The sequence below is a fragment of the Leuciscus leuciscus genome (assembly GCF_965113295.1).
Source record: "Leuciscus leuciscus genome assembly, chromosome: 3".
In the NCBI taxonomy this organism is placed as follows: Eukaryota; Metazoa; Chordata; class Actinopteri; order Cypriniformes; family Leuciscidae; genus Leuciscus; species Leuciscus leuciscus.
The window spans coordinates 46389562-46507061 of NC_138727.1; the positions used below are offsets into that span (position 1 = coordinate 46389562).

At 37.9% G+C, this 117500-nt stretch overlaps 5 protein-coding genes across 10 annotated transcripts in view; 3 read left to right on the plus strand and 2 right to left on the minus strand.

Annotated features, from left to right (window-relative positions):
- Nucleotides 1-30286: 30286 nt before the first annotated feature.
- Nucleotides 30287-40074, plus strand: btbd3a (BTB (POZ) domain containing 3a). The gene is made up of 5 exons (XM_082164239.1): nucleotides 30287-30418; nucleotides 31037-31232; nucleotides 31325-31415; nucleotides 34598-34716; nucleotides 35975-40074. Exons 2-5 carry the CDS (start codon nucleotides 31090-31092, stop codon nucleotides 37005-37007), a joined length of 1386 nt encoding a protein of 461 aa, XP_082020365.1. The 5' UTR covers nucleotides 30287-30418; nucleotides 31037-31089; the 3' UTR covers nucleotides 37008-40074.
- A 1479-nt stretch (nucleotides 40075-41553) lies between these two features.
- esf1 (ESF1, nucleolar pre-rRNA processing protein, homolog) lies at nucleotides 41554-49475 on the minus strand. Its single transcript, XM_082164213.1, has 14 exons — nucleotides 49296-49475; nucleotides 48286-48742; nucleotides 47874-48139; nucleotides 46929-47042; nucleotides 46733-46842; nucleotides 44900-45052; nucleotides 44598-44712; nucleotides 44365-44521; nucleotides 44031-44243; nucleotides 42745-42869; nucleotides 42562-42658; nucleotides 42392-42480; nucleotides 42173-42322; nucleotides 41554-42005 (listed from the first exon to the last, which is right to left on the minus strand). The coding sequence occupies exons 2-14, from the start codon at nucleotides 48704-48706 to the stop codon at nucleotides 41700-41702; spliced, it is 2316 nt and encodes a 771-aa protein (XP_082020339.1). The 5' UTR covers nucleotides 48707-48742; nucleotides 49296-49475; the 3' UTR covers nucleotides 41554-41699.
- A 623-nt stretch (nucleotides 49476-50098) lies between these two features.
- On the plus strand, nucleotides 50099-57439 carry ndufaf5 (NADH:ubiquinone oxidoreductase complex assembly factor 5). Its single transcript, XM_082164252.1, has 11 exons — nucleotides 50099-50585; nucleotides 50680-50720; nucleotides 51413-51476; nucleotides 52217-52264; nucleotides 52862-52965; nucleotides 53042-53081; nucleotides 53164-53361; nucleotides 53831-53891; nucleotides 54402-54485; nucleotides 56986-57068; nucleotides 57181-57439. Exons 1-11 carry the CDS (start codon nucleotides 50379-50381, stop codon nucleotides 57280-57282), a joined length of 1032 nt encoding a protein of 343 aa, XP_082020378.1. The 5' UTR covers nucleotides 50099-50378; the 3' UTR covers nucleotides 57283-57439.
- Nucleotides 57286-88509, minus strand: kif16ba (kinesin family member 16Ba). 4 transcript variants are annotated; one of them, XM_082164193.1, is made up of 32 exons: nucleotides 88197-88509; nucleotides 85937-86006; nucleotides 85735-85848; nucleotides 81774-81890; nucleotides 81549-81646; nucleotides 80786-80895; nucleotides 79289-79431; nucleotides 78981-79149; nucleotides 78766-78897; nucleotides 78056-78231; nucleotides 77836-77901; nucleotides 76811-76870; nucleotides 76591-76710; nucleotides 76408-76459; nucleotides 75389-75526; nucleotides 74366-74448; nucleotides 73837-73925; nucleotides 72406-72438; nucleotides 71992-72045; nucleotides 70094-70295; nucleotides 69587-69810; nucleotides 68406-68790; nucleotides 67028-67288; nucleotides 64170-64507; nucleotides 63139-63297; nucleotides 62917-63022; nucleotides 62048-62095; nucleotides 61012-61056; nucleotides 60810-60932; nucleotides 60580-60669; nucleotides 59065-59148; nucleotides 57286-58984 (listed from the first exon to the last, which is right to left on the minus strand). In XM_082164193.1, exons 1-32 carry the CDS (start codon nucleotides 88241-88243, stop codon nucleotides 58823-58825), a joined length of 4098 nt encoding a protein of 1365 aa, XP_082020319.1. In that variant the 5' UTR covers nucleotides 88244-88509; the 3' UTR covers nucleotides 57286-58822. The 4 variants fall into 4 exon arrangements, with proteins under 4 accessions (XP_082020319.1, XP_082020320.1, XP_082020321.1 ...); XM_082164194.1 differs by lacking the exon at nucleotides 72406-72438; XM_082164195.1 differs by lacking the exon at nucleotides 62048-62095.
- Nucleotides 88510-98016: 9507 nt separating this feature from the next.
- mast1a (microtubule associated serine/threonine kinase 1a) overlaps nucleotides 98017-117500 on the plus strand; it is a 59947-nt gene continuing 40463 nt past the window's right edge. For 2 of the 3 annotated variants that reach the window (XM_082164190.1, XM_082164191.1), the window contains exons 1-2: nucleotides 98017-98702; nucleotides 105180-105211. In XM_082164190.1, coding sequence (XP_082020316.1) covers nucleotides 98652-98702; nucleotides 105180-105211 — 83 coding nt within the window. In that variant the 5' untranslated portion in view covers nucleotides 98017-98651. The remainder of the gene's footprint in view (nucleotides 98703-105179; nucleotides 105212-117500) is intronic. The other variant, XM_082164192.1, reaches the window with a different exon arrangement.

Below are 117500 nucleotides of genomic sequence, written 5' to 3' on the forward strand. Positions count from 1 at the left end.
CTCACTCACTCACTCACTCACTCACTCACTCACACTCACTCACTCACTCTTGACCAAAGAAGTCAAAACAGTTGTTTCCCACAAACTGGATTTCACAGCATATTCCTAAAAAGAACATTGTGCAGTTCTTTTTTTTTTTTTTGATAGTCTTGTTGAAACACATCCAGCTGAATCATTTTAGCCCTGAAATTCCCCACAAATATTCCAATAAGTTTTGCTTTGATATTCAGATGACATATCTGTCCGAAAAAAAATCATTTACATTTATGGAGACTAAGTGACTAATGTTAACTTGTAAAGTGACATTTCTGCAGCACTAGAGGCAACAAAATAATTGCAATTTGTTTATTTGAGTAGCCGTACTGGTCAGACACAACAGTTTATTGCATAACTGGAACTACCAGTTTGTTCAACAAATGGCAGAAATAACAAATTGTCTGAAAACAGACTGTATTTTTGTGGTTCTGATAGGGGCTTCTAGTGGCACAGAAATTACACACTTTGATAAAGATATTACCTATAAGGTGAGAGATATTCTTGAGAGATTAAGGGCCCTATTTTAACGATCTAAGTGCATGGTCTAAAGCGCACGCCGCAAGTGCACTTAGGGTGTGTCCGAATCCACTTTTGCTAGTTTAATGACGGAAAAAAAGGACAGCGCACCCGGCGCATGGTCTAAAAGTGTTGTCTCTATTCTCTTAATGAGTAATGGGTGTGTTTTGGGCGTAACGTGCAAATTGCGCAAATCGCGCACTTTTCAGACCATGGGCGCACAAATGGGTGCAAATGCATTTGCTTTTAAACAATGTGGCAATCTGTCCTTGAATGCAGCAAAAGAAATAGTTGGAAAATCAGAAATACACACACAGAAAACTGATTTCAAACTGTGCAACTCCCATGAATTGTACACACATCTGGTGCAACAGCACCATGATTCATGATTCATAATTCCTCTCTTTCTCTAAGGCCCTGCATGTTTATATCTGGTATTAAGATGTGTTTTGGTCGATCAGATCACAAGTGGAAGATGCTAAATACAGGTGTAAATGGGGTCTAAAACATTTTGAGCTTGTCCACTTTCGACCAGTTCCAGAGGTAGTCGAAAACGCATTCGACCTCATTCCTTTCGTAGTGTAGAAGCTCATGGGGTCGAATGTGTTCGCACAGCCACAAAAGACCGCCTACTCTCCGCCTACTGACCTAATACGTAAACATTATGGGAAGCATGTATGCCATACGGGATTTAAACTTTGTTAGCTGAAGACCCAAGTTTGGTTTAAAGATGAAAAACATACCAAGCACAATGTTCTCTCACCATTCCTGATTTCTAACACACACTCACAGCGTTAGGAGTGCTCTTGCGGCTCTCAGAGCAGAAACAAAAGTTGCCTTATTGTCTTATTGGAAGCTTATTTCGTCCATTCGATTAAAAGATCTCAAAAAGCCCATACATTTACCTGCCCACAGACCCACTCTTCGAATAACTCAGGACAGAAGTGGTCGGAAGTGGACAATTAGACAGATTAAAACCCCAGGTGTAAACGGGAAAATGTAAATATGTCTCCCTTGTTTACTTGTGATCCGATCGAGCAAAACGTATCTTAAAGGTATAGTGGAGGATTTTCTTTTCCGGGTGGATCATCAAGACTATTGGTCCTCCTAATTGTCATTCATTCTGGTGATATGTTTACATAAGGCCGTCGTACTTGCTCGTCCCTAGTTTTCACTTTCTGCGCATGTGCACTTTCAGGTGTTTATGTGTGGTGAGCCACGGTTTCAGCCATTCATTGAAGCTTGCCGTTCTTACCGGGTTTTTTCAAAATGTCTGAGCCGTCGCAAGAGAAAAAGTGTCTACGAATTGTATGACACTCGTGCACACGTTTAATAGGCGTTCCCTCTCGGGAGCAGGTAGAGTGTTGCGCATGTGCATTTTTGCAAAAAGTGGAAAGGGCGGTTCTTTTCTAAAATTCGGGAAAATCCTCCACGATACCTTTAATGCCAGGTGTGAACAGAGCCTAAGAATTTTTCTCTTGCTACATTGCTACATGCTAACTTCAGTGGGCCTAAAACACACACAAAATTGGTCTGAGAGTGTAAATATTGGTTTTGGTGGAGTTTCGGTGCACTTCAAGAACATACAGGTACACACACTGAGCCTCACTAGGCTAATGACCTGGCAACCCTCTTCCAGTCACATAACTAAGGTCAAAGGTCACTGTTATCCTTCTAGTACTACCAGAGAAAAATAAATAAAATAAAATGATCATAATATTACTCTCAGCACAAATATCCTGACAGTAAATGCTATATCTAGTTAGTTATCAGGTGAGAAATGGCTGCTGGTATTTATTCAGCAATTCTTTGCAATATTACTGTTTTATGATCAAATAAAAGCTGCCTTGGAGAGCATAAGCGGCATCAATCAAAAATCGTACTGACCTCAAACTTTTGAACGGTAATGCACTAGAATTGCCAGAGCGCATTGCACATTTTAAATAGTCGGCAGTATATAGTATTTAGTAAGCATTAAAGGGTTAGTTCACCCAAACATAAAAATTCTGTCATCATTTACGTACCCTCATTTCAAACTTGAATGAGCTGCTTAACACGAGAATGAACCTCATTGATCCTTGCACAAGCAAAATGTGCTGCGTAACACAAGAATGAACCTCGTTGGTTCTTGCAGAAGCCAAATGTGCTGCGTAACACAAGAATGAACCTCATTGGTTCTTGCAGAAGCTCAAACGTGCTGCTTAACATGAGAATGAACCTCATTGGTTCTTGCAGAAGCTCAAACATGATGCGTAACACGAGAATGAACCTCATTGGTTCTTGCAGAAGCCAAATGTGCTGCGTAACACAAGAATGAACCTCATTGGTTCTTGCAGAAGCCAAATGTGCTGCGTAACACAAGAATGAACCTCATTGGTTCTTGCAGAAGCCAAATGTGCTGCGTAACACAAGAATGAACCTCATTGGTTCTTGCAGAAGCTCAGACGTGCTGCTTAACATGAGAATGAACCTCATTGGTCCTTGCACAAGCCAAATGTGCTGCGTAACACAAGAATGAACCTCATTGGTTCTTGCAGAAGCTCAAACGTGCTGCTTAACATGAGAATGAACCTCATTGGTCCTTGCACAAGCCTTATGTGCTGCGTAACACAAGAATGTACCTCATTGGTTCTTGCAGAAGCTCAAACATGATGCGTAACACGAGAATGAACCTCATTGGTCCTTGCACAAGCCAAATGTGCTGCGTAACACAAGAATGAATCTCATTGGTTCTTGCAGAAGCTCAAACATGATGCGTAACACGAGAATGAACCTCATTGGTTCTTGCAGAAGCCAAATGTGCTGCGTAACACAAGAATGAACCTCATTGGTTCTTGCAGAAGCCAAATGTGCTGCGTAACACAAGAATGAACCTCATTGGTTCTTGCAGAAGCTCAAACATGATGCGTAACACGAGAATGAACCTCATTGGTTCTTGCAGAAGCCAAATGTGCTGCGTAACACAAGAATGAACCTCATTGGTTCTTGCAGAGGTACATTTCATTTAGAATTTCAAATGGGTATCTAGTGCTTTGGGGTGAGGAGCGTATTTTTTAAAATAAATGCATGTAATGTGCTTTATGGTGACTTGATCAACGTTTTCAAGATAATTAACAATGTTTATTTACATTAATTTGGTTTTACTGCAGGTGAATATCGTTCACTAACAAAACCCAACCTTTCTGACCCTGTGTGTGTGTGTGTGTGTGTGTGTGTGTGTGTGTGTGTGTGTGTGTGTGTGTGTGTACTGGCCAGCTGCCACATCCCACTTCAGATTGGCTCTCAGCAGGGACGCAGGACACAGATCATAGACCTTACTGTTATTACACACACACACACACACACACACACATAGACACACACATACAATTGCTTGGACAGACACATTCATACATTCCCATTTGCCCTCATGAGAGTCTGACACAACACACACCAATCACAGAGTGGATGTGCCAGAGTCGGAGCGTTTCTGAGAGCTTTGATCGGGTGGAGGTATACGGTCTCTGGAGAGGGCGCTTGAAGAGCTCTTGGCTTTTGTTGCACGTTATAGTCAATAAAAATAATTGCGAGTTCTCCTCTCCATTTTGTGCAATTTCCCTTCACTGAAATGCCATTCGTTTTCAGTAAATCTAAATGTCATTTCTGAGCGCTCCACCCTGTGCTAAAAGTTAAGTCACTGTACCCATTTCCTGTAAATGAATTAGTGCTATACAAAAATTAATCATGTCAATCATGTGTCTTTTTCAATTCAACTTTGCCCTGAGATGTGACATACTTTAATAACTCATTTGAGCTTCCGTTTACTATATTTGTGCACCGTATCTATGCACGTCTCTCTTCATAAGACTTGGATTAAACCGCTTGATTCATATGGATTTATTTTACGATCTCTTTATGAAGGTTTTGAACCGGAAATTTTGGGTGAATAGACTTTCAATGGAGAAAATTCAATCTCTCAGATTTTATTAAAAACGATCTTTCTTTTTGTTTTGAAGATGAAGTCTTATGGGTTTGGGACGACATGAAATTGCCTGAACTGTTCATCATATAAAGAGATCGAGTCTCTTCAGAAAATTTTGACTAATCCGCGCAATTCATATGGATTCGTTTTACAATCTCTTTAGGAACCTTTTGAAGCGTCAAAGGTAGTTGCATAGACTGTCAATGGAGGGACAGAAAGCTCTCGGATTTCATCAAAAGTATCTTCATTTTGTGTTTTAAGATGAACGAAAGTCTTACGGGTTTGGAACGACATGAGGATGAGTAAATGATGACAGAATTTTCATTTTCGGGTGAACTCTCCCTTTAATTTACTGAATAATTCTTTAGCGTGAGTTTTTGAGTAGCCTAGTTTTGATTGATCCGCTCAGCTCACGATTCATTCACATCTCCTTTTGTTTTCCACAGACGAAAGGATTTCGCACGGGTTTGGAACGACATGAGGGTGAGTAAATTATGACAGATTTCAGGGTTCTCAAGTTTTATCAAAAGCTTGGAGTGAGATCACATGCGGTTAGGGGAGGAGCCCTAATGGAGGCCCGCCCCCGCCTGTCCCCGCCCCCCAATTTTACCCATTGTTCATAATTAACCAGCACAAATTGAAATGATAACAATTGGTAAATCTGATAAATGACAGAGCAATTCATCACATCAAATATACTATTTAATGTTATATTTCAAATTACAAATATACAAAAATATAACAAATTGCCCCCCGTGAGAAAATTTTGTGCATTTTAATGTTAAATCCATCAATCTGGTGCACTTTGAGAGTTCAAAATTAAAAGCTCCAAACTATATTCAGTGTGAAAATTAAACAAAGAAAAATTTAAACCTCTTTTAGTTACAGTGTCTATTTACATTACACCTACTACATAATAATAGTTATAATATTAATCCTATGACCGTAATAGCCATATTTTGTAAAAACAAATGCACTAAAAAATAAAGGAAACTTTCATAATTAGATTTGTACCTATTTCTATACTTGAAAGAGATAAGCACATGATCTTTTAATTTTGACGCAAACTGCATCAAGCTTTTATTTTGGCGGAAAACATGGTTTACAAACGCCTCTCATTAAATTTCTAGTGAATTGCGGTAATCGTCAAATATGCAGATATGGAAATATCTGTAACTGGGTTATGGGTTCCTACACTCATGACATGGCCTAAGTGTTTTGAAAGTAGTTATGCTTACCGCGGATTACTCATCTCTCTCCTGATCCTCCTCACTATCATCATCATCATCACAGGAGCTGATGAAGGGCAGAAAACATACTGTATATTTTGACACAGTTTACAGTGTCTGCTTTAAGGGCCAGTTTCTATTGTTTCACGTTATTTCTCTGCACATTCCTTGCGTTTCTTCTCCATCTCGCAGACTATTTTGACAGATACACACTGACACTGCTGCACGCTCGCTCACTCGTTTAAAGTTGTGATTGGGCCAGCCCAGTGTCAATCAAGAAAAGAACCAATGGGCCGCTGATCTACATGTTTCATGGGCTGGTCTGTCAGAAAAAAAAACCCTACTTTTTTTTACCAATGCATTACACCAGCACAAACCTAGCGCGTTCGCGCGATGTTGTTGGTTACCTAGTAACGAACGTACGGTGCGTGTGCGTGCACACTTTGTGTGGGTGCGCCTCGTACACAACGTTATAAAGCTTGCAGCCAGGACAACTTGGTTGGCATTGCCTTTTCAGCGTGAGAAATACATGGTGTGGCGTGTGAGCGTGTGAACTGGTTGAATTGCGTGTGTCTCACGGCCAATGCGTGAGACTTGAGAACCCTGCAGATTTAGTCTTTTTCTTGCCCGATATGTTTTCTTCAGGCGACAAATTTTCCCGCGGTTTCACTGTGGTCGATGTAGATCTGCTGTAGCGCCCAGTGATGGCGCAGGCTTCAGCTTCAAACACTCCGTACGCTAATTACAAAGGATGACTGTTTACACACACACACACACAGAACGAGGAAAGAGCTCAGAAAGCCTCAATTCTAGTAATTTGCCCTAGAAACCACAATTCTTCCTCCACAGTTTACACACACACAAGCACAAGCGTTTAGGAATGTTTAACCACATGATCATGGCATGTAATCTAATGTAACACATAGGCCTATTCATTTTGTTTAATGCGCTCGCGATTGTGTTTATGGGCGCCTGAGAGAAAAGGCGAAACGAGGAGAAAAAGCAGAGCGATATTGAGGCCGACAGACAAAAAGAAAAAGCAACGTTAACGTTAATCTCGCTAATCGAACACAACTGTGTTTACGAGCGCGGTGGAAACGCGCTGTGCGTCGCACAAAGCGAGAGCGCGATGACTTGTGATGATGACTGACGACTTCATCACCATGGCAACCTCGTTCATTCTCTCTCTGGGATGGAAATCGGAGCCCTGGAACCTAGAGCAATGACATCATCGTTTGAAATGTCACAGAACTCAAACTCAAAAACCCCTTTCTTGAAAATTATAATTACACAGATGAACTGTTGATGGTTATAAGAGCAAGTCGAACATGACCTCGGTTCCAATACTCAGTGAGCTGCCTTGCTACCTTTTAAGGGTGCTTCTCAACTGAAACACAACATAAATGACTGATTTAGTACTTTGACGACAGAATTTTCATGTTTAATGTGAACAACTTTTTAAAGTTATGTTTTATTTTCTGTTTATATGAGTGTGGATGTGGATTTGGAAAGAGCAACTGAATGAAAATCCCACACGGAGAACTGAGGCGAATAATTACGACCACAAACCCATGAGAGGAAACCAAACGAAACCATTAATCCAAACAATCATCTCTCTGGGTTGTGATATCACTGTATAACATCTCATAAGACCCAAATGAGGGGCTTTCAGATGGTTATGACGCAAAAGAAAAATATATATATATCAGAATGTGTTCTAGTCAGAATGCAGATACAGCATAATTATTTACAGTGCTAGACAATACCTAGTGAAGGTGTGTTGAGTTTGAATGGACGGTCTTTAAAGGGTGGTTATTAGGGGCATTCCTGTCAGCATGCATCTTGTGTGTACAGATATCAGTCAGTGCAAACTCTGGCCTCATTTCACAGTGTGCATTGAAAACACACACAGGTACGCCTGGCCAAACTGAGAAGCCCTTTCACAGTGTGCAGAGAAAGACAGACACTAACATACACCTTGCTGGCCATACAGAGTCATTTGGTCTTTGCAGTGTAAACTGTTCATTCTGAAAGCCCCATTAGCAAATGCATGAGGAAAATTTCTGACATTGTATCCTCTCTCTCTCTAACACACACACACACACACACACACACACACACACACACACACACACACACACACACACACACACACACACACACACACACACACACACACAGGTATGCTTTGTAAATCACTTTATTCATTCACAGTAGAGAAAAGCACACACGTTTCTGGACAGACAAAATAACCAGAAACTATAGCCTAATATGTTTAGTCTCCTGAACTGACCATCTTCAAGCATTTGGACACTGGGGCCATACTTAACAATGATTTTTATGAATTTTATTTATTTTTTTACCTGTGTGAACATAAGTTGTTTGCAGATGCCACTACACTGTTCAAAATTTTGGGGTCGGTAATAAAAAAAAAAAAAAGCTGTATTTATTTGATAAAATAAAACAGTAATACTGTGAAATATTATTGCACTTTTAAATAACTGTTTTATATTTTAACACATAAAATTGAATATATTCCTGTGATCAAAGCTGAATTTTCAGCATCATTACTCCAGTCTTCAGTGTCACATGACCCTTCAGAAATGATTCTAATATGATGATTTGCTGCTCAAGAAACATTTCTGATTATTATCAATGTTGAAAACAGTTGTGCTGCTTCATATTTTTTGTGCAAACCATGATAATAATTCTTTTTTTAAGGATTATTTGATTAATGTAAAGCTCAAAAGAACAGCATTTATTTGAAGTATAAATCCTTTGTAACATTATAGTAAATGACCCCAAACTAGCATGTGCTATGTACATCTCATGAGTCTAAAAGCTCAGTCACTTTAGTTTTCAGAGTCTGAAAAATCAGCTCACTGTACGTTCCAAACATCTGTCACAGCAAATGACGATAAACTGCTTTAAGTGACTTCACATTGGTTGGAAACATTTGTTCATGTGAATCTCAATGTTTTTCGACAAGTTATTATGGGTCTTTCACTGTAAACTGGCTTTTTCGGCCACTAAACGGCTCATTTATAAGCAAAGAGGAAGGAACTTATCAAACCCCCTCTTCCCCTATACACACACACACACACACACACACACACACAAGACTAAATTAAAACAACACAGGGCCCAGAAGAACACGAACGTGAAGTATTTCTCTGGCTTGTTTGCAGTCGCTGAGGCTCATCTAATCCTACCACTGATGAGTGAGGCTGTTTCCTCCGATTTCAGAGCTTTGGAGTTTTTCTTTTGCTATCAGGGCATTTAAACAAGTAAAATGGCTGCAGATGAATCTCTCAAATCAAGCAAAAATCTGCAGATGAATCTCTCAAAGCCTGTCAAGAATGTGTCCAAAGTCACATTTCATCCCAAAATATATTTAGAATAAAGAGATGAAAGCTTGTTTTTGGAACCATTAACATTTTGGGGAATTGTGACATAATGTTTATAACAATTACACACATTTCCATCCTGGATTCTCATTACTGGAATGTGAAGTATTTCTAGTTCATGGTAGTAGATTTAAATTTACATTTTTTTGTATTATTATTATTATTATTATTATTATTTTGTAGACTGTAAAACATCTCCCCAACTCAAAATGTTCTAGTGACTGGTCACATCTAAATTTTTCAATTGGCCCAAGTGAAATTCTGTAAATGTAATTTTATCAATTGTTGCAATAGTCTGTTAACATTGGCTCAATGAGAAATAATACGTTGAACCAATTGAAAAAAATAATAATTACGTTTACCAAACCATGTTATTGGCCCAATTATATATTTTAAATTGTAGTAGCATTCTTTTTTTTTTTTTTTTGACCTAAACTAAAAATGTATATTGGTAAATGTAGGTACTTTGAGTTCATGAAACTGCAGCTTAACAGTTTAAACATTAAACATCTACAAATATTTGCTAAAGTGCAAAAACGTCAAAAACACCATAAGATGCAAGTACTGGAGAGGGTTACTTCAAATGTTCAGTGTAACTTCACTTGAATTTTTGTATTCTCACAAGACGTATTTTGAGCTCATGAAACTGCATCTTAACAGTTTAAACATTAAACATCTAAAACATTTATAAATATTTGAAAGACTGCAAAATTCACACAGAAAAAAGGAAAAACGGGAAGTACTTCAGGGTTACTTCACTCAGTGTTTAGTGTAATTTCATCTGAATTTTAGTATTCTCACAAGAGGTACTTCAAGCTCATGATGTCCTTAAATGGTGAAGAAATGTTGATTGAGAGTAGATGTCCTTAAAATCACAGTTGTCACAAGAAAATATGGCAGTCTCCTTAATGCCAGTCTTTGGATGTACCCTCCACAGATGTGTTTTTAAAGCCCCAATTCTTTTGAAAATACAAACACATTCTGGGTGTAATCAGGGAAAGGAAGTTGCATTAACTGACCAATGGCAAGTTCTGTAGAGCTTGAAAAGGATGTCTTGGTGATGTGATGAAAACTTGCAGAAGCGGCACTGCATGCACTTCTTATGCTGAAAACCTGCAAAATAAATAAAAGACAAAGCCTTGCATTAAATAGCTCACGACAAGTGACAGAACAGAATTTTTTTACATAACACTGCCAAATTTGATTCATTTATGTCTTTAAATCATCATTTTTAACCTTAAAACAATTTTAAATTCATGCGGATGTCTAGTGGCGGATCATGGCAGCAAATGAATTGGAAGTCTTGCATATTCACGTAAAATAGCTTATACTTCTGCATTGATAATAAGGTGGATGCATTAGTGGATTACAGCAAACAAATCTGGTCCTCGTTCATTAAATTCATTAAATTAGTCAATTAATTAATAATGTCAATGTAATATCATCAAATAATGCTACGTTTTGAAGTAACATTAGCATTAACCCAAACACCACTTTTATTTTTATTGATATTCTTATTGTATTTGGCCTGAAATAACAACATTTATTCAATAAATATTTGTTTTTAGAATTTTTTTTTTTAAACAATAATAGTTACATTTGTTTTTATTTCCTAATTTAGAGGTTCCATATCTAATCTTGCCTAGGGCACTAAGTAAGCCAGAACCAACTGAGGAGGAATGATATCATGGCCACGTTGTGTCCTCAACAAGCTAGTACAAGGAGTTCCCCCCAGACTAACACAAAATGGCAGACATCAACTTCGTAGCTTATGCAGCCTGAATGGGAATGGGCTTTTTGTCAAGGCGGAGAAGTGCGCGTTTCATGCACAGTCAGTCCCGTTTTTGGGATACATCGTCTTGTCTGAGGGAGTGCGCATGGATCCTGACAAAGTTAAGGCTGTGGTAGATTGGCCAATTCCAGATTCCCGTAAGGCCCTGCAGAGGTTCCTGGGATTTGCCAATTTTTACCAGCGTTTTATTCGTAATTTCATACTAATATGCTAGCTCCTCTGACCGCCTTGACCTCTACCAGAACGGCGTTCAGGTGTTCTAATGCTGCGGAAGCGGCATTTACCAACCTCAAGAGCAGCTTCGTTTCAGCTCCCATTCTTGTAGCCCCTGATCCTTCACGTCAGTTCGTGGTGGAGGTCGACGCATCAGAGGTGGGGGTAGGCGCAGTACTTTTCACAGCGGGCTTCCGCGGACGACAAGATGCACCCTTGCGCGTTTTTTTCTCATCGCTTATCTACTGGCGTAATTACGATATTGGTAACAGAGAGTTGTTGGCAGTCAAGTTACCATTGGAAGAATGGCGCCATTGGTTAGAGGGAGCGGGGGAACCCTTTATCGTGACCGATCATAAGAACCTTGAATACATCAGGTCCGCCAAACGACTGAATGGAGGCAGGCTCGGTGGGCACTTTTTTTCGGTTGTTTTGACTTTTCGCTTTTGTACCGTCCGGGTTCCAAGAACATCAAACCTGACGCGTTGTCTCATATTTTTGATCGCTCCGAACGCCCGTCTACTCGTGAGTGCATTCTACCTGAAAGACTTTTTGTCTCTACACTCACATGGGACGTCGAGTCGAAGGTCCGCACGGCCTTAGAAGGGGTAACGCCTCCGCCCGATTGCCCACCGGGTCGGTTATTTGTGCCGGAGGGAGTCCGGTCCGACGTTATTCGGTGGGGTCCTGGTTCCAATGTGGCGTGTCATCCAGGAATTAGTCGTACCAGATTTGTGGTCAAACAACGATTCTGGTGGCCTTCTATGGCTCGTGATATTCGGGATTTTGTTTTGGCCTGCTCGGTTTGTGCCCGTGGCAAAACTTCCAATCGACCCCCATATGGGCTGCTTCAACTGCTGTCTGTCCCTTCGAGACCCTGGTCCCATATTGCGCTAGATTTCATCACGGCCAACCAAGATTTAGAAAGAGTTTTACGATGTCTGGTGTCTCAGAATCCTTCCTCCTGGAGCCAGCAACTCTCTTGGGTTGAATACGCTCATAACTCGTTACCGGTTTCGTCCACGGGCCTCTCTCCGTTTGAGTGAAGTCTAGGTTACCAGCCACCTATTTTTCCTAGTCTGGAGTCTGAAGTCGCGGTCCCCTCTGCTCACGCCTTCGTCCAGAGGTGTCGCCACACAGAAGAGCCCGTGAGACTCTCCTCCAGGTGCACCAAGGCTCAGGGCTCAAGGCGTCGCTGGTCAAAAAGTGTGGCTTTCTTCTAAGAACATTCCTCTCCGTTCCGTTAGTAATAAACTGGCTCCCAAATTTATCGCCCCACTCACTGTCACTAAACTTCTTAGCCCAGTGGCAGTCCACCTCAAACTCCCTCCTGTGTACAGGAGAATTAATTCCGTCTTCCATGTTTCCAAATTAAAACCCGTGTTTCAATCTCATATTAATCCGCCTGCCCCTGTTCCTCCCACGCCGCGCGTCTCGTAGATGGGGAACCAGCCTATTCCGTTCGTCGAATTTTGGATGCGAGACGGAGGGGAAGCGGATTTCATGGTGGACTGGGAAGGTTACGGTCCGGAGGAGAGAAGTTGGGTCCCTGATAGGGACATCCTGGATCACTCCCTTATTGATGATTACAATCAACGGGTAAGATCTCCTGGGAGAGCCAGGCCGTATACGCTTTTTTGTTTGTTTTGCAAGGCTTGTTCGGCAAACACAGATTTTTCACTTCTACTTGATGGATTGGCTGAACACAATTTAATATGTTCAGTGAATAATTTTTTAAAAAATTTTACCTTCAGACCTTAAGCTAAAATGACCACAATGCATCTTTTTGTTTGGGGATAATTAGTTGAAAGCAATTGAGTCAATATTTAATTGTCAGTTTCCAAAAAAAATCTAAATATATATTTTTTACAGTGTAGTTGTGTTTAGCACATTTATCTCCCATATTACTGTAGATACTAATTTTATACTATTTAATATTAATTTTAATTTAATACAATTTAAAACAGCATAAATTGAATGAAGTAAAACAAATACCATTGAAATGTATACATGCAGTACAATTTAAATAATGGAAATGTTTTACAAAATTGTGATTATTTATATTTGTGTTGTTTTAATTATTTATAAGCATTACATTTTTTTGCTAAATTACTGTAGTGCAAACATTTTGCTAGTTTTATACTATTTGACTAATTAGTATATAATTATTAATTATAATTATTGTAATACAATTCAAATAAGCATAAATTAAATTTGGTACGATAAATAAAGGTTTAAATGATGCAATAATATTTATGGTAATGAAAATGTTTTTGCATTACAGAAATGAGAATCTAATAGAAAAACGTGTTTAGTTTTCATGAAAATAATGTGATAAGGCAGAAAAAACTGTTAAAAAAAATATTCATAGATAAAGAAAATATAATAAAGTACAGTGACCTGGACGAAGGGAGCCCATCATTGCTGCTGTAATGTAGCAAAGCATGCTGTGAAAACAGCCTATCTCTATACCTCAACTGAGAGCATGGAAATGAAACAATGAAAAGAGAGAGGGGGAGTGATGGAAAGAGGGATTGAGAAAGGAAGAGAGAGCCGCATTAGAGAGAGGGATTAGATGAGAAAGCCTGAGGCTGTGGATGGACTGAACGCGCTGAGGCCACTTCCTCTCCTGACGCTCTGTTTGAGCCACAGAAAGGACTGGACATTCCTCCTATTGTCCTAAAGCAGGGGACACCAAGAGCTCAGGATCCCATGGGCCTCAGGGAAGAGAGAGAGACACACAGAGAGAAAGAGTGAGATTGCAACTTTTGTGCACTTGCAAAGAACTGATGCTCCTGCGTGTCCACAGCTGTCTTTATCACTTTTTTTTATAGTACACCATAATTAAATAGCAAGCCTTATTGGTTAAAAAGTAAAAACACCTCTTCTCAGCAGCTTTCCTCTCTGAGGATCTCATTAATGCCACTTTTTGGGGTATAAAAGGCCAAATTAATATATTATACTCCAACCAGCATGTGCTCAGAGACTGTTTGTCCAGTCCAAACCACATTAATATGTCAAAGTAAGAGGAAGTCCCAAAGCAAGGAAGGAAGTATTGGGTGAAAGTCTCAGATCTGTTTTCTATTAACCCCTGAAAAACAAATCACCTGTGATTCCTGAAACAGTGAGGAAACAGGCACATGGGACGATGCTTTTCACATCTTCTGCACGCCTTCATCTGCTATCCGATTCAACCCACAGTTAAAGAAGAGAAAACGTCTCTACACTGATTGAATAATGGATGGAGCTGTTTCCCATGGCTCTCTGTGGTAATGGTTTCTTCATGCAGCGTTGCAGTGAATGCATAGTTTCCAGCCAATGTGCCATGCACTGTCTCCACACCGGCCACAGTTCAGGCCCTCCGGTGTCGGTGAGTGATGGCTCGCTTCAACGCTTTTTTCATAACCTCTTTCAAAATTTCATTTTTATTCTCTGTTTTCCTTGTTCTCTCGCAACTTTAGTACTTCCCTCCAGAGGAAAATAAGTTCAAATATCGTATTTCAGAAACATTTTCCATTTCTTTAGTTTTCCCAGTGGGTGGTTTTAAGGGTCAAAACCACTTTGTAAGCAGATCAGGTTCTCCAAAGTAAAATACTCACTCAGATACTATATTTCTATGATATAATGAAACAAATATAGACATGCTGTTTGGTACAACTGTATAACAATCATTTAACAATCAACTGACAGAAATGTGACCCATAAGATCAGGGACAGACACACACAATCTGAATGCTGATATCTTGCTCTTTTTGCCTTTTACAAAGTCTTGATTTAGGGTTTGGTGTCCACTAGAATAGGTTTTCATGCTTGAATGTTCAAAAAACACATAATATTTTCATATATTTGACATTGTTGCAGCACCTCTCTTCTCAGTCTGTCAGTAACGCTCTGTTTAGTTCCAGAAGCTCCTCCTTCTAAAAAGCACACTGTTCTCTGATTGTCCAGCTGGACCAGTGTGTTGTGATTGGTCAACCGCTTTGAGTCACACCCCTTACCATAACCGCAACCAAGCCCCTTTATTTGCATATTCCATGGGCTGGAATTATTCATGAAGAATATTGTGACGTGTTTGTTCCAAGAAGAAAACTCAAGACTACAATCGAGTCGTATCAGGGAGTTCAGAAACAGTGCGTACTGATATAGAGAATAATTTTGTACTTTGAAAGTCTAAAGAGAGTTAAAACGAAGTTACTAATCACTCTGGACATCACAACTGCACTGAGCGTTGTACTCACAATCTCATTAAGTTGTGAAAATGTTATTTCAAAAGAATGTTAAAAACATCAAGTTTTTAAAATGTTGTTTTCCTATTTTGGAAGACGTTATCAAAATAACAACCAAGCTTTTTACAACTTTTGAAGGGATAGATCACCCAAAAATTAAAACTCTGTCATCATTTACTCACTATGGCATCGTTTCAAACCTGTCGACTGTAAAACATAAAAGGAGTCTAATCGAGTTTTGGTCCCAAATGATCTTCATTGCATGAACAAAAACATTTGAAACATTCTTCAAAATAACTTCTTGTTGTTTTCCACAGAAGAAAGAAATTGGATGACGTTTCTTTGACGAGAGAATGAAAATTTTGGGGTGAACTATTGCTTTTGAGCTTTATGACAAATTAACCCCAAACTTTCCTTTCTCTAAATAGTCATGTTACAAACCTATTCAAATACTTGCTGCTATACTGCAATAGTGTCACTTGTAGCCCAACCAAAAAAGTTGTGATTAGATCTGGTTGGTTTGGTTCAGTGCCTCTTTACTGAAGAATTTCCTGAAATCCATATGGAGAAAATTAAAAACACTTCATATATATAAATATATACTCCAGACACATTTGAGCCATCCCTCCTCTTTTTCTATAACGAAAATTAACACGAAAACACCACATTCTAACATTCAACATGTGTGTGTTCATTTCTGTGAGTGCAAAGTGGATACATTTGCATAATGGCCTCATTTAACCCCATTTAAAGTCATTAACTCCTGTAATATTGGTCCAGAAAGTGATGGCATGTGTATTTGGCTGCTCTTTCTATGTCAGAGGGCCCTTATGAGGCAAAGGGCCTCTAAATGCCCACGAATGCTACACTAATTAAAACAACACCTGTTTGAAACCATTGACACGACAGTAAGAAAGACACGGCGAGCAGCGCAGAAGCAGATTATCAGCAGCTGTTCCAGTGCTGAACACGGCTCCTCTGAATGGAGACCTCCTCCCCGTGAAGAAGTGAGGGAAGGGCCCTCATCCGTCCCTATTGTGTGGCCATTTCTCATTGCCTCTGTTGTTGCTAATGGAGTTTATAGTGGTTTAATTGAGTGGAGTAAATACATCAATGGAGCGGCAAGCAGATGCTGGCAGAGATAATAAGGGACGGTCTATTCTCAAGTATTCAAAACTTATTCAAGACTCCATTATCCCTTTCAACCACGCGCAGGAGGGCGGAGAACAGCAGCACAGATGGCAGGGGTGACGGTTTGGGCCGGAGAAGAGCTTTCTGAGGTGCTTTTCTTTCAAGCAAATGCAGCGGAAAGTGATGGGCTCTTTATTGACTATTCATTGGTGGTGAACACAGGTCCCTATGCTGTATGAATGACCAAAGGAGAGACTGAGAGAGAGAGACATTGGCCGGCATGAGTTTTCAGGCTGGTTTATGCTGGTTTGGTAATGGTCAGGTAGACAGACCAAGAGCCAAATGATCACATAACTGCATAATGCATTGAAACACATGAATGAAAAACTGCTTTTATGATATGCACAAGTAATGATGTGGAGGTTGAACAAGTAGTTTTAAGAATTTTAGTTGTGATCTGAGAAATGTCAAAGTGCGCCACTGCCGCCACATATAAATGATTAAGGACACAAGCACACACACCGCTTCAGATCATGACAATGGATGATGTGAGAAAGGAGGGGTTGAATCAAGATACACAGGATCCCAAAATGCACCTGGGATGTGCAGCCCAGCCGTCTGTTCCTCTCACTCGCTGCCAAAATGAACAATAAGAGCCCTCGCTAAGAAATACTACAATACGCTTCACGAAACACTGTTACCACCCTTTCCTTCTCCACAACACACACACACTGAGCCCTGAGAAAGCCAGCGCACAATACGAGGGGCAGGAACTGACCAGCCTATGAATACAGAGCCCCCCATTATCACACCATGTGTTCAGTCCAAACGCTGCGGTTCCCAGGCATGAGACGTATTATTCAATTCAGTGAATGCCACTTGACAGAAAAAGAGAAAGAGAGAGGCTGTGAATGAAGAGAGTTAGTACGGCTAATTCATCCTTTATCTCCATAAACAGCATTTCATTGTAATAGACTTCTAATTGACTTTGGCCAATCTGCTCACTCGAGGATCTGAAAAGGATCTTGGGGGGTTTGGGCTTGAATGCATGTGCCGTGAAAACAACCCTAAAATGTGACACCATGACAGGACTCTCAGGAAAAGAGAAGTAGGGCGTGGAGATAAAAAAAACACACACAAAAAAAAAACACTCTACACACTTTTCAAAAGCAACATGCTCATATTAACATAATGAACACCTAAATACAGTAGTGGCCAAAAGTGATATCCAGCCTAGGAAAATTGGCATCTTCACCATTTATTCAAATATTATAAAAAATGTGTTTCAGATTTTGTAAGCATATTGTGTAGCTGTGCTTGGAGTTAGTTGTTTTAATTGTCATAATGCAATGAAACATGCAGAATTATGCGGACATATACATTTGGGCCAGGCTGTCATACAAAGAAATTATGAATATGAACACATGCAAAAACATATTTTTTGCCAAATAATTTTGTCAGAACCAAGTTTAGTGTTTTGTTCTTCCCTCATATTTAAAATATTTAAAATTATAAAATATTTTCTTCATATTTTGATTGTTTAATCAAACTTGTAGGGTCATTCGAAACCAATATCCACTCTGGACATCACTTTTGGCCACTACTGTATAGTCTATATTATTTAAAATCTATGGCATATTATATATATATATATATATACTGTATATATAATGAAAGCGTTTCTATTTCCATGTGGCAATGAAATACGTGCAAATATCCATGACCAGAAACAATCTCATTATATCTTATCACAATAACAACAAATGTACTATTATGGGCTGAAATGATAAGCAATATCACAAGCGCATAGATGTTTTGTGCAATGGTGCAAAATCAGTTTTGCAAAGTGAAAGATAATCTAATAGAGGAAGGAAAAACACACAAAGGTCAAACCTAAATCAATATGAGTAGGAAAAGTCTTACCAACCCCGTGTTCAGAGACTCTGATATCCCACAATACACTTGAGGCATAAATCAGCGCCGCTCACTATACAGAGGACAAGAGAACACTGGATTTTATAAGCAGCTGACATTCATCAAAAATGATACAATATCTGTACTTGCAGACATTGTTATATTTAAAACATTATTTATACATTGTTCATGGAACGTTTTCTAACATTTTTAAAATAAAATGTTACTGATTGTTTCATATGGAGCCCCTAAAGAGATATGGTGAAGGAAAAAAATAGGACATTGGAGGAAAAATCATATATTTCCCTCCCATTTTATATTTTATATCAGAATGTCCCTTTAGACACTCCGTAGTTTCAGAATGTTCAAAGAACATTCAAAAGTAACATTTCCATGTTTGAAGAATGATTAAACAAAAAGTGATTGTTTTTAGAGAACATTCAGAAATAATGTTTTCACAATGTTAGTTTAACATTCTAAGAACATATTTTTGAACAAACTTCTTTTTTATAAAAAAAAGTTTTGCTTGAAAAGTGTGCTTGTGCTGTTTTTCTTTAACATATAGGCCTATGTCCTTTAGTTTGGTATTTTCTTATCTATATGATTTCCTGACATTTTTAAGTGTGGTTTAAGAAACTTTAGGCTATATCTTTTAAGTAGGCTAATAGTAACTTTTTGGAGGCACTGTATTTGCAATTAATTTTTGAGTAACCATAGATAATGAGCTTTGGTTAACAGCATTATTACATAAGTCATGTGGCTTTGTGTGCATATTTGTGATAATGTTTTGAGAACATTATCATAGACCACATAACTTTGAATGAACATTCTATTAACGTACCTGGAAGAATATTAGTCAAAGTCCCTTTAAGACCAGACATTTCACTCGGCGGCCATCTTTGAAATGCCTCGCGGGGCGCGGGCATGCAAGTGCAGCTCCTATCTCTTTGAATGTAAAAACATCAAATTCTCCTAAACTATTCACCAAGCTTACGATTCAATTTCATATATGAAATCCCCAATGAAATCTGACAACAACTGTCTAAACGCTCGAACCATGACAATAAACAAATTTTTTTGAGGATTCTCGAGGTCGGACATCCGGGACTTTTACTCCAATAATCCACTGCGCGCGCATAGCAACGCGGCGAAGGGTAAAACAAACAAGCGCCTGCCATTAAGCAACACGAAGCGGAAGACAAACGAGCGCCGAGCTTTTTTCCTTTGGTTGCAAATCATGCCGAAAAACTGTTGTGTTGTTGACCTCTCCTTTTATTTGATTCCTAGCGAGGCAACTGAGCCAGAAATGAGAGAGAAACATCAAACTGGAGTGTGACGCAAAAGATCAACATGCATCTAGTTTGCACCTAACGTTAGCTCAATGACCAAACATGATCTGAATTTATTTTCGACACAACACTTGAAATTAAAAGCTATAAAATTGCAATGAATTTTGTTTATTCGAACATATAGTCCGGAGGAAAAGCATAGCAAATGGTGTTTCTTGCTCTTATTCTAACGTTACACTGCAGTAACACAGTAAGTTGCCTGCAGATGCTGAGCTGTTAAAAAATGTAGGTCGTTTACAACAATAATTGCTAACTTACTAGCACCTCGTGAAATAGAATGTTGTCCCGCATATAAAATACATGATGATTTCTAATGACAAATTTGAAAAACTAGTAGGCTACTTGGGAGGTTAACTGCTACAAAAATGGTAATCCATGTCAAAATACAGATCTTGGAGGTACAAATTGAATCCATAAGGCTTGAGGATACATTAAATGTTTCTGAAAAGAACAATATTTTGCTAACAAATATTTTTTTAGCGACAGCTTTCTTTGGTACCTGGTCAATGCAGGCGCTAGGAGACTGTCTATATACTGATAAGACATTATGTAATAGAAGAAGAAGATCTGTATTCATATAACGTTAGCGCCTTTCACTGAAATGTAACGTAGCTAACGTTAGTCACAAAGTATGGAGTCAATATAGGGCCATATATATCTGCAAAATAAAACAATGTTTTGCAAAAAAAAAAATATGTTTTGCAAAAAAAAAATATGTTTTGCAAAAAAAAAAATGTTTTGCAAAAAAAATATATGTTTTGCAAATAAAAATAGAGTATTGAGAAAAAAATTTGCTTTTTTGCAAGCAAAAAAATAATAATTGCAAAAGAAAAGTTAACCACTGAGAGAAAAAAAAAAGTTTAGCAAAGTAAAACAATAGGTTACTGTCGTAACCCCGGTTCTCTGAAACATCGAGTGGAGAGATCCACCTATGGGAAGGGCATCCGTACCTGACCTCTGCAGAAGCATCCAATTGCACCAAGTCTGGCTAGACAGACAGAAGCGCGCAGCCAATGCCAGGTAAGGCCACACCCCCTTACCTAAGGCATATAGCTGTCAGGCGCGCTGCTATTCCTCAGTAAGTATATTCGCTTCTCGTGCGGCAAGCGGGGCGAAGCTGGTGGATCTCTCCACTCGATGTTTCAGAGAACCGGGGTTACGACAGTAACCTATTGTTCTCTTTCATCATCTCGTTTCGAGATCCACCTATGGGAGAGACATGGACAGCTCCCCGATTGCCCAATACACTCACAGTGAGGTTCTGAAGGCCAGAGAAGGACGGTCACCTCAGAGAGGCGGTGCCTGACACGTCCCACAAACATGACCCTGCAAGGGTGACGCCACGCTAAACTGCTGTGGACAAGCAGGGCATGAAACATGCATGAGACCCATACATGATAATGGCCCCCGCACCACCAATGCACATAGCTAAACCCAAGAAGGAATGCGAATGCTTGGTGACAGGAATGAACATGACCAGCCGGCCCATTCACTCTTCGTTGGTTAACCCAACGGGGCTGTGGGAAAGGGCTAAGAGGACCCTACCCCTAGGACCGAATGTGCCACCGAGGTTCTGGTGACATCCAACCGGTAGTAACGCTCAAAGGTATGAGGAGAGGCCCAGCTGGCCGCGGAGCAGATGTCTTGCAGTGGCACTCCCCTGAACAAAGCCCAAGAGGCGGCTAAGCCCCTTGTAGAATGAGCTCTGATGCCCCCTGGGGGCTGCACTCCCTTTGCTTCATAAGCCATAGTATAGCGTCCACAAGCCAATGTGAGAGGCATTGCTTTGAAATGGGACTCCCCTTGTGCGGGGGAGCCCTTGAAACAAAGAGCTGGTCGCTCTTGCGGAAAGCACTGGTCCTGGTCATACATGCTTGCAGAGCGCGACCGGGACACAGAGCATTCAGCCCCTGATCCTCCGAGGAGGCAAAGGGTGGAGGGTGAAAAGCGGATAGCTCCAAAACCTCCGAAGTGAACACAGGGAAGCATTTCGGCATGAAGGCCGGGTTAGGCTTAAGGGAAACCTTATCTCCACTTAAGGAGAATTTGGCGCACGAGGGTTGAACCGAAAGTGCATGTAGCTCACTGACCCGTTTAGCAGATGCCAAGGCCGAGAGCAAAGCTGTCTTGAGGGACAGCAGCTTAAGGGAAATATTTCCCAGAGGCTCAAAAGGATAAAGAGACCGCGCTTCCAGCACCATGGAGAGGTCCTACCCTGGAACAGATCTCCTGATGACCGGCAAAGAGCGGCGTGCACCCTTCATAAAACTGCGGGTTAGAGGGTTCTGCCTGACGGTGAAGCCCTCAAAACCCACATGACAGGCTGAAAACACAGCCAGGTAGACCTTAATGGTGGAAAAGGACCTGCCTCTTTCCATGAGGTCTTGCAGGAAACACAAAATATCAGGCACCGAGCACTGATAAGATGTGAGACCACGCCCATCACACCACCCTTCGAACACTTGCCACTTCCAGCCATATAGGGATCGTGTGGAAACGGCCCTGGCATTCTGAGTGGTGGCGATTACACGCGGCGGGAGCCCCAGTGCATTTAGGTTCGTCCTCTCACAGGCCAGGCCCAGAGAGTCACCCTGTCCGGGTGGGGGTGGTAAATCTCCCCGTTGGCTTGGGACAGTATGTCCGTGCGAGGGGGGAGGCGCCATGGCTCGGCGTACAACAGAGGGATTATCTCTGCCAGCCACGGGGCTTTGAGCCACCTGGGTGCTATCAGAATGAGAGACAGGCCGTGCCCTCTCACCCTGGCCAGTGTGAAAATATCAGGCACAGGGGAGGAAAAGCATACAGCAGCACTTTGGGCCATGGGTGGGCCAGTGCGTCTGCCCTGAGGGGCGCGTCCACGTCCTTTAGTCGAGAAGAACATAGGACAATGGTGGTTTTCGCGCGAGGCGAAAAGATCTACGGCTGCCTGTCTAAATCTCATCCATAACATCTCCACTATCTGCGGGTGAAGACGCCAATCCCCTTAGATTGGGTTTCCCCTCGATAGCAGATCCGCGCCTCTGTTCAGAATGCTCGAACATGAGTCACGCGTAATGACAGAAAAACCCGTCTGCTCCACACCAACAGCCTGTAAGCTAGAGCGTGGAGTTTCGACGAGCGCATGCCGCCCTGACGGTTGATATAAGCCACTGCCGTGGTATTATCGCACCGTACTAGAACGGGATGTCCCTGCAGGCGAGGCAGAAAATGATTCAGAGCTTTCCAAATGGTAAAAGCTCTAAATAGTTAATGTGCGCTGAACGTAGTCTGCTCAGCCACAGACCGTTCACCATTCTGCCTTCCTGGGTGGTTCCCCAGCCTGTTAAGGACACATCTGTCGTCACAACTTTCCGCATCGTAACCGTCCCAAGGGGGTTCCCCGAGCGTAAAGTTCTCGCTCTCCCAATGGCGCAGGGCCGCCGAGCAGGCGCGCGTCACTGTTACCGAGCGGCAGAGATCGCGAATCGGGCTGAAATGTAGTGACAAAACCCATTTCGTGAACGCTCTCATTCTCAGGAGACCCAACGGCACAACTTGGATAGATGAAGCCATGAGACCCTGCAGCCTGAGGCATGTGCGATATTGTACTCTCGCCCCTTCTCTGAACTGAGACAGACAGTTCATCAGAGAGCGAACACGCTCTTGAGAGAGACGCGCTCGCAAGGAGACTGAGTTCAATTCCAAGCCCAGGAAAAAGACATTCTGACTGGGAGTCAGATTGTTTTTGCTCGCATTCACCTTGAACACGAGGGATGTGATGTGCGCGAGCACCCGGCCGGTGTCCAGCGACACCTTCTCCTTCGATTTGGCTATGATGAACCAATCGTATATGTAATTCAGAATTCTCAGCCCTGATAGTCTCAGGGGCGCCACGCCCGCCTCCGCACACAGACAGAAAGTTCGGGGACTCAAATTTTGCCCGAACGGAAGAACTGTGAATTCGTAACAAATGCCTTGGTAGGCGAGACGAAGATATTTCCTGTGTGGAGGGTAGATACTTATGTGAAAGAAAGCATCTTTCAGATCGACTGATGTGAACCAGTCGTTCTGCTTTATGGCACGGGCGAGAGAGCCTTGTGTCACATTCTGAAATTGTATTTCCTCAAATGTTTGTTCAACATTCGAAGGTCCATATAGGGCGGGGGGCACCACGCCTTTTGGAAACATAAAAATACCAGGAATAAAAACCATGGTTTATAAGATTGGGTGGCACCATCTGAATCGCTCCCTTGTTTAGGAGGGAGGAAATTTCCTCTTTCAGAATGTGTGAGGCATTTTCTTCTGTGTGAGAAGAGAGAACGCCGTTGAAAAGTGGAGGTTTTATTGCAAACTGCAGCCTGTAACCCTAGGTTACGGTACGCAAAACCCACTCGGGCGCTGAAATGGCTTGCCAAGCCGCTTCGTGACTCGAGAGCGCCCCCGCTCGGGCCGGAGCGGGGGTGTATGGGCCCAGCTGGTTCATTTGTGATGCAAAGTCGCCATCTAGTGGGCACACTAGAGGCGACATGCAGGGGTTCGGAGGGATTTCCTCCCTCTGCAGTGAGAAGTTTTCTCTGCGGAGAGAGGTCTTCTCTCCAAAACGAATTCATTTGATTCGTAACTTTGTGTGTTTTGTGTTGGGCAAACACTGGGGCCGGAGCCTTTATTGACAGAGTGAGGGGAACATAGTGTGGTGTCCACTGTGCTAAACTTTCCCTCACAAGGCCTGAAAGTGGGCGGAAAACACGCATATCTCCTGAACACATGAACTGGGCAGTCTTAAGTGCAGGCAGAAAAATAATATCCGCGGAGTGAGATATTCTCTCTGTAACGGATTTATTTAATTTGTATGTTTTAAAGTGTTATTTAGTTATGTGTGTGTTTTGTGTTGGGGAACACAGGGGCCGAAGCCTTCCACACACAACGTCCACTAAAAACACACTGCAGGCAGAAAAATAATATCCCCGGAGAGAGATACTCTCTCTGTAACGGATTTATTTAATTCGTTTGTTTTAAAGTGTTATTTAGTTATGTGTGTGTTTTGTGTTGGGGAACACAGGGGCCGAAGCCTTCCACACACAACGTCCACTAAAAACACATGGCTGGGCAGCCGCAACTGAGCTGTGTGAGCCCAGCTAGTTGATTTGTGAGGCAATGGAGCCCTCTTGTGGACGGACTCAGGGCGACATGCATGGGATCAGAGAGATTTGCTCTCTATGTTGGCAGATATATAAATCTGCACGAATTCATTTGATTCGTTTGTTAAATGTGTTGTTTAGTAATGTGTGTGTTTTGTGTTGGGAAACACTGGGGCCGAAGCCTTTAATAACTGGGTGAGGGGAACCAAGTGCGTGCAGTGTGGTAACACTGCTACGTACTTTTCCTCACGACAGCCCCGCTTGGGGGGGTACACACACACAACGTCCACTAAACGTCCTCGTGGCCCGTGAACGCGGGCTCGATACTCCCAACGGTCGAACAACAGGCAGGCCGCTTGCGTTCGGGGCCGCCTTCCTAGGAAGGCATAAATTGAAAGCCTCAACACGTAATCGTAACACATCAAGGCCCGTGAGACCGTGTTAACAGTCTAGCGGGACGCTCCAGTTTTAAGAGTTGTTTCCTCAGACTGGGCGGTGGTCTCAGCGCTTACCCGTCGTAAATATTCCTATCCTGGTCGGTGGCGCTCTGTGGAGCTGGCCACACAATGTTGAGACGAACGGCCGCTCGCTCACAAACTTCCAGGAGGATGGACTGAGGCAAAGCCGCGTGAGCGCTAGCCTAGGGAACGCTAAAAGGACCGCGTCATCCCCGTCGCCGGAACCGGCCGGTTCGTCAACGAGAGTGAGGTTTTCCCGCGAAGATGTCCTCTTCAGGGAATGCGGATTGGGCTGATGTCAGCTCAAATATTTAGAGAGGTGGCGCTCCGGGAGTCCCCCGGTAGTGCGTCATCATCACCGTGTCCCCCATCCGAGTCAGAAAGGCCGAGCACGGCGCGCTGGGTCGTGCAACTAAAAGCCGGCTTAGTAAAAAGCTACATGTGCAGCAATTACAATGACCGCAATTCTCCGGGTTCTCCAAAGCTTCTTGAGCGTGTTAAGCTCAAGCAAACAGCGCAGAACGAGAGGGTCCTTAGCGGCGATTATTAGAGCACCACACGCGGCCGGGCAGGCTCGTCGTGATAGGCTGTTCCCCGGAGAAGCGGCTGTTTAGACGGTCACATAGCTATGGGTGGGCTAGCGGTGAAGAACTCGGAAAAATCCGTGGCGGGCAGCCATGTAAGGAGGAGCAGGTGAAGGACAGCGAGAGCGCGGGCGGCTCCGGATGCAAAAAACACAGCGGATAGGCTGAAACGACTGTCACTCACGTCTGGCGGAGGCTGATCTGGCGATATGTCCTCCTGAAGACTCGAAAGTGAGCAGCGTAACGTTAATCCAACCGAACTGTGTCAGTGCAGAGATCGCGAGAAGCGAATGTCAACTGAGGAATAGCAGCGCGCCTGACAGCTATATGCCTTAGGTAAGGGGGTGTGGCCTTACCTGGCATTGGCTGCGCGCTTCTGTCTGTCTAGCCAGACTTGGTGCAATTGGATGCTTCTGCAGAGGTCAGGTACGGATGCCCTTCCCATAGGTGGATCTCGAAACGAGATGATGAAAGAGAACTTCAGCAGCATTGACTTTGCAACACATATTTCCCTTTGCGCCGCTCCTTTAAATCCGCGTTTCAGTCATCCGTGCCTCTGCGGCGCAAGCTTTCCTTTGCGCTTCATTTTTCTTTGCGCCTCGCTTTGTGTCCCTGATTTGACGTGGGGGGAGGGGTCAAGAGGTTGGGGTGTGTACAAGAGACGAAGGCGCGTCCCTCTCGTAACGTCATCAGCGCGAGCCCCAGACTTTTTTTTATTTATTTTATTTTTATTTATTTTTTTATTGACATATTTATAGAACATTAACAAAAAAGGCATTCGTAATTTCAGATTTTACAAACAAACCTGAGCGTACATACAAATATTACATCACAATATACATATTCTCATCAGCAGGCAAATAGAGCCCCAGACTATTATTGTCAATAATACATACCTGTGATCCATCACCCGTGCTGCGTTCCAGTCCAAAATAGTCATGCTCTTCACTCGCTAACTTCCCTTCATCTCGTTCACTCGGATGTACGTCATTGCGAGTGCCCACTACTGGCGGAAACTGCAATGGGCTGAACTGGAACGTCCTAAGCCCTTGATCACTTGGAATCAGCTGTGGAGTTGATTTATTATTTAATTTTTTTCCCTTTAATAATTTGTTTAATGCAGTATCCAAATGTTTATAGGTGTGTTTGGGTTGTTTTAAATTTAAAACATTATAATTAATATATCATAGAGTTGTCTGTGTGGTGGTGATTAGACGAGATATGTGGTGACGTCACAATCGTACTGCATTGTGGGACATATAGGTGCCTGAAGTGTACATTTGAAGCAGACTCGCTCCCTCGGTCAAAATCGAGGGAACGAGGGTCTGTCCATATAAACTTCCCTCGTCCACTTCACGAAGTGGAACGCACTTCAAATGGCGGCAGGGATTCCCCCAAGGGGAAGTGCTTAGGGAAGTTCGCAAGTGCGTGTCTAAAAGTGGACTGGAACGCAGCACAGCACTCTGCTCCGCCATTTCGATCGATCCACTCGGTCTGGGGCTCGCGCTGATGACGTTACGAGAGGGACGCGCCTTCGTCCCTTGTACACACCCCAACCTCTTGACCCCTCCCCCCACGTCAAATCAGGGACACAAAGCGAGGCGCAAAGAAAAATGAAGCGCAAAGGAAAGCTTGCGCCGCAGAGGCACGGATGACTGAAACGCGGATTTAAAGGAGCGGCGCAAAGGGAAATATGTGTTGCAAAGTCAATGCTGCTGAAGTTTTACTTTGCTAAACTTTATTTTTTCTCTCAGTGGTTAACTTTTCTTTTGCAAATTTTTTTTTTTTTTGCAAAAAAGCAAAAAAAAATCTCAATACTCTATTTTTATTTGCAAAACATTTTTTTTTTTTTGCAAAACATTTTTTTTGTTTGCAAAACATTGTTTTATTTTGCAGATATATATGGCCCTATATTGACTCCATAATATGGCGCTTACATGAGTGTTTTATTACATTCACTTCTCACCACCGACATACATTCGCATACACATATATCATTCATTATTAATACAAAGTAGTCCGTTAGTATCCATAACTGACATAATCCACAGCAAAACTTCTGTGAATAGATACCTTTTTGATTTGCCTCGGGCTTTGCCTTCGGTTTGTTTTACCCTTCAAACATGGTTGCTATGCAGGTCACATGATTTGTGACGTAACGCCGACCTCGTAATGCGCATGCGCAGTCCTAAGCGCACAAACCGGAGCTTCTATTAGCAGCTGCATGACGCGATGACTTTACCAATCGGCGATTGGCTCTTTTATTTAGAAGGCGCGACTTATTACACCATATTGCGTGTTGAGCTTTCTTCCATTCAGAGTATTACGACGATTGCACCATCTTTCTGTCTAGGCTAGTCTTTGTTATTTGTTCATCACATTGAGAGAACCTTGCCAGAACATTGGACAAAGTTCTGAGAACATTCCCTGTTAGCTGGGTATACTGTTATGAAAATCAAGATGTTATGGAAATATTTGGTAAAATATAAATGGAAAATGTTTATAGTTTGAGGTTGATGATTGGAAACCTGTGTGAACCGACTTCATAGATTCACTAAAAGCATGTCTGAAAAGAAAAAAAAGTTCTGAGAAACTGTAGCAATTGTTTGCAAATGCAATGAAATGCAGACCTTTGTAAGTGTGGCTAAGTGTCCAAATACTTCCCATTCTGGTTTGCATAATGTTTTAGTGTCTGCCATAACCAAAATCAACCATTCCCATCCTATAAAAGCAAAGTGATATTTTAATAAACTGATATTTCAATATGACATTTCACAAGCTTTACCACAGAAGTTTAATTTCAGACTTTGTGGAAAACAAAAAGTTTGTCTTCGAATGGATCTATGAATAGAAGAGTAAACATAGAGCAAGACTCCACACGAACAATTTAGCATTGAAGCCGACCATAACTACTGTAGACGGGCAAACAATGGTCATTTCCCGGGTTTAAAACCCTCTAAATAGCTTTTAAATGGCACAGAATAGGTCTGAGAGATACAAATCATTGTCCAGACAATAAAAGTGCTGCTTGTTTATGGACCCCTTCCATTAGGTCGGTGCCTGCCGGTGTCTAACCGAGAGACCCGTTACCCAGCATCCCCCGCGGCCAAGGCCTCTATAGTGTAATTAGTAAATCATTACGTAAAGCCTTTGCATCAGTGCAACAAGGGCAGCGTTGCATTCCTGTGACTGTTTTTGCTGTTAAGCTCTAGTCAAGCTGCTTTTCAGGGTCAATGTTCAGTCAGAGGTTTGCTGGCCGTGGGATTCCAGTGATGCGTCTGAATATTTGTTATTATATCGCTAATAAGAGAGATTCTTTGCGGTCTGCGAATTTCGCACCCTGACCTCTGTTTAAGGTTGAAGATAGTTAGGATAATAGATGTCTGTGTGTAAGGTGCAAAAATCCAATACACTTTTTGTCATGCATGTTTTGTCAATGATGGCAAGAGAGACTAGATTCAAACATGCAAGTTTACAATTATTTGCAACTGTACTTTAAAAACATTATTAGATAGCCTCGCCCATTATTTATGAGCTTAATTCTTGTATTAGAATTATCCATTAATTCCCTTACGGCTGGCAAAATGAAAAATTTGCTACAAAGATCAAAACTCTTACATCGATGTAGAAGAGGACCAACTGAGGACATAAAATAAAATATACTAATTTAATTTATATATAATGTATTTTCAGCTTGATTTTGTTCATCGACAATTAAAGTCAAACTGGGCTAAAAATGTAATTATGAGTTTTACTGTGCAGAATATGTATATACAAAACATTACATTCAAATAGAGCAATTATAATATTATGACAAATAATTAAAAAAATATTTACCGTAAAATACAATACAATAAAATAAAAATAATAATCAAATAAAACAATACAAAAAATCATGTATACCTCAATTTGGACATAGAGGATATAACGAGGACGTCATTATAACGAGGACAGACGTCATTATAAAGATTTTAAAAAAGGTTATCAAATATTCTAAGAGCTTGCATCGAGCGCCACCTGCTGGTCTTCATTTGCTCTATCAGCGTCAATAAAAAATAAAATAAAAAATGTATATCCTTAATTTTTTCTCTTTGGTATGTAAATAATTTGGGAGCAATTTTGCTTACAATATTGCAAATATTTTTAGTGTGTGGGAACCAATTTTTTTGTCAACAACCACTTTTAGTCTCTAAACATTAACGTGCCTCAAATAAAATATTCGAATTATTCTTGAACGGGTAAAAAATTAACAAATAATTGAATAAATGTATAAACAAAATAATAAAGTATGAAAAGTTAGTAGTACCTACTGCTAACTCCAAGTAGTATTTACTTCTTTCTTTCTTCTTCTTCTTCTTGCTTGTTTGTTTGGCGCATGCGCAGTCCGTCAGGCGGATCCTCCGATCATGGAGGATGTTGTTGATGTGCAAACCAGCTGCAAACTTTCTTCACTCTCACGAAACCTGCTGCATTAAACAGCCTCTGGTAATTACGACTATTGAACTGTTATTGGTTGACGAGCGTTGGCATTTCGTCATGGTGTTTAGATGTTTTGTGTGGTTTATTTTTTAGGTTTATGAGCCCGGTGCCTGTTTTTGTTTATTTCCTGTTGCTTGCATCTGAATTAGCAGATCAGATCAGCATCTGTTATTGACCGATATCAAAGTATTTACTAAACGAATGTGCTTCTGGGTAATTTAATCCCTCGTTTAACAATACGTGCTGCTGTTCTGTGTGTATTTGGATGATTATCGCAGCTTTAGCTGTGATTGCTAACTGTGTTTATGTCCAGAATGTGAATTAACTTCGTTTCGTATGGGAACTGCTTCGTTTTAATATACGAGTTGAAGACAACATGCATGAGAAAAATCAAATCAAAAAGACTGTAACGACAGCTATGAGATTATCTTAACTGCCTTTAGCAACCAATTTCATTATTGACTGTCATTAACAGTCATAGCCTATACATGAGAGAAGTAAATGTATGAAAAGTATTTATATTCAGATGTTATATTAAAAACACAATATAACATAATATATTATGTTATATTATAATATCATGCCATGGTATATTAATATATGTTATATTCTAATCTTTTAAAGGTGGCCAGATCCTCTGCCATGAAATCCTCCTGATTAATTGACGTGTTGGTAAAATGGCCGCTGAGCTGTTTCCTGCCAAAAAACTGCCCGCAGTCACAGCCAACGCTGTCCAACAGTACCATCAGCAGAACGTGAGCAACAACAACACCATTCAGGGATGTAACTGGCAAGGCTTGTATCCCACGATCAGAGAGAGGTAATCCACTCTTTCTCTTCCACTGTCTAGTCAGCATGTGATGTTGCACCGATGGCTAAAGGGTCTTTTCATTATTCATTTGTCCCGCGCAGAAACTCAGTCATGTTCAACAACGAGCTGATGGCCGATATTCATTTTGTGGTGGGACCTCCTGGAGGAACCCAGAGAGTGCCGGGACACAAGGTACAGAATTACCACTGTTCAGCCGTGCAACCAAAATATGGGCATCTTATCACTCCAGTTTGTTGCAGAATGGTGAATCTCATGAAAACATGTATGCATTTGACAGATGGCTTTTATCCAAAGTGACTTAAAGGTGCTGTATGTAAGTTTTTCAGTCTACTAAAGCATAAAAATACCATAATATGTTTGCAGATATTTAGGAAACATGCTAAGTTCACGTACTCGTTTCTCTGAAAAACACTTCTACGGCCAGTTATTTTACTTATTATTTTAAACGTTCCGTGTTGTCAGTCGGGTTTTGTTTTGGTCTGTGTGACTCCGCCCACTGCCTGTTCACCCAATAGTATTTCGACACCCCGGGATGCCAGTTGGCAGGAAACACAGCGTATCGCAGCCTTGGAAACGAGCAAACAACCTGGGTCAGAGATTGCAGATTCCACACAACCTAAAAAGCCTCGGTATCCATCTAAAAATGTCTATGAACGAGGATTCATATAAAACGCGGATAAATCAACTCATTAACTTGCTGTTAAGTCTGTGTAAGTCTCCTCGGTTTTCTTCGTCAATTGCGCTCGCTCCTGTTGCGTGTCCTCAAACTGGCAACCCGCATGAGCGTCAAGTCTGAGGAGGAGGAGGCGGGGGTGGGGAAACAACGGTCTCTGATATTTAGAATTTGGACTGCAGTACCGATTTTGACACTGGTTGTCATTCTTACACACAGCACCTTTAAATTGCATTCAAGCTATACAATTTTTTCAATTCATTAACACCCGCCAACCCGCCAGATGTGGGTGGATTTCAGCAGTGGCGTGTAACGCAGTCACTCCTACTAGCCATTTGGATTTGGTTGAATTTTATAAATAATTTGAATTTATATCGATATTGAAATATCTGAAACGCTTCCAATACTTATTTTCCGGAGAATAGATACACGATACCAGCTGTGCTTTCTCGCTCTCTAATCTCTCCGACAGCGAGTGACACACAAAACCCGCCTCTCCTCACTCAATCGTTTCCTTTGCTCTGGATGAATATTGATGGTGTTACAAGGCTTGAATTTCGGCATGGGATTGTACATAATTTTACTCATTCCTGCAGATTCCTGCACATAAAGCTGCCTCTCAGTACTAAATTTAGTTATATTATGCTGCTTATTGCGCTTAAAACAGTCAAATACACACAAAATAATATCAAAATGCTGGTCTTGGTGAGTATTCATGTAAACACAGTCAGTTATGTTTTAAGTAAACGTAAACATTTGAGAAAGAAAACGCATGTGAAACAGTATAATGGATCCGTCTTAAAGTGACAGCAAGTATATTACACATTTTATATATATATACAGTGAGGAAAATAAGTATTTGAACACCCTGCTATTTTGCAAGTTCTCCCACTTAGAAATCATGGAGGGGTCTGAAATTGTCATCGTAGGTGCATGTCCACTGTGAGAGACATAATCTAAAAAAAAAAATCCAGAAATCAAAAAAAAAAATCCAGAAATCACAATGTATGATTTTTTAACTATTTATTTGTATGATACAGCTGCAAATAAGTATTTGAACACCTGAGAAAATCAATGTTAATATTTGGTACAGTAGCCTTTGTTTGCAATTACAGAGGTCAAACGTTTCCTGTAGTTTTTCACCAGGTTTGCACACACTGCAGGAGGGATTTTGGCCCACTCCTCCACACAGATCTTCTCTAGATCAGTCAGGTTTCTGGGCTGTCGCTGAGAAACACGGAGTTTGAGCTCCCTCCAAAGATTCTCTATTGGGTTTAGGTCTGGAGACTGGCTAGGCCACGCCAGAACCTTGAAATGCTTCTTACAGAGCCACTCCTTGGTTATCCTGGCTGTGTGCTTCGGGTCATTGTCATGTTGGAAGACCCAGCCTCGACCCATCTTCAATGCTCTAACTGAGGGAAGGAGGTTGTTCCCCAAAATCTCGCAATACATGGCCCCGGTCATCCTCTCCTTAATACAGTGCAGTCGCCCTGTCCCATGTGCAGAAAAACACCCCCAAAGTATGATGCTACAGTAGGGATGGTGTTCTTGGGATGGTACTCATCATTCTTCTTCCTCCAAACACGTTTAGTGGAATTATGACCAAAAAGTTCTATTTTGGTCTCATCTGACCACATGACTTTCTCCCATGACTCCTCTGGATCATCCAAATGGTCATTGGCAAACTTAAGATGGGCCTTGACATGTGCTGGTTTAAGCAGGGGAACCTTCTGTGCCATGCATGATTTCAAACCATGACGTCTTAGTGTATTACCAACAGTAAGCTTGGAAACGGTGGTCCCAGCTCTTTTCAGGTCATTGACCAGCTCCTCCCGTGTAGTTCTGGGCTGATTTCTCACCTTTCTTAGGATCATTGAGACCCCACGAGGTGAGATCTTGCATGGAGCCCCAGTCCGAGGGAGATTGACAGTCATGTTTAGCTTCTTCCATTTTCTAATGATTGCTCCAACAGTGGACCTTTTTTCACCAAGCTGCTTGGCAATTTCCCCGTAGCCCTTTCCAGCCTTGTGGAGGTGTACAATTTTGTCTCTAGTGTCTTTGGACAGCTCTTTGGTCTTGGCCATGTTAGTAGTTGGATTCTTACTGATTGTATGGGGTGGACAGGTGTCTTTATGCAGCCAACGACCTCAAACAGGTGCATCTAATTTAGGATAATAAATGGAGTGGAGGTGGACATTTTAAAGGCAGACTAACAGGTCTTTGAGGGTCAGAATTCTAGCTGATAGACAGGTGTTCAAATACTTATTTGCAGCTGTATCATACAAATAAATAGTTAAATCATATATTGTGATTTCTGTTTTTTTTTTTTATTATTATGTCTCTCACAGTGGACATGCACCTACGATGACAATTTCAGACCCCTCCATGATTTCTAAGTGGGAGAACTTGCAAAATAGCAGGGTGTTCAAATACTTATTTTCCTCACTGTATATATATATATATATATATATATATATATATATGTATATTTATATATATATGTATATATATATATATATGTATATATATATATATATATATATAATTTTTTTGGGGGGGGACAGGGACATACATGTTGGTTACAGGTTTCATGGGATTCACTCTTTAGCAAATGCAGGAATAAATAAAACTGAAAAAGAGTGATGCTCATGATCTCTGTTTGCATCTCTCTCTCTTTCAGTATGTCCTGGCTGTGGGCAGTTCTGTATTTCATGCCATGTTCTACGGAGAACTGGCTGAAGATAAGGATGAGATCCGGATCCCTGATGTGGAGCCGCCTTCTTTCCTTGCCATGCTAAAGTATGACTTTCAGTCTCTAGCATATGCATAGCCACAAAGCTAATAAACATCAATTAAAAGATGCAAAGCTAAAAAAAATATGTCATGGGGTTTTAAAGAAAACACTGGAGAATTTATTTTTCTAAAAAAATAAATATATTTTTAATATTGTATAATTATTATATATTTTTTTATATATTATATAAATTTATATTAAAAAAATAGTCAAATAAATATATTTTAAAGTCGTTAAAGAGAAAAATATACTGTGGAGACCACTAGTGAATATGTATATATTTCAGTTGTATAAAATTATAATATTTTACATTTTGTATATATTTTTAATAGAATAAATAATATAGATATAATACTATACTTTTTTCTATTACAAAAATAACAAGGATGTAATTGGGTCTTTAAAGATGGAGACAGTCTGAAACCAATAGTGAATATTTATATATTTTTATTTTATTTGAAAAGTATTTATTAATTAAATTATTGACCTTCCAAATAAAATATATTTAACCTTTTTTATTTCTCTTATTTTATTACAAAAACTCATACATATAAATATTTCCTACAAAAACTCAAATTATTATGTTATGGTGTCTTTAAGGATAAAGATATATAATAGGGTTCAAAAGTCTGAGATCATTAGTTAATTATTTTTTCCCCTAATATAAAAAAAAATAAATAAAAAATAACATTTTGCATTACAAAGTGTTGTAGAATGCATGCATTACATGCAGTATGTATTACAAATTAAATTTACATTAGCATAACAATTACAGTGTAGTAACATGGCTTTCAGAATGTCTTAGTATTTGGTTTGCCTGTCATTTGCTTCAATGACAGCAGCATTAAAGGGATATTTCACCGCTGGAAAGATGAATGTGTATTTAAATTGGGTCATTTATGTAGTAGAAATGTGAAATTATTTTAGAAGTTGGTGCCTTCTAGACTGAGAAAAGACAACAACTCCCAGAATGCACTTGCTTCTCTGCCCTACGAGGACACTCCCAAGCCACGCCTACCGGTTACAGAGGGCAGTATCGGATGAAATGATAAAAAAAAAAATCCTCAGATGATGCAAAATAATGATTTTTGCATCATCGGAGGTTTTTTCCAGACACACAATACAGAAATCTCTCGTCTCAGGGGGACATGAGGGAGAGAAGCACGGTCATTCGAAAATACTACCGGGTTTCTACTGAAAAAAGCTTAATGCTAATCAGTGAAGTATCCCTTTAAATAGAATAATTTTGCTCTCTGTTGTCAGGTATATCTACTGTGATGAGATCGACCTGTGTGCAGACACCGTCCTCGCCACACTGTACGCCGCCAAAAAATACATCGTTCCCCACTTGGCCCGCGCTTGCGTCAACTTCCTGGAGACGAGCCTGAGCGCTCGAAACGCCTGCGTCCTGCTCTCTCAGAGCTGCCTTTTCGAGGAGCCCGACCTCACTCAGCGCTGCTGGGAGGTCATCGACGCGCAGGCCGAACTCGCCCTCCGCTCCGAGGGATTCTGCGACATCGACACTCAGACTTTAGAGAGCATCCTCCGGCGCGAGACGCTCAACGCCAAGGAGATGGTGGTGTTCGACGCGGCGTTGAGCTGGGCGGAGGCCGAGTGTCAACGACAGGAACTCCAGCCTACCATCGAGAACAAACGGCTTGTTTTGGGAAAGTCCATCTATCTGATACGGATCCCGGCGATGGCGCTTGATGATTTCGCTAACGGCGTCGCGCAGTCGGGCGTGTTGACGCTCAACGAGACCAACGATATTTTCTTGTGGTACACGGCGGCCAAGAAACCAGAGCTGAAGTTCGTCTGCAAACCACGGAAAGGGTTGACGCCGCAGAAGTGCCACCGCTTTCAGTCGTGTGCGTACCGTAGCAATCAGTGGCGGTACCGCGGGCGCTGCGACAGCATCCAGTTCGCCGTGGACAAGCGCGTCTTCATCGCCGGGTTCGGGTTGTACGGCTCCAGCTGCGGTTCGGCCGAGTACCAGGCCAAGATCGAGCTGAAGCGGCAAGGCGTGACGCTCGGCGTCGCCATCATCAAATACTTCTCCGACGGCTCCAGCAACACCTTCCCCGTGTTCTTCGAGTACCCGGTGCAGATCGAACCCGACACGTTCTACACGGCCAGCGTGGTTCTGGACGGGAACGAGCTGAGCTATTTCGGCCAGGAGGGCATGACGGAGGTCCAGTGCGGGAAGGTGACCTTCCAGTTCCAGTGCTCCTCGGACAGCACCAACGGGACGGGTGTGCAAGGGGGGCAGATACCTGAACTCATATTTTATGCTTGAGAGTGCGTCCCGTTCACAACTGATTAATCAGAAACCAACGTTTTTTTGTTTTTGTTCCGGTAATGAAGTGCTGCTCAGATTTTGCACAAAGGCTGCAAAAAGAATTAGATTCTTGACAATCCTTATAGACTATATATGATAAGCATTAGTGCACCTGAAAATGAAAATTCTGTCATTTACTCACCCTCATGTCCTTCTAAATGTGTACGACTTTATTTCTTCTGTAGAACATAGAAGTTCATGCTATTCTTCAACCAGGTCAGGGCTATCAGGCTTCAGAAAAAGCAAAAAAAAAAAACTTAAAAGTGGTTCATATAACTATGAACTATGTGCGCTATAATATACACTGTTAATTTATATAATATACTAATTTACACTGCCGTATAAACATTTTTTGACAGAAATTAATACTTCTATCCAGCAAAGATGCATTAAATAGATCAAAAGTGACAGTAAATACATTCATAATGTTATAAAAGATTTATATTCTAAGAATCCTGAAAAACAATGTCATGGTTTCCATGAAAATATTAAGCAGCACAACTGTTTTCAACATTGATAATAATCAGAAATGTTTCTAGAGCAGCAAATCATCAGGTTAGAATGATTTCTGAAGGATCATGTGACACTGAAGACTGGAGTAATGCTGCTTTGATCACAGGAATAAATTACATTTTAAAATGTTAAAATAGAAAATGGTTATTTTAAACTAATAATATTTCACAATATTTACTATTTTTACTGTATTATTGATAAAATAAATGCAGCTTTGGTGAGCAGAAGAGACTTCTTTCAAAAACATTAAAAAAAATAATTGCTGAACCCAAACTTTTGAACAGTAGTGCAAGTTATTATTTGTTGATAAGTTTGTTGGTCAGTTGAGGCCCTCAAGCTCTCAAATCTAGTTTCCAATCTTGCAAATTTGGTGTCAAGACGTGTCTTGCAAAGTTTGACATTGTTGAAGCCGAAGGCAATTGGTTATTGCAAGTTTTGCAACTAAATGTGACGCCAAGTTTAAATATGCATATGCAAATGAGATTGGAGGGAATGATTTTCAATTAATAGTGAATTTCCTCACAGAAAGCTATCATACAATTTCAGATCACTTGGGAAATGGTGCAGAAGTCAAATAGATGACATGAGCTTGAGCAAATGACCTAATTTTCATTTTTGTGTTACGTATTTAGCTAAGAGCCGAGATTAAGGGGCCGTTTACACGACACTGTTTTCAACTGAAAACGAGAAACTTTATACCCGCTTTGACCGTTCATTTACACGACAGTGGCGTTTTGGAGGCCTGAAAATTCATACTTTTGAAAACGGGTTTCAAAGTGCACGTTTTTGAAAATGATACCGTTATCGTCTCCGTGTAAACTACAAAAACATGAATCTTTGAAAACGGTGACATAATGCGCTTGTGTGTTACGTGTTCAGTCTAAAGGTGCGTAGTGTGTCTTTACAAAGTGACATCGCCACCTACTGGCCTGGCAGCAGAATACAGCGTTTTTAGTCGTTTTCACGGATCCGAATGTCATCTGTACAAAGAAAAAACCTTTCCGTTTTTAGTACATAGTTGTCGTGTAAACGCACCCTTAAAGTGCAAGTTTAGCATAAAAGGATGTCTTATTTCAGACAGGTAACCATTATTAAAATGACCGTTATTCCTAGTGAAGCGTAAATTGTTGCATTTCTTTGACTTTGGAATGTAGTGGTCCGTTTACTGAAACGAAACAGCATTTTTAGTCGTTTTCTCGTATCCGTGTGAACGAAGATCGTTTGATAATATTGTCATTTGTTCGCGAAAACCACAAAGGAAAAACTTTTCCATTTTTTTTTATGTATCCTAAAAATACATAATCTTAACGGTTTAAACACAAATAACATCTAGATCACGCAAATCCTCATGAAGTGAGTGTTGGTAAAACACTAAAACCCTCTAGACACGGGGTCTCCTTTGGTTTTACAGGTCACATGATTGATTATCTCGTGTCTGCCAACGTTTAAGCTGAATGATCATTCCGTTGATGTTTACCGTCTGCTCTGACTAACGGCAGACATGTTGTGATTCTTGGTGAGAAAGATGATTCAATATCTTTAAATCTAATTTGTGAAGTCACACGCTTGATTTATTCTACAAAATCATATTTGTATCACTTTGTGTGTTGTATCGTAATGAAACTGTATTTTACTGAACTCTAAAATATTTGTATAATTTTTTTACTCGACACGTGAAGCACAATTTGTCCTGAAGCGTTTCGCTAAGAACTTATTTTCTCTACGTAATATTCATGTAATCCTATATTTTATAGCATTTTGGTGCAACACAATATTGTATGTTAGTGGCATGAAGTTAAAAGGGGTTTTACAAAGACTAGGAGAGAGATAAATAGTGGTGCTGGTTAAGACAAAAATCACTATTACTCAAACTTAGATAGATTTTATTAAAGTATTAAACTTTGGTGCACAACTCGAGGTGTTCTGACACTTTTCCAAACAATTTTTGCCATAAAATGGGAAGAAAAAACTCCAACCTGAAACACTAAACTCCCCTCAAGCTCTTTCAGATGACGTACATGTCGATGTCAAACTTTAATTGCACTATTTCTCATCAAGTAGTTGTTTTTTTTAACACTGTGGCACAATCTAGAATAATTTAATTCTGTTTGGTTTCTCTCTTGAAATGCTCCATTGTGATCCAGACTGGAGTTCCATGTTACTTGGTCAAATCAAACTTAAAATCTGCAATTTGTGCCTTTTCTGGATTGAGTCTAATGGTGTGAACTACTCAAACCGTTCTTACATGTACACTTTATATTCCTGGACCATGAATCGAGATGTTTTTACATGCACTGGTCACATTCACTGGAATTGTAAGTGTGATAAGAGGTTTTCATTCATTCATTCATTCACTCACTCATTCACAGCTGTATTTAGATATACTCCACATGGGACAAGCCTGTTTCTTCTGTTATGTCGAAAATGAGGTGCCTGTGAAAGTGCCAACAGACTTATTTGAATGTGTGGGCAGCGTTTTGTGTCATTATGAATAAAGCTAACTTTAACTCCAGTTTTTACAGTCTTGTCTTTCAGTAAAAGTGTCACAATGAAGTATTTTTGGCTTTGTTCAAACGGGCGGCAAAAAACGTGAGAAAGTCACGCAAAAAAAAAAAGTAACATCTCATTACTTTCCATAAAAAGTAACTAAGTAACACAATTAGTTACTTTTTAGGGAGTAAAGGCTCGTTCACACAGAATGCGTTTTTGCTTTTGAAAGACTCAGTGGAATTGGGAAAAGCGCAATGTCTCGAGATGCGTTTTTTAATCTATATGTTCATAAGCTATTATGTTAAAGCCCAAATGCCAAGATTTTGATAGTGAGTGGCAAAAAAAAAATGCAATCAAAGTCGTGCATAGGTCATTTTTTATATATTCACACATATACGTCTATAACTCCTAAACGAAATTAGATATGTTCACCAAATGTGACACTTACTTATGGGCACACTCTGGGGACACACAAAAAAAGTGGTGGGACGTGCACTTGTTGGTGCTATAATTGAACAAAACATGAAATTGGCTCTAACTACAGTAACGTTGGTCTGAACTTCTAAATTGACATGCAGTGTCTTTGTCTCAGTTGCTCTCATAGTCCATTATGACATTGGTGTACCTTGAAAAACATGGCCGTCATTTTGATGACAAAAAAGATCCAAAGCTGTAACTGCAATGGTTTTGCATATTATAGTTTACGAAGGCATTGGTATATCGTTACGACCATGCCCTGAAGGTACTCAAAAAGTTTCAGGAACAAAATTGGGTAACACTTTATTTTACAGTGTCCTTGTTACATACTGTATGTTACGTGTACTTACCATAGTAATAACAGTAAATTATGCATAATTACATGCAACTAACCCTCAACCAAATCCTAATCCTACCCTAACCCTATAGTAAGTACATGTAGTTGCTTAATATTACTCAGCACTTAAATATATAATTACACTGTAACAATTACACCTTAAAATAAAGTGTAATCAAAAATGGTTATGAAATTATATTATAAGCAATTATATCTCATTACAACTCAATGTATTTATAGGTTGTCAATCTTTTTGCTCAAAATTGTCCCCAAATGTCTTTATTTCCTCATTTTTGCCGTTGGTCTGCTGCTAGCTTCGTTGTTTGCTTCTGTTGTGCTTGGCCCTAATACATATATATATTTTGCTGTAGTGTGTCAATAGGAAATATTAGTTTACATTAATTTTCCAAATATTCCTTTTTACCATTAATTGTAACAATCTAGTGAGATTTGTGTATGCACAAGGAGTCTGACAACAGCCGGTATGAGCTGATCTCACCATCATCGAGTCCGTCTGTGAGTACATGAAGAAACTGAGACCGATTAAATCCAGAAGAACTGCGGCAACATCTCCAAGAAACTTGAAGAAACTAAATAAAAAAATAATATATTAAAAAGTGTGTTCTGCAGACTAAACATTTCAGTAAAAAACCCATGATGTTTGGTCCAAAAACGGCAGGTCAAGCATGAAAGTCTGAATAGATGTTTTAATGATTTTGAACTAGGAGATGATTTTATAGCAGCACAAACAAAATATGAAGTTTATTATCAAACAGCTTTTCATTTTGTCTTCTATCAGGCAGAGCAAAAAAGACATCACTCTCGTTGTCAGTCTACTGCGTCTTTTGTTTCTTGCGCGCTTGAAACTGTTGGGTTTTGTTCTTGATGGATTTGACAAGCAGTGATAAACTGGAGTCCATGACTTTAGTGGCGGATGAAGTCTCTGCTGTGATCTTCTCCTGTGAGGCTCTGCTCTTCAGCGTCTCCTCCTGTCTCTGGTGCTCCTCCTCTCTGCGCCGCAGCTTCTCCTCTAAGATGCTCTGCGTTGCTTTGGTCTTCTTGTAGGCCGGGTCGGACGGGTCCAGGTTGTAAAGATGGGACGTGAACATAGACTGGAAGCGCGGGTCGTGAACGTCCACCTGGAGAACCATGGCAGAAATAGTTAGAGTTGGCAAGTTTGATTCATTTTACAGAATCAGTTCAGAGAATCGATTCAAAACTCTGATTCAGTGAGTCACACATGCACACAAAAAACAAATCTTTTCTCTCCTGAAAATCTAAAAGAGTGACTCTGTGAGACTCTGACCTTGAAGTCGTCGTTCTCCAGTGGCGTGTCGCTCTTCAGGAGCTTCTTCCTCTTCTTCTTGCTCAGGTTCTGGTGCTCTACGATCTTGTCGTAGTTGAAATGTTTGTGCTTGTCGTCTTCATCGTCAGCCATCAGCAGCTCCATCTCGGCCTGGAAATCAAGACACAGTTGGTCATCATGATACATTACCCAGAAACACACGTTGTGACAGAAACGTACCCTCCGTCTCTCCAGCTCTTCCTGTTCCTCTGGTGTCCTCTCCTCATCCTTCTTCCTGCTTTTCTTCTTGTTTTTGTTTTCCAGGGATGCTGCAATAGAATTGACCTCATGGTTTAATCTCCCTCATGTACAATGTGTTGAAGTGTGAGGGGAATAAAGCGCAGGCTAACCTGTCGCGCCGAGCTCCTCTGAGAAGAAGGGGTCGTTGAGGTCAACATTAGCAGGAAGTTCATCATCACTGATCGCAGGCTCCGCCTCCAGCACGTCCTGCACCAGAGAGACGGTGTATGAGTGAGTCAGAAGCACAGAAATGAAGGGCAAACGGAATGATTATTCCTCAGTGACACGTTTACCTTCTTTCCCTTCCTCTTCTCTTTCTTTTTCTCCTTTTTCTTCTGCAGATATTCCTCCCACGGAGACAGTGTATCTTTGCCCAACATTTTCTTCTTCACAAGCTTCTCGGTTGTTTCTTTCAGTCCTAAAAACAATCAAATAACATAAACATAAACATACAGTATGTATAAAATATATATATATTATATTTATATATTTTTTTTTTGATAGTTTATATTTACTTATATATATATATATATATATATATATATATAATGTATGTTTGTGTGTTTATATAAAAAAAAAAAACATTTTTAAAAAATTGTTTTAAAAAAAATATTATTTATATATATATATATATATATATTTCATTTTATAATTTGTTTACACATTTATGTACTTATTTATTATATTTACTTAAAATATATATTATATTAATAATATAATTATAAGCAATTATAAAATATATAATGAATACTATAATATAAATATATATATATATACATATTCTATAATTATCATATATTTATTTTATTTGTAATAGTTTATATTTACATACATACATATATATATACAATTAATAATATATACATATTTAAAAATGCTTTGACGTTTTTGTTTTTAATTGTATATATATGTATATATGTATGTATGTAAATATAAACTATTACAAACAAAATAAATATATGATAATTATATATATAATTATAGAATATGTATATATATATTTATATTATAGTATTCATTATATATTTTATAATTGCTTATAATTATATTATTAATATAATATATATTTTAAGTAAATATAATAAATATGTACATGAATGTGTGAATAAAATATATAATGTAAAATGAACATAATAATATATACATATTTAAAAATGCTTTGACTAGACATTTTTGTTTTTATGTTCATTTTACATTATATATTTTATTCACACATTCATGTACATATTTATTATATTTACTTAAAATATATATTATTATATTACTAATAATATAATTATAAACATATATATATATAATTAATACTATAATAATATATAATATTATTAAACGTAAAACAAAATACTTTTACATATAGTTAAACAATATTACATAGAGAATTGTTTTCTGCAATCATTAAAACATAATTATTTGATATATTTTTTGCATTTTATTAAATGAAAAATATTTATTATAATATGAATAATATAATCTGACTGAATAGTTGTAAAATAATGTAAAATATGTTCTTTTAAAAATAAAGTAATATTAAAAAATAATATAAAACATAACACTTAATCAACTTTAGTATCTCTGATACCTGGTACCCATGTGATCTCCATGTCCATGGCGTCATCGTTCCCCTTGTCTTTGTCCTGAATGCTCTTCAGTAGATCTCTGTATTTGGCGATCTGCTCTGCGCTCTTCTTCCCCTTACTGCCCTTCTTCTCCTCACTGCCCTTCTTCTCCTCACAGCCCTTCTTCTCCTCACTGCCCTTCTTCTCCTGAGGAAGAGGCTGAGCCGGCTCCTCAGCTGAACATTCAAGACAACAAAACATGTCAAAGACAGCCAGACTTACAAGTTCACCAGCACAAGGAGATGTTTAACAGGATGCTCTTTTCCATATGATAGATGCGATTTAGTCATCACTAGCCTTCCGTCTGTTTCTCTTCCTCCTCCTCCTCTTCTTCTTCCTCACTGGAGGAGGCCAGGTAAGCCTTAAAGTCCATGTCCAACAGCTCGTCCTTATTGAACTTCCGGCAGAGAGCAGTGACCCGGTCGTGATCCGTTTCATCCCACGTCAGCTCAACCTGATGACGAACAGCAGACGTTACTGTACGCCGAGCTCAGGCGCTCAGATCTTGTGTAGTGTTCAGTGTGACAGACCTTGGCTGTGGTGGTGGCCGCCGATGTGAAGAGTTTGGGCTTGTAGGAACCATAATCCACATCGGTCGCTCTGTCCTTCGGCTCATCGTCAAACGTCACGTCATCAGGGATGAACCTGGAAAATGCCCACAGACACCAACATCAACCAATGACAACTGACAAATAAATCTCTCAGAGATAATGAAGCGCTAAGTTCTTAGAAATGTAATCAGATTTGAATTCTTGATGGTCTCAGTTTTTTTAAACAACATTTATGCCATTTTTCAGCTGAGGTTTTGTCTCCGGGGACGTGGGGGACTCACCGCAGGTCGATCATCGAGCAGCTGCTCTCGTACTCCAGGCCGTCACACTCCTCGTAAATCTTCACCGCCGTTTCGACAGACTCGCACTCCACCACTGCGTAGTAATACCTCAGACGCTTGAACTGATAGTCACGCACTTTCTCCCGGCAGATCCTGAAAACACATGGAAGACCTTCATCATAAAACACTGGGCTGAAATAAATGAGGGTTCCTCTGATCGGAAAATAATAATACTGTCCTTTAAAACCATTCAGAGTGAATATAAAAATAGAAGACATGAAATATTATCAAAAGGGTGAAATATACAGTTATATACTGCCATTCAAAAGTTAGAGTGTGTTTTTTTTAAACAACAAGGTTGCATTTATTTGATCAAAAATACAGTAAAAACTGTAATACTGTGAAATATTAATACAATTTAAACAAAAAAACTGTTTTCCATGTAAAATGTAGTTTATTCCTGTGATCAGAGCTGTATTTTCAGCATCATTACTCTTCAGTCTTCAGTGTCACATGATCCTAATATGATCTAATATGATGAATTGATGCTCAAGAAAAATGTATTATTATCCATGTTGAAAACATTATTTTAGAGGAAACCGTGAATGATACATTTTTGTCAGGATTCTTTGATGAATAGAATGATTTGAAATAGAAATATTTCGCAACATTGGGCAAGTTGTTCAAAAAGTTTAATCTGGATCAAAATGATCTGGATTTGGAAATCCCATGTTTTGCTATCCAGGATCAGGTAATCCATCTTACTTTTGTGCCGGTTTTTCAAAGCAAAATTGGATTGGATCACCCTGATCTGGATGTAATCTGTGCTACGGAACCCCCAAAGAGACATGGTCATGTAAAAAATAGGGAAAAAAAATATTTCAATGCTTTTGCGTTCTCTCAGAAAAGTTTTGTATAGCGTTCACCAAAAAAAAACGTTGTGTTCGCTTGCAACGATCTTTTGACTGGTTCATCTCTTATGATTGTGCCACTGTAGTTTAGACACAGTGATAAAACACTTTGAATTAAATATAATATTTTTGTTTGATTTTTACAGCTGTTTGGGGATTATTTAATGGCGCCAAAATCTCTTTTTTACTTTACAGTAGGCTACCGAAAGGCATATGTAGCCTAATGTCTACTTCTAATGTATTACTTTAACAGTTAAGCTAATCAAAAGCAAAATAAAAATATGAGTGTGTGTATTACATGATACAAATGTTGTATTTTTTACCAATTTTGAAGTTTTACTACATTTTCTTCCTGGAATCCACCTTGAAATCCTAATCAAAATCCTGCTGACAAGTTTTGAACAACACAAACTGAAGGTTTGATCCAGATTAAAACTAGGATTGGATTCCGTGATCTAATCTGATTTCAGATTCCTTCTTTCCCTTTTGAACAACCCATTTTCAAGATGTGATCCAATCCGATAACCAAAATCCGATCAGCTTACCTTTGAACAACTGGCCCATTACGATTTTAAAGCATTGTTGCTTAATAAATGTATTAATTTCAATGAAAAATAAATGACTGACCCAAACTTCTTGAACGGCATTACAGCTAAAATCATTTGATCACTTTTTTTTATCTATCAGTGTAGCATGCAACACAGCACACACTACTCTGACAACCATAAAAACACACAGCACTGGGTGAAAAAGTCACATTTTAATTCCGGTTTTTAGTATAGAATGAATTAGAAGTATGTTTTAAACCAGAGTCAGCCATCTAGGACGCATTTTTTTGTGACTAAGTTTGTTTGCAATGCATTCTGGTATTGCCTTCTGTACTGTAAACCTAAGAGACGCTGAAAGGTGATGAAAGCGGTACCTTTGCTCCTCTGTGTCTGCGTCGGGGTCGTCCGGGAGGCTGGTGAGCTCCAGCGGACCCTGGGTCTGTTCTGCACTCATCCTCTCCTTCCCAAACTCAGACGGGTAGATCTGACAAATGCAGGACAAGCATTCAGACTCACAAATGATAAAGGGATTGTGGGAGGAGCCAGAGCAGGAAGAGAAGGGACAGTTACCGTTACAGACAGCACTACGCCTTCTTTGGGCTTGAACGAGCTGAAGAGAGCCAGCAGATCTTTAGCTTTCAGTCTGTCCCAGTCAATGTTACAAACTGCCAGCCGCCGTGTAGTCTACACACAGAAAATAACACACTAAAACACACACGATACATGATGTATAAATACATTTTTAAAGTAATTCTTTTAATTGCATTATTCTAAAAAATTATAATATTTGGTGGGGATTTTTTTTTTTTTTTATCAATTTTAATATAATATAATGTTAAATATATTATATATAACACAAAAAATATTAAATATCATTTTCATTTAATAAATAAACTTAAGTCAGTAAGATTATTCTTTAAACTAAATAATTCTTTCAATTGCATTATGCTAAAAGATTAATTTGGTGGGGAAAATGTGTTATATTTTATAATTTTTATTTTAAATTTTAATATAATATGAATTATGTTAAATATATTAAATATAAAATATAATTTTCATTTAATAAATATACTAACGTTCAAAAGTATGATATACTAAATGGATCAAAAGTGACAGTAAAGACTGAAAAGACATTTATAATGTTACTAAAGATTTTCTATTTCACAGAAATTAAGCAGCACAACTGTTTTAAACATTGATAATAATCATAAATGTTTCTTGAGCATCAAATCATCATATTAGAATGATTTCTGAAGGATCATGTGACACTGAAGACTGGAGTAATGATGCTAAAAATTTAGCTTTAATTACAAGAATAAATTAAATTTGACTATATATTCACAAAGAAAACTGTTATTTACAATGGTAATAATATTTCACAATATTATCGTTTTTACTGTAATTTTGATCAAATAAATGAAGCCCTGGTGAGCAGAAGAGAGCAGAAATCTTACGGACTTCAAACGTTTGAACGGTAGTGTGTATGATTAATAAAGTGTTAGGATGAAATCTCACATTGTCACCGCGTGGAGCATCTTTACACATCTCTCCCCAGTCATGCTCAATCTCCTCTTCCTCCAACTCATCATCATCATCGTCATCATCTTCATCAGAGCTGGTCTCGATGTTACCCTTCCCTCTGGCCAGATCAGGTCCTTTCTCGTCGTCTTCATCTAACTCGCTCTCATCATCCTCATCCTCCTCCTCATCGTCATCATCATCTTCACCTTCAGAAGAACCTTCTTCTTCATCCTCTTCAACACCAGATTTCTCATCTTCATCTGATAAAACCAATAAAAATGGTCTCAATTCATAAATAACATAAACGAACCCCTCAAGAATATATAAACCTACTTATCAAAATGACATTAAGATGATTGATCCAAAACAAACTATGCAAAACAAAAGTTACATAGATCAGCAGTACCTTCTTCAAACACTCTCACTCCCTTTATCAGCGGCTCTTTCTTTTTCTTCGCTTTTTCTGACTTCAGAACCTTCTCGGCTTCTTCCTCCTCCTCCTCAGATTCATCACTCTCATCTTCATCCTCAACCTGAGCTTCCTCATCAGCTTTCTTTTCCTTCTCTGTGTTTTCTGCGTTCTCGTCCTCCTCTTCGGAGTCAGAGAGCTTGTAGAAGCGCTTGAGGTCCTCGGTGGTCGTGTGGTTGACGGGTCGGCCCCGTTTATCCACCGTGTACTTCAGCTTGAAGCGCTGGTCGTGGAACATGGACTGGAAACGCTCGTCGATCTTGACCTTGCGCTCTCTGTTGGGCATCTCCCAGAAGCGAGGGTCCTTTTTAACCTTGGAGAAGCGGTCGTCGCCGCTGGCAGTGTTTTTGGAAGTCATGGTGATTATTTGGAAGAACCGAGTGAAAGTGTTAACCTGTGGAAAACACAAAAGAGGTTCATGAGAAACCAGTTGCCTAGAATTATATGAATTACCTGTCAATGTATATCCATTTAAAGAAATGTCACGAAATATTTCTTACACAGACAGCCCAAAATAATGTGGTTCTTGGGTGTTTCGTTATAGTGAAATAAACTAAACCAACTACTGATTTTAACAAGTGATGTTACAGCAAAACAAACCGACAAATAAGGAAAAATAGGGTAGAGTGGGGCTAGTTGTCACAATGTTTACTGTAGTACTTATTAGTGTAGATTTACTTTTATTTTTTTTATTACAGAGCATTGTATTTTATAATGTATACTTGTCAATAGGCTATATGCATGCTCTTTTTTTGTTTTGTAATTATTTGTTTACAGTGTGTATGTGATTTACAGAGCAAACATTTTGTTCCATTGTATATATGACTGTAATGACAAACTAAACCATTGAGCATGCCGTTCATTTACAGCACAGGACACGAAACAAGAATTCAGCACAAAACGGACTCCACAACAAATAAAACAGTTATTTAAAGGCCAATACTGACCTACTGGTTTTTCGTGCGATGTTGCGCAGCTCCACACGTGTTTTGTTTCCCGTGATGCTTCACTGCTTCACTACTTCCGTGACCTCTTTGAAACCCCGCCTTCTTTATCCTACGGCGCGTCGAAAAGTTCAAAACACACCAGACGCGAGCGTCTGTCCTCTTGTCTTTGATATGCGACTGTGTGGGAAGCTGAGGAAGGGTTATTGTACTTCATTTAAACAGTTAAAAATAATAATAGAATAATAAAAACAAAATAAAAAGAATTTTCGTTATTTGAAATAAAATAAACGTTATCTGAAATAAAACAAAATACAAACAACTTAAACATTTATTTCAGCTAGTTGCCAAAGCAATATTTCTCGTTTACATTTAGTTTTAATTGATGTACTAAAATAACTAAAACTATGACTGAAATAAAATATATATATATAATAACTTTATTGACATATTTAGAAAAACGAAACAAAAACTTTAAACAAAATTAAAATACAAACCGAAAATATTAATCTAAATATCAAAATATTAATAAACTAAAATAGATAAGCTACAAAAATAACACTGATTTGTCTAATCGAGCTTGAACCTGGAAATATATAAATAAACGTACAAATAAGAAAATCTTCGGTCAATTCCATTATTCATCATCAGTTTTAAATCACAAAATATGAACACGACTCTTAAATATCATTAATATTACTATTAGCAATATTGGTACTACAACCTTTAAAGAATAAAAAAATAGTTTGAAATAAAGTCACACTTTTTATGTTTGTAAGTTGTTCTGTATATTTAGACGTTTTCCCTTTGCTTTTCATTGTATAATATAACATAACATAACATAACATAACAGAACAGAACAGAACAGAACAGAATAGAATAGAATAGAATAGAATAGAATAGAATAGAATAGAATAGTCATATTTGGTTGAACAATCGCTTTAAACTGACTCCGGTCCAAGTTCCAGTCCGGTATGATGGTCTCGATCCATTCCACATTTTACCTCATATCTCCCTGTTGTGTGACGCAAAACTGAGGTCTGTTTTTAGAGGCACACACACAGATGAAATGTGTTTGAAACTGTTATGAAATGTATCTGTTTAAATGAGAATGAATTAGGAAGCATGAATATGAGTGTGAAAAGCCTCCGCTGTGTGTGGAGAGGATGGAGGTGTTTCTCCTCCAATCAGGGAGGCGCGATGAACGTGTTTGACAGGAACATGAAGCGCAAGCAGAAAGAATGGGCATCATCTTTACTGGACAGCGGCAAATACGATTACCTTCGAGACGAGGTGAGATAGATGCATTTCTGATACCTGCGTTTGTTTCTACGAGAAGTCAAGCTGTGTGTGTGTGAACTTCTGCTTTCATGGATTGTGTTTGCAGGTGGCGAGCAGAGTGGCAGACAGAGTTTATGACGTCTCAAGGTCACTGTCCACATATTATTAAACGCATGTTAAAGGGATAGTTCACCCAAAATGTTTAATTCTGTCATAATTTACTCATCCTCATGTTGTTCCAAACCTGCATGAAGTTCCTTCCTCTGCTGAACACAGAAGAAGATATTTTGAAGAATTGTGGTAACCAAACAGTTGATGGGCATCATTGACTATAGTATCTTTTTTTCGATACTATGGAAGTCAGTGTGTTCTAATAGAAGAAAGAAACTTAAAGGAATACTTCTTAAGCCAAAAATAAAAAATTCAGACATTTTTAATGTAATGTTGTTCCAGACCCGTTTGACTTTATTCTGTTTTGTGGGATAGAAAAGGAGATGTTGAGCAGAATGTCCGATCGGCTGTTTACCGCACAATAGCAGTGAATGGGGACTGGGGCTGTTGACCTCCAAAAAAGCACCATGAAAGTGCTCCACACGACTTTTGTGCTATATTTCTAGTCTGATGATGAACTCATACGATAGCTCTGGGTAATGAACAGACACATTTATTTTTTATTGCATTTTGGGAGCTCAAGAAATCCAGTCCCCATCCACTTTCATTGCAACAGCAATGTCTAAATGTGTGTTAACCAGAACAAATGTAGTCATGTGGGTTTTGTATAACATGAGGGTGAGAAAATAACAAAATGTAAGTTTTTGATCCCCTAAATGTCATCGCAGGACTTTCCCTCTGGCTTTGGATGTAGGATCTGGGAAGAGTCACATCGCAGAGCATTTGAGTAAGGTAGAACTGTTCCTAATGTTACAGTGAATGGCATTGTTAAAGAAAAATTAAGATTTGTCACAATTTACTTAACTTCATGTTTGTTTGTTTTTTTTTACATTGGATAATTTGACGAATGTTCACATTACTCTTTTCATACAAAGTTCTGTCATGAAACTCTCGATGGCGCAGGCTAATAGGTCCTTAACTCAACCTGCTTGCAATCACATCATTCTCTATAGGGCACAGCTGATTGGTTCCTGCTGTATCAGTAGCCAATGAGCTCGCTGCTCAACATTCAAATACTTGCTGTAGCAGTTTGCAGTGCGCTTTCAGAAACCCTCCACCTTCCCCAGCTCCACCTGTATAGATTTGCTATGGGTAATTCATGTATGCTATATTGTACAGCAGCAGCATAACAGAGCTATTTCGCCAAGACCAAATATATAAACATTATCATGTCCATTACCATCCCAAACACTCAGAGAGTTGTCATGACAAAAATATAATGAAAGTGAATGGAGACTAGGGCTGTCAAGCTCCTAGTGTGCTATATTGGTTTTAAGACACTAGAAGCTTGACATTCCCTCATCACTATGTATTTTTATTGCATGGAAAAGAGCAGCGTGAACATTCTTTACAACATCTCCTTTTGTGTTCTTAAAAAGAAAGTCATACAGGTTTGGAATGACATAAAGGCAAGTAAATTATTCCTTTCTGTGTTTCCATCTAATTGTGACACTGATTCTCTCTTTTCTCAGGAGGTTGTTGAACGTCTCTTCTTAACAGACGTCTCAGACTCTTCCCTGGTAAGAGATTGCACACGTCTTTATTTCATTGATATGCAGTTGGAACTTATTGTGTAACCCATGATTCTACCGTTAAAACCTTTCGGGTCAGTAAGATAAAAAAAAAGAAAGAAATGAATCACATTTATTCGGCAAGGACACATTAAATTGATCAAACGTGACAGTAAAGACATTTATAATGTTACAAACAATTTAAATTTCAAATAAATGCTGTTCTTTTAGACTTTATATTTCATCAAAGAATCTCGAAAAAATCAGTTTCTACAAACATTTTAATCAGCACAACTGTTTTTAACCTTGATAATAATCAGAAATGTTTCCTGAGCAGAAAATCTTCATATTAGAATGATTTCTGAAGGATCATGTGATACTGAAGAGTGAAGACTGAAAATTCAACTTTGATCACAGGAATAAAATAAATAAATAAATTAAAATATTCTAATAATATTTCACAATATTACTGTATTTTTGATCAAATAAATGCTGCCTTAGTGAGCAGAAGAGACTTCTTTCAAAAACATTAAAAAAATCTTACAGACCCCAAACTTTTTAACACTTATATTTACTTGAACCTTCTTTCTCCTCCTTGTTTTTCAGAGGAACAGGAGGGAATGTGAGATTCCTACTCACTGTGTTGTGGCAGATGAGGAGTTCCTGCCCTTTAAAGAAAACACTTTTGACCTAGTGCTCAGCAGCCTGAGGTACTGTACCACCCCAGTGCATGATGGGAAATGTAAAGATGAACTCTCATTTATAAACCCGTATTCGTCTCCTCAGTCTGCACTGGATCAACGACCTTCCTGGAGCTTTGAGACAGGTAACTAGTATTTTAAGCAAGTGTGCGTTCCTGTGGTGCGCAAGTACTAAATAAACCGAAATTCCCTCTTTTTGTCGTTCAGATCCACCATGTGTTGAAGCCAGATGGCGTGTTCATTGGAGCGATGGTTGGCGGTGAGACGCTCTACGAGCTGCGATGTTCTCTGCAGTTAGCCGAGCTGGAGAGGGAGGGCGGGTTTGCGCCCCATATCTCACCCTACACAGCCGTCACTGACCTGGGCAACCTGATGGGACAGGCCCGATTCAACATGCTCACTGTGGTACGAGTACTCGAATACATCTCAATTCAAAGATTCAGCTTCAGTAGTGGCCAAAAGGGAGGTCCAACATCTTCACCCTTTATTCAAATGTTATTAGTTAAAGCTTTTGTAAGCTTATTGTGTAACTTAGTCGTTTTATTTCGAGTCAAGCTAGTAGCTAGTTTGCCTTTTTTGCCAAATAACTTTGTCAGAATCAAGTTTAGTGTTTTATTCTTCCCTTATATTTAAAAATCAGAAAGATCATCCTCATATTTTGAAATCAGAAAGATCATCCTCATATTTTGATCGTTTAATCAAATTGTACGGTCATTAAAAATAAATATCCCCTCCGTACATCTCTTTTGGCCACTACTGTACATAATCCACAGTGCTTTATTGCAGTCACTGTTTATATATTGTATTTTAAGGGATCTGTTTGATTTGAATTATGAGTGATTATATTGAGGCTCATTATTGTGTTGTAATCCAGGACATTGATGAGGTTCAGGTCCATTACCCTGGTATGCTGGAGGTCATGAGTGATTTACAAGGTAAACCCTGCATCTTATAAATTTGGTGATTTGATGTGTCATTTTTTTAAGTTGATTCTTAGCAAAAAACACTTTGTTCTTTCAAAATGATATGTGCTAATTAATGTGTAATTACATCTACCAACTAATCAAGTATTCTCGTAAGCGTAGAATCTGCCATTTAGAATACATACGAGTGAGTCGCTCGAATGGCGGCAGCCATGTTGCGCCTCCATCTTGAAAATACATTAGCCAAAGAGGGACATACCTGGAAATTCAAGCTTCGCCTTTCACGTCTTTACACTCAGTGGCACCGTGACGAATGCGAGGGGGAGATTACTTGCGACTGCTGGCAGATTTGAAATAATACGGCCACCGTAGGAGTTAAAATGCCCTCGGAATGGGAGGGGCTAGAAAAGTAATATTCAGTTGGTAGTCATATACAATTTCACCGCTAGATGGGAGAAAATCCTACACAGTGTAGCTTTAAATTGAAGGAGAATGTGTTTACGGTTTATTCATCCGCTTCAGGTATGGGTGAGAGCAACTGTGCGTGGAACAGGAAGTCACTCCTGCAAAGAGACACTATACTGGCGGCTGCTGCCATTTATAAAGGTGAGACCGCAAAATGCACAGGATTCACTCAAATGTAACTATAGCTATGTTTCCATCCACCTATTTTTATGCAAGTTTTGGGATATCGCATAAAAACGCTGGACGGAAAGTTTGGAAACGGCAAGATTTCGCATAAATTGTAAGACTGCGCATAAAAAACATATGCACTCAGTTGAGGCGGTCTCTTTATTACAGATATTTTCCACGGAAGTGACGGTTTTGTTCACTTGAACACATGGGAGGCAAACTATGCTTTATTCGCACATGTTTTATACGATACTCCAATCCAAAGTTAAATTTGCATCTTTGGATGGAAACGTAACTAATATTATGTAATAATGTTACTAATATTATTTATTTTAAATTAACATTGTAATGACAATTTAAATTTCCATAGTGTTTTTTTTATTATATATTTATTATGTTAACACTTATAATTCTACGTAGAATAGTGGTTTTCAATCCAGGAGGCAGAAAGATTGATGAATTAAAATAAGATAAAACAATCAATTTGGTTAAAAATCAGGATGTAAGACGTAATCATGTAATTCTAATGATTTTGGACAACCTATGTGGACATTTTTCAAAAGTGTGATTTATAGACCTGAAAAAGTTTAAGTAATTCATAATGAATATAATTTATATTTGCATTTTTATATAAATTTAGTCAAGCCATAACATTTTATCGGGTAGAAAATTTATATTTAATCAATAAGTAATGTAGATTCATAGGTAATAAAAAGTGTAAACTATGAAGAACATTCAGTTATTGGAATTGACCTTTCGCCGGCCCCTCCCCCAAAACGGCCATTGTCCAATCACACATCATAGCAACCGTTACTATGTGAGCATGTCCGACAAACATTCTCCAAGCAAGATGGTGAAGCGGTGCGCCCACGGCGTTTGTAAATGTGTGGAATAAGGGCTGCCTCCGACAAAAAACATTTTCTAATCGACTATAGTTATTTATTTAAGCCATTAGTGGACAAATCGCCCCTTTATATTAATTGAATTACTTAAATTACTTAAATAGGCTATAGCCTACAGGTTAATGAGCATTTACGTAATATAGCCGCACACGCATAAAGCTTGCCACAAAGAACCAGTAAAAGTAATTTGGGGTCAGTAAGATTTTTTAAGAAATTAAGAAAAGTAATTGGCAAGGATGCATTCAATTGATCAAAAGTGACAGTATAGACATTTACAACGTTAGAAAAGCTTTCTATTTCAGAAAACTCTGAAACTTTCTATTAATCAAAGAATCCTGAAAAACAAAACAAAACAAAAAACTGTTTTCTACATTGATAACAATCAGAAATATTTATTGAGCAGTAAATCAGCGTATTATTCCCTCAGGTAACGTTAGGTTGCACGTTTTCTTGCGTGGGTGGATGTTGGAATCAATAATCACGTTGTTTGCATTCGCCTATGATTTGCCGAAATCAAAATGCTGACATTGAAAGTCCCGCTCGGAGCGGTAAATCAAACAATGATTTGTCCCTAAATAATGATATATTAAATCATAATATATTATAATTATTGATAGGATGATAACAGGTGTCGTGATCAGCACTGCTGCTGTATCAGTCAGTGGTTAGATCAGCTTTGCAGTAAAAAAAAAAAAAAACAGGACAAGGGAGATATAAATTATGCATTATTAATTATGACAAATAAATTATGCCCAAAATACGGGACATTTGGCAACCCTAACGTTAGTTTTTTCCCTTCCCCAATAACAAAGCACATAACGTTAGCAGGGCTGAACTGGAACAAAACAATAAAAATCTAATTTGCTAATAAAAATGAGCAAAATATAGCTAACAGCTCAGATAACTGCGATTGTCTGCAACAAATCGGAGAAAATCAAGACAGAAGAAGAGGTCTACGATGCCTGGGGATGCTGGTTCATCACAAACTTCCAAGATGCCGTCTGCAAGTGTTTATGTCGATTGCGTGGGTATTAGAGATTTTTCTGCGATTGTCATGGGGTTTCTCAGATTTCACTTGAGACCGGTATGCATTAGCCTCGATAGTTGTCGTATCTCCTTCATTGTGTATTTTTATATTTCGAATATATCCCTCCACGGCATACTGTAACCCCTTTTGCCTCGATCTGGAGGATATCGCGGAGGTATTACTCCAAAAAAGGTCACTGACACGCACGGGTATACCTCTTCCCGTCATGGCAATCTGTCGCGCTGGTCGTGTTTGACCATTTGTTTGTCGGACGTAGCAACAGTAACTAAGGGGGGCGGGGCTCGGCGAAAGGTCAATTACAGAATTTTAATTATTTATAATTAGGTTATTTAGTTATATTATATTGTCACTCCTAGTCACTGTGGAAAAAGAAAGAAAATTAGCCGTTTTGTCATTACAGCAGAAGTATCTTGGCCCTTCAAATATTGTCTTTGCCAATGGATTCAATAAGTCTTGAACACTAAATTATTTTCTTTACCTAAACGAGATTGATGACCCCTAGATATTGTGTAATTTCTTTTAGAGATGTACGGCAGTGAAGACGGCTCAGTTCCAGCCACGTTTCAGATCCTCTACATGATTGGCTGGAAGCCTCATGATTCTCAGGTCTGTTGCATTTTCATTGGTCAGAATGGAACAAACCACAGCCAATCACATTCCTCCAAAAGTGGAACTGTAGTCAGATTCTTATTTTTGCCATCTTGTGATGAATTTACAGGCGAAACCAGCAAAACGGGGTTCGGCGAATGTCTCGTTCGCGGATCTATCACAAATAGACAAACTTCAGACCGACCACCAGAAAACCAATGACAAGTCCTAGGAGTCAAGTTTCATCCCTCAAATCAACGTACGTGCTTTGAAGGATCTGCTTTACTTACATGAACATGATTACACTGAAATGTTGCATCAACAAACTGTATTTTTGCAAAAGCTTGTTTGACAAATGTACACCCAACATAAATAAACCATGAATTTAATATGGTGCTAAACAGTTTGCCTTACTCTCTAAAACTGAGTTACCAAATCATGTTACTCACAAGTGATTACATTCAGTTTCAGAAATAAAAAAAGCAAATGAAAACATTGTTTTAAAAATGTATACATCTTACACTCAGCACTCTTATAAAGTATTCTACAGCCCAACTAGCTCAAGAAACTCCTAAGGGCTAATATAGCAGTACTATCCCTTTCCTTCAAACATCATGAGATCAAGCTCCTCTGTACAGATCATTTACATATACATATGGCTTTATAGTGCTGAACATTAATCTTTCTCCAAATTCAAATTGCAGCATATTCTACATTAAAAGCCCTTTAACTGCGTCCAGGGCAGTGAGCGGGACAATCGTTACTATTTCGGTTTCTGGAAGACATTGGCTCACGGTACATGTGGCATTTTGTGAGCTTTGACCTCTTAGTGGTTATTAAAAAACACATCTGCTAAATGTTAGCATGAGTATAATGGATGATAATGAGTATATATGGATTGGAGCCAATCAGAGGCCTCCGTTCTCATTAATGGCAGTTACAACAAAGCAAAGCAGTGGCGATTCATTATATGCAGCAACTTAAACATGAACTTGGTTTCAAGTGAATCACAAACCCAAATAGCAGCTACAGGACATCCTGTTCATCCACAGAAAAAGGCTTTATGGTCCTCGATGTAAACACAAGATGTTTGAAGCAGGTTATGGTGAACATCAGTTGTTATATGAACATATTTCATTTTCTTCTATGCATTTTAAAGCTCAATTACAGCCAACAAGGCACTAACAAAACTATTTACATCTACTTTGGATCCTTTCTTCAATCTTTTCTCATTCCTCCTTCACCTGATTTCCAACTTTCCTGAGTGTGTTCATGAGAATACGAGTGTATCCAGGTCTTATTTCACCTCAAAATCAAAATCAAATAAAAAGCAGATTTTTTTATTATTATTATTAGGATTGTTTCCATTATGATATTATTTACATGACAATATAAATAAATAAAAATTATATATTATTTAAAGTGATTGTAAAGTATTGTAGCATTGGTTGTATTTTTTAGAATAAAAAATATTTTAGTAATTTTAACGTGAATACAGTAAACAAATTCTGAATCACCCCAGAATAACAAACTACAAAAAAAACCCTTTAAAAGTAAAACGTGCTTAATTGTCATGCAAATAATGTCACAATGATTTTTTTTTTTAAATGGAGAATATAATTTCTTATTTTTTTCCCTTTGATTTTAGGGTAAAATGACTTTCTCGGTTTGTATTTATGTGTGTGTGTATCAGAGAACTGCATAAAGTGCATGTAAATTAGTGTTTGTGTGTTTTATTGGTGTGTGTGTGTGTGTGTGTGTGTGTGTTTGTGTCAGCCCGTCCCGTGACTGCTGTAGTCGAACACTCCCTTCTTAAAGAAAGGAGAGATGTTGCACACGGCGTGTTTGGAGAGTTGTAATCCACACTCGTCCGTTCTCAGAGGAGAAGAGGAGGATGATGTCATCATCACATGGAAGAAGTTCCGCAGGTATTGCTGGGAAAACACAATGGCATCTTAGATTAGAAAAACACCTTCTCATTCAAAGGTGGATGACAGTCAACACATCTGATTACCTCCAACTGATTCCGGCGCTCCGCAATCATTCTTTCGTCTCTGTTTCCAAAAATCTTTTTGGGAGGGAAGGCCAAAGCCGCGAGCTAGAACAAGACATTCACAAATTAAAATGTATGTAATATTCCATAGTTGGGTAAATCCCACGAAAACACGGCAAGATTATATTTAAATAAAATCAAGTGGCGAAAAAAATTAATGGATGATCTTACTGTATATTTCCTCATATTTTCTTTGAGCAAAATATTTAATCATTTTGGTGTGCAATATATTTATAGGAATGCAAAATTTTTTTTAAATATAAATATTTAAAATAATGATACTTTTTTTTTTTTTTTGACAGGTTACATGAATAAATTTGATCTAAAATCAATGTAATCTTTTGCATTTATCCAGAAATAATGCATAAATCAATCAAAATAAATGTATGGTCCTAAAAATGTTCTTAACTTTTCTTTAAGCTTATTATTTAATAATTTGGGGTTGATGAAATACATTTATTCAAATAATAATAATAATAATAATCATTAAGATTTTTACATGCATACATACAAGTTACATACATACATTTTTTGATCTGAAATGAATTTAATCTTTTATGTTAATGCATTTATCTAAAGCAACTTATGTTGTATTCCAGGCAGGGCTAGACAGTAACTTTTTTTGCTCACCAGCCACTGTGGTTAGTTTCTAAGTCTAAAAGTTATTAGCCACTCCGAATTTTCACTGACCACAATATTGACATCGATACCAAGGGGAAAAGCTGCCATTTAGATATTTTTAATATTATTTCATAATTTGGTAGCAGGGACATTAGGCTGCTGTCACTTTAAGACCTGACGCACGCATCCATTATACTGTTACACGTGGGTTTTCTTTCACTTAAAACATAACTGACTGTGTTTACATGAATACTCGTCAAGAGACATTATTTTGTGTGTATTTTACTGTTTAAGCGCAATAAGTAGCGAAAAATAACTCAATTTAGTCCTGAGAGGCGACTTTATGTGCCGCACTTTGGGTGAGAGCACAAAATCTGCAGGAATGAGTACAGTTATGCGCAATAAGTGCAATCCCACACCGAAATTCAAGCCCTGTAACAGCAACAATATTCATCTGGAGCGAATGAAAGGAGTGAGTGAGTGGAGGCGGGTTTATCGGAGAGATGAGAGGGAGAGAAAGAGTCTTGTGTATCTATTCTGTGGAAAATGAGTATTAAAAGCGTTTCAGATATTTCAGTATTGAAAAATCTATATTTTTTGACAACACTTCATTGCACTTTATTATTTCAGATGCCTTTTTAATAGACTACAATTGAAAAATGTATGTATTACATATAAAATTCAGCCTGCCAAAGTGGCTATAGGAGTGACTGCGTTACACACCGCTGCTGAAATACACCCGCATTCGGCAGGTGTTAATGTCAAGCCCAGATTCCAGGTTTATATTTCATAAGTACGTGCACTCTCTGGGAATCAAACCCATAACATGTTTCCATGTGTACATGTAGGTCATACCTCTGGATATTTCAGCTTCAGAGACTTATGCATCTCCCGAAAACGACTGTATCTTCTAAACACCGTCCATGTTTCATCCAAAACCGTGATCTGAACACAGACGCAAAACACCAAGTCATCAAAGATTTTCATGTACAGAGATTTTTTATTCAGTGGAGGTCGCCGGATGGTCAATTCGACAATTCTCATAGATACTGCACTGACTGAGACTGTATAAAACGCAGACAAACCTTGACTTCAAACTCGAAGTGTTCGTCTTTGCCTTGTCCGCACAGGACGTGACGTGGAATACTGATCTTCACAGGATCTTTCAGATTCTCTGGACTCGGATCCAGGGGAATGGACACCAGTCGCTGTGGAAAGACGGCCAGTGACGGTCAGAAAACATGCTAATGAAATATCATTCCCTAAACACATACAGTAAGATCATACCTCGTATTTCAGTTTGCGTGGATCCAAGCGTTTTTTATCGTTGTCCTGAGAGATTGAAATTTGAGTTTATTAGGGTCACAAAATTAAACACACATTACTCAACGGAGCTGATTTCAGGGGTCAAGCGAGTACTTGTTTGTCATTTCGTATGAATAGCTATGTTTCCATCCAATGTTGCAAATTTAACTTGGAATTAAAGTGGAATGTCGCTTCTGGGAGGGAATTAAACCAAATCATTCTGAAGACAGACTTTGGCTCAGGGATTTCAGAACGACCAAACCAACATCTGAGATGCTGTGTGATGCGATTTTGGTCAGTCCAGTTATCCAATCACATCCTCTGTTGAGGCAAAGTCACATGAGTTTTTTGTTGTGCATTGAAGGATTTATAAAAAAGAAGGGAAAAAAAAAGAAAAAGGTGTTTCCATCGTAGTTCTTATCGGATAATTTTTTTTTTTATCCGACTCAATTGAGCACATACGTTCCCCCCCCCCCCCCCATTTTTAGAATTTATGCGCATCTTGGTATTTCCATCCAGTGTTTTTATGCAATATCCCAAAATTTCAATAAAAATAGATGGATGGAAACAGTGAATGTGATTCAACCAAGTAGAACATGTTCTTGGATCAACATCTTTGTAGATCCTGGAAAAAGATTCCAATCAACCAATCAGATTTGAGGGATACAGTTAATGTCAAGTTTAGGCTTACAGCAAGGGTTAGATGTTTCTACATCAGTGTTATTCACCTATCATTTCCCTCTGATTTTAGGAATAAGATATGGGTAGGGTTAGGACTAGGAAACATGTTGATCTAGGAACATGTCTAGGAACAGAAAAAAAAATCATTGCAGCAACAGCAAATGCATTTACACAAGAAATCAGTGGGCAGGCCGCATGCTCCCAAAGTGGAAAACCGCAGAGGAAAGACCCAATCTATTGACATCAGAGATTGTGGGCAATATGCAAATCATTAAGGCTGGATCATGCAAATCACAGTCCACTCAGCTGGTGCTGATTGGCTGAGGCCTGTGCTTACCTCATCCGTCAATCTAACAGAGCTACCGTCACTATCCTGCTCCTCCTCCTGTAGAGTTAAACAACTGTGTTGGTGCCAAAAACAATGTGTCTCTTGTGCATGACTAGGGAGACATTAAACTATTTTCCCACAATGTGTGCCTGCACAGAAATCTCTGTGGATAAAATGTTGAAAGCTTTGGCTAATTTGATTGTTTTTCCCTTTTAATAAGTTTGCAAAGTTGTCACAAATCAGTTTTTTGCATTGTCATGGTTTATGGAGTGTAGATTGATGTGGAAAAAAAAAAAGTTATTTAAAGTAGTTTAACATAAGGCAGCAACATAACAAAATGTGAAAAAATTAAGGTGTACGAATACTTTCACAAGGCACTGTATACATATATAATAGTGCTGGCATAATTATTAGGCAATTTGATATACCGATCTTTTTTTCAAGCACAGTTTACCAAATTTCAAACCACATCAAACTTAATAACTACTATTAATTTTGTATGTAATCATTGTTAATGTGTATGTATATATATATATATATATATATATATACTGTGTATATATATATATATATAAAATTGTTAACAAGGACTGGAAGCGAAAAGAAAAAAAAATTAAAGAAAAAAAGATATTTAACACACTGAAAAGTTATTAAATGCCCATGAGAAGGATGCAATACTAATAGAAATTGAAAAATTAAAGTGTGACCATAGGACAAGAAATGCTCATTGTGGTAACGGGGTCACACAAAACAAAAGAAAACAAGACGAATATTGACTGCAAAAGACTTTCTGGTGGTTTCACACTTAATTCCTAGTCTCCAGTCTATAGCTGTACAGCAGTTTAAAGTGAGTGACTGTGCGAGCTGTAGTCATATACCTGCAGTGAGTCTGAGGACAGCGAGAGCGTGTTGTTGTTCTCTCTGTTCAGCAGGTTCAGTTTCTGCATCCTCCTCTGCACCTCTTCTTCAATATACATGTTTATCCTGAAGGAGAAACGAGTCATTAAAGGAACAGTCCAGCATTGCTTGGCCAAATCACAAGCGAGCAGTAAAACTGTCCAACATGTTGCGTGTTCGAGAGCACAAAGCAGCGCGCGCACCTCTCGTCTCCCACAGACAGTACGCTGGGGAGGGTCTGCATGGGGCTGACGGGCGACTGGTTCACATTGTTCTTTTCCTCTCCGCTCACGCTCAGACTCCGCACACATCCTTCACTCTCACTGATCCTCTGCTTCAGCTGGGCAATCTCTCGCTCCATCCTGAGAAACATCCACAATAAAATCAGAAGGATAGGGGGTCCTAGGGTTCGAGTTTGTTTTTATTTATTTTTAAAGTACATTTTTTGAGGCTGTTATAGTTCATGTCTGCACTTAAAATCTTAATTACATATTATATGCTTAGCGTGATTATTTTTCACATTCACATTAACTAAATAAATTTAATAGTATTTCATCCTGCTTTCTAAAGACCGGTCAGAAATTTGTTAATTAATTATAAATTAATTACACATTAATTATAATTATTTTACTCTTTTTTTTCTTTTTCCTTTTTGGGAAAAAATGTAAGTGCCAATTTCAGATACACTTGTCAATTTAATAAAAAAGTAAATATTTTCCAGATCATATTTTAATAATTGATTTTAGTATACTGACTACATAAAAGCTAATTGTCAATTTTTTTGGCAAATACCATGTACACATACATACATACATACATACATACATACACACACACAGCATGAAAAAATATAAACATATATTGCCTTGATGCTTATGGGAGGTTTATATTTATGTGAATTTATTGGAATTATTATGCATTTATGTTTGTTTTTTAGAGGATTTTATGTTTAATGTGAGTGTTCTGGCATGAAAATGTTCTAAATGGGATTAATAAAGTTTTTACCATTACCTTAATCATGTTCTTACACAGTATAATTTAATATTCTTCTTCTTTCTGAACTCCTTCTTCTTCTATAAATGGATTTTTATACATAAAAATATACAGCTCAGCTTCCTTTATATTTATGAATAGGATCCCACAAGAGGATCATCGTATTAGAGGGTCCTTCGCATCACAAAGTTTGAAAAGGAAACCCCCAGTGCTAGTGTGCTCCTATAAAACAAGCCCTCACCTGTCCTGGTCCGGGTCTTGTGTTCCTGTAAACTTGGAAGTGCTCTGTCCCAGTGCGGACTGTGACCTCTTGCGGGGCCCTTCAGGGTCCGGCTCCAGGCTGAGGCTCCTGCGATAGGCCGAGTGTTTCCGCTCCAGACGCGCGACCGCCTGCTCCAGAGCCTCCCGCTGCTGTTTCTCCCTCCACTCCAGGATCTCCTTCTCCTTCCTGCGAACCTTCTCCTCCTGTCGGGCCACGTTTGCAGTGAACTCGTACGACTGCTGCAGCTGCTGCAACTGCTCTGCGCTCGCGCTGTACTGAGACAAGCGCTCCTCCTTCTCCTCCAGCTCCTTCTCAACCTGCAGAGAAGAAACACACAGCAGAGAAAGATAAAGGACAGGTTGTGAGATGCTGCTACTAAAACAAGGTATTAGGGTGAAAAAAAATCTTGGGTTTAAATAAGTTAAACAAGTTTCTGAAATTCTGGTATCCAGGTATTGCTCAACTTCCTCCTTCAATGTAAGTCTACAGGAATTGTTACTCTCATTTTATCTATAGCCAGATGAAAATTATATGTCTGGTCACTGTAAAAAACAAACAAACAAACAAAAAAAAACCTTCTAAACCACCTGCAGGATATGAGGTATTATCATTCATGCCATGCTGGGATTTGTAGAAAAACTAGGATGATGACTCTAATGATTTGGTGAATCAGTTTTTTTGGGATCTGATTAATTTCAATGAAGTTGCGTTTTGCCACACTGACTAAACCATTACTTGTTGGAAAAACAGGACAAAAATCATGGACAAGCTGAACTTCTGTCAGTTTTAAAAACAGCTGAACTTCTGTCATGTTTCTAAATTCACAAAAATATTTCAGCAATATTAGTGTTATTTTTGTATCATTTATATACTATTATAGCATTTCATATTTGAATTAGCTTTTCTTTTTAAGATTTTCAGTTTTCATTTAAATTTTTGTTTTTAGTAATTTTGTGCTTTTGTTACTTTTATTAGTTTTTAATATTTCTATTTAGCTTTATTTTTGTTTCAGTTTTAGTTAATCATTTCAAGACAACATTTCAAAATTTCGTAAAAGTTTAAAGCTAGGGTAAGCAACTTTCGGAGAAGGCTAGCAATTAACGAGTTAGCTTTGAAAGCATGAGATCCCACCCTCCCTTCAGAGCGCCTCCAAAGTCACGCCTCCTTCAAAACACATGAACTTGAACACACACAGCCAGAGCAAAAGTGTCACAAGAGACAGCGTTAAACTACCTCATGTCTCAAAGCAAATAACGTTACAATAATAATGAACAAACAACTTAAAGAGCTCTGACCTGCACCACCTGACTGCTGCAGATTCATTTCAGCGTTGATAGTGTTGACACAGAAACGCATAAATTCAAGTCATGAACTAATCTGAGTATAACGTCACAGGTTTCCGTCTCTTCCAAATTACAGCAGTTATGGTGTGAACGCATCATCAGCTGGTTGTTTTGGTTCAGAAGGAACTGTAAAAGGCGGCTGCTGTTTCGTTTGCGCTGCTCAGTGACTGACGTCTGTCTAATTCTGCATAGCATTAAACGCACTGATGACGTGTGATATGATGAGGTGTGGAAATACATTCGCTGATAGGCAGGTAGGACATCGTGTCATTGCATTCGGACCAAATTCAATGATTGAACGAACATTTTATGGTCCTACGCTTCCACAGATGATATATATATTAGGGCTGGGGGAATTAACGCGTTAATCTTTGCGATTAATTTGAAATGTTTAACGCGTTAAAAAAAAATAACGCAATTGACGCAGCACTTTTTTTTTTTGCCTCGTTTTAATGATTTCCTGTTGCGTCTGCTATTAAAAAGGCCGAAATATGCCGTCCCGCCCCTCCATGTTCGGCGGTCAGGTTTCATTCTCGGGCAGCTTTCATGAGCGGGTCTTTTCCGCTCGGTATGTGCGTCGCGCTCTGTGCTCCGCGCGCGCGCGTGCGTGCGTGTGTGTGTGTGTGTGTCGGTCGGTCGGCGCGCTCTGTGCTCCGCGCGCGCGCGTGCGTGTGTGTGTGTGTGTCGGCTCGCTCTGTCGTTAATGGCCCAGCAGCGGCGAGCTCTCCGTTCCGTGTGTGTGTGTGTATGTGTGTGTGTGTGTGTGTCGGCGGCTCTGTCGTTAACGGCCCAAAGGCTTCAATCATGTACTAAGCACTGGAAAAGTAAAGTCCACTCAAGTAACGTGAAATTTCTCTGTTGACTTCTGTTTGCTGAGCTGGTATAGCCATGCTGGGCAACAATGGTAAAATGACCTGCTCTGATCACATGCTCTGGTAATAATAGCTTTGTAGGACTATATTTTGTTTTAATAATTAATAAAATAATAATAATAATAATAATCTGTTAAATTGATTATGTTGATTGATTATTGAAAAAGAATAATATATTGATATATTGATGTTTAATATTTTAATATAGGGCTATTTTCTGTTCCCTTTTTTTCCTGTGTTGTTTAATTAGGTGATTCTAAGTTTAAATATTGATGATTACAAGCTTGGGGGAAGCGCAATTAATTGCAATTAATTACAGAAATTGTGCAATTAATTAGTTAATTTTTTTTAATCGATTCCCAGCCCTAATATATATATATATATATATATATACATATAAATACATTTAGACCACTTAATGTAGTGATTGCTATCAGGATGTGGACTTTCAACCAGCATAACAAAAAATGTTTCTGGAACAAATCACCTATACCCTGCCTTAAAGTTTTTTACATTTTTCTTAAGTTTAAGTTATTTCAAATAACGAAAACACTGCAGCTTATTCTGGCCGAGTAACGTCAGGATGAGACCATCTGACGGACCAGAGTTTTGAGAGTGTTACCTGATACAGAGTCTCGTCCAGTTCTTTGTCCATTTCTTCTGAACTTCTGTCCAAACCAGGAGAGCCTGTTCCCCCTCTCGCTCTCTCCAGGAGCTCGCTGGCTCTCTGGCGCTCCTCGGAGACAGCGGGGAGCTGTTTCTCACGGAGAGATAGGAGCTGTCTCTCTTTAAACTGCAGCCTGTGTTCGGCCTGCTGGATCAGAGCCTCCTCCTGACCCAGAGAGGACACGTCCTGAACGCCACGGTCCATCACGTCACGGACCTGCAAAGAGGAGAACAGGATGAGACGCAGCGAATCGCCAGATTCCATTCCATTTTAATCTCATATTGATTTGATTTAATTATTTTGATTATTTAAATTTTTTGGTTATAAAGTTCTATTTACTCACATTTGAGCTAATGCTTTAAATTATTCACTTTTTCAGACTGATTCAAACCGGTAACTCGTCTTAGTGAACTATTTATTATGACTCATTATTATGACTCACACATATTAGTAATTTGTTTCAGGAATAGGGCTACAAGAGAGTAAAAGAGTCATTTGTTCGAGATCTGGCCTTCACAGGTCACACTATTTCATGTTTCATTCAAAGAAAAATAACAAGAAAGAAAGACAAATTAAGAAAAATAAATCACCAACATTACCATATTAATGTTACCATATTAAACAGTATTTAAGTGCCACACTATTATCCTAATAGTTAAAAGGTTAATTCACCCAAAAATGTAAATTCGGTCATTAATTACTCACCCTCATGTCATTCTCAACCCCGTAAAACCTTCGTTTATCTTCAGAAAGCGAATTACGATATTTTTGAGGAAATCCGAGAAGTTTCTGTCTCTCTCATAGGCAGCAACGTCATTGCAACTTTCAAGGCCCAGAAAGGTAGTAAAGACATCATTAAAATAGTCCATGTGACTACAGTAGTTCAGAGAAAATTCTGTCTGCAATAATAAGCATGCAGTTAACACTACGTCAACAGTGTAGGAGAATGACATGGAAGAGAAGAGATTGTTGAATAAAGTCGTTATTTTAGGGGGTTTTGTGCACAAAAAGCTTCATAACATTAAGGTTGAACCACTGTAGTCACATGGACTATTTTAACGATATCATTAATAACTTTCTGGGCCTTGAAAGTTGCAATGACGTTGCTGCTTATGGGTGGTTCAGAAACCTCTCGGATTTCATCACAAAATATCTTAATTCGTGTTCCAAAGATGAACGAAAGTCTTACGGGTTTGGAACGACATGAGGGTGACTAACCCTTTAAAGACAACACTCTAGATAATAAACAATTAAAAACGACCCCACATAACAGGCCTGTTCGAATCCGTTTTCCTCTGGCTTCAGTGAGCTTTTGAAATACGGACAGCTCTACCTGTCTCTGTTTGTCCTTGTGCGCGTGCAGCAACAGGCCGAGAGACGTGCGCTCATTGGCCACCTCCCGTTCCAGTCGCTCCTCCTGCTGGATCAGCGACTCCTCCAGCAAACCCAGCTCCTCCACCTGCGTCTGCTTGAAATGTTCATAGCCTGCCTGCGCGCTCCTGCGGGCCTCCTCCCCGCTCTCCTCTTCTCCATCGATGCGCGCCTCCTTGGCTCTGAGCAGCTCCTCCCTGAGCTCGGTGAGCGCCCGCCTCTCCTCCTCCAGTCGTCGAGCTTCGTCAGGAGTGAGCAGGACAGACGCCTCCTCGCTGCGCTCCCTCAGCTGCTCCTCCAGACGCCCCACCAGACTCAGCTGCTCCTTCTCACGCTCCTCAAGACGCCTGGAAGACATTCAGTCAGACACGCTTGCAAAAGTAGGCACTCCATATATATAAAAAAAATCCAACATTTAAAATACATTTTTAATTGTATGATATCTTTATAATACAACATTTCCAATATAACTTTATAATGATTATAACTTTAACAAATAAAAGTAACTACAAATAATTAAATCGCACACACATAATAATTATTTTATAAATAACTTAATTTAATTGAATAATTTATACTAATTATATTATGTGATACTAATATTACTGTGTATATACATTTTAAAATAATATGATAAATACTTATAGTTTTATTAGTTAAATTTACTTTTAGATAACACTACATTTAAATATATACTATATATATATATATATATATATATATATATATATATATATTTAAATGTAGAGTTAAGTTAAAGTAAATATAATAGTTTTATTAGTATATATATATATATATATATATATATATATATATATATCATTAAATAAAATGTTATTTTTAAATTACTATTATTAATTTAATATTTAATAATTAATAAATATTAAATTATTAATAATAATAATTTAATATACTATAATATTTAAATAAAATAATTTATACTACTAATATTATTATTAGTATTATTTTTGTAAAGTTAAATTTTTTTTAAATAAATGATTTACATTTTTAAATAATTAAAAACAAAGCTTTTCTGCAATTTAGTTTGGATTGCTTTCACCCTTATACTGAGACTAGTTGAATAATTAAAAATATTTTCCAAGTCAGGCATTAACAGCAGGTAAAAGTATTTTTCTTTTTCACCTGCGTTCTAGCTGGAGTTTGACGGCCTGCTCCTCCCGCTCTCTTTTGAGCCGCTCCAGCTCACGGAAGAGCTCGGTTTGTTCCGCTTGCTCTCGCTGGGCCTGAGTCTTTTCTTCCTCCTCCAGATCTTCCTCCTGCATCTCCTTCTCCTCCAGCTTCTGCTTCGGTTGTAATCTCCTCTGCTTCTGCTGTTCCTGCTCCTTCTGCTCTCTGTGTCTCTCCTCCTGAACAAAAAAGACATTAGCATATAAAGAAGTCTGCCTTGACATTCAAAACATGGTTTATAAGAGAGCATCGTTTCGATTTAAACTCTTGTCTGAGGTGAATTTTGGCTCTTAGTGTGGAAATGGCTAGGCAAAAACGTACCCAAGTACAAATTAACGCATTTATGTGTTGCCTTGTGGAGAAATAACTGTTATGATTTTATCAGCAGGAACAACAGAAGAATTCCATCATTATGGCAATAAAATATTATTGTCTTGATAACAACCTAAACGGCAGTCTGACCTGGAATCGCTCTTTCTCAGCGATCAAGTCCCTGAGGCGGCTCTCGATGTCCTGACTGCGTCTGCGCAGGCTCTCCTCCTGTCTGCGTATGCGCAGCTGCACCTGCTCGGACTCCTTCCTCTGAGACGCCACCTCCTGCTGCATGCGCTCAAGCTCCGCCTTCTCACACTTCTGCTTCTCCTCCATCTCTTTTATCAGCCGCCTGGACCAAAAAACACAAAGGGAAGGATGGTGATTGGACAGGCCAGGGCCCAAAATGAAGCAGTAGTAGGTAAAATTGAAAATTTACTAGTCATAAATATATATTACATATCCATAAAACTGTATTTTGCATGATTTTTGTTAGAATTTGCAAAGTATATACCATGAGATTCTGCTATATGTCACTGTAGATGTATTGATGCAGCTTGCTTTTGATCATTTGGAAACACTTTCTTATTTGTTAACATATTTTTACAGCACTTTCTCATTTGTTAATATATTTTTACAGCATTTTGTTAATGTTAGTTAAAGTCCCACTGTAGTCAATAATTTTATCCCTTAAAAATCACCAAAATTACATATTAAAATTTTTTTTCTTGAAAAAAAATGTCTTCATGCCTTAAAATAGCTTGAATGTAAGGCCACATCCACACGAAGCCAGAGCTTTCCCTATCCGATTTTTTTTTTTCCCGTTCCAAAAAAAAATTCCGTAAACACGGCGTCATCTCAAGAAATATCTGCGTACACACGAAACCACTGAAACCGACTCAAAACGATGTATTATACATGCCAGACCAGTATGTGGCGCTGTAATTCTGCCACAGACATACACTAAAAACGGAGAAGAAGACTTAAAGCATGCGCATAAACCTTGCGCGCTGTATACAACAATAATATTAGAATATTAGGCACAGTAGCTTCTTTTTTTCTTTTCTTTTTTTCTTTTTTAATCAAGAACTTTGTTGAACAATATGAAAAACCATAAATGTAGTTGCTGTGACTTAACGGTGTCTGACTAGTTGACACTTGGTGTGATGACATCATCGTTTCACAAAATATACGGATTGGCCGTACACACGAAAACGCAAGGGCGGCGTTTTCAGATTTATCCACCTTGGGACCCGGTTTCAAAAAATAGCGGTTTCAGTCTCCGAAAACGCCGGATCCGTGTGGACGAAACGCCAATACGATAAAAAATGTATACGTATACAGCGAAACGCGTCTCCGTGTGGACAGGCCCTAACTCTACACCCTTGCCTCATTTAATATACGCGGTTCTATGAATATGCAAATTAGCCCCGCCTCCACTCACTCACAGCAGCTCAGAGATCCTCTCGTTGACGATCACACGTTGACCTGATTGGTTACAAGGTAGTGTGTGACGTCAGAAACACCAGCGATTTCAAACCGTGTTTTTGAGACTGTCTTTGGTTCACTGCAGTTTTAAGAACAGAAATACTCAGCAATGGTGTCGACTTATCAATTTACACATGTTTTTTCTTAAAGCATATTAAAAACACCATATAAACAAACAACATTAAAAGCTTGATTTTCAAAACGGGGACTTTTATAAAAATACAATTTGTTCATGTTAGTTCACAGTACAGTAAACTAATGTTATCAGGAAAAACGTTTAATTTTAAATATATATTAGTAAATGTAGAAATTAATATTAACTAAGATTAATAAATGCTGTAGAAGTATTGCTTATTGTTAGTTTGTGTTAACAAAAGTAGTTAACTAATGATAACAAAAACATTATTGTAAAGTTTTAACCGATAATTGTGTATTTGCATAAGTTCATTTGTATAAAATGCTAAATGAACTGTAAATTAACGGGCAGGACTGCTTTATGTCAATTACGTTTCACTGAAGTGTTTTGCATATATTCATATTTGATAAGTCAGAAGACACACCTTTTAGTTTCCAGTTTTTCCAGTTCTTCTCTTTGCTGCCTCTCAAACTCCAGTCTGGAACATTTAAGACATAATTAGTTTCCACCTTTAAAACACACACACACACACACACACACACACACACACACACAGACACACACCAGCGCATGGGATGAGGGTCTGCATTATTATGAGCATCCATCAGTCACAATGCATGCGCTGCAACTATAAGCACATGCTGCAGAATACACACACAAAAAAAAAAAGAGATGAAGACACACGTTCAACTAAAGTATTATGAAGATGATGATGTGCTCCTCACAAGCATGATGAATGAGAAATGCAGAGACTGAACCCACACATACTGATGATTAATATATGTATATATATAACACGACAGTTAACATGACAACACTAGTTGTGCTTTGGTTCTACCTGAGAAAGATGGGACCCTTTTCAGTGAAGAGACTGCCATGAAGAAGTTCAGAAAGAGGAAATGTTACCAAATACCGCTGCACAAATCCTAGCTATTTGTCTGAATTAATTTAATACATTAATTAAATACAATTCAAAAGAGTAAATGATGAACAACTCTACATATTAAAATAAAATAAACACTTAGTTGTGAAAAAAAAAAAGTGGTTGGCGTTCATTCATGACATGAAGTTGGTGTAGTAGCAGGTCATCGCCCAGATTCATGATCCGTCATGACATCACAACTGTTAAGGGTTTTACAGGCCAATCATCATGCGTGATCGCAGATCAGAATCTCACCAACAAAACCATCATAAAACTCATTTCTGTGCATCTTTCTATTAATCTGACAATGCAAAAAGACAACATGCGTTTTGTTGTTTACTAGGGATGCATCGATATATATATATATACATTTTTTTTTGTTTTTTATTATTGTAAACAGGTTCTCTCACTAGAGCAGCCTAGTCCAACCTAAAATTATACATGCTTGAAATAAGGCATAAAAATATTAAAATATGTACAGCAAAATTGATGCATATGTATTTAGTACTTTTGAAACCTGGCACACTAGAAAAAGAAAACATTGTTTGAATTGTAAAAAAAAATTATTTATTTTTTTATCCATACTGGCCAAATCAAACCCCTGGCAATAGTTTAGATTAAAATCAATCATTATGGTGCAACATCTGGAACGATAAAAAAAAAAATGGTATACAGCCTCTTGTTAACATAATCCTTCAGAAATCATTCTAATATGCTGATATGATGCTCAAGAAACATTTATTATTATTATCATCATGTTGAAAACAGTTGTTCTGCTTCATATTTTTGCGGGAACGTGTTTTCAGGATTCTTTGATGAATAGAAAGGTTAAAAGAACAGAATTTATTTGAAATATATATTTTTTGTTTTTACTGTCACTTTTGAGCAATACAATGCATCCTTGCTGAATAAAATTATGAATAAAAAATAAAAATCTTACTGATACCGATATCTTAGTGGATGTACCAAAATTGTATTGGCTGTTGGTGGTCTTTATTGTGTACTTGTCCAATTCATAATTTTAGAAGACTTCTAAATATGCGCATTATCCTCCATTGGTAAATACCAATATGGTCACTGATATATCGTGCATCCCTAGTGGCTGTTTTTGGGGAAGGGTCTCTGGTGATCTGGCAAGCGGGGCTTGAATTAGTGTTTTTGTCTGCTGTTTTAATGCACTGGGCATCAGCGGTACCAGCAATGGCGCCGGAGGGCATGAAGAGAGTGGAGGATGGAGAGAGGAGGGAAGAGGAGGCTCCTGGGAAGGAAGAGAGGGAGGAGGGCTGAGGAAGAGGAAGCTACCACTCGCTCTAACGCACAGGTGCACACACTCAGGCGATGGCTTACCCCGGGTTATACAGCATGACTGTGGAGAGGTTTTCACAGGATTTGGACAGATCAGACATGGATAAGCTCAGACTGGTTAGGAGGCCGCTCTGGAGAACAGGAAGAGCATTGAAGTCACCATGTAATCAAAATGGACAATTCTTATTTATTTTATGGAATATTGCAATTTATTATAAATCTGTGCATATCATTATTTTTTTTTAATTAATGTGCCTCGTAATCTTTAATCAAAATAACTTCCCCCTCCCTCTTGCAGCTCATCTCTTTTCTTCTCTGATGATGCGTTTATTGGCGTGAGGGCGGGGCCACCTGTCACTCACATGAGATCCACCAATAGCAAAGCACAACCATCCAATCAATTCCCCATGGACTAAATCAAGTCCCGCCCTACATTTGTTCTTGTTCAAGCTGCCGTTTCACTCAGACATACGTCACAATAGGGGAAAAAAGACTATCGCAACTTCTGTTTCACGCCGACTTCAACAAACGTGTGTCTAATGCTGAAGTTTCATGTGTGAATTTCTCTCACCTTTCTCTTCTCTCGTAGTTTAGCCGCCTCTTTAGGATGATTAAATCTGAACATATTGGTTCTGCCGAGGAGAATGACAGCACCTGAGAAACACAAATGTACTTATTAAAGTGCTGTTTAAGGAATGACACTAAAGCACTAAACTATTTTGCATTCATAACATGTCTTTCAGACTAGTGGCCAAAAAATAACAACATAATACACATTTAAGAGTTTATTTTATAACACCATCTATCTGTAGGATTAAATTACAATACACATCTTCGAAGGCTGTTTTCTCAAAATGGGTTTTTTTACTAGTACTGAACTACAAAGCTCCACTTAAACTAGTTTTATTCCCATTTATATTCTGAAGGTTATTTCAGAGGGGTTTTTTCATGTATAATTCGCCTCATTTATATTCATTTTATTCCTAAAAACATGGTGAAAATGTTTTTTTTTTGTTTCTGGCTGTTGACAGTATTTTCTGATTTATGGAGAGATAAAAAGAGATCTAAAATCTCCTCTGAAAATGTTCTAATATGTCAAGTCAAGTCAAGTATATTTGTATAGCGCTTTTCACAATACAGATTGTATCAAAGCAGCTTCACAGTATTAAATTAAAATAATACAACAAAGTTTGTTTCAAGAGGAATTTATTGATTGATAAAATTAAATTAAATATCCCCAACTGAGCAAGCCAAAGGCAACAGTCTTTGTATAATATGTCAATATGTCAATATAATATGTCTTAATATGTCACCAAAATTAAACACGAATTTTGAGCCTAGCTTTATATCCAATGTTCAGAATTCTGTTCTGAATTATGCAGGGTCGCAAAAAAAAAAGTGTGACATTTTGTTGATTTCGCGCTGTATTGAGCGATCGCGAAAAACTGGAGGGACTGTATAGTGATGTCTACTGGTTTGAATTTTTACCATATTCACTTGTGGTGTCTTGCCTTAGAAAATGAGAATCCTTATTTTATAAGATTGTAGTTTGCAATGTGAGAAAATGGTTTTATTATATATATATATATGTGACCTTGGTTGAGCTGACAGTTCTCAGTGATCTGAACTCCATTGACCGAACACTGAGCGTCATTCAGAGGAATGAGAGTGACCGTTCCGTTCCGATTCTCTATCAGACAGTGCTCACTCTCCAGACCCAGACCATGAAGAACTGCACACACAGAGAGAGAGAGAGAGAGAGAGAGAGAGAGAGAGAAACATTTACACAGGCTTTATGAATGATAATAACAGGGTTGTGCCTGTCAATTCAATCTGAAGTTCAATTTAGACAACAAACAGGATGCAGAATTATACTTTCAATATTAAAGGGATATTTCACCGCTGGAAAGATGAATGTGTATTTAAATTGGGTCATTTATGTAGTAGATAAATAAAAATTATTTTAGAAGTTGGTGCCTTCTAGACTGAGAAAAGCCAGAAAATTTATTTTTGGCTCATGTGGATGAAAGACAACAACTCCCAGAATGCACTTGCTTCGCTGCCCTACGAGGCCACTCCCAAGCCACGCCTACCGGTTACAGAGGGCAGTATCGGAAGAAATTATACAACTAGGCTACTAGTCGACTCGAAACTGGGCTACTAGTCGACTCGTCCCCCTATGGGCGGGTTGAACACATGCGGAACGAGCTCCTACTACTGGCTGTAGTCTCTCGCCTCTGGACAAAAAAGCCTCCCATGATGCAAAATGACGATTTTTGCGTCATCCGAGTTTTTTTTCTCCAGACACACAATCCAGAAATCTCTCGTCTCAGGGGGACATGAGGGAGGGAAGCACGGTCATTCGAAAATACTACCGGGTTTCTACTGATACAAAGCTTAATGCTAATCGGTGAAGTATCCCTTTAAGGATATTTAAGGATGGAATTCACATGAAATTGAAATAACAAAAATGTATTGAATTTTATTTCAGGATAAATTACAAGATATGATGCATAGGATGTTTAAATGGAAAGACAGGAAAAATAATTATCAGTAACTGAACTGAAGGAGAGAGAGTTCAATCAATGAAAACACATAAGACTGCAAACTCACTGATGTCCTGTTCATTAGTGGCGTCATCACGGCCAACGTACGTCCTTCCCTCCTGTAAACAAACACAAGCCAATCACATTCACTCAATACACACTCTACTGTGAACTACAGGCTGATGAATACATGTAGATGCAGTGGCAGGTGAAAATTAGAGCTGACGGCACAAACTCTAATGTTCATTACCTTTAAATGATAGAGAATGATGCCGGTGCTGAGAAGATCATCATCAATCCCGATAAGATGAGGCAGCTCTGAGTCCAGGATCACTCCGATTCCCTCCTTCCTCAGAGCAAGAGTTTCTTCCTGTTCAACACACACATCATAAACACTCAGCATCTGGCTCAGTGCACGAGGAGACACACATTAGCGCTGGTGTGACAGCTGTGTGATCACTGCGACAAACCTTCAGGATGTTCTGGGTTTCATTCCATTTGTTCGTCCATTCCTTGGTCAGCTCCAACACCTGCGACAGAAAAACATGCTCAAGACTGTGTGTGTGTGTGTGTGTGTGTGTGTGTGTGTGTGTTTCATATCCTGCCAAACGCCTACATTTCATTTCATCACAAGGTATATTGGGCCTATTACAGTTCATTTGATAGAGAATACACAGCGTTTATTACAGGGCTTGACAGTGCAAGAATTTCACTCGCATTTGCACCTAAAAATAGATGTGTGCAAACTATATATTTGATTATTTAGGAGTACTAAAGTAGTAGTAGGTCCCCATGAGTCTTTAAAAAAGTCTTACATTTTTTTAATTTAAGGTCATTAAAGGTCTTACCATTTAAGATATTTATGAAAAAAGCATTATTTTTAAGAAGTCTTAAATTTGGGGCACGACAGCAGAATTTGTGATATGACAAGTAAACTTCAAAAGGCAATGATTTCGTTAAATAAATGTGAGTGCTGCACATTCAAAGTGAAAACACATCACTGTTGCGCGTTCTACAGGCTCGTGGTTTCAGAGCAGTTCACAAGTAATGAATACTGCACATTTCTGCCAACAGGGACCAGATTTACTAAACAGGGAATGTTGCTGATGTTGATGATAGTCAGTTTTGTGGGGGGGGGGGGGGGGGGGATACTATGTAACCCTAAACTATGAAACCTAGTTTGTATTCAAATAAATTTAATAATATTGCTTGTAAATATCTCCTCTTATCCTTTTAATAAGGAAAAAAACAATTATTTGATCAATTTTAAGTGCACCCCTTAAGTTCTTTATGCTCTCCTATATTTTTCAAATTAGGTCGTATGTTCTGCTTGGGAAAAAGTAAGCATCAAGCCCTGTATTAGTGAACGTTTAGTCTACTATCCAGCACATTATGGACTTGAGCTTATGACAACGAGTACATCTAGAAAGCGCTTCTTCAGTGCGACAGCTGTTCAGGAGCTGTTGCCATGTGATTATGAAAGTGTGTATGTTACCCTGGCTTCATTATGATGCAGTTCCACCTCCATACTTAACGCCGTGGGGGAATCGAGCAGCGCTATCTGAAAATGGCACAATATAATAGCAAATGAAAACAATTATTAAAACTGATACTGAGGTAAGGAGTTAAGATTATTAGGCAGTTCCAATATAAAGCTAATTAAAAGGCTCATAATCATTTAGGGTAAATACCAACGGTCAAGTTGACGTTCTGACCTGAGTTCCCTGCACGAGCAGCGCCTTCAGCCGAACGATCTCTGCCCGGAGTTCTCGGATAAGTCTAACGTTGGAATCTTCATTAATCGTGGGTTTGTTGATGATGTTTTTGGCACGGTTAGCATAGCGCAGCGTGCTCAGTGTCTCGCCGTAGTTGACGTCCGCAGGCGATATCGCTGGACAGAAATATTTGCAAATATGGTAAGATCTCACAGTAGAGATATGCCTCAGAAATACTCTTTGTATTCATGTTATTATGCATTGTATGTATTCTTATGTTGTTGCTTTTTTAAGTTTGGTTCTTTTGGGTTCAAAAGTATGGGGTCAGTAGGATTTTTTTTTAAAGAAATTGATCATTTTTTTTATCAAATTTCACAAATAAATGCTGTTCTTTTGAACTTTATATTCATCAAAGAATCTTGAAAACATATTTTTTCAACATTGATAATCAGCATATTAGCAGCTTTGATCACATAGAAAACAGTTATTTTGAATTTTAATAATATTTCACAATTTCACTGTTTTTGATCAAATAAATGCAGCCTTGATGAGCAAAAGAGACTTATTTCAAAAACATTAAAAAAATCTTAGCAACCTCAAACTTTTGAACAGCAGTGTTTATCGCATTTGCATTATGCTTTATGACTCTAAAAAGGCCATAAGATTTAGAAGTGCACATAAGATTGAGTGTCACATGATTGCTCACTCACTAGCGATCATGATGGTTTTTGAGTTTCCTCCCAGACTGTCCTTCAGGAGCCACGTGAGCACCGAGTCTCTGTAAGGAACAAACACCTGCTTCTTCTTCAAATGACTGTTCCCTCCTTCCTGAGACAGATCAGCTACAGAGAAGAAGGAGCCATCAGAATACCGATCAAAAGAGACTACATCTGTGGCATTTGTTCCACACAACAGTTCCTCTCACCCAAGGCGGAGATGACATTTCCCAGAGTGACCAGTGATTTGTTGATGTTGCCGCCCTCTTTGAGCCGGACACCAGTGGCCCCGGTGGCGTCGGCCCTCTCGCTTCCTGCCAGATCCACCAGATGAATCTTACTGACCGTCTCACTCGGCATCTCAGCATCAAACTTAGCCTGAGAAGAAGCGAATGATGACAAAATGTATGATATTACTGCTTTAATAGCATTTACTAGTATCTCGTTTCTTTAGCTGGATGTTTATGCAAATGCACATTCTATGGCAAAAAGCCACGTGTCCGTGTGTGACAGTCACCTGTGTGAAGTTGATGGTGAAGATGGCGTGTGAGCGGCTACTGGTGTCGTTCATGCCGGTGCTGGCTGTGGTGCGGTTGATGTTTCCCGCCTCCATCAGCTCCTCCACATCACTGTAGTTCTGCACCAGGTGCTTTGACAGGTCTGAAACCAGTGGGGAACAACTGTCACGACTCACAGGGGCTAGAAATCCACACACCTTCCAATGCAACTTCAACTGCAATATTTTATTTTTTACTTAATATTGCAACACGTAATGCTTACATGACATTGCAACATTTACTCAATATTGCAATATTTACATAATATTAGAATATTTACTCAATGTTTATGTAATGTTTAAATAATACTGCAATATGTATTCAATACTTACCTAATGTTTACTCAATATTGCAATATTCACTCAATGTTTACTTAATATTGTAATATTTACTCAATGTTTAATTGATATTGCAACATTTGCATAGTTTACATGATGTTGCAATATTTACTAAATATTTAATATGCGATATATTTATGCAATATTTACATAATACTTTAATATTTACTCAGTGTTTACTTGATATTGCAAAATTTAAGAAATATTTACTCAATATTGAAAAATTGACTCAATGTTTACTTGATATTGCAAAATGTTATAAATATTTACACACAATTTACAAGATAATGCAATATTTACTTAATATTGCAATATTTATGCAATATTTACATAATGTTTACATGAGATTGCAATATTTTTCTAACTATTTAATATGCAATATTTACATAATATTTCAATATTTACATAATATTATAATATTTACTCAATGTTTACTTAATACTGCTAAATCTAAGAAATATTTACTCAATATTGAAAAATGTACTCAATGTTTACTTGATATTGCAAAATTGTATAAATATTTACTCACCATTTACAAGATAATGCAATATTAACTTAGTTTATGCAGTTTACATAATACTGCAATATTCACTCAAAGTTGACATGACATTGCAATATTTACTCAATATTTAAATACTATTGCAACATTGACTCTCAATGTTTACTCAGTGTTTACTTAATATTGCAATATTTATGTGAACTTGATACTGCAATATTAACTTAAAATTTACTTAATTTTCTTAAAATTCTCAAAATTACAATATATACTCATGTAATATATATATATATAATATTGCAATATTTTCTCAATATTTAATATTTACTTATGTTCTTAAAATTCACTTACAATTACAATTTATACTCATGTAATTTATATTGCGATACTTATACTCAATATGTAATTAATATTTACTTAAACTTCAAGTACTTCAAGCAATGTTTACTTAAACACTACTAAAAGGTTATAGGAGTGTTATCTATAACATATTCATTTTTGCTGTGACACTGAAATCAGTATGCAAATAGAAAAAAACTGTATTGACTACTGACATTTTACTATTGTGACTATTTGTATGATTTATGCATTGATTTGGTTAAGGTTTGAAGTCATGGTCTTACCTTCTACATAGGGTCCCTCTTTAGGATGCTCTCTAACTCTGAGGTTATACGTCTTAGCCATCTTTCTCCTTAACAAGTCCCGCACCCGTTCGTTGTAAATCTCCAAATAGCTTCCAGCATAACCAAAATATAAGAGTAAGAACAGGTTTTCTGTACGCAAACAGCAACTGGTCTTCACTTTAAAGACGTAAACATGAAGTGTCTCATTTCTGTGCTCATAGCAGCACCAAAAGGAATTGCAGTCTGTTTGAGTCAGTTGGGGTGGACACAACAACACTGGCTAAAACAATGAATGCATGAGTTCGGGACAGGGGACTGCTAATTCCCGCCCAAGGTATATGCAAATAAAGGGACTTGGTTGAGTTAGTTAGTAGTGTGTTGAAACTCATGGTTATGGTAAGGGACGTTACACATCACAAAAATGCTTGAAGTGGTTGACCAATCACAACACACTGGTCCAGCCGACCAATCAGAGCACATTGTGCTTTTCAGAAGGTGGAGCTTCATAGAGACGGGAACTAAACAGAGCGTTACTGACAGACTGGGAAGAGAGGTGCTGCAACAATGTCAAACATGTGAAAAATAATGTGTTTTTTGAACATTCAAGCATGAAAACCTCTTCTAGTGGACACCAAACACTAAATCAAGACTTTGTAAAAGGGCATAATAGGTCCTCTTTAATCTGTGTCTGTAAGAGTGGCTGTTTAACTATCATGTTTTAGCTATCGCACAGCGCAGGATTTTCATACATAATTCAACTTACCTGACTTCTGTACGGAAAGAGGCTTCATCTCTCCGAGTCATTCCTGAAATCCGGCTGAATAATCCTTCACAGATCCGTGGGATCAGCCCGACGTCACCCTACGGCACAGCAAGCCAATATTACACATTCTACAAGCAGTCGAGGGTGATAAATCAACAGCCTGAGAGATTTACTAAAGCATGTTTGAAATGACAAAACCTAAAAAGAAAAGAGCTTAAAGCTTACAGGCATGCCCATCATGGTGTGCGACTTCCCCGATCCCGTCTGGCCGTAAGCAAAGATGCAGGCGTTATATCCTTCAAATGCTGCCTTCAACACATCAGTGCCTAGATCCTTAAACACCTGAAAACACACATATATCATGCCTGTGACATTACAGTATCGAAATAAGCTCAAATCTAATAATAAAGTCAAGCTATGTTCTCAACTGGACTGTTAATAATAGCAGGGCATTTACAATTCCTTTACGATCAGGATTTGTTTTAATCTGCATCTGGGAAACCAGCCATGAATACCAATGTTATAGTTTATACTGTACAACACAACACCCAAGATTGTTGTCACATTTAGCACAGAGTTACAAACCGTCCTGAACACAAACGCTAAGAGGATTAGTTCCTAATCAGATCTGATTATTTCATAATGCAGAAACAGGGTAGAACAAATTCATTCAGAAAGTTCTCTTTTGACCGGAGCTGGAGCTTTTAAATAAAACATCTATTGAGGAATTGATACCAATAATGCTTCTACAAAAATGCTCCAATTAGAGCTGGGGATTATAGAATATTCACATTATATTTGAATGAATTCGCATTGTGATTATGATATTTATTCGGCCATTAAAGCGGCGCTTTGGCAATTTCTTCGCTGTTTTCTCGCTTTTTGCTCGCGGGTTTCTCTATAGAGCTCCCCCTACAGCTTTGGAATAGATATTTGACAACACTGTCGTAAAAAAAACTTGTTTGGCGACTCTCCCCGCCTCCCATCTTCTCCCTCTGGTCATGTGCATTTGTTTTCAAAGAATCCGGCGCATATAAACGTGTATGTGTGCAGTGCCGTAAAGCAATTCGTTACATTTTCCGCCGGCCCAAAGTTGCAAGGGTGATTTTTCCTTTCACAGGCACTAGGGGGAAGTGAGATGGCCACCGTTCAACCCCCAAAAAAGTAATATAACCATTCCAATGACTCCGAAGCTGTTCAGTTAAGGTAAATTAAGCTAAAAAAAAATGCATAGTTCCCCTTTAAGTCACGTAATTAAACTAGTTCTGTGATCTTTCAAGTAAGTGAGCTTTAAGACCGATTACTTTTACATTTATGTGCCTGGCAGATGCTTTCATCCAAACAAAGCGACTTATGCTGCATTCAATAGTCTCTGATTTACTAGTCTCTGATTTACTAGTCTCTGTCTCTGATTTACTAGTCTCTGATTTACTAGTCTCTGATTTACTAGTCTCTGATTTACTAGTCTCTGTCTCTGATTTAATAGTCTCTGATTTACTAGTCTCTGATTTACTAGTCTCTGATTTACTAGTCTCTGATTTACTAGTCTCTGATTTACTAGTCTCTGTCTCTGATTTAATAGTCTCTGATTTACTAGTCTCTGATTTACTAGTCTCTGATTTACTAGTCTCTGATTTACTAGTCTCTGATTTAATAGTCTCTGATTTAATAGTCTCTGATTTAATAGTCTCTGTCTCTGATTTACTAGTCTCTGATTTACTAGTCTCTGATTTACTAGTCTCTGATTTACTAGTCTCTGATTTACTAGTCTCTGATTTACTAGTCTCTGATTTAATAGTCTCTGATTTAATAGTCTCTGTCTCTGATTTACTAGTCTCTGATTTACTAGTCTCTGATTTACTAGTCTCTGATTTACTAGTCTCTGATTTACTAGTCTCTGATTTAATAGTCTCTGATTTAATAGTCTCTGATTTAATAGTCTCTGTCTCTGATTTAATAGTCTCTGATTTACTAGCCTCTGATTTACTAGCCTCTGATTTACTAGTCTCTGATTTACTAGTCTCTGATTTAATAGTCTCTGATTTAATAGTCTCTGATTTAATAGTCTCTGATTTAATAGTCTCTGATTTAATAGTCTCTGATTTAATAGTCTCTGTCTCTGATTTAATAGTCTCTGATTTAATAGTCTCTGTCTCTGATTTAATAGTCTCTGATTTAATAGTCTCTGATTTACTAGTCTCTGATTTACTAGTCTCTGATTTACTAGTCTCTGATTTAATAGTCTCTGATTTAATAGTCTCTGTCTCTGATTTACTAGTCTCTGATTTACTAGTCTCTGATTTACTAGTCTCTGATTTAATAGTCTCTGATTTAATAGTCTCTGATTTAATAGTCTCTGATTTAATAGTCTCTGTCTCTGATTTAATAGTCTCTGATTTAATAGTCTCTGTCTCTGATTTAATAGTCTCTGATTTAATAGTCTCTGTCTCTGATTTAATAGTCTCTGATTTAATAGTCTCTGTCTCTGATTTAATAGTCTCTGATTTAATAGTCTCTGTCTCTGATTTAATAGTCTCTGATTTAATAGTCTCTGATTTAATAGTCTCTGATTTAATAGTCTCTGATTTAATAGTCTCTGATTTAATAGTCTCTGATTTAATAGTCTCTGTCTCTGATTTACTAGTCTCTGATTTAATAGTGTCTGTCTCTGATTTAATAGTCTCTGATTTAATAGTCTCTGATTTACTAGTCTCTGATTTACTAGTCTCTGATTTACTAGTCTCTGATTTACTAGTCTCTGATTTACTAGTCTCTGATTTACTAGTCTCTGATTTACTAGTCTCTGTCTCTGATTTAATAGTCTCTGATTTAATAGTCTCTGATTTAATAGTCTCTGATTTAATAGTCTCTGATTTAATAGTCTCTGATTTAATAGTCTCTGTCTCTGATTTACTAGTCTCTGATTTACTAGTCTCTGATTTACTAGTCTCTGATTTAATAGTCTCTGTCTCTGATTTAATAGTCTCTGATTTAATAGTCTCTGATTTAATAGTCTCTGATTTAATAGTCTCTGATTTAATAGTCTCTGATTTAATAGTCTCTGATTTACTAGTCTCTGATTTAATAGTCTCTGATTTAATAGTCTCTGATTTACTAGTCTCTGTCTCTGATTTAATAGTCTCTGATTTAATAGTCTCTGATTTAATAGTCTCTGATTTAATAGTCTCTGATTTAATAGTCTCTGATTTAATAGTCTCTGATTTAATAGTCTCTGATTTAATAGTCTCTGTCTCTGATTTAATAGTCTCTGATTTACTAGTCTCTGATTTAATAGTCTCTGTCTCTGATTTAATAGTCTCTGATTTACTAGTCTCTGATTTAATAGTCTCTGTCTCTGATTTAATAGTCTCTGATTTAATAGTCTCTGATTTAATAGTCTCTGATTTAATAGTCTCTGATTTACTAGTCTCTGAATTTACTAGTCTCTGATTTAATAGTCTCTGTCTCTGATTTACTAGTCTCTGATTTAATAGTCTCTGATTTAATAGTCTCTGATTTAATAGTCTCTGTCTCTGATTTAATAGTCTGTGATTTAATAGTCTCTGTCTCTGATTTAATAGTCTCTGATTTAATAGTCTCTGTCTCTGATTTACTAGTCTCTGATTTACTAGTCTCTGATTTACTAGTCTCTGATTTACTAGTCTCTGATTTACTAGTCTCTGATTTACTAGTCTCTGATTTAATAGTCTCTGATTTAATAGTAGTCTCTGATTTAATAGTCTCTGATTTAATAGTCTCTGATTTGATTCACAACTCTGATTCAACTCTATTCGTTTGCATTGCCAGTTAAAGATAAAAGTAAAAAAAGAAGGCAATGTCCAGCTCATGCTCTGACAGGAATTTTTAAAAGATCACATTTATATCAATAATTTATATGCGGTTATGTTTTTTCTTGTGTTCATATAGTGAAAACAGTGTCGAAAACATGCATTGATTATTTTTAACTAGATTTTTTACTTATTTTACTTCTTACATTCAGTTTTTCGGTTGAAATGGTTTCTTTTTAATTAATTAATTAATTTGTTTTTAAATTATGCTTAAGCAATTTCAGGGCAAACGCATAAATATAAATCGCCCAGCCTGGACACTAATTGCTTACGGTTAATTAACAAACTGATGACTGCAAATGACAAAAGTTCTACAGGCTGTTCATATTTCCACTGACCTTCTCCTGTGAGACAAAGCTGCCGCTTTTACCGTCCGACGAGTCGTAAGAGAAATCATATGTGAAGGTCTTTGCTCTCTCTCTTACAGAGTCTCCAGTCACTCCATCTGGTAACTGGCGTAAAAACAACAACACAATAACAAGCTTAAAAATGATCCTTTCTGTGGAACTCAATCATTTATAGTCACTTAATACAACATACTTTTAAGTTGGTGATGGTGGTCTTGTTGCCTTCCATTTCGATGATGCATTTGGCAGACAGGTCTTTCTCCCTGGGCCAAAAATCAATAATACATAAATAAAACATATTTATGCACTTAATTTATTATTGACACAGTGTAAATCTGCACAGTGTAAAAAATGCATTTACTCTCGAGGGAGACGACTTAATTTAGACCAATCCACAGATCAAACCAGGTATCTACTGTCAACTTGATGCTTTTATGAGCAGTTTAGGATGGAAAACAGAATATTTATGGTTAAAAAAATCAGTTCACTAGATTTTTTGCTGGTTGAAAACGTTTTTCATTCCAAAATGTATTATCAGCAAAACAATTAAGAGTAAAACATTTGAAAATAACAAAAATAATATATATATTTTATTTTTTTTACAAAGAGAGGTAAAATATTTGGACACTACTGTATAACATCTGAATGAAATACAGGAACAAAATATGAAATAAAATGAAACTTTTCTATAATACAGGAGGCCAGACGCAGAACCTCTGGCTTACGTTCGCATTACTTTAATCATTAAATTGCTGTAAGTGTAATTAAAGGCAAAACCAATAATTAAAAATACTTTACAATTTAAATATTATAATTATTATTAATAATATTAACAATAGTAATATATTATTATTATTATACAAATATTATGATAATAAATATTTGGTCTGGGACTCTGGGATCCTAAAAACAACAGTCTCAAGACAAAGTGAACTTTGACACCTGAAATAGTCTAAAAAGAGATCTGAGTCCACTTTCAAGACAGTATAAAATCAAAGAGAACGGGGGCATTTTTCATTCGGTTCACTTTTGTTGATCTGGTTAATTTGATTATTTTAAATAGACTAGTGAAATCACACCTAGCTAACCAGAAATTAGACTGCTAAATAAAATAACCAACATTTATAAATACTTCACAATTTATTATTGAGATACTTCACCCTCTGGTACTGTTCGCGTGTCGGTCAAAAAATGACGGATTTTTATTTTATTTGAATTAAATGATTGTACTATATTTTTTATTTAATATTTTTAGTGCTAAATTGTATTTATGCAATAGTTTACTGCAGATTATTTATTGCTGAAGTGAAAAAAGTTTTTTTTTTAAAGTGAATTTCAAAAAAAGTTGTATACAAAAAGTTTTTTATACATTTATTGTAATGAAGAATGCACAAAAATACCATTTTCAATTTTTCTATGATATTTTCCAATACACTCTCTCACACATTTTTGACCGCGAACAATAAAAGTGTGACTATTTTTTCAAGACCATTTAACCTTTTCCAATCATGTCAATTATTTTTTTTTTACACAATTTGGGGGGGGGGGGGGGGGGGGGGGACTTTTGCACAGTACTGTATATATATATATTAGTATTTATATACTATAGTATTTGTATATTGTATTATTATAATATACTGTCAAATCGATGAATTGTGTCTAATCGCATCTAACATAAAAATGTATAAATATATAAAATGTGTGTGTGTGTGTATATATATATATATATATATATATATATACACACATATATACAATGTACATACGTACACAAACTTTTATGTTAGATGCGGTTAATCGATTTGAGAGCACTATAATTGACAAAAAAATAAACAAAACAACAACAACAACAACAACAACAACAACAAAAAACTTATAAGAGAACTGGGTCATTTTAATCTGCTTCACGTTTTGATCTCTTTGGTTCTTTTAATTACACTCCAGTGACAAATCACACCTATCAGCCTAATAAGACAACATTATGGACATGCTGGCACTGAACGCGCCTATGACGCACACAGATGAGGTCAGAGTCACGGCGCAGCGGGAACGTCTGCTCAGGTTCGTATCTGGCCTGCGTCATGTACACTTCCCAATATATTGTTTGAAAATGTATTTTATTGCCTCGCTCTACCTCGAGTTTCTTATCCTTTCTTTTTTGTGATAATATATATCCCACTTTGTTAAAATAAAATAAAAAGTACACTTCCCAATGGACAAAAATAATCATAATAATAATAAAACTGAAATAAATAATTGAATGGAATATTAATAATTTATTTCTATTATTAATGCTAATGATAATAATGAATACAGCTCACTCATTTTTAGGTGGATTTATTATCTGTGCTTTACTACTGTCATGCATTTCACTCCGCAGCTGTTGCGACATTCACTCAGACATGTTTATGTGCAGGTTTATTAGTTTATTAGTGTGTTTGACACCCACTCACCGTCTGTTCATGGGCCGGACCCGCACTGCCACCCGAACCGATGCCATGACACATCCCTGAGGACCAGAACCACCACACACACTCACTTCAGTCACTTCTCATGGGTCACTGACACACACTACTGTAACCGGCTCCGGGTGATGGGACGCGTAAAAACAGATCAATCTATCCGTGAGAGGAGCCGATAACAATCCTCTAGTATTCACTCAACTGCCATCATGTAAAAAAGCGTATTTGTCCAGGACGCTGTTGTTTGGTTCGTATTATTTTCCCGGAGTGATTCACAACGTCCTGCTCTTTGCTGGCTGTAGGGCAGAACACATATCAGACGCGATACTGCCACCTGCCGGCCTGGAGTTATCATGGCTTACCGGGAACAATAACACAGGGGCCGCGTCCGAAAACCTAGGCTGCTGACTTGTTCCCTCGCTGCCTTATCAGGCAGTGACTTTGTAGGCAGCGTTTGCGCATGAAGGTGCCTCACGAAACTGATTTCGGACACTAATTTCTTGCTAATTATGAGATAATGTTGGTCAAATTTACATTTACACATATTGACCAGTCTACCAACCACAGCTTTCAGACGCCATCTTTGTGATGTGAAGCTAACATTGGATTGGGACGTGCCTTGATGCCCTCCAAAGGCATCATTTTTAAGATTTCGGATCGCAGCCATGGTGTGATGATAAATGTAAATCAATCAATGTACTTTAGAACAAAAACACCTGGTATAATAATATAAAATAATGCATACAAATAGGCTACAAATAATAATACAAATATGAGGCTATCGGCACATAACCATTACAAATAAATATTTGTATTATTAGAATAACACATAGGCTACATATTAGTACAGAATATATAAATACAATAAACATAAATGGAAAAACTATAATAATAAAATAAACAAAACATAATAAATTACCATGATATAATAAACACTGTAGCATATTACATACAGCCTACAAAAAAGAGCTGTGGACATGCACATGTGAGATTTGTCACTGACTTGCTAGCTGGTGGAAAAAAATTGCTCCTGATTTCTTTATTTCTTTAAAAAAAATTGTAAGGTGCAAAAAAAAAAAGCACACATTTTAAAGCCAAATTTTCCTAGTCATCTACAGAAATGAATACATAACAATGGGATGTGGATTTGTTTTATTAATTCATTTATATTTTCATGATGATGATTATGATGATGAAGATCTGCTTTTGTCTATATGGTCATATGCTATTTTAATCTTCCCTGCTCTAGTCTGTTCTACTTTAGTATTTACAGGTTAGCATTTAATCCAATAATAACAGTGTGTTCATTCGTTAGGTCGTGGACATTCATGTAATTAGACCAATAACAACCTTAACCTGATTTATCTAATCTATGATTTATGCCAAGTCAGGTCACATCTTCTAGTTAATGTTGAAATTATTTTATACCATTATACCTTCACTGAACCCCAGGCTGAAAACCTTGATTCTATTCTATTCTATTCTATTCTATTCTATTCTATTCTATTCTATTCTATTCTATTCTATTCTATTCTATTCTATTCTATTCTATTCTATTCTATTCTATTCTAGATCAAACAGGCAGGTCGTCTCCTTTCTCTAACTTTATTCATTGAGGGCACAATGTGAGGCATTAGATTATAGCACCTCATAATGAATAAGTATACACATTTTGAATACACAATCACTAATGAATTAAATATGTATTTATCAATGTTGTTATTGTTAACTAATACTATTAAAATTAGTTTTCCTTATTGAAACAAAGCTGCAATAAAATATAAATACTAGAAGAAACCCCCAAATAAAAGGGTACATTTGAAGTACTTAAAATACTAAAACTGTAATAAAAATAAAGCCAAATATGACAAAAATTTAAATGTCAAAAGCACATAACAAAATTATTAAAACTTAAACTAAAATGAAGATTAAAAATAAAAGCTAATTCAAAATATGAATAAATACTACAACAGTATTATATATAATATAATGCTATAATATGAATAATACTAAAATAATACTGGTTTTTAATCTATCAAGATGTATCAATAAGGACAGACAAAAAATAATGATATTATTACATGTTTTTATTATCTAAATTGCAAATTAAACATTAACTTTACAAATGAATTCTTTAGTTATGGATCTCTCTAGACGTTACATTCAGAAGAAAAGATAATTTGTGCAATTGTAGCGAAACATGTTGTTGCTTCTCCCCGCTGACCGCTCACAGGAATGATGCTTCCTCGGATGCCATCCTGAATCCATTCATGCTGTCCCGGGGCTTAAACTTAATCAACATGATGATAATATCAGCTCTAGTCGTTGTTATTTTTCTTCAGCAGCACTGACAGCGCCAGCAGACACTCTTAACATCAGCTCATACACACATGAACTGAGTCTACAGAGTTATAAGGCAATTCCATTATGAGCCATTAGAGCTGAAGTGCTCCGAGTCCTGCACAACTGTTCTTGCTTCAGTTTTTTAAAGTGCCCATTCGTTGATCCTGTATTTTTTTCCCACAGTTCATAGCCAGTGTCGCTACAGCGTAAGTGGAGAGGATGACAATGGTGGAGCCCACGAAATGTGAGGAGGCCCCGCGAACCGGGACCTTTAGGGCTCTCCGTGGTACGGATCCTTCTGCGCGAGGTAACGTGTGCGACACAGAGTCCATGATTCCCCTCAGTTCACGTATAGCTCTTCCTTCGGGAGAGTTAAAGGTACAGAAGTTGAAATAGCTTCACAGGCTTGAATTGAGGAGAACAGGTATGATATCAGTCAAGTTTCAGGCTTCACTGACACACACGTCCATTCATGAGGTCTGTGTCCCTTCGATCTGTTCCTTCCTTTATAATCCTCACCTCATCCCGCCCTTATGACACACACCAAATCCCTAAATTAGTCTGTGCGTCAATGGGATGTGGCACAGATAGCCCAACAGAGGTCAGCTAAACCGGGATCGCACAGTCAGACACGTCTGAGTTTAATTCTTTTAAGAGAGGCTCTGTAATACAGAGAAGGGATTTGAGCAACGGGAAGTCTCACACTAACACTATTAAGGGGCTTTCGCACCGGGCAGTCATAGGAACTAAAGTTATAGTTCCTCCAAGGACAAACTTTTACCCTGGGCCTAGGGCCATTTTCCTGGTTGCATTCGCACTGACAGTAGTAAGCTGGCCAATAGTGATGCCATTCAAGCACTACATTCGACAACTCCATAGCATAAAGGTCAATCTATCGCTGTTTTCCATGTTGATGGAGTAAGGATATGTACACTGTGCTTTTACGCATTTTAATAATGGCAGGTGCTGTTTCGTATGGCATTCGTTCGACCAATCAGCGTGCATACGCATCACTGGTAGCTCCTATTGTGTTGGGTTAAACACTACTCTGAAGCAGGAGCTAATTTAGTCCCCCCAAAAGGCAATCCTATAACTACAATCATTCCCAGTTTCTGCGGTGTGAACATGCCAAAAAGTAGTTATGGGAACTGTGAAAACGTTCTTCCGGTGTGAAAGTTCATTTAGTCTAAAAATAATGTGACAGAAACCTGACCCCCATAATAGATTATGCCCTATTATGCCCGTTCTTTCACAAGATGTAATATAAGTCTCTAGTTTCCCAGAATGTGTCTGTGAAGTTTCAGCTCAAAATACCCTCACAGATAATTTATTATAGTTTTATTAAATTTGCCCCGATTTGGGTGTGAGCAAAAACACGCCGTTCTTGTGTGTGTCCCTTTAAATGCAAATGAGCTGCTGCTCCTTTCCAGAAGAGGGCGGAGCCTTTACAGCTCGACGACAACAAAACTGGAGAATCTCTCGCAGCCTAAAAGTCCGAAATCGTCAGTAGCGGTGTTCAGCATTACATGTTTGAACTGGAGTCGGAAACTGATGGAGAGACTCAGGAAGAAGTTACAACTTTTAGATGCAATAACTAAACAAAAACAATTTCTTCATGCCTTAAAATAGCTTGAATGCAACTCTACACCCTTGAGTATATGCGGTTCTATGAATATGCAAATGAGCCCCGCCTCCACTCACTCACACCAGCTCAGAGATCCACTCGTTGACGATCACACGTTGACCTGATTGGTTACAAGGTAGTTTGTGACGTCAGAAACACCAACGATTTCAAACCGTGTTTTTGAGACTGTCTTTGGTTCACTGCAGTTTTAAGGAGAAAATACTCAGCAATGGTGTCGACTTATGAATTTACGCATGGTTTGTCTTATAGCACATTAAAAACACCACATAGACATATAAACAACATTAAAAGCTGGATTTTCACCACAGGGGGACTTTAATGATTTATGGGGATTATTTAAAAAAGGAGTGGGTGGATTTTGACCATTATAGGCTGGTTGTTTACACACACTGTGGACACACATCTGTGTTCAAACACCTTATAAATGTTTATTTTCCATAACAGGACAAACCAAAAAACAAATCAAAGCTATTCTACTATTTGTCAAGATCACAGCCCTGCACACTCTGGACATCTGTATTTTAAAAAGTTTGCATGTATGCTGGATGCCTTTCTTTCTGGTTCTATTTAAAAATAAATAAAAATACAAAACAAGATTTTTAACATTAAAGTAGTATAAAGTAGTAAAAGTAGGAACATACAAATAAATAACACTGCAAATTTCATTTTTTTTATATTATATATGTTTTTCTGATATGCATCCAGCGTTTAAAATAAATACGTTTAAAATAAATAAATAAGAAGTAAACAGTAAAAAAGTAAAATAAATAAATAGGCACAATATATATTTATAAACTTCATGATGTGCCAATTTACTAAATAAATAAATAAACATAAATTATATTTTTCTACTAAACAAATTTGTGAGCTGCATACTTTTTGGATAGTAAAAGAAGTCCAACTGAAGTCCTGTCCAACTGATCCATTAAAAAAAGAAAAAAGAAAAAAAAGAAAAAAAGATGAATAATTAAGAAATAGAAAGTAAATAGTAAAAAAAAAAAGAAGAAAAATAAATAGATAAATAAATCCTAAAATAATACAACTGGAAAAAAAATTCATTCATGCATAGGAAAAAAATTCATGCATAATTAAAAAAAAAAAATCTACAAAACTATTTGCATGCATTCAGTCAAGTTTCTAATCTTTTGTCGGTAACACTTTAGAATACAATAAGGTTCATTAGTTACCATTAGTTAATGTATTCACTAACATGAACTAACAATGAGCAATACATTTGTTACAGTATTTGTTCATCTTTGTTAATGTTAGTTTATAAAAATTCAGCTGTTCATAGTTTTTTCTTGTTAGTTTACATTTTTTGGCAGACGCTTTTATCCAAAGCGACTTACATTGCATTATCCTATAAATTTTTATACATAGGCATGTGCAATCCCCTGGGATCAAACCCACAACCTTGCGTTGTTAACACAATGCTCTTACCACTGAGCATAGAGGAAAGCGTTGTTCACGGTGCATTAACTAATGTTAACAAATACAACCTTTGATTTGAATAATGTATAAGTAAATGTTGAAATGAATATTAACTAAGATTAATAAATGCTGTAGAAGTGCAGTTCATTATTAGTTTATGTTAACTATAAGGGAGTTAACATTAGTGTACACAAGAGTAAACCTTATTGTAAAGTGTTACACTTTTGTCTTAGTGTATAGAATGTTAGATATAAAGAATCTGACTCATCTAGAATCTTTAAACGCTTCATGTCTGATTGATGTGACTGAGGACATTAACAGGGGACGTCAGTCAAGGCCGTGCTGCTGTAAATAATCAGGTGACCCAGGAAACACACCAGTCCCTATTAAACCCCTAATCACTCTTAGCTGTGCATTATGATAACATATTTTTAATTATAGTAAATGAGGATGGGAATGTTAATGGAGTATTACTGGAGCTGCATCTACAATTCATATACATCAAATAATAGTTTTTTTATTTTATTTTATTTTTTAATCTAATTAGGTTTCATGTTGACTCCCATTCTTTATGAAGCCTTAATGGCGCAAAAACATAAATTTGATTAAGCTATAATTTACCTGTGACAAATCTAATGATCTACAGTCTGTTCTTGGCACTGTCGGGTTTAGGCATTATTGCGCCGCCAACTCACTTCAAGAACAATTCATTGCATGACACGGCATTTAGTGATGGAGAGAGATTTCTTTGCAGTCATTAAGATGATTTTCCAATTTGATAAGCAGTAATTTATGGCTTTTAGTTCAGGAAGAAATAAACATGCAATCAATTTCATCCATTAATGACTCTTAAATTGCACTTGGCTTTGTTTTAAGCCAAAAAGTTTTTTTTTTTTTTTTTTTTTTTTTTTTTTGCTTTGTTGTATTATTATTATTATTTTATTTTTTTTAAGTGTGAAAACACCTTGGATATTTAGTGAGCCCAAAGACAATGTCATTTCCACTGGCTACCAACAGATGTCACTGTTAGTTATTTCACCTGATGGTAAGTCAGACTTGCATGCTTGTGAAGACTCTGTAAAATGCGTGCTTTTATGTTGAAGTGTCCTGTCAGTATCTTTAAAATATAATATAATATATAATAATAATAATTTTATTATATTTTGATCATTATAATTTTGCTTTAAGGTACACTATGTAACTTTTGTCCCTCTAGCGGTTAAAAAACAAAACTGGATGCATTTTTTTTTATATAAAAATATAAACACTTATAATAGGCTTACCATAGTTAATCAGGGTAAGACAAACATGTTGTGGAAGAATGATTTGATGATGTTTTGACTCTTTATTTCAATTTCAAAAAGTTACTAAGTGTATCTTTAGCTGCACACTCCACACACACACACAGCTACACAGCTAACTTGTCTGTAGCTTTGTTTTTTGCAGTACACATGTTCTTCCTCTTATAAGGACCGGGTTTGTCTCAATGACCTTAATAAAAGCGTCACACAACTTGTATGAAGATGTGTGTAAATCTGCAACAAAATACCATAGCATTTTCTCCTCTGTTTTAAAAAGCCTGCTATCCCTTAAGAATTATTTTATTATTAGCATTTAGCATAATTGCTTTTCCTCCACTGTGACCATATCATAACACATCTGCGGCCCATTTTTGGTTTGCAATTCATCAGATGAGAAGCATAGAACTGTGTGAGTTCATAAGAACTGCTCTTATAGAGATATAAAATCTTGTGAAAAGCATTATAAACTGATTACTGGTGAGGTTCTCAGTGTTTGTGGATGATTTGATGTAGTTTCCTGTGGTGTTTGTCTTTCTCTCATGTAATGGTTTCTACGGCAGCAGAGCTTTTGATTACAGATTCCTCGTGGGTGCATCTTTTCTTGTATGGCTGATTGCATTCTGTTTGCCTACAGCTTTTGAATGTGTGTGTGTTTGTGTGTGAAAGTGAGAGAATATGTGAGAGAGCAAGTGTGCCGTTTAATGTTAAAAGAAACACATGCAAATTAACTCACTGGATTGACATCATTTTCAGTTTAATTTACATAGTCTGAACCTGTATAGATGGATGGATGGCTGGACGGACGGACAGACAGACAGACAGACAGACAGACAGACAGACAGACAGACAGATAGATAGATAGATAGATATGATTTATAGAATGTGTTTGGGTAGTTTACAATTGTTCTAATTTGCCTTGTGTGGCACACACACACACACACACACACACACGTACATTGGGTTATATCAAAAATACTTCATCACATTCAAAAATCACATTTCTTAATTGTCTTAAAATATGCATAATTTTCTTTCAGCATAATATCATTCTTTTGATTTTGGGGTGAGATATGACACATTCTTGACAGGTTTTGTGATATTCCCACCATGATCCAGCAAAGGTTGTGTGAAGCTGTGTTGTGATATCATGATGAACTTTGCTCAGAGAGAGAATAGCTGCTGTTTTTCCTCAATTCTATGTATGTCTGACTTGTTTCTAGGATACGGCACGTTCTGCAGACTAGTTTGACACTGTTTTCATTGTCAGGTGGACAGTCCACCCTCTAAACACTTAAACACTGTTCAAAGGAACACATTGTCTGTCAATGAAAAAGGGACCAGATTTCATCTAAACTAAACAAGGAACCCACGCCTTAGCTTGGGGGAAGTCTAATACCACACAGTCTAAAAGCTGATACACACTCTTTTATTAATCACTCATATATAACTATTTTTAATTATTCTTATACATACAGACATATATATATATATATATATATAATGAAATGTTTTTCATTATATTTTTTTTATGGATATTTAGGCCTATAATATGTATACTGTATGTGTGTGTGTATATATATTTATATATATATATATATATATACACACACACACACACACACACATACATACTGTATGTATATATATATATATATATATATATATATATATATATATATACACATACTGTGACATACATACAGTATACATATTATAGGCCTAAATATCAATTAAAAAAATATCATAATGAAAAACATTGAATTTGTATACATGCTCCTACTGGAAGACTGGAGATCTTATTTCCTTAATTTATAATCTCAAATGCAATATAATTATGCAGCAATATATACACAATATACAAAACATCACCGACCCGCCGAGGCATGGACTCTACGAGACCCCTGAAGGATCTGGGGAATTTGGAGGCCAGGGAAACACCTTGAACTCTTCATCATGTTCCTCAAACCATTCCTGAACAATGTGTGCAGTGTGAATGCGTGTTTCATCCTGCTGAAGGAGCCGATTCCACCAGGGAACTCCATTGTCATGAAGGGAAGTACCTGGTCTGCAACAATGTTTAGGTCAGTGGCACGTGTCAAATTTACATCCACATTAAAAGGCCGGACCCAGTGTTTCCCAGCAGAACATTGAGCGTCACACTCCCTCCACCGGCTTGTCGTCGTCCCACCGGTGCCATGATGTAAAAGTCACTCTGACTGATCTGCGGCTACACACCTCATACACAGCAGAGTGTGATGCACTGTGTGTTGAGACACATTCCTCATTTAACCATCATTAACATTTTGTGTGACCTGTTACACAGTAGACCTTCTGCCGGCTCGGATCAGACGGGATATCCTTCACTGCCCTCGGTCATCGATGAGCCCAACACCCTGTCGCAGGTTTGTGGTTTGTCCCTCCTCAGACCACTTGTTTCTCTGTAAATTGCTGTTCCAACTTAAAATAAGTGTTTGTGCTGCCTTCAAATTTTAATTTTAGTTAACTTGAAATGTGAAGCTGTACTAGGTGACAACTTAGATATTTGAGTTGACTAAACTTAAAATTAAGGCAGCATGAACACTTACTTTTTTTAAGTTGAAACAACTTATTTATTTATTTTTACAGCATTTGACGTTTCAGAGATACTCAGATTCAGTCGCCTTGCCATATCAACTTGGCCCTCGTCAAAGTCCCTTGGATCTTTATTGCCCATTTCTCCTGCACCTAACACATAGATTATTATCGATATAAGCGATGATCACTTCACCTGTGACTGGTCATAATGTTATATGTTATACACACCTACACATACAAATATATTATAATAAAATATATTGCATTTATTAAAAGGGGAATTAGGCACAATATATACAGATACTTTTAATAAATACATTACACACACAAAAAAAACATGATATATTAATCAATACATTATATACCAGTAACCATTATATAGTAAGAGTCAATTCGCTCTGCAATTATTTCGCAAGATTGACTTCTGCTGGGCGCCACCTACATCAGCTCAGAGCTCAAAGGGTTAACGTATGCTTCTCCTTGGCAGTGAGAGAAGATTCATTATTACACACGCGCATTCTCCACATACAGTGTGTATTTGGATCTATCAGCAGAGGCGGTATCCAGTGCAGATTTCACGTGCACTCATCAGTGTACCACAGGAAGGAATGATTGCTATACTTCGTTTTAGAAAGAAGCTCACGGCAACAATCAGAGCAGGATGCATTTCACATAAATGATGGCATTACTGATCCAGCTGCCAGCCAGCGAATATGATCTGATGGCGATGTCCTCCGGGGGACAGACCGTGGTCCATTAGTGCTCCAGATGTCCAAAGAGGACCTCGATCTCTCCGAAAGGACGCGCCTCGGTCGTGCCCGCGCGGACAGAAAAAGTGAAGATCTAGAGCACTCAAGATGAATATTTTACTCGTTTCTGACTGTAAAAACCAGGCACTTTGACCCGAGATCGGAGCGTTTTAATCAATTATAAAACGATTTCCGGTTTATTTTTTAACAGTTAGCGTTAACTGATGTACTTTCCATCAGCTGTGTGTTTGTTGTTGATGTGTCTCGCGCATCGCTTTGCAACGCCCATGATCTTCTCAACCTGAGGGGGGAAATGCAAACGGAGGAAAACTTCTGAACATCAGCTGTAGGCGTCTGTCACCACGTGGACTTGGATGTGAAGGGCTTTAGTCAGACAGACACGATGAGCGATGCCATGGATGACTCCGGTATCATCCGCCGGCGGAGGATGCAGGTGAGATGTTTTGTTATTCACAAACTGGATCACATTAAAGCTGTTGCAAGCCATTTATGTTTTAGGCTACATCCCATATACAATATCTCTACTGCCTGTCATGACTGAGAAATCCCAGCTGTTTGACTGGAACCAATCTGAAACTCCCTCTGTCTGTCAATTATTTAGCGCGTTGGGATTTGCGGACATCGGATTGGCTGGTGTGTCTTCGTTTGCTTAAATTAGCAAAATGGCAGAAGTTAGCAAAACGGTTGAAAATTTATTTTCAGTGCCATTCAAATGAATGGGGACTGGATCTTTCAAGCTCCGAAAGACAAGAAAACCAACAAAAACACCTTAAAGGGTTAAGTTAGTTCACCCAAAAATGAAAATTATCATCATACCCGCCCTCATGTCGTTCCAAACCCGTAAGTCTTTCATTAAAAAGTTAAGATAAGCTAAAATAAAACTAATTCATATGAATTGAATGGTCGGGTCAAATTTTCTGAAGAGACACGATCGCTTCTTATGATGGACAGATTGAATTTGTATTCATGCATGAACATTGATCAGCAAACATATAAAGAAAAGCTCAACTGAACAAGCTTGAAGCACGAGAACAAACCTCATTGGTTCTTAAGAAAGCTCAAATGTGCTGCGTCAAAAGAGAATGAACATCATTGGTTCTTGAGGAAGCTCAAACATGCTGAGAATGAACCTCATTGGTTCTTGAGGAAGTGCTGCGTCACAAGAGAATGAACCTCATTGGTTCTCGCACGTCAAGCAAGCATGCTTGAGCTTCCATTTACCATATCTGATGTGTGCGTTGAAGAAGGTTTATATGTGAATTAAAGCCTAAATTAAAGGCTTCTGTTCATCATATACAGAGATTGTGTCCCTTCAGAAAATTAGGACTAGTTTTACGATCTCTTTATGAAGCGTCTAAGTGGTAGTTGCGTAGACTGTCAATGGAGGGACACAAATCTCTCAGATTTCATTAAAAGATCTTCATTTATGTTCTGAAGATGAACAAAAGTCTTAACAGGTTTGGAATGACTTGAGGGTGAGTAAATGAAGACAGAATTTTGGGTGAACTATCTCTTTAAAGTTATCATATATTTTGTCCATATGAGTTAGACCTATATCCAAGGCACCAAAAAGACATGAATCAATTTTCAAGGCCAGGGACAGTGTGAATGCTAATTGAAGTAGATTATTTTTCTTTTCTTTAGTTCACTTTTTGGTGCACTTAAAGATAGCGAAGTTTGTTCATCGTAATGAGATCCCTAAACTTTGATTAAAAATAATAATAAGAAACTGGCTGGTAAAATTGGGTAATCACTGGCCACTGTGACTTTTTAGTAATCTAGTTTTCACAGTATGATTTATTAACTCTGATTTCTTTGCCCAACAGAATGTAAAGTGTAAAGTGCTATCTAAACCGTAACAGGATTAGATTTGTTTTCATTGTAAGTTACTCACTAGGTTCCAGCGTACTCACAGGAGTTCATATTTGCTTTGTGGTTTGGGAGTTATTGTTTTCATGTCTCCGGTTCTTGCCCAGAGCAACATAACTGGAAAAAAAAAGCATAAAAGAGGTTTTGAGCTGTCGTATTATTGTTGGTACAGCACGGAAACCATCTGCTGTTCTATGAAGTCAAAACAAAAAGTGTGCGTATTACTTTCACTTCCCCTCTTTCACTGCTGAAAATAAACAAGCCATTTTGCAAGCTCCAGCTGATCCGGGGTTTCAGAGCGCCGCTGCACTCCACCCCAGACCGCTGGAGATTTCGCAAAAACGGCACCACTTTTCAGCTCCTTAACTGGAAAATAAGAGAACTCAGTGTTTATACTTTAGTTTAAAGTGCTGGACATCAGTATTAGCTGCTCACATTGACAGTAATTTATGTAACTTTTTTATTATATGCCAAGCACTATGATGCATTTCAGTGCAAAAAGTCTATACTTGTTACTTGTAAAATTAAATTGGTCATCTCAATGAGGAATAAAACATTCCTTGATTTTTAATTTTTTTTTTTGGTGGTGGTGATAAAAGAGTTCATTGTATCATTAAAAACTGTATTAATTCTGTAACTTTAAAACCTCAAAACTTCCTCCTTAGAGAAAAAAGTGTTAGTATTGAAACTAAACTGTGAATATGGTGTCTATTGGTTTCTTCCGCAAATTTTGCCACAATGAACACCTTATGTGTCCAGACACCTGGCGTGTTCAGTCACTGTAAGGTAATATGAATAGAATCTAAACACCATAAGAACTAATGATAGGTAAAATGAAGGAAACAATCTTAAATATAAATCTTAAGTTGTTTTTGGCTTTGAGTAGCACCAGACACTCTGCAGATCCCTCTTATGTATATTAACTTTAGATATGAGTGGCTTGAGATATACATTTATAAATCTGTAACAGTGTAAATCAGGCTTTGTAAAGAGGTTGTATTTGAAGGATAGGGCTGTTAAAACCATATTATGTCTGTTTTTGGTTCAAAATATGATTAAATTATAAGTGTACCTCAGGGAAAAGTATTATATGTAAAAAGAAGGAAAAAAAAGAGAGTCCCCTTTAAGGTTAATGAAAAAAAACAAAAAAACATAATTTCACTCACTGTCATATATAGGATCTACACCCCGGGAGACACATATCCAGGTTTACAGCTCTGTTTTCTGACAAAATGCCATCTGGATTTTCGAGATGCGAAGTTGGAATGGCTTTTAGCCTGCAAAGCATTATGGGTGATTAAATATAGACCACAAATTAGTGGTTGCTTTCAGGGATGCCAGGGAGTTTTGACCAACTTAAGGCTTTGTTTCAGGGAGCACTTCTGAGAAATCTGTCCACTTGGGAATTGACCTCTCAGGAATTCAAGGAAGCTTAATGATTGGATGCAGCTTTATTGTGTGAAGGTGCATCAAAGCGATGGAAAACCCACAGTCAGTTAGGATACTGCATGGATCAGTGTGTGTGTGTGTGTGTGTGTACATACAGGATGCATAGATTTCACTAGCGACCACTTTGATTCTTATAAATGCTTATCGAGGCATAGGCTTACGGGAAATGCTTACAGAGACACAAACACACTTCTTCTCAACAACACACATTCAAGTCCAGGCTATCAGAGGCCCTACACTGGATAGGGAGGGTCTGGTTTTCCTGGGACAGGCACAATCTGCTCTTTTAAGCCCCATTAGGCAGGTAATGGCAGGTTAACAGCTTATGGCATTGGATAATAAATATGATAGAGAGTATATGTGTAAAGAAGTGATGGGTATATGGCTAAAAATAAGCAATTTTTCAGCCTTTTGATAATATTCAGTGTATCTCAATATATTGTGATGTTTATGTAAATGCAAAAGTATAATATAGTAATTAAAACAATACATGCATAATTCCATACTGTTTTGTCACTAAATGAAAATAATTATATTTTAATATTATTAAAATTTATGCACTAATTTACACAATCGTTCAAAAGTTATTTTCATAAATAAATTATCTTCTGCTCAACAAGGCTGCAGTCATTTCATTAGAAATACAGGAAAAAGGTAGTATTGTGATATACTATTTAAATAACCCTTTTCTATTGTAATATCTTTTAAAATGTAATTTATTCCTGTGATCAAAGCTGAATTTTCAGCATCATTACTCCAGTCTTCAGCGTCACATGACCCTTCAGAAATCATTCTAATATGATGATTTGCTGCTCAATACGCATTTCTTATTATTATTAATGTTAAAGACAGTTGTGCTGCTTAATATTTTTGTGGAAACAGTGATAAAAGCATCCATGATGATTTAAAGTATTAATTTATTTTTAAAAAATTGTTGACCCCAAACTTTCTTTTACCAAAACACACTAAAATCTCACATGGAGACTGGGCCCTTTTTGAATCATGATTCAAATGAATTGTTCCATTAGAGTTTTGAATCAATTCATCGACAGTGTAAAATGATTCACTGAAATAATACGCATGATTATGAGTATATTGTTCTATTACTATAAAACAGACTTATGGGAATCTTAACGTAGTACAGTATGAGGGATTACATCGAAGTAGCTATATGGATCATTATTTTAAAAATTAAGCAAAAAATATTGATCTCATCTTATATTTTGTATGTAATAATATATGTTTTTTGTATTATATTCTGGCTGCTAAAACATTGAATCCTGGATGATTCAGTAAATACTCAGCGGTGTATATTTGTGGAGTAATTTCAGCCTGTCTGTAGCCGCTCTATGATTGACAGCCTGGTCTTGGAGTGTGGCGGCTGCGTTATTACCCTCATTCCTCTTTTCCATCCCTCGTTTTATCTCCTGTTGGAACGAGGGGGCTTTCTCTCCTCTGGGCGTTGAGCCCAGTCTGTTTCATTAGTCTCAGCTGTAGGCTGAATGTTATTCATCACCGGTCTGGAAGTTCACAGACTTAATGAGCCCAGTGTTTGTCAATATCGTCTTTTGCCACTATGTCAAGTGCATGCAGTGGATATGCTACTTTCTGTGTCTTGTATTGTTTCAGCTTATGGCCACTCCATTGGGAATGAGAGAAAAGTAGAAACACAGGCTTGAGAAGGTGGCTGCATCCCAGTTTATGTACTTACAAGTACGTACTTGAGTGTAGAAAGACAGTACAGCAGTGTTGGGATATGCTGTCGCATCATAAAATCTTTGACATTTGACCTAAACAGCCAAACAAAGTGCAGAAAACGACGTTCTAAAGAATAAATTAAGAAATGCCAGGATCAGAACGGTTTTCCTCTCACAGTTGCGAGTTCAAAGAGGAGCACAGAAATATGAAAATGCAAATGAAGTGCTGATGTGGAGAAAATAACAGCTTCTTTTTCCTGCTCTCTTGCTCCCCGTGGAGTGCAGACAGTCGATAAGCAGAAAGGCATTTTATGTACGAGATGAAGTCACACACAGTCTCGGAGTGGAAATCGGAGCTCAGTTTTGAGTGGTTTTCCTTGTTTTTGTTTTTTTTAGCTCATAGGGTTAGAGGTTTGCTGAAATCCCTGACCCGAAGCATTAACCCTCTGGTGTTCCTCACTCAGGATACCTGTGATCCTCAGCCGTCAAAACAGACCAGATCAGTGTTATCTTATCTGATTCTGTTCAAGACCATTTAGCTTTTTCATTTAGCCACAAAAGTCACCAAAGTTTGCACCATTCCAATGAAGTAAAAAGTATAAAAAAATTTAAAACGTGGACCTTGGGCCAGTAAGAAACCACCTATGTGAGTTTTGCACAGCATTTCCTTCAAAAAATGTAAAAATCTAGCTAAAATAAAAATATAAGCTGTTTCAAATAATACATCCATCCACAGAGTCTTTTGAAGGGTTCAGTCTTTTTTTCCTAATGTAATGAATTGATCTGATCTCTAATACTGTTGCTTCCCATCATTTGTCAACTGCGACATCCTTTCGATTCATCTTTCTGTTCACTCGTGTTTTTCTCACTCTTTGCTTCAGTTGGATGGATTAATATTCTGTGAAGTAGCAATGGAGACTCTTCCTTCAGTGTGACATGAGTGTTATCTATCTATCTATCTATCTATCTATCTATCTATCTATCTATCTATCTATCTATCTATCTATCTATCTATCTATCTATCTATCTGTCCTCACTGTACAGGTTCAGACGATATAAATTCTTAACTGAAAATTATGTGTCAATTCAGTGTTAATTTGCATGTGTTTCTATCCATCCATGCATCCATCAGGCTGTCCGGCCATCCAGCATTTTTTCAGTAAATAGAAAAGTAACATGTTTTGTTTGATTATTATGAATTCCAATTTAAAAAAAAAATTTTTTTTTATTAAAGTGTAGAACGCAGCCCACACACATATACACACACACACACACCGGCCACAGACTATTTGTCCAGTTAATCCTCCATTAGTTGCTCAGTGGCGCCAGTCATGCTGGCAGGGAAGCCCTTGTCACACACGATGTCATCAAAGTGAGTCACAGTGGGTGAAGTCATTTCCCCCCGACAGAAGCCCTTAGTGTACCATCACGTGCACCAGCATGGCCTCTTTCCCGCTATCTGACATGTATTCTCTCTCTCTCTCTCTCTCTCTCTCTCTCTCTCTCTCTCTCTCTCTCTCTCTCTCTCTCTCTCTCTCTCTCTCTCTCTCTCTCTCTCTCTCTCTCTCTCTCTCTCTCTCTCTCTCTCTCTCTCTCTCTCTCTCTCTCTCTCTCTCTCTCTCTCTCTCTCTCCAGTGACCTTGTTTGTGTAATTGGCCATTAATGTTTTGGGATTGTTCTCCCCTAAGTGCTGTCCTCCCTCTCAGAGATCTGAAGAGCATTATGGGTCATAATGAATGTCAGCTGGCATAAGATTATTCCAGTTTGGTTTCATCAAGATATTTATGTCCTAAAGCAAACTGGTATTGAGCAGTTATTGATGGTATCATTTTACAGTGGGTAATATAATCACTCAGTCTATCATTTCTCTCTCTCTCTCTCTCTCTCTCTTCCAGAAGGATCTTCCCCTGCCCAGGAAGAGCAGTGGGTGAGTGTAGCAAATCTGCTTTACTTGATTTGATTCCGCAATTATTTGTCCAAATGTTGTCTGGATTTTTTTATTTTTTTTTGCTGGGACCTAGCATAATGTGGTACTGAGTAAAAGCACTTTTCTCAAACCCAATCCTAAACAAACAACACCAGATTTGTATCCATTTTTCGCTACACCTGTCAACATTGAAATTACTTGATGTTAGGGGTGTGACGGTTGGTATATAACCGTGAGACCGACGGTTATAGTTGAACACCGTCATTAGAACTCTATAATCGCCAAAACCGTGTTATTAAAATATTTTTTACAAAAAATTGTTATCATAGAGAATGTTTAAATACTAATTAAAAACAATTGATTATAGTCTGTGTTATTAATGGTCTACGTCGTTTCCAACTGTATTTGATTATTTGCGAAGTACCCCCTGAACGGCCGCCAATCATTTGAGATAGAATTAAAAGCTATGACTATGATATAGTGATGTGCCATCATTATGAGATTTATTAAACAAATGAAAAACATTTGCAATAATAAACATTAGCAATAAACATTTGCAATAATAAACAACGTATCATTACAGATAACTGATCGTGCAGTTTAATTACCCCTTGACTGGCTCCAAACATGTTTGATAAAAGAAACATATACAGTGTGTATATATATGATGTGTATTACATTTTAGCTCAAAAACAATTGTAATAAAAGATAGGATCATAAGATGTACAATATATCGTGAGACATGATTTTTACCACTTCATTAAGTTTTGCTTTGTAGAAAGCCTTTCTTTAAAGCGAATTTCGTTTTGTACAAATTGTATCATAATTTTAATAAATGTTTCATCAACCAATTGCATGTATTTAATAAATAAAAAGCAAATATAGCAGACAATATAATAACCGTGACATGGAGGCGCCGGTGCGCCGCGTTCACTTGCATTGCATTGTGAACTAGAGCGCATCTCATCGTAAATGAATGAAACTCAGCGTAGGCCTATGCCTCATACATTAGCATTAAATATCTTTGCTGCATCCTTTCTAGAACAGACAAGGGCTTTCTTGCGGCTCGCATCAGCAGATAATTGCATCGTCCATAGACCGCAAAACAATCAGCGGATGGCGGGCGGGTGTGGCTTTGAAATTTGGTCAAAAAACGTTGGTGCGGATGATGAGTTTTGTGATGCGGTTGCGGATGAAATAATACCCCATCTGCGTATCTCTATCGATAACAACATTGAACACTACACAAATATAATTTTTTATTTATTTTTATTTAGGCGATCAAGTAGCTAATCAGTGTCTGCTCGTTTATTCAAACTAAGCTGTCCTGTAACAGACCGCAACGCCGTCCGTCACATTTGACTCATGTCATAACCGTCATCACCAATTCTGAAACCGGCACACCCCTACTTGATGTGCTGAATGAAAGATTTACAGACGAAAGTTGGAAACCTACCACATCTGAACAGATAATGCAGGGTCACAGTAATATCATGCTGCAATAGTGTGGCAGCACATAATATAGTAGTTAAATAATGCAGTAGTTCAGGAAGTAATACATATAGTAATACACCCGGGTCACGGCACCAAATGTAACCAGTCCTACTCGACCCACTCCAAGGGTGATTCGAACCGGGGTCTCCGGCGTGGGCGGTGCGTGCACTAACAAGGGTACTAAAGACCGCAGCCGCTAGCGACTGAAGCCAGTTGATTGAGGATTACACGCACAGCTCTTACTGGCCTACGTCCATTACACTGACCCCCCTAAACCTCACTCCCATTCGGGTCACGGCACCAAATGCAACCGGTCCTACTCGACCCGCTCCAAGGGTGGTTCGAACCGGGGTCTCCGGCGTGGGAGGTGCGTGCACTAACAAGGGCGCTAAAGACCGCAGCAGCTAGCAACTGAAGCCAGGGGAGTGAAGATTACACCCACAGCTTTTACTGGCCTACGTCCATTACACTGACCTCCCTAAACCTCACTCCCATCCGGGTCACGGCACCAAATGCAACCGGTGCTTCTCGACTCGCTCCGACAGCCGCTAGCGATAGAGGCCCGGTGAGTGAGGTTTACTCACGCTCAGCTCCTACTGGCCTACGTCCGTTACAGATGCAATTTCAGATGCAATGTCCGTTACAGATGCTTACTTCATGCAGTAATGCAGGAAAACAACAATGCACTAGTGCACAAATGCAGGAACACAGCAGAGTAATGCAGGGACACAATATCACTTTCATTGGTTCGCCTGCCCATCCAGTCTTAATAGTTACGTCTTTACGTCTTGCTGTCCTCAAAGGAGGCTCAAACCCGAGGCTGCAGCAATACATCAGTCAAGCAATGCAGGAACGCAGCGATACACTAATGCTTTAATGCAAGGATGCTTTAAAACTTTAGTGCGGCGATGCAGGCATACAGTGATATACTTGTGCAGTGATGCAGTGATGGAGAGACATAATGCAGTACTGCTGAGTGCAACAGTATGGGGTTCAGTAATGCAGTACAGGCTTGAAGTGATATAGCATATGAGGGCATCAATGCACCAGTGTTTAAGATAGAGTTCTGAAGTACTGCAGGGCTGCAGCAGTGCAGTTATGCTGGAGTACTAGAGCCGGTCCCAAAATGTGTCTGTCCTAATAGTTTAGCAGACAGGAGGGGAAAAATGCTACATGTAAATAATAAATTGCAACCAACCATAAACTGTGCATTGTTAGGATAGCACATGAATAGTCTAATCAACTTTTAAAAGACAGTAGAAAACGCTTCCCACATCTTTTGTTGTTGACTTCAATCTCCATGCATCCAAACACCATATGGTATTTTGGCATAATGTCAAAGATGACAACATAATTGAAAGCCATAAGCAGGTACTGTGCAAGAAAATAAAACACACACTAAATTAAATATGCAACTTGCACATGAGTATCCATGGTTTTTGGCAACCACGGTGTGTTTTGTGTGGTGAATTATTGGCTTCCAAGAACGTGAAACTTTCATATTCAAGAGTTGATCATTTATTTTAAGGACAAAGTATTTATCTGATGGACATTTTGTTAAAGGCACACTATGCAAGATTTGTACCTTAATATAACAGCTTCGAAATCATTTCGATGGTAATCGAACTTGTAGTAGGGTCGAATCATCCTGATAGCAAAGCAGCAAAACCAGCTATTGCAAGTTTGAGAGGTGGCGCCCCGACAAGTCTCGTGAGAATCACGACTTGCTTTACGGCACGACGTCACATACATCAACAACATATGAAGCAGCCTCTATGGAAGACACTAGCAAACATTTCAGACGTGAATCATGGCGACGAAGAAAACTAAGAAAGCGCGGTCGGAAGAGTGCAGAGACGGCTCTGCGTGAGTGGTATTTACAACAGTAACGTAAAATACAAGTACTCCACAGCGACTCTAGGGGTCGCTGTTTGAGAAAAACTGAAACTGCATAGTGTGCCTTTAACTTTTGAATGATATGCACTGTGTTGCTGTCCAATGTAAAATCCTGTCATGACTCAAAACCCTCGAGAGCCAGTGCTGTGGAGTCTGAGCCTTGCAGACAGTGAATGAGGCGCTGGCCTTGGTGCTGAACCATCTCTGGCATGAGAGACTCCCTGTGAGTGTGTGTGTGTCTCTGCCTGTCTGTACTGAACACTTGTGTGTGTGATCTGTCTGTTTATTGCTTATATATAGAATCACAACACCTCAGTTTCACAGATTTGGTGTTAGAGAGTGTGTGACTGTGTGGGTTTCATTAGCTACTGTGAGAGTTTTGGCTTTTTGTATGCTGCTCAGATCAGAGTGGCTGTTGTTAGTAATGGTAGTAATGGCATTAATATAACTGCTAAAGAGCCTCTCTATGGACTTACACACACAATACCTGAATTTGTGTGTATTAATAGAGCTCTCTTGGGAGATGTTGAAGGGCTTTTGTAGTTTCTTATGGCAGCTAATAACGGAAAGGTCTTTTGTGCTCAGTACAGGTCACGCTGTTTAATTGGGCTGATACAGTAGATTAATCAGCAGACGATCAATATGACATTTCCAGAACTGCTGAACCGCGCTGGCTGCAGGATATGAGCTTATCACTGTCTGGACCGGCATGACTTTCAGACTGTCTGATATCCACAAAACTACACAGTCACTCTAGCAACGGTTTTCATGGCCTTGGTTGTGGAAACATCTATGGATGTTTTTAATGAGACTAATTTTATTTTGAGAGAACATCAGCTTTTAATTTAAGTATAAGATTTGAGGAGCAATTTCAGATTAATTTTCATATTTAAATTAAAAGTGTGAGCATATGCATGTTTAATATTGTTGTTAAATATTTCTTTTTGTGTATTCATTTAGAGTAAAATAGTCAAATGTTTAGTGGAAAACCTGCCTTGATTTATTTTTACTGATTTTTATTTATTTTTTTACTGTATTTTATTATTTTATATATTTTGCCAATTTGATGGATGAATGGATGTAACAAATGATAGATGGATGGATGGAACAATGGATGGATGGATGGAACAAATGTTGGATGGAACGAACGATCGATGGATGGATAAATGGATGGAACGAAGAAACAATGGATCGAACAAATGATGGTTGGATGAATGGATCGAACGAACAATGAAAAGATGGTTGGATGGGTGGATGGATGGATGGAAAGAACGATAGAAAAATGGATGGATGGAATGAATGATCGAAAGATAGATAAACAATGGATGGATGGATGCAGAAAATTATAATAGATGATGGAACAAATGATGGATGGATGGAAAGAACTATGGATGGATGGATGGAAAAGAATGTTAGAAAAATAGATAGATGAAATGAATGAAAGATAGATAAACAATGGATGGATGGATGAATGGATCATGGATGGAACAAATGAACGAAAGATATTGGTAGAACAATGGATGGATGGAACAAATGATAGATAGACAGACAGACAGACAGACAGATAGATAGATAGATAGATATATAGATAGATAGATAGATAGATAGATAGATAGATAGATAGATAGATAGATAGATAGATAGATAGATCTTTCCATTGTCAGACTGGGCAGGTCACACACGTCTTCCTTCCATCCATTATTCCAGGTCATATTTTCCCCTCTATGAATTTGACCCAGTAACTTCTAAAAGCTCATCTGCGTCTGTCTCTCATCTATATTTAATCTCTCTTTCCACCATCCAGATCATTTATTATTGAAATGAGCACCTTTTAATGTCTGTCTGGGCCTGTATTCTGCTAAGTGTGTGTGTGGTCTGGCCTCCCCAGTCCCAACAGACCCTCCCGCCTGTGACATGACGCGATTTGAAGGTTCAGACCAGGTTTATTGTAGTGAGTTATCTTCTGGGCACAGAGATGATGTCAGTGCTCTTATACCCTGGCATACAGAGAGAGATGGGCGGAGCTCTGTAGTGACATCACAATCAAATCGACCAATCAGGTGTCAGCCTCCAAGTATAAGCGCAGCAAGCTCCCCCCCAAAAAACCCTCTTCTTTCTCTCTTCTTTCCACCCTTCCCATGTGTCTGATTTCAACTTAATTCAAATGACATTAGAATTGGAGAGTTTGGTTCATCTGCATGAATCAATTGAGACGGTTCCAATGAGTTCATTAAAATTCATTTTGCATTATCTCTAAAAATATTCATTCATCTTTATTTTTTTGTGCATTTTTTTCCTTTATTAAAATGTTTAATTAAAAAGCTAGATGAAGATTGCTGTTAATTATGTATTGTTAAAAATATTTTTGACATATATTTATATTTTACTAGTAAAAATGTGTGTTTATATATATATATATATAGACACAAAACATCATTTTAACCATATATATATGAAGAGTTCAGATGCAAAAGCCTCTAAATGCCATCTGAAATTTTCTTCTAGAATGATCATTTTTATCAAGCTTGTGTATTTAAGTTCAGTAATTTTACTCAAATGATAATTAATAGGTAATCTTCATTGCCTTTTAAGTGAAGTTATTGAATTTAAATATGCGAGCTTGATAAAAATGATCATTCTAGAAGAAAATTTCAGATGGCATTTAGAGGCTTTTGCATCTGAACTCTTCATATATACATACATACATATATATATAAAAAATCTAAAGAGTGACAGTCTAGAGTGTTTGGTCAAAATTATGGATTCTTTGAAAAATATTAAGGTACAGTATATATTTATATATTAAGATATATATATTTAACATCATCAAAAAGCTAAAAAAAAAAAAATTCAATATTGTTGAAGCTTGTGCAACAATAAATTTGACCAATCTGTTTTTAGCGTCCATGTTTAAGGGTCCAAATAACCTTGGTGGTCTATTTTATGAACAATTTCAACATAATATTTTTCTCGGTTTCATTTTATCCCTCCCATGTGTCATTCATATTTCCATTAGCACTGGCACAGCCCGGAGCCCTGAGCTCTGATAGGCTTTTAATGGCCACACACACATGCTGACAGCCCTCCTATGATTCCTCCCTCTCTCTCTCTCTCTCTCTCTGCCTTTACTTCCTGGCTTGGCACACAGTACCCTTGAGAGCCACCTTCCCTCCCTCTCTCTCTCTCTCTCTCTCTCTCTCTCTCTCTGTATCTTCTCCGGCTCTCCATCACTCAGCCACACACACTCAGATGAACCCGGAGCGTGTGTGAGGGAGGACGAGATGTGTCATGGTGTAGTCGGTGACTGCTTTATGTGACTGTTGTTTAAGTGTGTGTTGACACACTCGGCTGCCGCTGTCACTCTCATCTCCGCGTGCGCGCCTGCCAACCGGCCGTCCTGGCCAGCAACATGTTCCGCCGAACCAAGAGGTAAATGAGAGCGAGAGAAGATTATTTGGCTTGCTCTTGCAATAATGACTCATCAGTATCTGCTGCTTGTGTTTGGTTTGATTATTGCTCATCTGATGATAATGATGATGATGATGATGATGGTGATTTTGTTATTTTTGGTGATGATGGTGATGCGCTGTGATTGTTTACACTGATGTCATCGTCTCTCGGCGGTTGCGTGGAGGGGTGACAGCTTGTGTTTTGCAAGTGTGTGTGCATGCGTGAACTCATGAGATCTGGTCTTTCTGTTTAGGTAGCGAGAGACTGATATATTGATCAGGGTGATTCATTGGTTATTCGTTATATTGTCATTTTGAGATTATCGGCATTGGCCAACAACCGGATCCAAAATGTACTTTTTGCCACACCTGCCAATGCTGGAAAAAATATTGAACATTTACAGCACGCATATTATTTTATGCCATGCAAAATAATGTTTATTATTAACTTATTTTTTCTTGAACATGAGCAGCATCTTGTTTCTCAGTCACAAAAATGACAAAATGGCAATATATTTTAATAATTTTATGAAATTATTGTTCTTAAAAAAAATATATATATATATTATTATTATTATGTGCTGTAAATATTCAATATTTTTTCCATATATATATATATATATATATATATATATATATACATTACACTGAAGACTGGAGTAATGATGCTGAAAATTCAGCTTTGGATCACAGGGATAAATTACATTTTAAACACATCTATTAATCATCCGATTGACACAGATATATTGACCGGTGCTAATAATCTCAAAATTGTACATTATCGACATATTTAATCAGTCTCTCTGATACAGTTTATTGGCCTAGCAGTTATTATATTGGCCTTCAGCTACTTTGTTCTATATTGTATTTCTGATATCTGAAATCTCATATCGATTAAGCACTACTATTAAAACTGCTATTGATAGAGTTTATGTAGCTGAACTCCTGGTAAACTGTGCATATGCACATACACACATGCTTTTGGTTGAGTTGACATGAGCAGCTTATAATATGTGTGTTTATGTTTTGTACATATGCTTTTGTGGCTGTTGCGTGTGTGTCTATTTGTGTTTATGTGTGATGTTGTGTGTGGCAGAGAAGAGATTAAAGTGGCTTTGAACATGCGCGTGTGTGTGTGTGTGTGTGTGTTCACAGTGCGCCTTAATAACAGACTGTCTCTTTCTCGGCCTTTCTCTCTCTCTTTCTCTCTTCATCTCTGTCTATCCCCCATGGCGCTCCATTCTGTCTGCACTGACGCTGTTGAGCTCAGATTAGTCATATTCTGCTGTGTGTGTGTGTGTGTGTGTGTGTGTGTGTGAGCGAGAAAGGGCTTATGAATAGTTAAAGTTCAATTATTTTGTTCTGCACTGCAAAAAGATAGATTTACTTGATATTAAAGGAGTAGTTCGCCCCAAAAATCCCCACTGAACCTGATGTGTTATTATTCATGTTTATAAGATTTGCTCAGTGAGATTTTCTGTGAACTGTTATGACAACCGTTGACGTGACCGAAGGGGTCAAGGTTTAACTGCGTGCAACTGTATCATTCCGGATCATATTTCATCATTAATGGCCATTCAAATGTGGCTGTGTTCTGATGAAATGAATTATAGCATACACACATTTTTTATTGAGGTATATAAATCCTAAATATTTTTGTTGTTTTTGTTTTTTAATTTATTTTAATCTATTTATTCATTCATATTTTTATTTTTATTAAATGTATATGTTTTTATTTTGTTTTGTTTTTTATTTTAGTTTTTATTTTAATTTATTTAGTTTTTATTTCATTTTAATTAGATTTTTTGTTTTGTTTTGTTGGCAAGTTTTTTGTTGTTTTGTTTGAAAGTGTGAAATGGACTTAAAATTGTCCCTGTTTGTGCATTTGATATCACACCTTGACAAAGTCACTAATAAAGTGCTTGGGATTGTGCATGAAATGAAATTTGCGTTGCTAGACGCATTTGTGCTTATGCTTGTGTCTAGATCATGTCTCAGGAAAGTGTGTGTTTTTAATATTTCGTCGCTGTCTCTCTGAGTTTAGTACTTTCTGTTCCTCTGTCATTTGGGACGGGCTGCTCTGAGCCTCAAATGCTTTTATGGAAGAACACAGATGGAGAGGGAATATGAATGAGAGGGAGAACGAGAAGTGTAGAGCCCGAGGAGATGTCTTGGCCTATATTTGAGAACGCTGGAGTGTGTTAACCGAGCTCCTCTCTAAAACACCTGCTCTCTCTTTGTCCTGCACTTCACTTTCCAAGTTAGTCATTACAGAGCATTTTAACTTAGACTCAGCCGATTTCAAAGGCGGAACAGGAAAGAAAACGAGTTTGGAACAGAGATTCTTCAAGGACGAAAAAATGTTCTGTTGAGAAAACTCTAAATATATATATGTGTGTGTATATATATATATATATATACACACACACACAAAGCTGTGCATATCAGGATGACATTGAGGCAAAGAACCACTCAAATCGACCATTTAAATCGTTTAAAGCACCGCTAGCCATGGATTATCCTGCTTATACCATGGTTATTTGCCAGCACTGACAAGTTTAAGCTGTTATTGATGATTGTGGAGTGATATGTGATGGGAAGGTCAGGTCTAGCATTCTGCCCGCTTTGAATCAGACACAGAGATATAGATTTTCAAGTTGGGTTGTTCTTTGCTTCCATGCATGTCGTGCATTAAAATTGTTTAGTCGTGGATTATCCCTTGCCCAATGCTTTACATATGCCATAAAGCTTTGTAACAAGAGTCATTAGTAAATGGAATATATAAATATAATTATTTTGTCTATGCCTTGCCTCACACAGTAATGTTTTTCTCTAACTAGGACCATTGAAATATAAAGCTGTTAAACAGTCAAGTCTTCCATAAAAATGAAAATGATAAGACAAAACCAAAACTTTCATATGGCAGAACCGCTGTCTGAGTTCTCTTGAGATCACAACACATTGATGTATGATTCTGTATGACATTGATGTATGATTCCTCACGGCCTGAGATTACACAGCTCACAGCGTTTGGAAGCAAGCGCAGATCTCAGGAAATGAAAGCACAGCAGGAAATATTAAAGGATGATGTGCGAGCGGATGAATGGAGGAATAAAGGTTGCTTGTGGCGTAATCTTGTTTGTTGGCGACGGCGACTTTCAGATAATCTGTCAGATTATAGTTTGAGTCATTGCAATGTTGATCCTGTGATGCGGGAGAGTTCAGGAATCAGTTAGATGACAGACTAGACATCTGAGGACACAAGTAATCCTGAACATTCATTCATAAAGAGATTCCCAGCATGACAGCCACTGATTTGTATGGAAGCTCGTTTCTGCTACTAAATAAAAACTTAACTTGAAAAAAGGTAATTGTGACACAATTCTAACTTTAGTTTAGTTTATAACTAACAATTCTGACTTTTTTCTCACTAACAATTCTGACTTTTTTCTCACATTTCTCACTTTATAACTCACTTTATAATTCCCAGTTTATAACTCCCAATTCCCAGTTAATAACTCCCAATTCTTAGTTGATGATGTGCAATTCTTAGTTTATAAATCACTATTCTTAGTTTATAACTCGCCATTCCCAGTAATAACTTCCAATTCTAAGTTTATTACTCACAATTCCCAGTTTATAACTCATTATTTCCAGTTTATAACTCGCTATTCCCAATTTATAACTTTCTATTCCCAGTTTTTAACTCACTATTCCATTTATAATTCGCAATTTACATTTACATTTACATTTATTCATTTAGCTGACGCTTTTATCCAAAGCGACTTACAATTGCTATATATGTCAGAGGTCGCACGCCTCTGGAGCAACTAGGGGTTAAGTGTCTTGCTCAGGGACACATTGGTGTCTCACAGTGGATTCGAACCCGGGTCTCTCACACCAAAGGCATGTGTCTTATCCATTGCGCCACCACCACCCAATTCCCAGTTTATAACTCGCAATTCGTAGTTTATAACCCACAATTCCCAGTTTATAACTCGCTATTCCCAGTTTATAACTCGCAATTCGTAGTTTATAACCCACAATTCCCAGTTTATAAATCACAATTCCCAGTATATAACTTTCTATTCCCAGTATATATCTTGCTATTCCCAGTTTATAACTCGCAATTCCCAGTTTAAAATGTTCAATTCCCAATTTATATTTCACAATTCTGACTTTTTTCTCCCAATTCCCAGTTTGTAACTCACAATTCCCAGTTTATAACTCGCAATTCCCAGTTTATATCTCGCAATTCTCAGTTTATAACTCGTGATTCCCATTTATATCTCACAATTCCCAGTTTATATTTCATAATTCCCAGTTTATATCTCACAATTCTGACATTTATGCTCCCAATTCCCATTTTATAACTCGCAATTCTTAGTATATAACTTGCAATTCCCAGTTTATAACTCGTAATTCCCAGTTTATATCTCACAATTCTGACATTTATTCTCCCAATTCCCAGTTTATAACTCACAATTCTGACATAATTGTCATTACTGTCCACAAACAATAATTGTTCTGTCATCAAGAGATTAAATTGCTATTATAAAGAAATTGATGTATACAATCAAATGAACATAATCAACACAATCAGGTTGATCAACATTAGCTTTGTTTCAGACCATTTGATCATGTTCAGCTGAGCTCAGACACGAGCGCTGCTGCTGTTAGTGTTTTTGAGATCATGCAGTATTAGGGGCGACTATATTTCAATTCAATCTGTGCAGAGAATTATCTAATGAACTGACTTTTACATTTTGTCCTTCAATTTAATCTAGCTGATAGTTGTCATATAATAAATACAGCCCACATGCTGGATTTAATTAATCGTGTTACCTAAATCCCAGTGAAACTGCTCAATGCGCCAATACTGTTAGGAATTAAACTTTTATGTGATCCTGACATTACTGCCAAGTTGCCTGAGGTTTAAAGATTGCCTACTTTAGACTTTAAAAGATCACAGCATTTTATAATAAAGCAAACCCTCTCCTAGAGATTTTCCCTGACTGATCAAACACACTTGACCAGCTAATCAAAGTTTCAGTGTTCACTCGCACATCACAGGCCGGTCTTCAAATGCTCTCACAACTCAGTGCAACATTGGCCAAAGCTCTGAACTCTTTTGAGAGAAGTATCAGGGACCCCGGTTGTTGTAACATGGTGCCGAAAGTGTAAACTTTAACCCCATTCTGCTGATCTTTCCAAGCACAGCATTTATTATATATATATATATATATTTATATATGTTTTATATCTATTTTTTATTTTATTTATTTATTATGTTTTATATCATTTTTACTAATTGAATGGACTTTTTAAAAATTGCAAATACTTAATTTGAATGCAGGGATATATTTTCTTGTCTGCAATGTCATCCAGCTGAGAATGAAAACATTTAAATTCCCCAATTCCCAGTTTATAACTTGCAATTCCCAGTTTGT

Bases quoted from the DNA above. Each gene is read 5' to 3' on its own strand.
- btbd3a (XM_082164239.1), top strand. From the start codon at position 31,090: ATGGCCGCTGAGCTGTTTCCTGCCAAAAAACTGCCCGCAGTCACAGCC. The intron at 31,233-31,324 runs GTAATCCACTCT...TGTCCCGCGCAG, and splicing joins TATCCCACGATCAGAGAGAG to AAACTCAGTCATGTTCAACA. The intron at 34,717-35,974 runs GTATGACTTTCA...CTCTGTTGTCAG, and splicing joins TCTTTCCTTGCCATGCTAAA to GTATATCTACTGTGATGAGA.
- esf1 (XM_082164213.1), bottom strand. From the start codon at position 48,706: ATGACTTCCAAAAACACTGCCAGCGGCGACGACCGCTTCTCCAAGGTT. The intron at 44,522-44,597 runs GTCTGTCACACT...GTTCGTCATCAG, and splicing joins CGGCCACCACCACAGCCAAG to GTTGAGCTGACGTGGGATGA. The intron at 42,323-42,391 runs GTACGTTTCTGT...CTTGATTTCCAG, and splicing joins AAGAGCTGGAGAGACGGAGG to GCCGAGATGGAGCTGCTGAT.
- ndufaf5 (XM_082164252.1), top strand. From the start codon at position 50,379: ATGAAATGTATCTGTTTAAATGAGAATGAATTAGGAAGCATGAATATG. The intron at 51,477-52,216 runs GTAGAACTGTTC...CTCTTTTCTCAG, and splicing joins TCGCAGAGCATTTGAGTAAG to GAGGTTGTTGAACGTCTCTT. The intron at 57,069-57,180 runs GTCTGTTGCATT...ATGAATTTACAG, and splicing joins GGAAGCCTCATGATTCTCAG to GCGAAACCAGCAAAACGGGG.
- kif16ba (XM_082164193.1), bottom strand. From the start codon at position 88,243: ATGGCATCGGTTCGGGTGGCAGTGCGGGTCCGGCCCATGAACAGACG. The intron at 81,647-81,773 runs GTAAGCTTTAAG...GCTGTGCCGTAG, and splicing joins ACACCATGATGGGCATGCCT to GGTGACGTCGGGCTGATCCC. The intron at 70,296-71,991 runs GTGTGTCTTCTG...TTTTTGGTCCAG, and splicing joins GAAAAACTGGAAACTAAAAG to GCGGCTGATAAAAGAGATGG.